General features: G+C 44.6%; 2 protein-coding genes across 4 annotated transcripts; one reads left to right on the top strand and one right to left on the bottom strand.

Moving 5' to 3' along the window:
- Window positions 1–216: 216 nt before the first annotated feature.
- Window positions 217–79,138, top strand: Rtn3 (reticulon 3). The gene is made up of 7 exons (XM_004656578.2): window positions 217–567; window positions 53,373–53,580; window positions 67,289–67,427; window positions 68,044–68,113; window positions 69,561–69,607; window positions 73,893–73,951; window positions 77,199–79,138. The coding sequence occupies exons 1-7, from the start codon at window positions 426–428 to the stop codon at window positions 77,242–77,244; spliced, it is 711 nt and encodes a 236-aa protein (XP_004656635.1). The 5' UTR covers window positions 217–425; the 3' UTR covers window positions 77,245–79,138.
- A 3,009-nt stretch (window positions 79,139–82,147) lies between these two features.
- On the bottom strand, window positions 82,148–87,576 carry Zfta (zinc finger translocation associated). 3 transcript variants are annotated; one of them, XM_045159554.1, is made up of 5 exons: window positions 87,435–87,576; window positions 84,679–85,179; window positions 83,657–84,052; window positions 82,827–83,384; window positions 82,148–82,611 (listed from the first exon to the last, which is right to left on the bottom strand). In XM_045159554.1, exons 1-5 carry the CDS (start codon window positions 87,574–87,576, stop codon window positions 82,148–82,150), a joined length of 2,061 nt encoding a protein of 686 aa, XP_045015489.1. The 3 variants fall into 3 exon arrangements, with proteins under 3 accessions (XP_045015489.1, XP_045015493.1, XP_045015497.1); XM_045159558.1 differs by lacking the exon at window positions 87,435–87,576 and adding an exon at window positions 86,420–86,656; XM_045159562.1 differs by lacking the exon at window positions 87,435–87,576 and adding an exon at window positions 85,929–86,038.
- Window positions 87,577–121,896: the final 34,320 nt, after the last annotated feature.

The following is a 121,896-nucleotide window of genomic DNA, read 5'->3' as shown; positions in this document are numbered from 1 at the left end:
CCAATGGCCAGGACAGGCAGGCTGCAGCGGTGTTCGCGTTGGGGCGCTTGGCCACGCCCCTTACGTCAGGTTTTCCCCAAGGGCGCGCCCCACCCGTCAGGCGGGTTTTGCCCTTACTTCCCTGCTGGGGCGCAGAGGAACAGTTCTTGCGCCTGCGCGCTGCGTCGCTGCGCGCCTCCGCGGCCCTCGCCCACCACCGCCGCGCGTTCAGGGACCGTGGGTGCGCATGCGCGCTCGCGCTCCCTCCTTCCCACTGCGCTGGGCTGAGTCAGTCCGTCGGAGTCTGTCTTCCGAGCAGGAGGCGGTGAAGGGACTTCGCAGAGGCAGCTGCTGGATTTTCTTTCTTTTTCCTGTCCTGTTTCCCCGCTCCCACTCTCCCGCCCCACGTCTCTCTTCACCCCTGTCCCGCCCTCGCACGCGCAGCCATGGCGGACTCGTCAGCGGCCACCCAGTCCCCGTCGGTCTCCTCGTCGTCCTCCGGGGCCGAGCCGTCCGCGCCCAGCGGCGGCGGGAGCCCGGGTGCCTGCCCCGCCCTGGGGGCGAAGAGCTGCGGCTCCTCGTGTGTGGGTGAGGCGCGCGGGGTGCACCGCCCTGGGGGAGCGAGGGCCAGGGGGTCCCGGGGCGGGCGGGAGGACGGTCCCCCCACCCCAGCGCTGGCGGCTTCGGGCCCCGGGACCGACCTCTGGAAAATGGGCAAAGGGGGAGGGGAGCGCAAGGTCGTGGCGGTGGTGAGGAAATAACGGGGTGTCAGGAAGACAGGCTGGAGGCGGGGAGGGAGTGGAGAGTGGGCGTAGACGCCGAGACCCGACAGGTGGGAAGGGACGGCAGCCCACGGTGGGAGCGGCTGGGTGGGATGAAAGGGAGAATGGCTCCACGCCCCGCACGGCTTGCGTTCCGAGAGGCCCGAGAGCCCTCTGTTGAACCGGGGTGATTTAGCGGAGGATTAGCGAGCTCGCGAGGATTGTGACAGGTGGATCGTAGCAGAAAGGATTCCATAAGGATTTTGAGGGGTGGTGGTGGAAGGGTTGCATTGCAGGTTTGCAGACAGGTATTGACATAAAACGAGGTGCTTGTAAATTTACTGCGGGGGGGGGGGGAATGTGAGTGAGTGTGTGTGTGTTTGCCCATGCGAAAGATGAGGAAGTTTAATGGAATTATGGTAGCCTGTTTACTGGTTTCGGCTAGACATTTGAGTGCCCGATTTTTCTGAAGCTCTGAGGTAGAGGGAGGCGTGATGAGAATAGAATAGCTCAGGAATATTTGGGAGGGAGCTGTGATGGTCCAAGATGGATACTTGGCTGCATCTGCCGCATCACCGGCTTTTCACTGTCGCAGCATGGGGGTGGGGATTCGCTATCAGTTGCTATATTCTAGAAGATAATAAATAGTCGTGTCAAGCCATCTGCATGTTTTGATACCATGTTTTCTATGGGCTCTTATGGGTAGTATAACAAAAGAGTGTTTACTGAAGAAAAGGGGAAGGGGGATAAATTCAGACAAAGCAGTAGCTGGTTGAAGCCCTTCTCCTCCCCTCACTGTGAAAGACTAGGAGGGACGCTGCAGGCCTCCTTTAGTTTCTATTGTATACACGTCTGCCTGCTGGTGGGAGCTGGCTGGCAGGCTCCCCTCATGCAGAGATCTGCAGTGCAGATGCCTTCTTCAGAAAAAATATGCAGCATGGGCAGGTGGTGATTCTTAAAGGAACTGAGTCTTAAAGAAGAAAAAAAAAATGTTTCGTCAAAGGAACGATTTTGAGAGATTTTTAAAAAATGATTTATTGTCCCCATTGGCACATTTCTTGGGTTGGCTATTCTGACAAACATAATATTATCAATCTTAGATCTTAGCATTAAATATAGCTCTGTTTTTATAACAGTAGAGTTCCATCTGTCTGAGACCTTTGGTGCTCTGTTGGGTTTTTCAGTGTGATTATGTATGGCCATTTGGGTAGAAACAATTATCAGGTATACAGGAATGAGACAGCAGATTTGAACCCTGCTTCTGTTTGAACCATTAGCATTTCTCCTCCAGATGAATAGCAGCTTTCAATAACTTAGCAACTTGGTTCCTTGGCTTTAATCACATCACTACTTTCTCTGTGGATGGCCTTTTTATATGTACCTTTTGCTTACTCTTTGCAAATTCCTGATACAGATCTAAGTTTCAGCAGTTGGCCTTTGTGCTCAAGATGTTAAATTTTGAGGAGTCATTCTAGTTAGGCCGGGAATAAGATTTAATCTACACACATAACTAACTGGTGAAATCCATTTGAGAATCAATTTTTTTGTTGTGTAGGGTTTCACTGTAGCCCAGGCTGACCTGAAACTCACTCTGTACTTCAGGCTAGCATTGAACTCATGGCAATCCTGCTACCTCAGCCTCCTGAGTGCTGGGGTTATTGGAGTGAGCTACCATGTCTGGTTGAGAATCAGGTTTGTTTTTTTTTAATTTGAGAGTAACAGAGAGAATGGGCGCACCAGGGTCTCTAGCTACTGCAGATAAACTCCAGATGCATGTGCCACCTTCCACATCTGGCTTAAGTGGGTCCTGGGGAGTTGAGCCTCAAACTGGGGTCTTTAGGCTTCACAGGCAAGTGCTTAACCACTAAACCATCTCTCCAGCCCAAGAATCAACTTTTCTGAGACAAGTATTCCCTTTGTAGCCCAGGCTGGCCTGGAACTAAAGGTGTGTCTGCCTCAGCCTCCCAAGTGCTGAGATTATAGGCATATACTACTACACCTAGCAAGAATAAACATTTTTTAAAAAAATTTCTTTAGTAAACTGATGTAAAGGATTGGCTCCCTGGGCTGGAAAGGTGACTCATTGGCTAAAGGCATTTGCTTGCAATGCCTACCAGCTGGGGTTCAGATCCCCATTATTTCCGTATCTATCTAGGTGAGGTGTAAAAAGTGGTGCATATGTCTAGTATTCATTTGCAGTATAACACAAACACACACACATAAAATTTAAAACAATTTTTTTTTGTGGTGCAGGGGTTTCAAGGTAGGGTCTCACCCTAGCTCAGGCTGATCTGGAATTTACTGTGTAATCTCTGGGTGGCCTTGAACTCAAGGAGATCCTCCTACCTCTGCCTCCTGAGTCCTGGGATTAAAGGTGTGTGCCACCACGCCTGGCTGGTTTTTTTGTTTTTTGAGATAGGGTCTTGCTCTAGCTCAGGCTGACTTAGAATTCACTATGTAGTCTCAGGGTGGCCTTGAACTCACAGCAATCCAACCTCTGCCTCCAGAGTGCTGGGATTAAATTAGGCATGTGCCATGAGGCCTGGCTCAGACCTCACTCTTTAACTCAGTATTGCAGTCTGGCCTCCAATTTATAACATTCCTCCTGCCTCAACCAAGAGCTCAGATTGCAGACTTGAGCCACCATTTCTGGTTACATTGCTTTTTTTAAAAAAAAAAATTATATTTTTTTATTAACAACTTCCATGATTATAAAAAATATCCCATGGTAATACCCTCCCTCTCCCCACTTACCCCTTTGAAACTCCACTGTCCATCATACCCCCTCCCTATCTCAGTCAGTCTCTTTTTTACTTTTGATGTCTTGATCTTTTCCTCCTCTTATGATGGTCTTGTATAGGTAGTGTCAGGCACTGTGAGGCCATGGATATCCAGGCCATTTTGTGTCTGGAGGGAGCATGTTATATGGAGTCCTGCCCTTCCTTTGGCACATTGCTTATTTTTTACAGCCCCCTCTAATGGTAGTGGAACAGATGCTGAAATAAAGTTTTTCCAAACTGTGGAATTTATATTCTGGATTGGTCTTCTAAATACATGGGCTTGCATTATACTTTCCTAATAATTCCTCAGTATTCACCCATTGAAAATTTTATTTATTTACTTAAATGTTTTTTCCCCCCCAAGGTAGGGTCTTGCTCTAGCCCAGGCTGACCTGGAATTCACTATGTAGTCTCAGTGTGGCCTTGAATTCATGGTGATCATCCTCCCTCTGCCTCCCAGGTGCTGGGGTTAAAGGTGTGCACCACCACACCTGGCCTAAGTAATTTTCTTGTTTTTTTTAATTTTAGAGAGAGAGACAAGAGAGAATTGGCACTACAGGGCCTCAGTCACTGAGATTGAACTCCAGATGCTTGTGCCACCTAGTGGACATGGCGACCTTGTGCTTGCCTCACTTTTGTGTGTCTGGCTTACATGGGACTTGGAGAGTAGAACATGGATCCTTAGGCTTCTCAGGCAAGTGCCTCAACTGCTAAGCCATCTCTGTAGCCCTTACTTATTTACTCATTTGTATATGTGTGAGACAGATGCACCAGGGTATCTCGCCACTGTAAGAACATACCAGACACGTGTCACTTTTTGTGTCCAGCTTTACATGGGTGATGGTGCATTGAACCCAGGTCAGCAGGTTATTTATTTATTTATCCCAAGCAGAGAGAGATAAAAGAGACAGAATTACTGTGCCAGGACTTCCAGCCACTACAAACGAATTTCAGACACGTGTGCCTCTTTGTGTGTCTGGCTTTACATAGGTACTGGGGAGTCAAACCCTGAGTGGTTGGGTTTTGTAGGCAAGCACCTTAACTGCTGAGCCATCTCCCCAGCCCCTTACACATATTTTGCTAATTTTTAGTACAGAGATAATATTTCCTATATCAGTCATTGTTGATACTTGGTGATTTTTGTTTTGTGGTGCTAGATGTAAAACCCAGTGTTTCATGGATGCTAGGCAAGCACAGTAACACTATGACACACTCATAGCCTACTATTGACAATTAGAACAGTATCTGTCTGAAATTACTGCACAAGTACTTAGTTTTTGTTGAATGAATCACCCAATTTATGAGCTAGAAAATAAATTAATGGATATCCTATCTTAAACTCTTACACATTGTAGATGTATTGATATTTTCTAAAAAGCATTATTACTATTTTGGTGGGCCCAGTGCAAGGTCCTTATTTGTCAGGTCTCTACTTGAATATAAAAGTTTATTTTTAAAAGCTGTGTGTGGTGGCATATGCCTTTTTTTAAAAAAATTTTTAAATATATTTTTTAATTAATTATTTATTTATTTGAGAGCGACAGACAGAGAGAGAAAGACAGATAGAGGGAGAGAGAGAGAATGGGCGCACCAAGGTTTCTAGCCGCTGCAAACGAACTCCAGATGCGTGTGCCCCCTTTTGCATTTGGCTAACGTGGGACCTGGGGAACTGAGCCTCGAACCGGGGTCCTTAGGCTTCACAGGCAAGCGCTTAACCGCTAAGCCATCTCTCCAGCCCGCATATGCCTTTAATCCCAGCACTTGGGAGGCAGAGGTAGGAGGATTGCTGTGAGATCAAGGCCACCCTGAGACTACATAGTGAATTTCAGGTCAGCCTAAGCTACAGTGAGACACTACCACAGGTGGGGACGGGGGGGGGGGGTCTATTTTAGCCAGGCATGGTGGCACACATCTTTAATCCCAGCACCCAGGAGGAGACTTGCTGTGAGGTATCTTGTATGATTCCATGATGAAACCCATTATTTTGTATTCCAACCTAAAAAAATTAATTAATCAAGAAAGAAGGGGGCCCCCTGGAGAGATGGTTTAGTGGTTAAGAAGCATGCCTGCACAGCCTAAGGACCCAGGTTTGATTCTCCAGTTCCCATGTAAGCCAGATGCACATGGCGGCATATGCGTTGGGAGTTCGTTTGCAGTGGCTACAGGCCCTGGCACATCCATTCTCTCTCTCTCTCTCTCCCCCTCTCCTTCTCCCTCTCCCCCTCCCCCTCCCTCTCCCTCTCTCTGTTTCTAATAAATAAATAAAAATAGATCTTTAAAAAAGAAAGAAAGAAAGAAAGAAGAGAGTCTATCTCAAGGTACTGCAGTGAAGTTGGGCATGGTGCCTGTCATTCCAGTATTTTAGAGGCAGACATAGGAGGATTGTCAAACCAGGGTTACACAGACAGGTTCTTCAAAAAAACAAACAAAAAACCCACTATACTGTAGTGAATTTGCCATTTTACTGCAATGCTTCCCATATGTTTTCCTCTCACAGAGGAAATGTCTCAAGTTTGACATGATGAAAATTAGATGAAGTTTGTTACTCAGAAATTTAATTCAGGCCTGGAGAGATGACTTATCAGTTAAGGTGCATGCCTGTGAAGCCTAAGGACCCAGGTTCGATTCTCCAGATCCCACATAAGCCAGATACACATGATGGCGCATGTGTCTGGAGTTCCATTTCAGTGGCTAGGGGCCCTAGTGCGCCCTTCTCCCTTTGAGATAGGTAGGTAGGTAGGTAGGTAGGTAGGTAGGTAGGAAGGAAGGAAGGAAGGAAGGAAGGAAGGAAGGAAGGAAGGAAGGAAGGAAGGAAGGAAGGAAGTTTGTATGTATGTAATGTATGTGTACAGATGTGTGTGCCCCATGTGCACATGTGTGGAGGCCAGAGGAGAACATCAAGTGTCCTCTTATCATTCATCTATGTTTCCTGAAGTCTCTTACTGAATCTGGGGTTGCCACATTTTTTTTTCAGTAAGGCTGGCTGACCAGTGAACCTTAGTAGATTTTCTGACCTCTGTTCCCCAAATGTGCATGGCCACACCCTGCTGTATGTGGGTACTGACTTGATTATTTATTTTTTTTTTAAATGTTTTTTTTTGGTTCATTTTTTATTTATTTATTTGAGAGCGACAGACAGAGAGAAAGACAGAGGGAGAGAGAGAGAATGGGCGCGCCAGGGCTTTCAGCCACTGCAAACGAACTCCAGACGCGTGCGCCCCCTTGTGCATCTGGCTAACGTGGGACCTGGGGAACCGAGCCTCGAACCGGGGTCCTTAGCCTTCACAGGCAAGCGCTTAACCACTAAGCCATCTCTCCAGCCCTGACTTGATTATTTTTGTTGCTCAGAAAGAAAAGGTTTCTTTCAGTGTTTTCTGTTAAGTTCATAAGTTAATTAACCACTCTGATCAGATTAAACAACTAGTCTACATATATTAAATAGGTATACCTTAAGCCTAATGTGAAACCTCTGAATTGTCTATGATGTTACTGGTAAGAGTTTTCAGTGTTGTTACTTACTTTCTTTTTTTTGTTTTGTTTTTTGTGTTTTTGAGGTAGGGTCTCACTCTAGCCCAGGCTGACCTGGAATTCACTATGTAGTCTCAGGGTGGCCTCGAACTCACGGTGATCCTCCTACCTCTGCCTCCCAAGTGCTGGGATTAAAGGCGTGCACCACCATGCCCAGCCCTTTCTTGATGTAAGGTCTCACTCTAGCTCAGGCTGACCTGTAATTCACTATGTAGTCTCAAGGTGGCCTCAAACTCTGCAATTCTCCTACCTCTGCTTCCCAAGTGCTCGATTTCAGGCATGCACCACCACACCCAGCTAGTGTTGTAATTTTTCTGTGAGTGTTGTTATTTTGATTGGTTTATTTATATGTATATGTGTTGAAATGCACACACATGCCATGCATGCACCATTTTGCATCGGGCTTTCTGAAGATGCCTAGAGGCCTTGCAAGCAAGCATCTTTAACCATTGAGCAATTTCCCTAGCCCCTATTCACTTTTTTTTGCATTGCTAAAGATTGAATCTTTGTTGAGTTTCAGGGTTTTAGAGATGGTTATAAAATGAATAAATGAATATTTTTTTTTTTATTCTTCTGTGAAAAAATTATGTTAGCCCTGATAAATAAACCACTATCTAGGAAGGGATATGATGGAGAATGGAGTTTCAAAGGGGAAGGTAGGGGGAGGGAGGGTATTACCATGGGATTTTTTTATAATCATGGAAGTTATTTTTAAAAAATTGGAAAGAAAAAAATCACCCATCTAATCCTATGCTTCTATCAAGCACTTGTAAGTGAAGTTTGGTAATGAGGGAGTTAGGGCATGTCATCAAGGGAAAAGAGAAAGTTAAACCTAGCAGTTTTGTTTGAGCCAAGAATATTTGTTCCAAAATTTATACATATTCTAATTTTGAGCAGAATTACAAAGGTTCCAAATAAGTTTTGTAGTGTTAGTGATTAAATATACACAGTTTATATGTGTACTTTATTTGTTTGATTTGGTTTTTCGTGGTAAGGTCTCACTCTAACCCAGGCTGACCTGGAATTCACTTTGTAGTCTCAGGGTGCCCTCAAACTCAAGGTGATCCTCCTACCTCTGCCTCTTATGATTAAAGTCATGCGCCTCTGAGTTCAAGGCCAGTTTTGAAATGACATAGTGAATTCCAGGTTAGCCTGGATTAGAGCGAGCAAGACCCTACCTTGAAAAATCAGAAAGAGAGGAAGGAACCGGGCAAGGTGGTGCATGCCTTTAATCCCAGCACTCGGGAGGCATAGGTAGGAGGATCGCTGTGAGTTCGAGGCCACCCTGAGACTACATAGTGAATTCCAGGTCAGCCTGGGCTAGAGTGAGACCCTATCTCAAAAAAAAAACCCAAAAAACAAACAAAGAGAAGGGAGGGAGGGAAGAATGAATGAATGAAAGAAGGAAGGAAGGAAGACAATTACTGAAAGTTTTAGACTGGACATAATGTCAATACCTATAATTCCAGCACTTGGGAGATAGATGCAGGAGAATCAAGAGTTCAAAGTCAGTTTGAGCTGACTTTTTTTTTTGAAGGCCTAGAAAGATGGGTCAGTAGTTAAAGGTGTTTGCTTGAAAGTCTCCTGGCCTGAGTTCAATTCCCTGTCACCAACGTAAAGCTAGAAGCAAAGTGGCATAGGTGTCTGTCATCCCAATGGACACACAACAGTGGGAGCCAGGAGATTCTGGAAGCTCAAGGCCCTACTAGACAAGTGCATACTGCACACACAGTAACAAAAGATATCCTGTCTCAAAAAGAAGAGGCAAGGAGAGAATAGCCACATACATCATGTGCATCAACACATACGTACACATAGAGATTTTTTAATTATCAAATTAAAGTTCATATAATGAACTAATTCAGAAAGGCCGAGGTTGTACCTTGAATGAAGCTCCATGGTTGAGCTTTAGCATAGCATGTGTAAGGCCCTAGGTTCAATCCCTAGTACTGCAAAAAATAAAATTAGGAGTTTCCCAGACAATGGACTTTACTTTTATATTATATTTACAACAGTCTAATTTTAGAGGTATGTTGTATCATAAGATGTAAATGTTTGGAAAGAAATGTATCTGCCAGATAAGTTTACTTATAATCACTGTTTCTCATGATTGCATCATTGAAGTCAGCTTTGTGATACTGAAACCTCAAAGAAAAACTCTACTACATAGGGTTTCTAGTCCTATTTACATTGTAGGAGAAGCTAGTTATCTGCTGGTGGCCCATCTTGTGATAGTATTTATTTTAATTCAAAGAACTATTCTTACCTGTTTTCTCAAGTCATCTGACTTACTACTTCCTGTAAATACATGTTTAGCTTATCAGGAGGGGGTCATGTGAGCTTTTTTTGATATGTTCCTCCCTGGCAGATTGCCCTTCTGGATATATGGAAGAGTATTCTAGAAAAAAATGTTTAAGCCTGGGTATGGTGGCACACACCTTTAATCCCAGCACTTGGGAGGCAGAGGTAGGAGGATCACTATGAGTTCAAGCCCAATGTGAGAGTACAGAGTGAATTTCAGGTCAGACTGGGCTAGAGTGAAACCCTACTTTGAAAAAAAAAAAGTTTAAGCAAAATTACTACAGAGCCACTTTTTGTCCTGTTATTTAAAAGCATTTCAACAGTGAGCATTGTCTTCATTTTACATATGAAGTAGAAATACTTGATGATGATTTTTGTGGTACTAGAAATTGAACCTAGGGCAAAGCCACATAATAGGCAAGTATTCTACCATTGAGCTAAATCCTCAGCCAACCTTTTTTTTTTTTCTTCCCAACGTAGTGTCTCACTCTGACTTAGGCTAACCTGGAATTAACTATGTAGTCTCAGGGTGGCCTCGAACTCATGGTGATCCTCTTACCTCTGCCTCCCAAGTGCTGAGATTAAAGGCATGCACCACCATACCCAGCTTTTTTAAAAAAAAGATTTATTTTTACTTATTATTTATTAGAGACAAAGAGGGAGAGAGAAAGAGCCAGAACGGGTGTGCCAGGGCCTCTAGCCACTGCAAATGAACTCCAGGCGCACGTGCTACCATGTGTATCTGGCTTATGTGGGACCTGGAGAATCGAACCTAGGCTTCCCAGACATGCACCTTAACTGCTAAGCCATCTCTCCAGCCCCAACTTTTTGTTGTTGTTCTTGTTTTGGTTTTTTGAGGTAGGGTCTTACTCTAGCTCAGCCTCAGCCAAGCTGGCCTCAAACTCATGGCAGTCCTCCTGCCTCAGCCTCCAGTGCTAGGATTATAGGCATAAGCTACCACTCAACACTCCCAGCCCTCTTTTTACATTATTTTGATACAGGGTCTCATTGAGTTGCCTAGGCTGGCCTCATACTAACTGTGTACCTTAACTCAAGCAGGCTGTGAATTGTGATTCTCTAGCTTCAGCCTCAACTAACTGAGATTACAGGTGTGCCATCCCAACCAGGGCTGGCTGAGTTTTGTATCTTAACATTTGAGTGTTGACTTATGGTTCAAGTTTTGTCTCTATAGTAACTTCATTCAAAACGGCTCCTGGCTAGGTATGTGGGAGATAGAAAGATAAGACATAGCTGCCCTCTTGGAGGCTATATTCAATAAAAGAAAGATTTGTACTGTGTTTATCTGTAAGTCAGATAACACAACTGTCCCCCCTCCGTTTTTTGTTTGTTTTGTTTTTTAAACAATTTGGGATTTAGGCCCAGAGAGATTAAGCAATGTGCTCAAAGGTTTGTGATGGTGAAGTTGATAGTGGTGTTAGAACCAAGGGATTTAAGGCACAGTCTGTTCTCTTTCAAATATACCTAGCTCCTGTTTAGAATTTGAAGTAACTTGTGATAAAAGTGGTTCAGTCAAGCTGGGCGTGCAGCATGGCAGCACATGCTTTTAATCCCAGCACTTGGGAGACAGATGTAGGAGGACTGCCTTGAGTTTGAGGCCACCCTGAGACTACATAGTGAATTCCAGGTCAGCCTGAGCTAGAGCAAGACCCTACCTTGAAAAAGTCAAAATAAAAATAAATTTAAAAGGTGGTTCGGGGCTGGAAAGATGGCTTAGCAGTTAAACGCTTGCCTGTGAAGCCTAAGGACCCCAGTTCAAGGCTCGATTCCCTAGGACCCATGTTAGCCATATGCACAAGGGGGCACATGCATCTGGAGTTTGTTTGCAGTGGCTGGAGGTGCTGGCGTGCCCATTCTCTCTCCCTCTGTTTCTTTCTCTATCACTTTCAAATAAATAAACATGACAAAAAAATTTAAAAAAAGAAAAAGTGGTTCAGTCGTCCCTTAAATATAGTGATCAGTTTAAATTAAAAATTTATTTTATTTTATTTATTTATTAGAGAGAGGGAGGGGAGAATGAGTATGGACATGCCAGGGCCTTCATCTGCTCTAAAGGAACTTCAGACACATGTCATGTGGTGCATCTGGCTTACGTGGGTCCTTTGGCTCTGCAGGCAAGTGCCTAAACCACTAAGCCATCTCTCCAGCCATTTATTTATTGGGGGAGGGTCAGATAGAGAATGGGCATGCCAAGTTCTCTAGCCACTGTAAATGAACTCCAGACACATATGCCACCTTGTGCATCTGGCTTTATGTGACTACTGGCAAATCAAACATGGCTTCTGGGCTGGAGAGATGGTTTAGTGGTTAAGGTGCCTACTTAAGAAGCCTAAAGACCCAGGTTCAGTTCCCTAGAACCACATGGAGTTTGCTCATTTCTCCCCTCAAATAAATAAATAAATAATAAAATATTTTTAAAAATCTGTGCCAGGCGTGGTGGTGCACACCTTTAATCCCAGCACTCGGGAGGCAGAGATAGGAGGATCGCTGTGAGTTCGAGGCCACCCTGAGACTACATAGTGAATTCCAAGTCAGCCTGAGTTAGAGCAAGACCCTAAAACCAACCCCCCCCCAAAAAAAAATCTGGGTCCTTTGACTTTGCTGGCAAGCACCATAACTGCTAAGCCATCTTTCTAGCCCCCAAAGCCATGTTTGTTTTTTTGAGGTAGGGTCTCACTCTAGCCCAGGCTAACTTGGAATTCACTATGTTGTCTCAGGCTGACTCAGAACTCACTGTGATCCTTGTTCTTTGTCCCAAGTGTTGGGATTAAGGCATGCACCACCAAACCCTGCTAGTTGCATAGTTTCTTTTCTTTTCTTTTCTTTTTTCGAGGTAGGACCTCACTCTAGCTCAGGCTGACCTGGAATTTACTGTGTAGTCTCAGAGTGGCCTCAAACAATCCTACCTCTGCCTCCCAAGTACTGGGATTAAAGGCGTGCGCCACCACGCCTGGCTTGGTTGCATAGTTCCTAAGGTAGGATCCTTTTTGCTCCATTGCTGTACAGAAACTTTGGAACATGTTAACTAGTTATTATGTTTCCCATATATTTTTTTAATTTTTATTAGCATTTTCCATGATTATAAAAAATATCCCATGTTAATTCCCCCCACACTTTCTCCTTTGAAATTCCATTCTCCATCATATTACCTCCCCATCACAATCATTGTACTTACATATATACAGTATCAACCTATTAAGTACCCTCCTCCCTTCCTTTCTCTTCCCTTTATGTCTCCTTTTTAACTTACTGGCCTCTGCTACTAAGTATTTTCATTTTTTAAAATTGTTCTATATTTTATTTTATTTTTAATTTTTATTAACATTTTCCATAATTATAAAAAAAATCCCATGGTAATTCCCTCCCTCCCCACCCCCCCACTTTCCCCTTTGAAATTCCATTCTCCATCATATTACCTCCCATTACAATCATTGTACTTACATATATACAATATCAACCTATTAAGTATCCTCCTCCCTTCCTTTCTCTTCCCTTTATGTCTCCTTTTTAACTTACTGGCCTCTGCTACCAAGTATTTTCCTTCTCACGCAGAAGTCCAATCATCTGTAGCTAGGATCCACATATGAGAGAGAACATGTGGCGCTTGGTTTTCTGGGCCTGGGTTACCTCACTTAGTATAATCCTTTCCAGGTCCACCCATTTGTCTGCAAATTTCATAACTTCATTTTTCTTTACCGCTGAGTAGAACTCCATTGTATAAATGTGCCACATCTTCATTATCCACTCATCAGTTGAGGGACATCTAGGCTGGTTCCATTTCCCAGCTATTAGAAATTGAGCAGCAATAAACATGGTAGAGCACGTACTTCTAAGGAAATGAGATGAGTCCTTAGGATATATGCCTAGGAGTGCCATAGCTGGGTCAATCTTTAGCTGTTTTAGGAACCTCCACACTGATTTCCACAATGGCTGGACCAGATTGCATTCCCACCAGCAGTGTAGAAGGGATCCTCTTTTTCCACATCCCTGCCAACATTTATGATCATTTGTTTTCATGATGGTGGCCAATCTGACAGGAGTGAGATGGAATCTCAATGTAGTTTTAATCTGCATTTCCCTGATGACTAGTGACGTAGAACATTTTTTTAGTGCTTATATGCCATTCGTATTTCTTCCTTTGAGAATGCTCTATTTAGCTCCATAGCCCATTTTTTGATTGGCTTGTTTGATTCCTTATTATTTAACTTTTTGAGTTCTTTGTATATCCTTGCTACTAAGTATTTTCCTTCTCACGCAGAAGCCCAGTCATCTGTAGCTAGGATCCACATATGAGAGAGAACATGTGGCGCTTGGCTTTCTGGGCCTGGGTTACCTCACTTAGTATAATCCTTTCCAGGTCCATCCATTTTTCTGCAAATTTCATAACTTCATTTTTCTTTATTGCTGAGTAGAACTCCATTGTATAAATGTGCCACATCTTCATTATCCACTCATCAGTTGAGGGACATATAGGCTGGTTCCATTTCCCATGGTTCCCATATTTAAAAAAAATTTTTTTTGTTTATTTTTATTTATTTATTTGATAGTGACAGAGAGAGAAAGAGGCAGATAGGGAGAGAAGAGAGAGAATGGGCACGACAGGGCCTCCAGCCACTGCAAATGAACTCCAGATGCATGTGCTCCCTTGTGCATCTGGCTAATGTGGGTCCTGGGGAACTGAGCCTCGAACCAGAGTCCTTAGGCTTCACAGGCAAGTGCTTAACCGCTAAGCCATCTCTCCAGCCCTGTTTCCCATATTTTTAAATCCAGTGATCACTTTGGCATTATCCCTCATCCATTCCTTGAATGATGGACTTATCCCCTCTTTGAAATGCCTTTTCTTTTTATCTTATTTTTTAAAATTTATTTTTATTAGATGTGGACATACTTAGTATGTAAACAACACATCCTTTCCCTCGTCCTTGTCCCTTTTCTGAAGAGGCCCTCCTTGCTGGGGATTCAGGTCATTTCCGTGGGGATTGTAGGTATGCATTGTAGGGACAGCAGTCAGTTATAGGGGAGAGGCAGTGTCTCTGTGCATAATGTCCCAACTTGTGGCTCTGACAATCTTTCCATCCTCTCTTCTGCAAAATTCCCTGAGGCATGTTGGGTTCATTTTAAGTCTATTTCAGTGATAGGCTCTTAGGCGTCTTGAAATGCCTTTTCATTTGTCTTCAGTGACACCTCTCCCTCCTCTAATCTCCTTTTCTTGATTTTATATTTTTTATTTTCCAGTTAAAAATTATTTTTATTCTTACTTTTTTTGTTTTTTTGAGGTAGGGTCTCACTGTAGCTCAGGCTGACCTGGAATTCACCATGTAGTCTCAGAGTGGTCTCATTCATGGCGATCCTTCTACCTCTGCCTCCTGAGTGCTGGGATTAAAGGTATACACCACCATGCCCAGTTTATTTTTCAATTTTTTTATTATTTTTTTTGTTAAAACTTCCATGATTATAAACAATATTCCATGGTAGTGCCTTCCCTCTCCCCACTTTCCCCTTTGAAACAACATTCTCCATCATATCCCCTCCTTCTCTCAATCAGTCTCTCTTTTATTTTGATGTCATGATCTTGTCCTCCTATTATGATGGTCTAGTATAGGTATTGTCAGGCACTGTGAGGTAATGGATATCCAGGGGATATCCAGGCCATTTTGTGTCTGGAGAAGCACATTGTAAGGAGTCCTACCCTTCCTTTGGCCACCTCTTCCGCAATAGACCCTGAGCCTTGGAAGGTGTGATAGAGATATTGTAGTACTGAGCACTCCTGTCACTTCTTCCCATGATGCCTTCTGAGTCATCCCAAGGTCACTGCCATCTAAAAAGAGAAGGTTCTCTTCCAAAACTGAGAGTAGCATTAATATATGGGTATAAACATTAAGAGAAGTGCTGCCGGGTGTGGTGGCGCATGCCTTTAATCCCAGCACTAGGGAGGCAGAGGTAGGAGGATTGCCGTGAGTTCTAGGCCACCCTGAGACTCCATAGTGAATTCCAGGTCAGCCTGGGCTAGAGTGAGACCCTACCTTGAAAAAATAAAAAATAAAAATAAAAAGAGAAGTGCTTACTGGGCAGCTTGATGAGCATAGTATATACATTTAGCCAGACGGCAGCAGACATTACACCCCTAGAGCTCATGACTACCCCTGTTTTAAGTTTCCAGTATCAGGGGTGTGTTCCCTCCCATGGAGGGGCCTCCAGTCCAGTTAGAGGGCAGTTGGTTTTCCCCATAACAGACTATTGCACCTGTTGGCTCATTTGGCCTGGCTGGCCAGATATAAGGCTTGCAATGTCCACTGTTGAATATCTTCATTGTTTACTTTTCAACTTCTTGATCTCACCCTAGCCCAGACTGACCTGGAACTTACTCTGGCCTCACATTCCTGGCAATCATCCTACCTCAGCCTCCTGAGTACTGGTATTTTAATATGTGAGCCACTATGCCCTGCTTTTTATGTTTTGGGCTTTTTGTTGTTTGGTTGGCCTGTCCTTTGTTTTTTGTTTTTTTTTTTAACTTTATTTTTACTTTATTTACTTGAGAGTGAGAAAGAGGGAAAGAGACAGAGAGAGGGAGAGAGAATGGGCATGCCAGGGCCTTCAACCACTGCAAATGAACTCCAAACGCATATTCCCCTTTGTGCATCTGGCTTATGTGGGTCCTGGAACTGGCATCCTTTGGCTTTACAGGCAGATGTCTTATCTGCTATGCCATCTCTCCAGCCCCCTTTGTTTGTTTTAATTTGGATACAATTCATATAACTTACAAATATAAAGCTAACTTTTTTTTACATAGGGCTTTTATTTGCCAGCATCCAGGCTGGCAAGGAGGGAACTTTAAGAGAAGGGGAGCTTAAGGGAAGGAAGGTATAACTCTTTTTTTTTTTTTTTTTTTTTTTTTTTTTGAGGTAGGGTTTCACACGAGCTCAGGCTGACCTGGAATTCACTATGTAGTCTCAGTGTGGCCTTGAACTCATGGCGATTCTCCCACCTCTGCTTCCCAAGTGCTGGGATTAAAGGCGTGCGCCACCATACCTGGCCAGGTTGGTTTTTTTTTTATGTGAACCCCATGGTTGGACAGGTGGTCTAGTGAGTCCAGTCTTGATGTCAGGTGTATATGGAGTCAAGATTTCTGGAAAAGGGCAATCTTTCCATAAATCTTAGTTCTCTAGAAAGAACCTTATCAGAAGGTCGTGGAAAGACTCTGTAAGAGGGCAGAGATAGGAAAGGCCAGAGCCTTCTGACCTATAGTAAAATGAAATGATTTAGATTTCCCCTACAGGTCCAAGGAGAATTCCCTGTTTAGTCAAGAGAAAGCTATTCATTTTGGGGTCCTGTTATCCTAAGGTGTCTAGCCAGTTTCTGTCTCCTATTCTTCTATATCATCTCAGTCAGATCATCTGCCCAATCCTACCATCCTGAGATGTATATGATCCTTACCTGAAAGCTAACTAGCCTCGGCTGTATAGGAGTTCAGGCCATCCTAGGCTATAATTTTTTTTTAGTGTAAATACATGCTTATTTATAAAATAATCATAATGAATGGCATTTAATTTCATGGATATGCAAAAACTTACTTAACTGGTCCCTAAACACTAGACTATTATTAAGTTTCCTTCAAAAAGGCATACTGGCTGGGCGTGGTGGTGCACGCCTTTAATCCAGCACTTGGGAGGCAGAGGTAGGAGGATTGCTGTGAGTTCGAGGCCACCCTGAGACTCCATAGTGAATTCCAGGTCAGCCTGGGCTAGAGTAAGACCTTACCTCGGAAAAAAAAAAAAAAAGGCATACTGATAAGCCAGTTGCAATGGCACACCAGGGCCTCCTGCTACTATAAACAAACTCCAGATTCATGTGCCACTTTGTGCATTTGGTTTTTGTACGTGCTGGGGAATAGACCCCTAGCCATCAGGTTTTGCAAGCAAGCACATTTAACTGCTAAGCCATTTCTCCACCCCTCATTTCTACTTTAAAAATATATATGGGGGGCAGGAGAGATGGCTCAGTGTCTTGGTTCAGTGGTTAAGGCACTTGCTTGCAAGGCCTAAGGACCTGAGTTTGATTCCCCAGTACCCATGTAAATCCAAATGCACAAGGTGGTGCATGGCAGTGGCTAGAAGCCCTGGCAACCTATTCTCTCTCTGCCTCTTTCTGTCAAGTAAATAAAATTTAAATATCTATCTGTCTGTCTGTCTGTCTATCTAGTACTTGTGTGTGTGTGTGAATGGGCACACTAGGGTCTCCTGCTTCTGCAAACAAATGCCTGTCTGCCTTTATGTGAGCAATATCTACAGACTTTTTTCCTCCTACTGTCTCCTTTTCTCTGTAAACATGCTTGCATTATTTCCATTCCTAAAAATACTCTCAGACCGGAGAGATAGCTTAGTGGTTAAGGCATTTGCCTGTGAAGCCAAAAGACCTAGGTTCATTTCCCCAGGACCCACGTAAGCCAGATGCACAAGGGGCACTTGCATCTGGAGTTAGTTTGCAGTGGCTAGAGACCCTGGCATGCCCATTTTCTTTCTGTCTGTCTCTCTCCTTTATCTGCTTACAAATAAATAAATAACCTCTCAACTCTGCCTCTGATAGAACTGCTGCCTAGTGTTTATTCTGTCCCCTCTTTCATAGTTGAGTGTGTGCGTGTGTGCATGTGTACGTCCCATGCACACTAATACAGAGGCCAGGGGAAGACACAGGGTGTTCTCTATCCCTCTTTCACCTTATTTCCTTGAAACAGTCTCTCACTGAACATGGAGCTGCTGATTTTTAGTTAGACTGGCTGACCAGTGAGCTCCTTTGATTCTCTTATCTCTTATTAGGTGTGTGCAGCTATGCCCAGGCTTTTTCGTGGGTGCTGGGGATTGAATTTAGGTTCTCATGTTTGCATAGTTGGCACTCTTATCTCCTAAACCATCTCCCCAGCCCTATGCTCCATTTTTTTTCTTATCAATGTTTGTTGCAGTCAGGTTCACATTGCTGATAAAAATTACCCAACCAAGAGCAGCTTGTGGGGGAAAAAAAAAAGAGGTATATTTTGCTTATAGGCTTGAGGGGGGAAGCTCCACGATGGCAGGGGAAAACGATGTCATGAACAGAGGGTGGACATCACCCCCTGACCAACATAAGGTGGACCATAGCAACAGGAGAGTGTGCCAAACACTGGCAAGGGGAAACTGACTGTAACACCCATAAGTCCACCCCAACAATACACTCCTTCCAGGAGGCATTAATTCCCAAATCTCCATGAACTGGGAACCTAGCATTCAGAACACCTAAGTTTATGGGGAGCACCTGGATCAAACTACCACATTCCACCTCTGGCCCCCAGAAACTATTAACCATCCATGATGTAAAATGCAATGCATTTAGTCCAACTTTCAAAGTCCCCATAGTTTTCATCAATTCCAATGATGTTCATACATCCCCATAGTCCAAGATCTTTTAACTGAGCCATAATAGCAAAAAAAAAAAAAAAAAAAAAAAATCCCCCCAAACCTATAATGGCACAGAATAAACATTCACACTGCAAAAGATGGCATTGGGCATAGCAAAGAAACATTCAGCCAATACAAGATTTAAAATAACCAGGGCAAACATCAAACTCCACAGCTTCAAGTCCAACATCTCCAGCCAGTGACAAATCTCCAAATCCAATAATTATAACCAGCAACAAGTCTCTGGCATTACAATTCCTCCTCTCCAGGTAGGCTACTCACAGTCCTGGAAAACTTCATCAGAGCCGGCAGCTTTCCTTAGCAGCCATCTCATGGACCCATCTCCACTGGGTCTACACTGCACTCCACGGTTCATCCTCATGGCTCCACTGGATCGCCAAGCAGGCATCCAGCAAACCTGCTTCACACTACCCATAGCCGTTTCCAAAACACAAAACCGCGTTGCAAACTCAGTGACATGCTCTGTTGCAGCCAGATTCACATTACTGGTAAAAATCACCCAACCAAGAGCAGCTTGTGGGAAAAATGGGATTTATTTTGTCTTACAGACTCAAGGGGAAGCTCCACGATGGCAGGGGAAAACGATGACATGAGCAGAGGGTGGATATCACCCCCTGACCCACATAAGGTGGACAATAGCAACAGGAGAGTGTGCCAAACACTGGCATGGGAAAACTGGCTGTAACACCAATAAGCCCGCCCCCAACAACATACTCCCTCCAGGAAGAATTAATTCCCAAATCTCCATCAGCTGGGAACCTAGCATTCAGAACATCTAAGTTTATGGGGGACACCTGAATCAAACCACCACACACTCTTTCCTGCATTTTTATACTCCATGATACCAGGTAGAGTGCCAATTTGTTAATCCAGGGGGAATAAAGCAGACTTTGAAGAACAGGACGCTCCTTGAGCACTCAGGCCCCTTCAAGAGAGTCTACATTCTTTCCGTTGCCCCAGTGCAGGTCAGCTGGCCCAATCTCAATAGTTGTAATCTCTCAAACAATTTGCAGGTTCACAGGCAGCAGTTTAGGCCCAAAGATTTCATTTTTTCTGTGCCATATCCCTCTGCTCATACCAGTTTATTTCTATGCAAAGCAGCTCTGCACAACTTCTCAGGACACGGGCATTACAGCAGTCTTCCCACACAGACTGCTAGCCCAGTCCAGGCAAAGCTCTTTCTCACCCTCATAAGCCAAACCTCACAGTCCATATAGTTCCTACTACATTCAGGCCTTCCAACTCTGACCAGAATAGTCCATCAAGCTGTACTTACAGCATTGCAAGGTGTCTCTAAGGCCAAGGTTTCAAATTCTTCCACATTTCTCTTGAAAATCAGCTCCAAAAGGCCAAAGCCACACAGTTTTGGGTGTCTGATAGCAGAGCCGCTCTCGGTACACTTTACTGTTACAGTCAGGTTCGCATTGCTGGTGGAAATCACCCAACCAAGAGCAGCTTGTGAGAAAAGGAGGTTTATTTTGTTTTGTAGATGAGCTGATATTCCAGAAGCCTACCACAGCTTCCAGCATTTTTACTTGAGTTCTGGGAATCCAAACTCAGATATTCATACTTTCCTACAGGCATTTTATCCACTGAGCTATGTTTATGGCTCCTGTACTTTGCTTTTTTTATATTTAGCATATAAGCTCTCCCCCCCCTCTCTCCCTCTCCCTCTCTCTCTCTCTCTCTCTCTCTCTCTCTATATATATATATATATATATATATAATATTTTTTTTTCAAAAATACACATATTTGTTTCTTGTTTTTCTTTTTTTGAGGCAGGGTCTCGCTCTAGCTCAGGCTGACCTGGAATTCACTATGTGGTCTCAGGGTGGCCTTGAACTCTCAGTGATCCTCCTACTTCTGCCTCCCAAGTGCTGGGATTAAGGGCGTGCACCACCATGCCTGGCTTGTTTCTTTCTTTTTTGAGGGAAAGCAAGGTCTCAGCTATGTTGCTCTTGCTGGTCTCAGTGAGTTTAGTTAATCCTCCCATCTCAACCTCTTAAAAAACTGAGCTGTAGACAGGCACCACTACATGAGGTATTGTACCTCATTCTTTTTCATGACAGCAAATTAATTGTTTAGATGTCATTTTTTAAGAAGTCTTCTATTGGTGATCATTTAGATTATTTCTAGTACTTAAAACCTTTGCTATGCAAATATGTCTACAGGATGGATCACAAGAAGTATTAACTGCTGAGTTAAAAGAGTAGATTGGGCTGGAGAGAAGGCTCAGTAATTGCCCATGAAGACTAAAGACCCAGGTTCAATTCCCCAGTACCCACATAGGCCAGATGCACAAGGTGGCACATGTATCTGGAGTTCATTTGCAGTGGCTAGAGGCCCTAGTGTTCCCATTCTCTCTCTCTTTTAAATAAACAAAAATGAAGTAATTTTTAAAAAATGTTTATGGGAGGCTGGAGAGAAAGCTTAGCAGTTAAGGCATTTGCTTGCAAAGCCAAAGGATCTGGGTTTGATTCCCAATACCCACGTAAGCCAGATGCACAAAGTGGCATATGCATCTGGAGTTAGTTTGCAGTGGTTGAAGGCCCTACTGTGCCCATTCTCTCTGTCTCTTTTTTTCCTCTCTCTCTCAAATAAATAAATAATTGATTAAAAGTGTGATTATATGAAAAAGTATGTTTATGGGACTGGAGAGATGGCTTAGCAGTCAAGGCATTTGCCTGCAAAGCCAAAGGATCTGGGTTCAATTCCCCAATACTCATGTAAGCCAGATGCACAAGATGGCACATATATCTGGAGTTCGTTTGCAGTGGCTGGAGGCCCTGCTGCACCCATTCTCTGTCTTTCTGCCTCTTTCTCTCAAATTAATAAGAAGTGATTTTTAAAAAAGTATATTTATGGGCCTGGAGAAATGGCTTATTGGTTAAGGCACTTTCCTGCAAAAACCAACGACCGGGGCTTGATCCCCAGTACCCAGGTAAAGCCAGATGCAGTGGCACATGCATCGGGAGTTTGTTTGCTGGAGGCCCTGCTGTGCCCATTCTCTCTCTCTCTCTCCTTGCAAATAAATAAAAAATATTTTTTAAAAAAATTTTAATTGGTCGTGGTAGTGCACACCTTTAATCTCAGCACTTGGGAGATTGAGGTAGGAGGATCTTGCTGTGAGAGACCAGCCTGGACTAGAGCAAGATCCTACCTTGAAAAACCAAAATAAATAAATGCATAAATACAAAAGAGTATGTTTATGGAGTAGAAATAAAGAAGAGGTTATGTGTGTGTTAAATTTGGATCTATGTTGACAGTTAGAGAAGTGTTACAGTTTTCAAAGATTACTTTTCTAAGTATTAAGGGTCAAACATTATATATTTGCCAACTAAATATGTTTAAGTGCTCTTATTATTACTGACAGTACTTCAAAATGCAGTTGAAAGAGATGGGAACAAATGTTAGTGCTTAGAGCCCCACTCTCCCTTTCCCAGCCAGCAGCAGAGGAGCATGGTCTATGCCAGCCTGGCTATTGTAAAGTGACAATGTTTATCTAAAAAAGATTGAATTTGATGAACTTTTAGAAGTGCATCTTGGAAATGAAATGAGGTCTCACTAACAGGTGAGTGATTTGAAAATAGAGATTTGAGTTTTGCCGTTTGCTGACATGCCCCATGTCCAAAACAAAGAAAAGATAAAAAAGTAAAAGCTAAAATTCCTGTATGAGGTTGTCACATTTTCATGCTGTATATTTTCTTGCAGATTCCTTTGTTTCTTCCTCTTCCTCTCAACCTGTATCTCTATTTTCGACCTCACAAGGCAAGTCTGTACTTTTTTTGCATATTAACAAAAGAAAAATGTTGAGAAAGAGGCTGTAACTGGGGATATGAGGCCCAAATCTTCTATTGTCCCCATATCTCTTAAAATGACAAGTAATGACAAACCAGTCCTTTCTACTTAGCACTTCCCAATAGGCTCCTATAAAAGTAAAACAAGATAGAATGAAGCTAGATGGACTATTTACCATAGCATAAGCCTTAGGGGTAGTTTTGACTATGTAAAAATTAAAAACTTGAAGGCTGTGCATAGCTTATCTGTTAAAGGCACTTGAAAGCCTGTCATCCTAGGTTCAGCTCCCCAGTATCCACATAAAGCCAGGCACAAAAAGTGACACATCTGTCTGGCATCCATTTATAGCAGCAGGAAGCCCTCCTGCACACACACACAAATTAAATATTTTTTTTTAAAAATTAAAAACTTCACTCAGGCGGCAGAGGTAGGAGGATTGCTGTGAATTCGAGGCCACCCTGAAACTACATAGTGAATTCCAGGTCAGCCTGGGCTAGAGTGAGACCCTACCTCAAAAAAATTAACTTGGCTGCAGAGTTCAGACACCCCTTTTCAATCCCAGAGCTTCCCTCACCTATTGACTTGCATTTATGTAGCTGATGTAGAATGTGGTGGCTTTAGAAAAACAATATGAACATTTGCTTCTACTGACCTAAAAGACAACAGCCTGGATACAGTGCTATTTTTGTTTGTTTGTTTGTTTGTTTTTGTTGTTGTTTTAAAGTATTTATTTATTTGAGAGAGAGAGACATACAGAGAAAGAGGCCGACAGAGAGGGAGTATGGACATGCCAGGGCCTCCTGTCACTGCAGATAAACGCCGGACATGTAGGCCACATGGTGTATCTGGCTTTAGATGGATACTGGGGAATCAAACCCAGTCTATTGGGCTTTGCATCCAAGTGCCTTTGACCACTTAGCCATCTCTCCAGGCCATGGATACAATGTTTCAGTGGAATTCATCTGAGATAGGAAGGGAAGATAATGGGAATATTTTAGTTCACTGTAATTAACATTATCTCTTCAACTCCTTAATAAATGTTTTTAATTGTGTGAATTTTGATATCTTAGGGGCCAAATCATGATCTTTGAAATTAACATGCTTACTTTCAAAAATAGAAATTTTGTGAACATACAAAGTAATTCAAACATATAAAATAAACTGGGCATGGTGGCTGACACCTTTAATCTCAGCACCCAGGAGGCAGAGGGAGGAGGATTGCCATGAGTTCAAGCCTATCCTGAGACTACATAGTAAATTTCCAGATCAGCCTGGGTTAGTGCAAGATCCTACCTCAAAAACAAACAGAAAGAACATGTAAAATAATACTGTTCTTGTCATGTGAAACCCAATTAGATTTATATTTTTAAACTCTTTTCTCCTTTGAGAGATTTGATCATTTAGGCAAATAGGTACTGTATTTTTCTACTCTGGAAGAAAAAGATTATATTAAAAATAAAACACAGTGCTGGAGAGATGGCTTAGGATTTAAGGCACTTGTCTTCAAAGCCAAAGGATGAAGGTTAGATTCTCCAGGACCCACATAAGCCAGATGCACAAGGTGGTGCATGTATCTGAATTTCAAGTTGCAGTACCTAGAGGCCCTGGTGCGCCCATTCTTTCCCCCCCTGCTCATCACCCCCCTAAAAAAAAACATAGGGAGCCAGGTGTGGTGGTGCACGTTTTTTTTTTTTTATTTTTATTAACATTTTCCATGATTATAAAATATATCCCATGGTATTTCCCTCCCTCCCCACCCTGGTGCACATTTTTAATCCCAGCACTTGGGAGGCAGAGTTAGGAGGATTGCTCTGAGTTTGAGGATACCCTGAGACGACATAGTGAATTTCAGGTCAGTCTGGATTAGAGTGAGACTCTACCTCAAAAAAAAAGAAAAAAAGTAGGGCATGGAGAGATGACTTAGTGGTTAGAGGCACTTGCCTGTGAAGCCTAAGGACCCATGTTTGACTCTTCAGATCCCATGTGAGCCAGATGCACAATGTGATGCAAGCACAAGGTTGCACATGTGCACAAGATGGCACATCTGGAGTTCAATTGCAGTAGCTGGAGGCCCTGGTGCGCCAATTCTCCCCCCCCCTTTCTCTTTTTGCTATCTCTCTTGCTCTTTCTCTTCCATAAAAACAAAACAAAAAATAAATAAAAATAAAATAACTGAAACATAGCCAGATTGGTGGTTGGTGCACTCCTTTAATCACATCACTCCGAAGGTCAAGGTAGGAAAGTTGCTCTGAGTGTGAGGCCACCCTGAGACTACATAGTGAATTCCAGGTCAATCTGGGTTAGTGTGAGACCCTACCTCAAAAACCAAAAAATTAAAAATAACCGTTTCTTCTATTGTATTGCATATCTTTAAAAGTACATTCTATTGAGAGTCCTCAACCTAGCCTTTATTAGTAGCATTTCTTTTGCGAAAAATACATGATGGAATATTAGGTCAGGGAAGGAGGCTCTGCTTTTTTAGCAGTCTGGAAGTCGGTTCCTTATGTGAGGGAACACCTTGAACAGATTAGATTTGGTCTAGAGTAGCCAAGATTTGTAGCTTCTAGTTCACCTTAATAAAAACAAGGAAGCCAGGCATGGTGGTGCATGCCTTTAATTCTAGCATTCTAATTTTAATTCTAGGCAGTGGTAGGAGGATCATCGTGAGTTCGAGGCCACCCTGAGACTACATAGTGAATTCCAGGTCTGCCTAGACTACAGTGAAACCCTGCCTCGAAACAACAAAACAAAACAAAAAAATCAAAATTAAAACAAGGGACAGGGCTAGAGAGATGGCTTAGTGATTAAGCACTTGCCTGTGAGGCCTAAGGACCCTGGCTCGAAGCTCGATTCCCAGTACCCATGTAAGCCACATGCACAAGGTGATGCATGTATCTAGAGTTTGTTTGTAGTGGCTGGAAGTCCTGGTGTGCCAGTTCCCTCTGTCTCTCTGTCTTTCTCTCTCTTTCTCTTGTTCTCAAATAAATAAAAAAAAAATTTTTAAAAAGCTGGATGTGGTGGCACATGCCTTTAATCCCAGCACTTAGGAGGCAGAGATAGGAGGATTGCTGTAAGTTCAAGGCCACCCTGAGACTACATAGTGAATTCCAGGTCAGCCTGGGCTAGAGCAAGACCCTACCTCAAAAAAACAAAAAATAAAAAATAAAAACAAGGGGTAGCTGGGCATGGTGTTGCATGTCTTTAATCCTAGCATTGGGTAGGCAGAGGTAGGAGGATCACCATGAGCATGAGTTCCAGGCCACCCTAAGACTATTCTAGGTATGCCTGAACTAGGACAAGATTCTACCTCAACCCCCCACCCCCAGCCCCCGAAAAAAAAGAAAAGAAACAGAAGTTGGTATACTTGGTTAACTTTTAAAACCCCAGGGTAGCAGGTGAGTTTCTAGGACCAGTCCTATCTCATACCTTTCACAGTGACTGCTGCCACCAGCATGAACCTTGAGTCCATAAATGGCACCAGCCCAACTCATCTCTTTTTTGCAGTCAGGTTCAAATTGCTGACAGAAATCACCGGGCCAAGAGCAGCTTGTGGGGAAAAAAAGGGTTTATTTTGGCTTACAGGTTCAAGGGGAAGCTCTGTGATGGCAGAGGAAAGTGATGGCATGAGCAGAGTATGGACATCACCCCCTGGCCAATATGAGGTGGGCAGTAGCAACAGAAGAGTATGCCAAACACTGGCAAAGAGAAACTGGCTATAACACCCATAAGCCCACCCCCAACAATACACTCCCTCCAGGAGACGTTAATTCCCAAATCTCCATCATCTGGGGACCTAGCATTCAGAATTAAGTTCATGGGGGACACTTGAATCAAATCACCACACTCTTCTATTTCCCTTCTTAGCCATTTAGTCTTGGGGGAACCACACCTTGCTTTTATATGTCCAAGCCATACTCAGCAAATTTGTAGCAATAGACTGCTTTTAGATTTATGAATGATTTGTGTACTGAGAGTATAGCTTACTTGTAAAGCACTTGCCTAGCATGCACAAGGCTCTGGGTTCAATCTCGAGCCCCCTCACCACAAAAACCTTGCATTTTTAATTCTGAAGCTTATATTTACTATTAGTGGTTTTCAGGGAAATGTATATACAAAAAGAGAGGGAGAGAAAAGAAAATGTTATTAATTTGGACTGGGTAAAAAGGTCATGTTTTTCAAAAAAATAAATCATTTGGGCTGGGGAGATGGCTCAGTAGTTAAAGGTGCTTGCTTGCAAAGCCTGATGGTCTTGGTTCGATTTCCCAGCACTTACATAAAGCCAAACTCCAAAGTGACACACACTATCTTGTGTGTATCTTGGTGCTGCCATGCATGTGCATGCACGTGCACGCACACACACACAGAAACATATGATTGCAAATAATTATGTGATATTTATTAAATTGTAATTCTGTGACAGATATACCATATAAACTATGAAGTTAAGGTTTTTGCTATATATATTTATAATTAAGATGCCAATGGAGTAGTCCGTTCCTTCTTAAATGAGTTGTATCTCAAATAGGCCCTTGGAGTCTTTTGCCTTTGGATACCATGTTTTGTGAAGTGGACCTTAATTTCAACTTTTAATTTCTAAAAGTTTCAGAATAAGGCAGTATATTTTAATGATGTTTTCATGTCTATTTCAAAACACATAAAGAATATTGACAGACATATTGTATACGGCTAATTTTTATTCAGCTTTTGCCATACTTAGTACTTTGTTCAGATTTTCTCATTTAATCCTAACAACTGTTGTGGAGGAAGATACTAACTCTTTTATCAGTTGAACAACCTGGATGTTGCAGTCCGGTTCTCATTGATGGTAGAAATCACCCAGCCAAGAGCAGCTTCTGAGAAAAAGAGATTTATTTTGGCTTACAGGCTCGAGGGGAAGCTCCACGATGGCAGGGGAAAATGATGGCATGAGCAGAGGGTGGACATCACCCCCTGGCCAACATAAGGTGGACCACAGCAACAGGAGGGTGTGCCAAACACTGGCATGGAGAAACTGGCTATAAAGCCCATAAGCCCGCTCCCAACAATACACTCCAGGAGGCATTAATTCCCAAATATCCATCAGCTGGGGAGCTAGCATTCACAACACCTAAGTTTATGGGGGACACCTGAATCAAACCACCACATTCCACCCCTGGCCCCCATAAACAGATAATCATACGTGATGTAAAATACAATGCATTCATCTCATTTTAAAAGTCCCCATAGTTTTTTTTTATCAATCCCAATGATGTTCATACATCCCCATAGTTCAAGATCTTTTAACTGAGCCATAATACCAAAAAATAACCTCAAAAAACCCATAATGGCACAGAATAAATACTCACACTGCAAAAGGTGGCATTGGGCATAGCAAAGAAACATTCAACCAATACAAGATTTAAAGAACCGGGACAGACATTAAACTCTGTAGCTTCAAGTCTAGCAACTCTAGCCAGTGACAAATCTTCAAGTCCAATAATTCTAACCAGCAACAAGTCTCTGGCATTCCGATTCCGCCCCTCCAGCTAGGCTACTCACAGTCCTGGGAAACTTCATCAGGGCCGGCAGCTCTCCTTGGCAGCCATCTCATGGTCCCGGCATCTCCACTGGGTCTCCACTGCAAGCCACGGTTCATCCTCATGACCCCATGGGGTCTCTATGCAGCTAACCAGCAAACCTGCTTCACACTGCCCATGGCCATTTCCAAAACACAAGACTGTGTTGCAAACTCAATGACCCTCTCTCCAGCATTTCTTATACTCCATGATACCAGGTAGGGTGCCAATTTGTTAATCCAGGGGTGAATAAAACAGACTTTGAAGAACAGGACACTCCTTGAGCACTTAGGCCCCTTCAAAAGAGTCGACATTCTTCCTGTTGCCCCAGCACAGGTCAGCTGGCCCAATCTCAATCTTTCAGTTGCAGCTGAACGGGCAGCAGTCCACCCAAAGATTTTTCTTTCTGTGCCATATCCCTCTGCTCAAACCAGTTCATTTCTACGCAAAGCAACCCTCCACAAGTTCTCAGGACATGGCCACAAGAGCAAGCTTCTCACACAGACTGCTAGCCCAGTCCAAACAAAGCTCTTTCTCATCCTACCCTCATAAACCAAACCTCACGGTCCATAGTTCTTATTGCATTCAGGTCTTGCAGCTCAGACCAGAATAGTCCATCAAGCTGTACTTACAGCACTGCAAGGCATCTCTTAGGCCAAAGTTTCAAATCCTCCCACATTCCTCTTGAAAATCAGCTCCAAAAGGCCAAAGCCACCCAGTCGGGTGTCTAGCAACAACCCCACTACTCGGTACCACTTTACTGTTGCAGTCCAGTTCTCATTGATGGTAGAAATCACCCAACCAAGAGCAGCTTCTGAGAAAAAGAGATTTATTTTGGCTTACAGGCTCGAGGGGAAGCTCCACGATGGCAGGGGAAAATGATGGCATGAGCAGAGGGTGGACATCACCCCCTGGCCAACATAAGGTGGACCACAGCAACAGGAGGGTGTGCCAAACATTGGCATGGAGAAACTGGCTATAAAGCCCATAAGCCCGCTCCCAACAATACACTCCCTCCAGGAGGCATTAATTCCCAAATATCCATCAGCTGGGGAGCTAGCATTCACAACACCTGTTTATGGGGGACACCTGAATCAAACCACCACACTGGGGTTTAAAACAGTGAAGTGACTTGCTCAACAGCTAGCGAGTGACAGACCAAGGACTCCATAGCTCAAAGCTGTCCCACTTGTGATACAGGTCAAATAAGCTAGCTTTGTTTTAGGGTGCAGAAAAAACTCTAGAGGTGTCATTTTTAATTTATCAAATGAAAACAAAATAGAATTTTGAGCATCCTGTTGCTATTAGTGATATAATTTATTGTCCTCTGGAGGGTCCTTTCTCAGACAGAAAACCAGATTGAAATTAGTTTTGGCATTTGCCAAAAAAAAAAAAAAAAGTGGAGACTGAGAAGTTCTTTGATTTTCTTTAGAAAACATTTTTAAGTAGGTTAAAATAAGATTGGAAAGAGGGGATCCATTCACCATTGAAAATTGAAAATACATTTGTATTAATGAATGTTTGCATTCAATTTGACTAATGCAGTAGGCATTTGTAATAGGAAGTTACACTGAACTTTGGGACAAACATTGAGGAAAAATGTGCCAGTTACAGCCTTTTTTAAAAAAAAAAAAAAAAGCAAAACATTTTTCTTTGTACAAAAGAGACTTTTTGTTTAGGACTTTGTTTGGCTGCAAAGTTGTTTGCTGGCTAACTTCCTATTTTGATGCTGTGGCTGAAAGTTGCTGATACTGTTTTGCACGGCAATTTGTCTTTCCTTGTGTTGTGAACTTGAGAAATTTCAAGTGTAGGAAAACCTACACTTGAATAATTTGAGCCTCCCTTGAATGAATATGCTTAGTATTTATGTGAAAAGTAACAGTGGCCATTACAGGCTGGCATCCTTCCTTGCAACTGTGTGTAGTTTTTCCATGTTGTTTGCATTCTTTTAATTAAGAGTAATGAAATTCAAACCGTGTGTGGTGGCACATGCCTTTAATCCCAGTTTGAGACACAGAGGTAGGAGGATCACTGTGGGTTCAAGATCAGCCTGAGAGTACATAGTGAATTCCAGGTCAGCCTAGGCTAGAGTAAGAGACTTTACCTCAAAAAAACCAAAAGTAATAAAAGTGCTAAGTGAAGGGAGAACTAACCAAGCAGCAACAAGAATACAATTCTAAAGTGTGTGTTTGCCATTTGTATATCTTCCTCTGTGAATTGCCTGTTCAACTCTGTGCCCCATTTGTCTTCTTATTGTTTAGACTTTTGAGTTCTTTGTAGATTCTAGAGATTAGGCCTCTATCAGTTGGATAACCTGCAAATATTTTCTCCCATTCTGTGGGTATTCTATTGGCTTTGCTTATTATATGCTTGTCTGTAAAGAAACTCTTCAGCTTCATATGATCCCATTGGTTGAGTGAGTGTTTAAGAACTTGAGCCACTGGGGTTTTGTTCAGGAAGTCTTTTTCCATTCCTATATCATGGAAAGTACTTCCTAAATTTTCTTCCAGTAGTATTCGAGTTTCTGGTCTTATGTTGAGGTCTTTGATCCATTTGGATTTGAGTGTAGTATATGGTGAAATGTGTGGATCAAGTTTTAGTTTCCTGCATGTGGTTATCCAGTTTGTCCAGCACCATTTGTTGAAGATGCTATCTTTTTTCCAGCCTATATTGTTCGGGCCTTTGTCAAATATCAAGTAGCTATAGTTGCTTGACCCAAAATCCGGGTCCTCAAGTCTATTCCATTGGTCTATACTCCTGTTTTTATGCCAGTACCATGCTGTTTTTATTACTATGGCTTGTAGTATAGCTTTAGATCAGGTATGGTGATGCCACCAGAGGTATTTCTTTTGCTGAGGATATGTTTGGATATGCGAGGCCTTCTGTTTTTCCATATGAAATTTGAGATCATTTTTTCTATCTCTGTGAAGAACAGTGTAGGGATTTTAATTGGAATTGCGTTAAATCTATATATTGCCTTTGGTAGGATTGTCATCTTTACAATGTTAATTCTGCCTATCCAGGAGCATGGGGGGTCTTTCCGTCTTCTCAAGTCCTCCTCAATTTCTTTTTTGAGAGTTTTTATATTTTCATTGTATAGATCTTTTACTTCCTTGGTTAACGTTATTCCAAGGTATTTTATTTTATTTTTAATTTTTTATTCATTTATTTGATAGAGGGAGGGAGAGAGAATGGGCGTTCCAGGGCTTCCAGCCTCTGCAAACGAACTCCAGACGCGTGCGCCTCCTTGTGCATCTGGCTAACGTGGGACCTGGGGAACCGAGCCTTGAACCGGGGTCCTTAGGCTTCACAGGCAAGCGCTTAACCGCTAAGCCATCTCTCCAGCCCTGTATTTTTTTTGTTGTTATTGCTATTGAAAATGGGACTGTGTCCTTTATTTCTTTTTCTGTATCTTTGTCATTTGCATACAGAAATGCTACCGATTTTTGTGCATTGATTTTGTATCCTGCTACTTTGCTATAGGAGTTAATCACCTTCAGGAGTTTTGGGATGGAGTCTCTCAGGTCTCTTACATATACAATCATGTCATCAGTGAATAGAGCTAACTTAACTTCTTCCTTTCCAAATTGTATCCCTTTTATTTCCTTCTCCTGTCTTATTGCTTGAGCTAGGACTTCCAGAACTATATTGAAAATCAGAGGTGAGAGAGGACATCCCTGTCTTGTTCCTGATCTCAATGGGAATACCTCCAGTCTCTCTCCATTAAGTATTATTTGGGCCTTTGGAGCTTTTTGAAAGACCATTTGGAAAAAGTATTAACAGAAGATATTTTGAAGAATAGGGCAAACTAAACAATTTTTTTTCAGTTCAAATATATTTATTTGATGTGTTCATTGAATTGACTTAAGTTGGTTTTTCATCATGTCACTTGGTGTGTTGAATGTGTGTAGATGAGCACACCCTATGCACATGTGTATGTGGAAGCCAGAGGAAGATATCTGGTGCCTTCTGTCATTCTTCTGCCTTATCTCCCTGAGACAGTCTCCAGCTGAGCCTGCAGTGAGCTTTCTTTCTTTCTTTCTTTCTTTTTTGTTTAGACGGGCTGGGCTGGGCAGGGAGCCCCAATCTTTCACCTACCCCCCCAAGTGCAAGGGCTACAGACATGCATTTCCATGGCCAGTCTGGGTGCTGAGATTAAATTAAAGTCCTTATGCACTCTTACCTGTTGAACCATCTCCCCAGCTCTCATCATTTCACTTTCAAATCCTGACCTCTGTGTGTGTGTGTTTGTGTGAATGCACTCATGCACACACATGTGCAGGTGGAGGACAGAAGACAGTCTCAAGTGTTATTTGTCAGCCACTGTCCACTTTTTTTGGGGGAAGGGGTGTTTTTGAGGTAGGGTTTCACTCTATTCCAGGCTGACCTGGAATTCACTATGTAGTCTCAGGGTGGCCTTGAACTCATGGTGATCCTCCTAACTCTGCCTCTCAAGTGCTGGGATTATAGGAGTGTGCTACCACGCCCGGCTTACTGTCCAAAGTTTTATTCTCACAAATAGGACCTTTGTTTTTCTTTGCAAATAGCACATTTAAAAAATATTTTTTTTTTATTTACTTGAGAGAGAGAGAGAGAGAGAATTGGCATGCCAGGGTCCCTAGCCACTGCAAGCAAACTCCAGGCGCATGCATCTCCATGTGCATCTGGCTTATGTGGTTTCTGGGGAGTCATTCCTGGGTCCATCTCTCCAAGCCTGTCCACATTTTTGAGACAGGTTCTTTCACTGGCCTGGAACTCACCAAGGAAGCTAGACTGGCTGGCCAGCAAGCACCAGAGATCTACCTGTCTGCCTCCCTAGAATTACAAGTACATGCTACCATGCCTGGATTTTTTTTTTTTTTACTTTATTTATTTTGGTTTTTCAAGGTAGAGTCTCATGTAGCCCAGGCTGACCTGGAATTCACTATGTAGTCTCATGGTGGCCTTGAACTCATGATTCTCCTACCTTTGCCTCCCAAGTTCCAGGATTAAATGTGTGTGCCCCCACATGTGGCATGCCTGGATTTTTTTTCAACTTTTTAAAATTTTTATTTATTTGAGAAGGAGAAAGAGGCAGAGAGAGAGAGAGAGAGAGAGAGAGAGAGAGAGAGAGAGAGAGAGAGAATGAACATGCCAAGGCCTCTAACCATTGCAAACAAACTGCAGACACATATGCCACCTTGTGCATCTGGCTTATGTGGGTCTTGCATTTGGAGTTCCTTTGCAGTGGCTAGAGGCCCTCTAGCACCCATTCTCTCTCTCTCTCTCTCCCCCCCCCCCGTAATAAATAAATGAATAAGAAAGATAGGAAAAAAGCAAAGTGTGATCAACTGACACATTCACGTCCTGCCAAAGCATAGATTTTTTTTCAGCAATATGTGCATTCCTTGTTTATATTTCAATTTAGTTTGCTTTACTTCCATTTCATAGAGCATAGCCACCATCACCACCATTTAGCCTACAGGTTTTGCTTATTTCCTTCTCTTCTGTAAGCTCCATATAAAGGCAAGGTTGTTTTTGTTTGTTTGTTTTTCCCTGTTCACTGTTGTATAATTGTGTATGTTTTGTGGCAGACACTCAGTGAATATTTGCTGAATAATAACTAGTTCACTTGGCCAACTTTCAGCTGTGATAGTTCTGAATCATCTGAAATTTCTTTGTCTATAAAACAGATAGGCCAAGTCTTCCCTGTGGGGTGGGTCAGTTTTCTCCCATCAGAGTTCCATTGCTGTTTGAAGGGAGGAGTTCCAGACCATTGAATGTGCCATGGTAGAAACAGTGATCAGTAAGTCCAGTACTAATCCATAGTCCAGTTAATTATAGATGCACACCATGTGGAATTCAATGAGTTATAGTTTGATTCCCATTTTTTTTTTGTCCTGGAAATACGAGTTTACAACCAGGCTTTAACAATATTTTTATTTACTGAGACATTCCCCAGAACAGATTTACTGTTCTAAGTTCAGATATATGGCATTTGGAAAAGTTTTAAAAATATATTTTATTTATTTGAGAGAGAGAGAATGGGCTCACCAGGGCCTCTAGCCACTGGCTGAACTCCAGACACATGTGCCCCCGTGTGCATCTAACTTATATGGGTCCTGGAGCACCCAACCAGGATCCTTTGGCTTTGAAGGCAAACACCTTAGCTGCTAAGCCATCTCTCCAGCCCTGGAAATATTTTATAATTGTAAACTATGTTTATTATAATGATACTTAATTCTTATTTTCATTTTTGTTTCCTATTTTCTTTTCCTTCCTTCCTTCTTTCTTTCTTTTTTGTTTGCTTGTTTTTCACGTAGGGTTTCACTCTAGTCCAGGCTGACCTGGAATTCACTGTGTAGTCTCAGGGTGGCCTTGAACTTATTGTGCCATCACACCTGGCTTATTTGCGTTTTTAATATTTTAATATGATTATGAATAAAAAGGAGAACCTAAACTCTGTAAAGATAGCCCCAAAGGAATTTCTCTTTCATGCTCAAGACATTGCTGTCCTGAGTTATTGAGGCCTCACTTGACCAAGCAGAATCTTTGATTCATTTATGTGAAACTATTGAAGACCTCCTTTGTTCTGACTATGGAGATACAGTGGTGTGCAAGAAAGGAACTGCCTTCCCTTGGTGTGGTTACTTTGACTTTTTCTTAGATTGGGAAGCTAGAAAATATGAGTAAATTAGTGGTGGTTATTAGCTGAGAAGACATGCTACATTGCTTCTTCTTAAAAGGAAATCCAGAGCCAGGCATGGTGGCGCACGCCTTTAATCCCAGCACTCGGGAAGCAGAGATAGGAGGATAACTGTGAGTTCGAGGCCACCCTGAGACTACATCGTGAATTCCAGGTCAGCCTGGGCTAGAGTGAGACCCTACCTCAAAAAACCAAAATAAATAAATAAATAAATAAAAAGGAAATCTGGGTTTACCTATTTGTTTTTAATATATTTTATTTATTTATATTTGAGAGACAGAAAAAGGCATAGAGGGAGAGAATATGGGCGCGCCAGGGCCTCCAGCCACTGCAAACGAACTCCAGATACATGTGCCCCCTTGTGCATCTGGCTTATGTGGGTCCTACAGAATCGAACCAGTATCCTTTGGCTTTGCAGGCAAGTGTCTTAACTGCTAAGCCATCTCTCCAGCCCTTGTTTTTGCTTTTTAAGATAAAAGACTTTTGATTCGTGATTTCAGATGGTTCAGTTCATTATGTCAGGGAGATTGTGGTAGAGCTGAGTAGTTCACATCATGGTGGCTCAAGAAACAGAGAGAAAAAGAGTATTGGTGTGCAACTGCTCTCTTATTTTTCCCCTTTTATTCTGACCAAGCCCTAGACCATGGGATGGTGCCACCCATTCAAGGCTGTTCTTTAACCCTTAGCTAATCCTCTGAAACATCCTCACAGATGCACACAGTTTTAAGATTTACCATCACTAATCCACCCCTTGTTGGTTTGATAAACATACTCAAAGCCATAAAATTCCATGCTTGGCCCTTCATAAAACTTAAGACCATCTCATCAAGCAAAATACATTCAGTCTGTCTACATGAGTCCCCAGAGTCTTAACAGCTCCAACATTATACAACAGCCCAAGTTCAGCATCTCCTCATAAACTCAAGGTAGCTCTTAGCTGTAATGCAGTGTTTAGTTTTTATTAAAATGGTAAGTTAATGCAGAAGCTTTGGGAGCAGGCCTGCCTTCTTCTCACTGTTCTTTAAAACATTTGTATCACTTTCTTAATAGACAGAATAGAATGATTTTAGTCTTGTTTTCAGACTCAGGGAAAGGTCTTTTGCTTCTGGTCACTTCTTTTGTTCAGCTTCCAGATGAAAGCATAGCAGTGCTTCATGATATCAAGCCATTTGTTTTGTGTGGACTATGTTGTTTCTGTTAAATAACTACCCCCCAAAAGAAAGAAAGAATCCTCCCAAATTTCCTACTATAAATCACCCCTTCTTTATACAGTGGAAAAGGAGACTGATTAAAAAGTATTTGTTCTGAAAATTTGGTGTTCTTCGGAGTTTGTAGCATGATGCTGCTTTTTTTACTGTTGGCAATTTTATGCATGTCTTGTAGGATAACCATTGACCTTGGTTTTGTTACATATTTGTGTATGTATATGTATATATACATAAAACATCTGTGTATGTGTGTAGGGGTGTATGTAATTTAAAAATAAAATGCATGTTGCTTGGCCTGACTACCTAATATGTAATTGTACCTGGTAAACATTTTTTTTTCTTTCAAATCTGACCATAGAGGGATTGAGCTCTGATGAGCCATCTTCAGACATTATGAATTCTTCCTTTCTTTCATCTTGTGAAATACATAATACTGGCCTTACAACAGTACATGGAGAAAAAAGCAAAGTGTTGGGCAGCCAGCCTGCTATAGCCAAAGAAGGAAAAGACCCTTCGGCTCTTCTAAACATGACAAAGATTGAAAAGCCTCAGGGGACCAGCAAGGACAGAGTGGACACTTTTGCAACAGGAGTTCCTTGCAACCGCCCTTCCATTCCAACCAGTTTTCCAGAGCATTCGGCTATCCTTTCAAAAGAAGCTGGTCCAGTAGAAAATCAAGTAACTAAAGACCAAGAATCCAAGAGCCCTAACAAGATTTCAAGTAGGGAGGATAAAAGTGCACTGGATATTGAGCAGTCAAAAGCAGAAGGCAATCATACATATTCCTGCTCCCCATCTGAAGTTTCAGGAGGTGGTACTGAAATAGATTCCCCTGAGTCACCATTTGAAGTAATTCCTGACAAAGCAGCATTTGACAGGGAATTTAAAGATTCATATAAGGACAGCACAAATGATTTGGGTGACTGGGCAGTACACAATGATAGAGAATCATCTGAAGATGTGTTGGAGACTGATGACAAATTGTTTCCACTGAGAATTAAAGAGGCAGGGCGTTACCCAACCTCTATGTTGCTCACTAGACAGTTTTCACATACAACAGCAGCATTGGAAGAGGTGTCTAGATGTGTAAATGATATGCATAACTTTACTAATGAAATATTAACTTGGGATTTAGTTCCCCAGGTAAAACAACAGACTGATAAAGCATCTGACTGCACCACAAAAAGTACAGGACTTGACCAGAGTGAGTGTCACTCAGAAATTCCAGTTATAAATCTTAAAGTGACCACTCATCAGAAAATTCCTATATGCTCTCTTAATGGGAACACTCCCAGCACCAAATCCACAGGTGACTGGACAGAAATGTCTCTTCCTCAAGAAAATGTCATTGGAAAACCTGTAAGGGACAATCTCACAAAAAACACTAATGTCAAAGTTATGGACAGCAGTGTACAGAAATCAGATGATACACTCTCGCAACTATCTGGATTTCCAGGTGAGACATACATCTCCTTGGGTTCCAGAGCAGCCACAGTAAAAACTGTTTTACCTGATGACCACCTGAAAGGTGAAATGAACTGGCAGAGCTCTGTGCTGCAAGAAATCCCAGAAGCTGATAGCTCTGGGGAATCTGATGACACAGTCATAGAGGACATCACAACAGATGCATCATTGGAAAAGAACAAAGTTAAGCTCGAAAAACCTGTTTCCACTTCACATGCTGTTGTAAAAACAAAGGGAAGGGAAATCAAAGGGATTCCCACTTGTAAGACAGTGGAAAATAAAACATTGGAAAACTCTGAAGAGCCCCTCAGTGACTCTGAGCCACATCAGGTTCAACCAGACATTATTGGAAAAGGTCCAGATGGTGAGGCAGTGTGTTCACAATTCCCTGATAGGATTTTTGTGTCAGAAGGTATGAAGCAGTCTGATACCTTGAGTGGGGTAGCTCCTGAAAAGCCTGTAGTGACTGGCAATCCCAAACTTCCTGCAGCAGCACCTCCAAATGTTCTTTTTAATGAGATGGGATTCTCACTAAATATGACAGCTTCTCCCAACTTGGAGTCTATACTTGAAAAACATGTTAAAGATATAGATGATTCATCCCCAGAGGACTTGATAGCTGCCTTTACAGAAACTAGAGAGAAAGGGGTAGTAGAGGAAGAGAAAGAAAGAGTCTCCAAAGCAGTGTTAGAGAATACAGCAGACTTTAAAAGAACTTTGCTTGTGGACGTATTGCATGAAACTGAGTCAGATGGTTCTAAAATTAAAGAGATTAAAAGCAAGGATGGTGAACATAGCAAAGGAACAAATGGGAGTGAGCCTCTAAAAGTTTTCCCTTCTCAAGGTACTCTAGTGGCATCCCTTGACTTAGAACAGGAGCAGCTCACCATCAGAGCCCTTAAAGAATTAGGTGAAAGACAAGTTGAGAAGTTGTCTGTGCAGGATGGTGTACACTCTCCTGAAGGAAAATTCAAACAAACCTTTGCTCCACAATCTTGGCCACAGGACACCTTAGTACATACAGATGTCAAGACTGGATCTGATCTTGGAATTTGCAAAAAGCCCACTATCAACAAAGAAACTAGGATAGATTCTATTTCCAGACTTAGCAAGACTGAACTTTTAAACAAGCATATCCTAGCAAGACTTCTGACAGACTGCTCAGGTAACCATTTATACCAGAAGTACTGCATGTGATTAATCCTGCTGTGATTGTGATTACTTATCAAGAGTGTCATTGTTTCAGTCTGGCTTATGTTTATAAAGCTGTAGTATATAACATGTTATAGTAGAGAAAAGCTTACTCTCTTTTCAAAATTTCTCTATACTTATATTTCCCAAAACAGTAGTCCACTTCATAAAATTAACCACCTGAATTTTTTTTTAATGTTTCAATTTTCAAGGTCCCTCTTTCTTTATAGGTTGGCCTAAGTTTGTTGTTGCTTTAAAGAATATCATCAGGTTTATTTACTTTTTTTTTTTTTTTTTTTTGAGGTAGGGTTTTCACTCTAGTCCAGGTTGACCTGGCTCACTCTGTAGTCTCAGGCTGGCCTTGAACTCACAGCAATCCTACCTTTGTCTTCTGAGTGCTAGGATTAAAGGCATATGCCACTATTCCCAGCAATTTTTTAAATTTATTTATAAGCAGAGAGAGAATGGGTGCACTAGGGCCTCTAACCGCTGCAAACAAACTCCAGATGCATGTACCACTTTATGTATCTGGCTTTACGTGGGTGTTGGGGTATTGAACCTGGGTCGTTAGGCTTTGCAGGCAAGTACCTTAGCCATTGAGCCATCTCTCCAGCCCTTGTTTTGTTTTTGAGATAGGGTTTCCATAGTCTAGGCAGAACTATGTAGCATAGACTGCTCTTGAGCCTCCAAAGTCCTGCCTCAGCCTTCTGAATACTGGGAGTGTGTCTGATAACCTGTATTAGTCTGTGTTCTTACTTATTTGCAAAGGTTCTTCTCTCCCCCTCCCCCAGGCAGGATCCTATTCTAGACTAGGCTGACCTTGAACTCACAGTGATCTTCCTACCTCAACTTCCAACTTCCAACTATTGGGATTAAAGGAATGTATACCAGGCCCTGCTCAGTTTGTTTTTCTTTAATTTTTTTAAAATACTTTTACGAGGGGGGGGGGAAGAGGCTTATGGGGGGGACACACCAGGGCCTCTAGCAGCTGCAGATTAACTCCAGATGCTTGTGCCAATTTATGCATCTGGCTTTATATATGAGTACTGGGGAATTGAACCTGAGTCCTTTGGCTTTGCTGGCAAGCCCCTTAACTGCTAAGCCATGTCTCCAGCCCCCAAAGTTTGCTTTTAGAATCTATACCGCAGGGTTTTCTTTTGTTTCTTTTGTTTTTTATTTATGAGAGGGAGAATTGACATACTAGGGCCTTAGCCACTGCAAACGAACTCTTAAGACATGTGCACTACCTTGTGTATCTGGCTTATATAGGTTCTGGGGAGATGAACCTGGGTCCTTGGGTTTCACAGGCAAGTGCCTTAAACACTAAGCAATCTCTTCAGCCCTGTTTTTTGGTTTTCCAAGGTAGGGTCTAGCCCAGGCTGATCTGAAATTCACCATATCTTCTCAGAGTGGCCTTGAACTCATAGCAGTCCTTACTACCTCTGACTTGCAAGTGCTGGGACTGAAGGCATGTACCACCATGCCCAGCTACTGCTGCCCCCCCCCCATATATTTAGTTTTTATTGAACTTGTTAATGATACAGAGTTCTTACACTGCCAAAACATGCCTGAGAATCCAAAGAAATGGTACAGTGGACGGTATCATTCACCTATCACAAAGTATATTAAAACTTGAGGCTGGAGGGCTGGAGAGATGGCCTAGTGGTTAAGTGCTTGCCTGTGAAGCCTAAGGACCCCGGTTCGAGGCTCGGTTCCCCAGGTCCCACGTTAGCCAGATGCACAAGGGGGCGCACGTGTCTGGAGTTCGTTTGCAGAGGCTGGAAGCCCTGGCGCACCCATTCTCTCTCTCTCCCTCTGTCTGTCTCTCTGTGTCTGTCACTCTCAAATTAAAAAAAAAAAAAAATTTAAAAAAAAACAACTTAAAAAAACTTGAGGCTGGAGAGATGGCTTAGTGGTTAAGGTACTTGCCTGTGAAGCCAAAGGGCCCAGGTTCAATTCCTCAGGATCCATGTAAGCACAAAATGACTCATACACACAAGGTGGCACATGCATCTGGAGTTCGATTGCAGAGGCTAGAGGTCCTGGTATACCAATTTCTCCTCCCCCGCATAAAAAATAAACTCACTGGACGTGGTGGCACATGCCTTTAATTCTAGCACTTGGGAGGCAGAGGTGGGAGGATCACCATGAGTTCAAGGCCACCCTGAGACTCCACAGTAAATTTCAGGTCAGCCTGGACTAGAGTGAAACCCTGCCTCGAAAAAACAAAAATAATAATACTTAAAAATAAGTAAAAACTTAATTCATGTGCTTTTTTTCACCCCTTTACCCAGAATTTACCATCGAATCTCAGGGTGGTCTTGCACTCACAGCAATTCTCCTACTGCTGCCTCCTAGAGTGTGGGATTAAAGGCCTGCGCCACCACGCCTGGTTGGGTGTTTTGTTTTGTTTTGCTTTTTTGAGGCAGAGTCTCTTTTCTTTTCTTTCTCCCTCTCTTTCTTTCTTGCTTTTCTTTCTCTCTCTCTCTCTCCCCCTCCCCTTCCCCCCTCCCTTCCCCCTCTCTCCCTCCCCCCTAGGCTGACCTTGAACTCTCAGACATCTTCCTACTTCAATCTCCTGGCTGTGTAGACTTTAAATCATTCATATTCATTCTTTCTCTCTCTCTCATACTTTCTAAGCCTCTCAGGACAATTTTCAAAGTGATCTTACTGAAAACCAACTGCTAACAAAGTGATCATTTAAAATAAACAGAAGATAAGGAGAAAAGTTTCTAGTATCATCCAATGACTTCTGGTCTAAAGAATATTAAATAAGGTCCAAACTATAAGAAGGTACTAGTTTCTCTTAAGTATTACTCCAAAATAGTACTATAATACTGGTCACCTACTTTCAGAGTATAAAATCTCTGTAGTATAGGATCACATTAATTAAAAGTTCTATTTACTGTCTTTCCCAGTAGGAATTCCTTTATCTTTGATTGCTAAGTAACTTTCACAAGGCTTCTATCAAAAAACCCAAGTGTCAAATGGAGCATGGTGGCTCAGACCTATAAGCCCAGCATTTGAGATACTGAGGCAAGAGGATTGCTTTGAATTCAAGATCATCCTAGGGTACATAGAGAGTTCTAGGCCAGCCTGGACTATAAATTAAGACTCCTTTTTTTTTTGTTGTTGTTGTTGTTTTGTTTGTTCGAGGTAGAGTCTCATTCTAGCCCAGGATGACATGTATGTAGTCTCAGGGTGGCCTTGCACTCACAGCAATTCTACCTCTGCCTCCCGAGGGCTGAGATTAAAGGCGTGCGCCACCATGCCTGGCTAGGTTAAGACTCTTGTCTCAAAAGACATACATTGCTGTGCATGGTGGCACATGCTTTTAATCCCAGCACTCGGGAGACAGAGGATCGCTATGAGTTTGAAGCCACCCTGAGACTACAGAGTGAATTCCAGGTCAGCCTGAGCCTGAGTGAGACCCTGCCTTGAAAAAAAAAAAGTTGATATAGCTGCTTTTTATACTTGACATTAATATGACTGACTCTCAGAAACTATGCCCAGTGAATGTAATACATGCAATGTGGGTGATGTCTGTGTGAAGCTGTAGAACAAGAAACTAGGGGAAACAGAGTAGTAGTTGTATTGGGGTATTGGCTGTTGGGCTTAGCTTTCTGTTGCTGTAACAGTTTGCCTGCCAAGCCAAAGGATCCCAGTTCAATCCTCCAGAACCCACATCAGCCAGATGCACAAGGGGGCACATGCATCTGGAGTTTTTTTTTTTAAATTTTTTATTCATTTTTTATTTATTTATTTGAGAGCGACAGACACAGAGAGAAAGACAGATAGAGGGAGAGAGAGAGAATGGGCGCGCCAGGGCTTCCAGCCTCTGCAAACGAACTCCAGATGCGTGCACCCCCTTGTGCATCTGGCTAACGTGGGCCCTGGGGAACCGAGCCTCGAACCGGGGTCCTTAGGCTTCACAGGCAAGTGCTTTACCACTAAGCCATCTCTCCAGCCCCGCATCTGGAGTTTGTTTGCAGTGGCTGGAGACTCTGGCATACCTATTCTCCCATCTCCCCTCTCTCTGCCTCTTTCTCTCTCTCAAATAAATAAAATGTATTTTTAAAAACACCAAATATATATTCAACTTTAGTCATGATATACAAACTGAAAAAGAATGTCCTGATATCTGTGAAACTGAAAGACAGATGACTGGACAGATAAACAGATACATAATTAATATAGTGGTACATCAATGAAGGTGATGATGGTTTTAAAACAATGTGCATGTACTTAATGCCAGTAAACTACACTAAGAAATAGCCAGGGTTGGTTCATGAGAAATAAATTTACTACACTAAATAAATAAATAAAGGCCAGGCACGGTGGTGTATGCCTTTAATTTCAACTGAGGTAGGAGGATCCTGTGAGTTCCAGTTCAGCCTGGGCTACAGTGAGACCATTCCTCAAAAAAAACAATAGGGCTGGAGGGTTGGGTTAGCAGTTAAGGTGCTTGTCTGTGAAGCCTAAGGATATATTTGACTCTCTATATCCCACTTAAGCCAGAAGCACAAAGGTGAGGCTAGCACAAAGTCGCAGATACCCACTAGGTGGCACAAGCATCTGGCATTCTATTGCAGTGGCTGAGGCCCTGACAATTCTTTCTTGCTTTCTCTAAACAATTAAAAAAATAAAAAGTAGGGCCGGGCGTGGTGGCGCACACCTTTAATCCCAGCACTTGGGAGGCAGAGGTAGGAGGATTGCCATGAGTTCAAGGCCACCCTGAGATGACAGAGTTAATTCCAGGGCCAGAGTGAGACCCTACCTCAAAAAAAAAAAAAAAAAAAAGTAAAGGTCCAAGCTGGACAAGCTGGTTCACACCTATAATCCCAGTACCCAAGAGGATGAAGTAGGATTGTTGTGAGTTCAAGGGTAGCCTGGGCGACCCAGTAGGTTTGAGGTCAGCCTGGGCTATAGATTGAGATCCAGTGTCAAAAAAAAAAACAAACAAAAAATGTAATAGGGCTGGGGATTTAACTCAGAAGCAGAGAGCACTTGCCTTAGCATTCATGAGCCCTGGGTTCCATCCCCAGCATTGCCTGTGGGAGGGAGAAGGAGAAATAATTGAGATTGTGTTGATTCTGTGAAGGGTTTACTCAAAATCTTTTCAATTTAGTTATATGCTTAGGGGAGTAGAACAGCAGAGGAGTTGTCCCAATGACCCAGATGCCCACTGTTTGCATAAAGCTGTTAGGAAAATACAGGAAGATCTCAAGACTTAGGGTATGTCTTTTTTTTTTTTTTTTTTTGGAGGGGGGTCTTTTGAGGTAGGGTCTCACTCTGGCCCAGGCTGACCTGGAATTAACTACGTAATCTCAGGGTGGCCTCAAACTCAGGGCAATCTCCTACCTTTGCCTCCCAAGTGCTGGGATTAAAGGTGTGTGCAACCACGCCTGGCTCCACTCATAACTTTTGATCTCCTTACACAGCTTTATTTTTCTTCAGAGCACCTATCACCTTATTTATTATAGGAAGCCCACTGAGCCTCTTATTGATCCTGGATCTTGGTGATTCCTCCAGCTCTAACAATTATTATCCGATCTCTGCTCCCTTATTACAGACTGAGGCTGTAGACTTGTATGACCATGACCAGCTACCTATATGGGTCCTGGGGAGCCTCTCCATGCTCTTGTGTTTGCAGAGGAAGTACTCTTAACCACTGAGCCCTCTTCCCCAGCCCTTAATTGGAAATTTTAATAGTTGTCCAACAAGTGCAAAAAGCAAACCAGATTTTATTGGGTGGGAGGAAGGTCAGAAAATCAAAGCAGTGTTGAGTCTATCCATTCCATGGGTGATTCAGCATTGCACTTAACTTTTATTTATTTATTTATTAGAAAGAGACATAGAGGATGGACATACCAGGGTCTCCAGCCACTGCAAAAAAACAAAAAAACCCAGACACATGCACCACCTTGTGCCTCTGGCTTACATGGGTCTTGGGGAATCAAACCTGAGTCCTTTGGCTTTGCAGGCAAACAGCTAAGCCATCTCTCTGGCCCATCAGCATTGCACTTTTAATCTAAGGTGGAAAGTTAACATTTTCAGATCCACCCTGCTGTTCAGTCAACAAAGAGTAGTCTATGCCATTTTGTTTTCTCTGCTTTATAGATCTAAAATTGAGGGCAGAATCAATGCTTGGTTATTTTAATGAATGAAAATCAATTTTTTCAGAGTCTGAGTAGACTGCTAGTTTGAAAGGGGTGCCTACAAATTCTTTGGCTTGCTGCCAGCTTCGTCTGTTGCCAAAAGCACATGTGTATATGCTTGACAATGAGACCTTTGTGTTCTCTTAGTGATCCTTCTGCGCCCCATAGTGAGTGGAATTTCTTTGAGGGTAAATCTGTAGTAAAGCAGACTGTTTACCCATTTCACCAACCACAAAATTTGGATCTGAATTTACAAACATCTGATAAATTTTGCAACTTAAAAAGTGTATTCAGGGGCTGAAGAGATGGCTCAGCAGTTGAAAGTGCTTGCTTGCAAAGCTTACAGTCACAGTTCAGTTCTCCAATACTCACATAAAGGCAGATGTACAAAGTAGCACACCCCTCTGGAGTTCATTTGCATCTGGGTCATTGGGACAACTCCTCTGCTGTTCTTAAAAAAAGTGTATTCAGGAGCTGGAGAGATGACTTAGCAGTTAAGGTGCTTGCCTGCAAAGCCAAAGGACCCAGGTTCAATTCCCTAGGATCCATGTAAGCCAGATGCACAAGATGGCACATGTGTCTGGAGTTTGTTTGCAATGAGTAGAGGCCCTGGCACACCCATTCATTCATATTCTCTCTCTCTCTCTCTCTGACTTTCTCAAATAAATAAATAGTCTTTAGCCAGATGTGGTGGATAGCCAGGTGTGGTGGGTTATTCTCATTAAGTCATAATAAATAAAAACATTTAAAAATTATTTATTCATTTATTTAAGAGGAAGGAAGAGGCACAGCAAGAAAGAATATGTATATATGTATGTGTGTATATAATTTTATTTGAGAGGACATGAGAGAATGGGTATGTCACTTTGTACATCTGGCTTTATGTGAGTATTGGAGAATTGAACTGGGACTGCAAGCTTTGCAAGCAAGCACTTTTAACTGCTGTGCCATCTCTTCAGCCCGTAGTATTCTTTGGCATGTGTGTAGATTATGTATCATGTGATGAGTATGTATGTCTGTGCACAGATAAACGTGCCTTGTACACTCACATGTGGAGGCCAGAGGAAGACATGAGGGGTCTTCACTCACCCACCTTTTTCCTTAAGACAGTGTTTCTCTCAAACCTGAGCTTTTTTGTTTGTTTGTGCTCCCTGCCACCCAGTCAGCAGCTCCAGTGATTGTGGTCTCTGCCTTCTCCCACGGGAGGGTCACAGGTGTGGGAACCATATGCAGATGCTTGTGTGGTGCTGGAGAGTGGAACTCTGGCAGTCTTGGGCCCTCTCAGGACTTCATGCTTGCATGGCAACTACTTTTAACTGCTAAGCCAATGGGGTGTTAGGGGTTCTAGGAAAGTCCCTGAACTCCAAACCCTAGGTTTGTTTCTCATTTTAATCAAAGAATTGAATAAAAAAAGACTGCGAAGGATAATTATTAAATTACTATATTTATTGAGGGAAGTATAGAGCCAAAGAAAGACCCCGCCTGCCTAGAGATCCCATGTAGAGGGCCTGGAAAAACTGTGGAAAGAGAGAAAAGAAAGTTCAAGGAGTTCCTTCCACGTGGGGAGCTGGAGAGGGTAAAGGACTCGTGTGGAGTACAGCCATATGCACAAAGTGGAGCATGCATCTGGAGTTTCTTTGCAGTGGTTGGCAGCTCTTGTGTGCCCATTCTTAATAACTAAATATATATATTTAGTTATATAGATAGATAGATATAATATTTATATTTAATGTTTTTTAAAGCTGGGAATGATAGTGCATGCCTTTAATCCCAGCACTCGGGAGGCAGAGGTAGTAGGATCACTGTGAGTTCGAGGCCACCCTGAGACTACATAGTGAATTCCAGGTCAGCCTGGACTAGAGTGAAACCCTACTTCGAAAAAACAATAAATAAATAAAATAATAATTTCTTAGATGTGTTGAATATTGACAGTTTTAAAAAACTTTTGCAAGATAAAATATTGTATAGTTCTTGAATTGTTACTTAAAAATGAAGTTAACAAAGAAGTTTCTGTCAAATGAATCCTTTTCAGAATGAGCGTTTGAACACTTTTCTACCTTTGAGAGTGCTTGGGAAAACAGATTGAATTCAACTGACCTTTGAATATGCTGAACTTAAAATCAACTCCAACTCTCTTCCTACCTTTAGTTTAACTGGGTCAGGGAAGTTGTCAAGGTTCACTGCTGTTCCTACCTGAGTCTTCCTGGACTACTGACTTATTTTTTTTCCCCTTTCTAGGAGACTACCATTGGGTGAGGCAGTGCCCTCTTTTGGTGTATTATGGCTATTGCATCTGACAGCCTTAAATCTTAATAGGCAAGAAATAGAAAGGTTGGGCTGGAGAGATGGCTTAGCAGTTAAGGTGCTTGCCTGCAAACCCTAAGGACCTATGCTTGACTCTTCAGGTCCCATATAAGCCAAATACACAAGGTAACATAAGCACGCCAAGTTACACATGGGCACAAGGTGGCACACGTGTCTGGAGATTGATTACAGGCTCTGGCATGCCAGTCCTCTCGCTCCCTCATACAAAAAAAAAAGGAAAAAGAAAGAAAGAAATATAGAAAGCTTTTCATGTTTTCATAATTAAAATAACAGGATGTTCTGGGTATAGTTGTACATGCCTTTAATCTCAGCACTCCGGAGGCAGAGGTAAAAGGATGGCTGTGAGTTTGAGACCAGCCTGAGACTACATAATGAATTCCAGGTCAGCCTGGGCTAGAGCAAGACCCTACCTTAAAAAACAAGGAAGGGCTAGAATGATGGCTTACCAGTGAAGGTGCTTGACTGTGAAGCCTAAGGACCTAGGTTCAATTCTTTTTTTATTTTATTTTTTAATTTTTATTAGCATTTTCCATGATTATAAAAAAAATCCCATGGTAATTCCCTCTCTCCCCCCCCCCACACTTTCCCCTTTGAAATTCCATTCTCCATCATATTACCTCCCCATCTCAATCATTGTACTTACATATATACAATATCAACCTATTAAGTACTAGGTTCAATTCTTAAGTACTCACTTAAGCCAGATGCACAAGGTGGTGCAGGCATCTGGAGTTTGCAGTGGCTTGAAGCCCTGGCATTTGTGCATGGAAATACAAGTAGAAGCAAAGCCTTTCTGTTGCAATAGCAAGAGACTGCCTCAAACAAGGTGGAGCAAAGTAAATATAGACACCTTGAGGTTGTCCTCTGACCTTCACCCCATACACACACAAGCAAATCAAAAATTTTAGAAACGTAGATTTAGCCAAAAGGCTCTGGTCCCCATCTTAATTTTGTGTCTTATTAGCAAAGAAGAAATGAAGTTCATACGTGAGGGACAATATCAGGAAACAAATGGAAGTTGTACTTATTTATTAGCTAGACCCAATAACAGATATAAAAAGTTTCCTACAAATAAATAAGGTGATAGGTGCTATGAAGAAAAATAAAACTGTGGGGCTGGAGAGTTGGCTTAGCGATTAAGGTGTTTACCTATGAAGCCTAAGGACCCAGGTTCATTTCTCCAGGTCCCATGTAAACCAGCTGCACAGGGTGGCGCATATGTCTGAAGTTTGTTTGCAATGGCTGGAGGCCCTGGCACACCCAGTCTCTGTCTCTCTCTCCCTCTCTCTCTGTCTCTAGTAAATAAATAAATAAATCTTTAAAAAATTTTAAAAAGAAAAGAGAAAAATAAAACTGTAAGGAGATCAAAAGTGATGAGAAAGCTGGTTATGATGACACACATCTTTAATCCCAGCATTTGGGAGGCAGAGGTAGGAGGATCTCTGTGAGATCAAGACCAGACTGAGACTGAGACTACATAATGAATTCTAGGTCAGCATGGGCTAGAATGAAACCCTACCTCAAAAAACAAAGTGATGAGGGAAGGGGATGTTAATACAGTGGGTGGAGCAGGAGGTAACCACCAAGCCAGGGACCTGAAGGAAGTAAAATGGGGTTTGATGTGTTGCCCCTTTCTCTGCTGTTCCCACCTTTCTATCAGTGTGTTCCCTTATAGCCCAGACCTTAATGCCACTGTTTATTTTAAGGCTGAGCCCAGGGCCTTCCATATTATTATGCGGATTATATACTGCATGCCTTTAGGGAGCATTAGTCAGGTGTCCTTGTAGGTTTGATTAGCTTTTAGAGCAATTTTCCAGCAGATGGCAGTAAATTTCACTGTGTTTTTGTTTGTTTGTTTGTTAGGGTTTTTTTGCCTTTTGTTTTTGTTTTTTTGCTATGTTGTTTTGTAACCCCAATGATTCTGTGGTCTCTGCTTCCTGTAGGACTGGGGTTGCTGACATGTATGACCACATCCAGCTGTTTATATAGGACCTGAGGATGGAACTTGGGCATCTCTCAGGCCTTTTCAAGCCCTCATGCTCACACAGGAAGTGCTCTTAATCATTTCTTTCTTCTTTTGAGGCAGGGTATCTCACTGTGTAGCCCAAGTTGGGCTTGAACTCAGGATACTTCTGCCTCAGCCTCCATCCCAGATGCTGGGATTACACGTGTGTGTCAGCATACCCACCTCAGTGGTAACTTTTTTTTTTTTTTTAAGGTAGGGTCTCTAGCCTGGTTGACCTGAAATTTACTATATAGTCCCAGTCTGGCCTCTCAAGTGCTGGGATTAAAGGCATGTGCCACCACTCCTGGCTTTTAAATTTTTTTTTTTTTTGAAACAGGGCTTTTGTTTTTATTTATTCATTCATTCGCGAGCAAGAGAGAGAAATGCAGATAGATAGATGATAGATGACAGATAAATAGATAATAGATAGATAAAGAGAGGGAGGGCTGGAGAGATGGCTTAACTGTTAAGCGCTTGCCTGTGAAGCCTAAGGACCCTGGTTTGGCTCAATTCCCCAGCACCCACATAAGCCAGATACACGAGGTGGTACATGTGTCTGGAGTTCATTTGCAATGACTGGAGGTCCTGGTGTGCACGCATGCGCGCGCTCTCTCTCTCTCTCTCTCTCTCTGTCTATTGCTCTCAAATAAATAAATAAAAAGAGAGGGAGAATGGGGACTAGAGAGATGGATTAGTGGTTAAGGTGCTAAGGACCCATGTTCCTTCTCACTGTATTACATTCAGATGAATGTGGCATCAATTTGTTCTGCTAATGATGACATTGTTCCTGCAAGCATTATATGTTGGAACTGTTCTCATAGCCAAACGAACTTTGACCTGTGTAGATACTTATGCTCTGATTATAGGAATTCTGCCACTTAGGAGTGGTCTTCCTAAATAGGTGGCATTCTGTTCAGCTTTGTTCAGTCTTAGTTTGGTCAAGTGAGCTAGTTTTCTCCCTCCTTTTCAACACAGGAATTAGCTTCCATAAGGAATTACAATACTCTTATTTTCTGCTAGTATATCACATCTACCAGCCAGCATCTTTTAAGAAGTTAACTATTTCATTTATATAGTCAACATATTTTTGTTGTTTTCCTAGTTTCAAGCAAAATAGATTTTTACCAAGATTTGACTTTAAAGAAGTGTATTCGGCCGGGCGTGGTGACACACGCCTTTAATCCCAGCACTTGGGAGGCAGAGGTTGGAGGATCTCTGTGAGTTCAAGGCCAGCCTGAGACTACAGAGTTAATTCCAGGTCAGCCTGGACCACAGTGAGACCCTACCTCAAAAAAAAAAAAAAAAAAAGTGTATTCAGGGCTAGAGAAATGGCTTAGCAGTTAAGGCACTTGCCTGTGGATCCTAAGGACCCATGTTCAACTCTTCAGTTCTTACATATGCCAGGCGTACAAGGTGATGCAAGCATATAAGATCATACATGTTTACAAGGTAGCACATGCATCTGAAGTTTGAATGCAGTGGCTGGAGGCTGTGGTGCACTAATTCTCTCCCCACCCTCTCTTGCTCTGTGTCATTAAAAATGAAAAATTAGGGCTGGGAGGTGGCTTAGCAGTTAAGTGCTTGCCTGTGAAGCCTAAGGACCCCAGTTCGAGGCTTGATTCCCCAGGACCCATGTTAGCCAGATGCACAAGGGGGCCCACGCGTCTGGAGTTCATTTGCAGTGGCTGGAAGCCCTGGCATGCCCATTCTCTATCTCTCTAACTGCCTCTTTGTCTGTCTGTCACTCTCAAATAAATAAAAATAAACAAAAATTTTTAAAAAATGAAAAATTATAGAACTGGTTTTGGTGGTGCACGCCTTTAGTCCTAGCACTAGGGAGGCAGAGGTAGGAGGATCACCATGAGTTCGAGGCCACCCTGAGACTACATAGTGAATTCCAGGTCAGCCTGGACTAGAGTGAGACCCTACCTCGAAAAACCATAAAGAAGCTGGGCATGGTGGCACATGCCTTTAATCCCAGCACCTGGGAGGCAGAGGTAGTGAGTTTGAGTCCACCCTGAGACTACATAGTGAATTCCAGGTCAGCCTGGGTTAGAGTGAAACCTTATCTTGAAAAGCCAAAAAGAAATGTATTCAGGCCTGGCATGGTGGTGCATGTCTTTAATCCCAGCACTCCAAAGATAGGAGAATCACTGAGTTCAAGGCTAGGCTGGAACTGTAGAGTAGATTCCAGGTCAGCTTGGGCTAGAGTGAGACCCTGCTTCAAAAAAAAAGGGAGGGGGGGAGATGGCTTAGCAGTTAAGGCATTTGCCTGCAAAGGCAAAGATCCCTGTTCAACTCTCCAAGGACCCACATAAGCCAGATGCACAAGGGGGCACTTGCATCTGGAGTTCATTTGCAGTGGCTGGAGGCCCTAGTGTGCCCATTCTCTATCTTTGGCTTTCTTTCTCTCTCAAATAAATAATATTTTTAAAAAAGAAGAGGAGGGCTGGAGAGATGGCTTAGCGGTTAAGCGCTTGCCTGTGAAGCCTAAGGACCCTGGTTCAAGGCTCGGTTCCCCAGGTCCCACGTTAGCCAGATGCACAAGGGGGGGGCACGCGTCTGGAGTTCGTTTGCAGAGGCTGGAAGCCCTGGCGCGCCCATTCTCTCTCTCTCCCTCTATCTGTCTTTCTCTCTGTGTCTGTCACCCTCAAATAAATAAATAAAGAATGAACAACAACAAAAAAAAAAAGAAGAAGAAGAGGAAAAATAAATGTATTAAGAGGGAAGGTGTTCTAGTAGAACATGGGGAGGAACTGGGAGCCATCAGAGCAGCTTAGATCAGACTTAGGTTCATTTTGTCCCAAATCACAGCCTTTTAGGCTAATCATATTTTGAGTGTAGTTCAAGTTTAAGGCTAGGTTTGGGGCACATACCTATAAGTGCCAGCACTTTGGGGGTTGAAGCCTGAGAATTGCAGTTCCAGCCAGTTTGGGCTTTGTAAGGAAAACTAATGCACAAAACAGACCTCAAAAATAAAATAGATGACAGCCATGCATGGTGGCACATGCCTTTAGTTCCAGCACTGGGGAGTTAGAAATAGGAGGATCTCTGTGAGTTCAAGGAGCTACAGACTGAGTTTCAGGTCAGCCTGGGCTAAAGTGAGACCCTACCTCAAAACAAAGAAAAAGAAAAGAAAATAGGTGTTTATTCATAAGAGTAACAAAGCATTTTTCACTCATTAACCTTATGTAGTCCTTGAAATTGCATTAGAAAGTAGAAAGAAAAGGGCTGGAGGCATGGCTTAGCAGTTAAGGCATTTGCCTACAAAGCCAAAGGACCCAGGTTCGATTTCCCAGGACCCATGTTAGCCAGATGCACAAGAGGACATATGTGTCTAGAGTTTGTTTGTAGTGGCTGGAGGCCCTGGTTGTGCCCATTCTCTGTCTTTGGCTTTCTGCCCCCCCCCCTCAAATAAATAAGTAATATTTTTAAAAAAGAAGAAGAGGAAGAACAAATGTGCCTGCAAAGGCAAAGGATCTGGTATCTACCCTCCCTTTCTCTGTCAAATAAATAAGTAAAAATAAAATATTTTAGAAAGAAGAAAAGGTTAATGTAGTAAATAAAGGTTAATAAAGTAATATGGTTAGATATTATCAAAATTCAATCTTGTCTCTCCAACTCAGTAGTTGAGTACTTAGCTTGCACAGGTGTGAAACCCTCCATTCAGTCCCCAGCACCACACTCTTGATTCATAATCCTTCCTGAGTTCAGAATAAGACAAAGATTGGTGTTTCATTCTAAGTAGAGATTGGTCTGTTTTTGGTTTTTTCCCAATATTTTGTTTCTCTTCATTTATTTGAATGAGGGGAGGGAGGTCAGGCAGGCAAAGAGAGAATGGGTGCACCAGGCCTCTACAAACAAACTCAAGAAGCATGCGCCACCTTCTACATCTGCCTTACGTGGACACTGGGGACTCGAACCTGGGCCCTTAGGGTTTGCGGAGAAGCCTTAACTTAGCCTTAACTGCTAAGCCATCACTTCAACCCCCTCCCCTCTACCTTATCTATCAGAATTTAAGGTCAGTGGCACTTTAGTGGACTTAGTCACTAAAATAAGCTTCTAAGTGTCAGATTCTCATGGAGTGAGTGCCACTGTCTCCATGTGCTAGTGGGAACTCCACTGACAATTGGCTTTTCTAACTTACACTCCCTATCTTTTGACAGTGCGTGACCTGATTTTCTGGCGAGATGTGAAGAAGACTGGGTTTGTCTTTGGCACTACACTGATCATGCTGCTCTCCCTGGCCGCTTTCAGTGTCATCAGTGTGGTTTCTTACCTCATCCTGGCTCTTCTCTCTGTCACCATCAGCTTCAGAGTCTACAAATCTGTCATCCAAGCTGTGCAGAAATCAGAAGAAGGCCATCCATTCAAGTAAGTTGAAGTGACATTCTGCATATTAGTGGAAAGGGTTCATTAAGGCTAATCAGTTCCAAAATTCTGATATGGCTAAATTATCAAGAACAAAAAAAAAGAAGAAGAGGAATGGAAACCAGGCATGGTGGAGCACACCTTTAATCCCAGCACTCAGGAGATGGAGGTAGATGGATTGTTGTGAGTTCAAGGCCAGCTTAAGACTACATAGTGAATTCCAGGTCAGCTAGAGTGAGACCCTTACCTTGAAAAACTAAATGAAAAGGAATAATGAAGCCGGGTGTGGCGGCGCACACCTTTAATCCCAGCACTCGGGAGGCAGAGTTCGGTGGATCACCGTGAGTTCGAGGCCACCCTGAGACTACATAGTGAATTCCAGGTCAGCCTAAACCAAAGTGAAACTCTAGCTCTGAAAACAAAAAAGAAAAAAAAGAAAAGGAATAATGGAGGCGTAGATAGGAGGATTGCCTTGAGTTTGAGACCAGCCTGGAACTACAAAGCGAGTTCTAGGACAGCCTGAGCTAGAGCGAGACCCTGATCAGTGGGGCGGGGGGGGGGGGGGCTGGGGGCTGGACATGGTTTAGCGGTTAAGGCACTTGCCTGCATATCCTAAGGATCCAGGTTTGATTCCTCAGGTACCCACATAAGCCAGATGCACAAGGAGTTCATTTGCAGTGGTTAGAGGCCCTGGCATGTCCATTCTTTCTTTCTGTCTGCTTCTCTCTCAAATAAAAGTAAGAGCCAGGCAGGGTAGTGCACATTTTTAATCCCAGCACTCAGGAGGCTTAAGTAGGAGGATTGCTGTGAGTTTGAGGCCACCCTGAGACTACATAGTGAATTTCAGGTCAGCCTGGGCTAGAGTGAGACTCCACCTTGGAAAAAAAAAAAAAGAAGAAGAAGAAGAGAATAATGGGCCCCCTTTCCACTGATTGATGAGAGGAATGATCCCTGGAAGGCCTTGAAATTACCCTAAGAGGCCAAGTTAGGGTCTAAATACTTTAAAAAAACCAAACAAACTAGAAGCTCACATTTTAAGGCCCAAGAAGAATAAAATCCTGAACAGAGTAGAGAATAGCACACCCAGAGCAGCTCTTGTATAGCTTGTCTGCATTTGAACCCCACGTGGTAAGGCCTGAAAACAGCTTGGAAATCCTAATGTTGGTACCAGAACTGTCTATGTTTGCTCTTGGTTTCCTTCTTAGCTCTTGTTTAGTTTTCATAGTCCCAGAGGCAAGTCTTAATAAAGTCAGTAGGTCATGCATTTCTGGGTCTCATTCCTAACATTTCTGATTGTGCTATAACTTTAAAAAACATTTCATTTTAAAATCCTTAGCCTATAGAATTTGTTACTTGAACTTTAACAAATGGCAGGTTTTCTAAAAGCCTCTTTCTCCTGCAGAAAGAGAGACCCTGCTGTGCCCTCTAAGGACTAAGATTAATAGACTCTGATGATGGTGCTGGGGGTTTTGCTTTCTACTGGTGAAAAAAATAAGCAGTAACTCAAGTCATATGTAGGTTTAAAACTTTATTACAAGCTGGGCGTGGTGGCGCATGCCTTTAATCCCACGACTCAGGAGGCAGAGGTAGGAAGATCACTGTGAGTTCAGGGTCACCCTGAGAGTACATAAGGAATTCCAGGTCAGCCTGGGCTAGAGTGAAGAGTGAAACCCTACCTCAAAAAGCCAAAACAAGATTATTATAGTTGGGCATGGTCTTTAATCCCAACACTAGAGAGAAGCTGAGGTAGGAGGGTCACTGTAAGTTTGAGGCCAGCCTGGAACTACTTAGTGAATTCCAGGTCAGACTGAGCTACATAGAACGAGGCTCTACTTCGAAAAACCAAAAATATAAAAATAAAATTAAAAACACTGTGTTGCTGTAAATAGTGGTTAGTATAGCTGCCTTCCAAAATATCAAAATGAATGAATGAAAATGTGTTAGAAATTATTTTTGTTTTAAATATTTTATTTATTTAGTTAAGAGAGAGAAAGAGAAAGAGGCAGATAGAAAGAGAAAATGTGCACGCCAGGGCCTCTAGCCAATGCAAATGAACTCAGACGCATGTGCCTCCTTGTGGCATCTGGTTTATGTGGGTCCTGGGGAATCTAACCGGGGTCCATAGGCTTCACAAGCAAACACCTTTACTGCTAAGCCATTTACCCAGCCCCGAAATTAGTTTATTTTATTTTTGAAAAACATTTTATTTATTATTTGGTGTGGGTGGGGGAGAAGCAGATAGAGAATGGACATGCTACTTCCCCCAGCCACTGAAAATGAACTCCAGAAGCATATACTACCTTGAGCATCTGGCTTTATGTGGATACTTGATAATTGAACCTGGGTCCATAGGCTTCATAGGCAAGAGCTTTAACTGCTATGCCAGGGCCTCCAGCCACTGCAGTCAAACTTCAGATGTGTGTGCCACCTTGTGCGCATGTGCAAACTTCCACGCTTATGTCACATTGTATGTCTGGCTTACATGGGACCTGGAGAGTCGAACATGGGTCCTTAAGCTTCACAGGCAAGCATTTTAACTGCAGAGTCATCTCTTCAGCCCTTTCTTTTCTTCTCTTCTCTTCTCTTCTCTTCTCTTCTCTTCTCTTCTCTTCTCTTCTCTTCTCTTCTCTTCTCCTTCCTTTCTTTCTTTCTTTCTTTCTTTCTTTCTTTCTTTCTTTACTTGAATTTTTTTATTTTTTCAGATGACAACCAATGTTTGAGCATCTGGCTGTACCCTTAAGTAGGGAATATGTCTTAAGAGTTAATTTTGTTGTAAGCACTGGACTTAAGATGCCAGAAATGAGACAGTTACTTTACATACAATAGAGCAGAATCTGGTCTTATTTGAGCTAAAACAGCTAGCGGAATTCTAACACGACCCTTAACAAATCTCTTTTAAATGGAAAAAATAATTGGCGACCAGATTTTAGTTTAATCTTGATAGCTATTAATTTTATGTAATAAGAATATTTTTTTAATTTTTATTAACATTTTCCATGATTATAAAAAAATATCCCATGGTAATTCCCTCCCTCCCCCCCCCACACTTTCCCCTTTGAAATTCCATTCTCCATCATATTACCTCCCCATCTCAATCATTGTACTTACAAATATACAATATCAACCTATTAAGTATCCTCCTCCCTTCCTTTCTCTTCCCTTTATATCTCCTTTTTAACTTACTGGCCTCTGCTACTAAGTATTTTCCTTCTCATGCAGAAGCCCAATCATCTGTAGCTAGGATCCACATATGAGAGAGAACATGTGTCTTTTTTTTTTTTGGTTTGCATTTTGTTTTTTGAGGTAGGCTCTTGCTATAGCCCAGGCTGACCTTTAATTCATTATATAGTCTTAGGCTGGCCTCAGACTCACAGTGATCCTCCTACTTCTGCCTCCTGAGTATGGGGATTAAAGGTGTGCAACACTACACCTGACTAAATTATTTTTTTCATTTATTTGTGTCTGTATGGGTCCATGTGCCACAGCACACTTTAGGAAATAAGAGGATAGTTTTGAGGTGTTTGTATTCTACTTCCTTTTTTTTAATTTTTAAAATTTTTTTATTTTTGGTTTTTTGAGGTAGGGGCTCACAATAGCCCAGGCTGACCTGGAATTTGCTATGGAGTCTCAGGGTGGCCTCAAACTCATGGCGATCCTCCTAACTCTGCCTCCCGAGTGCTGGGATTAAAGGCGTGCGCCACTATGCCTGGCTTTGTATTCACTTTTTTGATACAAGGTCTCTTGCCACTATAAATGAAATGTTAGACTGCAAAGGAACATCAGACTACCTAGACTGTGAGATTTAGATTCTCCATGCTCTGTTTCCCATTGTCATAGATGCATTTGGATCCCAGGTACATGGGCCAGTTTACATCTGGTTTTGCAAGCAAGCACCCTTGATTGCTGAGTCATCTTCCCAGACTCACAAATTTAATGAATAGTTGCTGAATAAATGAATGAATTTTATTGTTTTACAACAAGTTCAGATCTCATAATAAAGTTTTCCCCTTTTGTATAATGTTTGTTGATTTATAAAATATGTTTCACTAAATTTTATTAATTACAACACCTAGGTTTTAAAATTTTTATATATGATATTATTTTCTTAAACAGAATGGAATAAACATGCCTATTACTTTTCCATTTTCCAGAAACTGTGAGTTCTTTACATTTAGCCTGGTATACAGTAGGCACTTAGCAAGTATTGAGTAAATAAGTTACCAGGCTGGAGAGATGGCTCAGTGGTTAAAAGCACTTGCTTGCAAAGCCTAACATCCCTAGTTCAATTCCCTATACCCACATAAAGCCAGATGCACAAAGTGGCTCATGCATCTGGAGTTCATTTGCAGTGACAGGAGACCCTGGTGCACCCATTTTCGCTGTCTGTCTTTCTCTCTCTCTCTCAAATAAATAAATAATTATAACCAGGCGTGGTGGCGCATGCCTTTAATCCCAGCACTCGGGAGGCAGAGGTAGGAGGATTGCCATGAGTTCAAGGCCTCCCTGAGATGACAGAGTTAATTCCAGGTCAGCCTGGACCAGAGTGAGACCCTACCTCGAAAAACCAAAAAAATAAAATAAAATAAATAAATAATTATATTTTTTAAAAATAATGAGTTATGAGCACATGGATATATCTCAATAATTTAGTACTTCTGAGAACTGAACACAGATGTTTGTGTCTTCTAATTTTCAACCCTATTAAAATTGTTATATCTACTTTCCTTTTTTAATTTTATTTTGTTTATTCATTTGTGTGTGTGTGTCATGACACATGTGGTAGTCAAAGGACAATATGGTATCTGTGCTCTTCTTAAATATTTGGGTTTTTTTGTTTGTTTATTTCAATATTTTATTTATTTATTTATTTGAGAGAGAGAGAGGCAGATAGAGAGAAAGAGAATGGGCACACCAGAGCCTTTAGCCACTGCAAACAAACTCTAGATGCATGTGTCCCCTTGTGCATCTGGCTTACGTGGGTCCTAGGAATCAAACCAGAGTCCTTAGGCCTTGTAGGCAAACGCCCTAACAATGAAGCCATTTCCCCAGCCCCTTCAATCTTTTTTTTTTTTTTTTTTAGTTTAATTTTATTTTTGTGTGTGTGTGTGTGATAAGCCCAACAGACAGACTGGCCTTTTTTTTTTTTTTTTTTTTTTTTTTAATGTGAGAGAGAGAATAAATTGGCATGCCAGGGCCTGCAGCCATTGCAGTTGAACGCTAGATGTGTGTGTCACCTTGTGTATCTGTCTCACATGGGACCTGGAGAGTCAAACATGGGTTCTTAGGCTTTGCAGGCAAGTGCCTCAACCACTAAGCCATTTTTCTACCCTTTTTAATCTTAATTAAAATTGTTTTCTTTTTTTGGTGATCATTTTTATTTATTTATTTGAGAGTGACAGAGAGAGAAAAAGAGGCAGAGAGAGAGAGAGAAAGAGAGAGAGAATGGGCACACCAGGGCTTCAAGCCACTGCAAACGAACTCCAGACGCATGTGCCCCCTTGTGCATCTGGCTAACGTGTGTCCTGGGGAATCAAGCCTCAAACCAGGGTTCTTAGGCTTCATAGGCAAGTGCTTAACCACTAAGCCATCTCTCTAGCCCCCAATGTTTTTTCTTTTAAGTAGAGAGAGATAATGGGCACACCAGGGCCTGAAGCCACTGCAAAGCAACTCCAGAGGCATGTGCCACAGCCTCCAGACGCATACACCACTTTGTGCACTTCGCTTTATGTGAATACTGGGAAATCAGACCCTGGTCCTTAGGCTTTTCAGGCAAGAACCTTAACTGCTAAGCCATCTCTCCACCCTAATTTTGGTTTGTTGACATAGGGTCTTACTGTAGCTCAGGCTGGCCTGGAATTCACTATGTATTCTCAGGGTGGCCTCGAACTCATGGTGATCCTCCTACCTCTGCCTCCCAAGTGCTGGGATTAAAGATGTGTGCCACCATACCCGGCTTTTCACCCTAATTTTTAATGTTTTTAAAATTATTGACAACTTCCCTAATTATACACAATAAACCATGATAATATCCCCCCACACTTTCCCCTTCACAACTCCACTCTGTCATATCCCCTCTTCCTCTCCATCAGTCTCTTTTATTTTGATGTCATCATGTTTTCCTCCTATTATGATGGTCCTGTGAGAGGCCATGGATATCCAGGCCATTTTTTGTCTGGAAGAGTGCATTATAATGAGTCCTACCCTTCTTTTGGCTCTTACATTCCTTCTGCCACCTCTTCTGCAATGGACTCTAAGCCTTGGAAGGTGTGATAGAAATGTTTCAGTGCTGAGTACTCCTCTGTCACTTCTTCTCAGCACCATGATGCCTTCTGAGTGACCCCAGAGGTCACTACCATCTCTAAAAAGAAGCTTCTCTGACCAAAAGTGAGAGTAGCATTAATATATGGGTAGGGCTAGAGAGATGGCTTAGTAGTTAAGGCGTTTGCCTGCAAAGCCAAATGATCCTGCTTCAGTTCTTCAGGACCCATGTAAGACAGATGCACAAGTGGGGGGGGGGCATGCATCTGGAGTTCATTTGCAGTTGCTGGAGGCCTTGGCACGCTCTTTCTCTCTCCCTCTTTTTCTCTTTCTCAAATAAATAAATAATTTAAATAAAAAGAGTTCTGAGCTAGAGAGATGGCTTAGTAGTTAAGACGTTTGCCTGCAAAGCCAAAGGACCTCAGTTCAATTCCCCAGGAACCTATGTAAGCCAGATGCACATGGTAGTGCTTGCGTCTGGAGTTCATTTGCAGTAGCTAGAGGCCCTGGCACCCCCATATTCACACTCTCTCTCTCTCCTTCTTTCTCTCTGATTCTCTCAAATAAATAAATAAATGAATAAGTAACTTTAAACTTAATTTTAAATGTATGTGTGTATGTGTGTGTATATACATGTATATATGTGTGTGTGTGTGTATATATATATACATGTATATATATGTGTATGTATGTATGTATATACACACACGCGCGTGCGCACACACACATACATACACACATACATACATTAAGATAGATGCTTACCAGGCAGTTTGGCGAGCATAATGTATGCATTTAGCCTGACACCAGCAGCTGTTACACCCCTATGGGTTATGACTTCCCCTGTCATAGGTTTTCAGTATCAAGTATGTATTCCCTCTTGTGGAGTGGACCTCCAGTTCAATTATAGAGCAGTTAGTTTCCCCCATAACAGATATGCCACTATTGCACCTGTTGGCTCATTTGGCCTGGCTAGCTTAATTTAAGGCTTGTAGTGTCCTCTATTGTTTATCTCCATGGATGACTTCTCTCACTCCATGGATCTGCATGCATTGTAGCTTTTTCCAGCTTTCTCTCAGCTTGTCTACATGGAGGAAGTTTTCAGCTCAGCTCCAGTAAGATTTCTCAGTGACCCTGCAGCCCAAGCATGTGGAATCTTCAGCAAACAGGTCTTACCATCTATTTCTGGTGGGAAACCAAGAGCCTTGGCAATAGCCTTTAATATTTTGGAGGCATCAGGGATGTCCCTGGCCAACAAGTCATTGGATGGTATCCATTCCTGGCACTGAATTTTTGTTTGTTTGTTTTTTGAGGTAAGTTGAGGTAAGGTCTCACTCTAGCTGAGGCTGACCTGGAACTCACTATATAGTCTCAGGGTGTCCTCAAACTCACAGTGATTCTCCTACCTCTGCCTCCTAAATGCTGAGATTAAAGGCATGTGCCACCAGGCCTGTCTTCTGAAAATTTTCTAGTAACAATCTATGGTAACTGGGTGTGCCATTATCCAAAAAAGGTAGGTTTCCATATGACTTATTCATACCCTGTTAGATTTTGATTAACCCTCCCCGCACCCTTCCTTTACTCAATCTCTTCCCATGACCTCACTTAGGCCTTTCACCTCCAGTAATCTGTTCGTCTACTTACATGTATACAGTATCATCTGCTTAAGTCCTCCCTTCTTCTCTCTCCTTTATAGTCCATTTCTAGCTTACTGGCCTCTGCTACCCAGTTTTATTACAACTCACATACAAGTCCAAACATTTGTAGCTAAGATCCATGTATGAGAGAGAATATGCAGCCCTTGACTTTCTGGGGTAGTGTTACCTCACTAAGTATAATCCTTTCCAGGACCATCCATTTTCCTGAAAATTCCATAATTTCATTTTTCTTTACTGCTGAATAGAATTCCATTGTATAAATGTACCACCTCTTCATTATCAACTCATCAGTTGAAGGACATCTAAGCTAGTTCCATTTCCTAGCTATTGTGAATGAAGTGGCAGTAAACATGGATGTGCCAAGTATCTCTAAGGTAGTGAGAAGAGTCCTCAGGATATATGCCTAGGAGTGCTATAGCTGGATCATAGGTAAATCTGGTTTTAGCTGTCTTAGGAACCTCCACACTGATCTCCACAATGGCTGAACCAGATTACATTCCCACCAACAGTATAAAAAGGTTCCCCTTTTTCTGCATCCTCTCCTACATTTATTCTTTTTGTTTTGTTTTGTTTTTTTGAGGTAAGGTCTCACTCTAGCCCAGGCTGACCTGGAATTCACTATGGAGTCTCAGGGTGGCCTCGAACTCACGGCGATCCTCTGATCTCTGCCTCCCGAGTACTGGGATTAAAGGCGTGCGCTACCACGCCCAGCTTCATTTGTTTTCTTGATGATAGCCATTCTGACATGAATGAGATAGAATCTTAAGGTAATTTTAATTTGCATTTCCGTGATGACTAGGGATGTAGAACATTTTGTAGATGTTTAAATGCCATCTGTATTTCTTCTTTTGAGGACTTTTTATTTAGTTCCACAGCCCATTTTATTTTAAGTTGGGTTGTTTGTTTTCTTATTAGTTTTTTGAGTACTTCATATACCTTAGATATTAATCCTCTGTCAGATGTATAGCTAGCAAAGATTTTTCTCCTTTGAAAAAAAAAGAAAACAATTTTTGTAATTGACAACTTACATAATTGTAAACAATATCCTATGATAATTTCCTCCTTCTTTCACTTTCCCCTTTGAAACTCCACTCTCTATCATATCCCTTCCCCCCTGCCCCCAGTCTCTCTTTTATTTTGATGTAATGATCTTTTCTTCCTATTATAATGGTCTTGTGTAGGTAGTGTCAGACACTGTGAGGTCATGGATATCCAGGCCATTTTGTGTTTGGAGGAGCACTTTGTAAGGAGTCCAACCCTTCATTTGGCTCTTACATTCTTTCCACCACCTCTTCCGCAGTGGACCCTGAGCCTTGGAAGGTGTGATAGAGATCTTTCAGCGCTGAGCACTCCTCTATTCTGTTGCATTGATCTACATGTCTGCTTTTTTTGCCAGTACCATGATGTTTTTGTTACTTCGGCTTTGTAGTATGGGTTAAAATCAGATATGGTGATACCACCAGCCTTATTTTTGTTGCTCAAAATTATTTTAGATATTCAAGGATTTTTATGCTTCCAAATGAATTTTTGAATTGTTTTTTCTATTTGCGTGAAGAATGCCATTGGAATTTTGATGGGGATTGCATTAAATGTGTAGATTGCTTTTGGTAAGATTGCCATTTTCACAATATTGATTCTTTTGATCCAACAACAAAGGATGTTTTTCCATTTCCTAGTGTCTTCTGCAATTTCCCACTTGAGCGTTTTAAAGCTTTCACTTCTTTGGTTACGTTTATTCCAAGGTACTTTATTTTGTTTAATGCAATTGTGAATGGAAGTGTGTGTTTGTTGTTAGAATATAGGAAGGCTACTGATTTCTCTGTGTTTATTTTGTATCCTGCTACATGGCTATAGGTGTTTATCAGCTCTAACAGTTTTCTGGTAGATTCTTTAGGGTCCTTTATGTTGTTGAGAATTTTTGCATCTATGTTCATGAGGGTGTTTTCATTATCATTTGACTCTATGAATTTTTTGATTTCCTCCTTTTTTTTGAGAGTTCATCTAAGTATTTATTATTTTATGATTCTGTAGATTTGAAATATGGATGGCCTCAACCAGTTCTCCCATTCAGGGAACCAAAGTTCAAGAGCAAGCTATCATTTCGGATAGGCCCTTTTATCTGGAGGTACTTGGAAGAGTCCACTTTGAGGTTCATTTAAGTTGTTGGCATGATCTAATTCCTTTGCACTTGAGAGACTGAATTCCCATGGACGTTACTGTCTAATCAGATGGATAGCACTCACCTCCTCACTTTCTAGAAGCTTCCCTCAGTTCTTGCTTTATGGTAAGGTATCATACCCTTCTCATGCTTGAATATGTTTTTCACTTTCTCTGGCTACAGGTTGAAGAAAATTCTTTTAAATACTTCGAAAGAACACCTGTCATTAGAATATGCCAACCTGGGAGAGACTGCCTTTTTTTTTAGGCTTATGATCAGTACAGTAAGGTCTAAGCCACAAAATGTACCATCTTACAGTGCTGGGGGTGGAAGGTCCGAAATCAAGTTGTTGGGAGAGTGGCATATAGGAAGAATCTGTTCCCTGCCTCTCTCCTAAGCCCTTCTACTAAGCCTTAGCTGATAGATGACATGTTCCTTTGTCTTCACCTTGTCTTTGCTGTGTGGAAATCTGCTCTTTTATAAATTCTCCTTTCTTTATAAGGGGGCATTTCATATTGCATAGGGCCCATGTTGCTGTCAGGTTCTACACTGCTGGCAGAAAACACCTGACCAAGAGCAGCTTGTGTGTGCCAAACACTGGCAAAAGGAAGTTGGCTATAACACTCATAAGCCCATTCCTAAAAATACACTGTCTCTATGAGGGTTTAATTCCCACATTGTCAACAGCTGGGAACATGGCATTCATGACTTTCTTCTTGATCGCTGTTCTGATTGCCTGTGCTAGGTGCTGTGTAGGTGAGCTCCCTTTCCCAGGTCTCTGGTGCTTCCTGGTGCTTGTGCTGGCAGTGGGTGAGGGGAGGCTGTGGATGGTGGCTTACATTCTCCCATTGGTCCTCACAATCCTTTTCCTTACGAGGTGTTCCTCCATTGGTCCCTGCCATCCTCCCTTCACGTTTCTTGAGTTTATGAGGAGCTCTGGTGTGAGTGGAAAATGCCCTCACCTGGCTTTTCTTGCAGCTCAGGCTGAGTCTTAAGGCTGGAGCCACATGAACCTTGTGCCGCAGCTGCGTGCTTCTGTGGGTTCTGGACACTCTGGATCTTTCCTACTTCTCTGCTGCAGTTGTAATTTCTTATACTCCTCACTTTTTAGTAGAAGAGTGTATTTTGCTGGGTTTATTTTTGGCTTTTTCTCCCCTAGACTGCTTTGGCATGGTTCCTACACTGCCTTCTTAACCGGAAGTTATTTTCTCCTATTCTAAAGATTGCCTCTTTGCTCTGTTCACAGTGTTTTTTGTTGTACAAAAGCTTTGTAATTTCATGAGCCCTCAGTGGTTGATTAGTGGTTTTATTTCCTGAGCAACTTGTCTTATATTCAGAAAGTCATTGCCTGTGCCAATATGTTGAAGGGTTTCCCCTACTTTTTCCTCTAGCAGTTTCCAGTGTTACAGGTCTACTGTTAAGTGTTTGATCCATTTGGACTTAATTCTTTTATTTTATTTTCTTTTATTTATTTATTTGCAAGCAGAGAGAGAAAGAATATAGACAGAGGGAGAATGGGCACGCCAGGGCCTCTAGCCACTGCAAACTCCAGATGCATGCACCCCCTTGTACATTTGGCTTATGTGGGTACTGAGGAATTGAACCTAGGTCCTTTGGCTTTACAGGCAAGTGCCTTAACCACTAAGCCATCTCTCCAGCCCTAGACTTACTTCTTGTGCATGGAGAGAGAGAAGGATCTATTTTCATCCTTCAATATATACTCAGTTTTCCCAGAACCGTTTGTTGAAGAGGCTGTCTTTTTTTTTCAATAAGTATTTTTGTCATGTTTTTCCAAGATCAGGTAGCTATAGCTGCCTGGGCTTAAATCTGAGTCCTCTATTCTGTCCCATTGATCTACTTATCTGTTTTTGTGCCAATACCATGTTGGTTTTGTAACTATGGCTCTGTAATATAGGTTAAAATCAGGTATGGTGATAGGTACCACCAGCCTTATTTTTGTTGCTCAAAATTATTTTGGATATTTGGGGTTTTTTGTTTTTTGAGGTAAGATCTCACTCTAGCCTAGGCTGACCTGCAGTACATTCTGTAGTCTCAGGCTGGCCTCAAACTCATGGCGACCCTCCTACCACTGCCTCTTGAGTGCTGGGATTAAAGGCATGTGTCACCACACTCGGATTATATTTGAATTTTTATTTGTACACATGCACAAATGTACCTAACCATATTTCCTCCAGAAACAACCACCAGATATACCATGTTGTTGTTGTTGGTTTTGGTTTTTTGAGGTAGGGTCTTACTGTAGCCCAAGCTGACCTGGAACCCGAAGTCCAAGACTGGCCTTGAACTCACAGCAATCATCCTACTTCTGTTCCCAAGTGCTGGGACTAAAGGCATGCATCAGCCAGGTGTGGTGGCACACACCTTTAATTGTAGCACTCAGGTAGCAGAGTTAAGTGGACTGCCCTGAGTTTGAGGCCACCCTGAGACTACATAGTTAATTCCAGGTCAGCCTGGGCCAGAGTGAGGACCTACCTTGATAAGCCAAAAATAAAAATAAAGGCATGCAACAGCACACCCAGCTCACAGATGTCCCACTTTTTGTGTCTAGTTTATGAGTGGTTTGGGAATTTAACTTGGGCTGGCAGAGGTTGCAAGTAAGTGCCCTTGATTGTTGTTATCTTCCTAGCTATTTTTCCTCCTTCTTTGAGACAGGGTCTCTTGTTGAAAATGAATGTTACTTTGCATCTGGCTTTATGTAGGTGTTGGGGCTTCAAGCTTGGGTTGGCAGGCTTTGTAAGCAAGTACCTTTAACCACAAAGCCATCTCTTCAACCACATTTTCTTCAAAACCCCTTTGTTTATTTATTTTTAATATATTTTTTTTATTTATTAGACAGAGTGAGAGTGAGAATGGGCACGCCAGGGCCTCTAGCCACTGCAAGCGAACTCCATATTCATGCACCACCATGTGCATTTGGTTTATTTGGGACCTGGAGAATCAAACCAGGGTCCTTAGGCTTCTCAGGCATGTGCCTTAACAGCTAAGCCATCTCTCCAGCCCATTGTTTTGTTTTCTTAAATAGTTCTCCTCTGAGCTGGAACTCACTGGCCTCAAACTTGTGGCAATCTTCTTGCTTCTGCCTTCCAAGTACCAGGGCTGTAGGCATGAGCCACCACCATTCCTGGTTTGCTGTGGGCTCTTCTGTCCCCCCCCCCATAGGGTCTCAATCTAACTCAGGGTGATACAGAGCTCAGAATTCACTCTCTAGTCTCAGGCTGGCCTCAAATGCCCATTGAGGGTGGGAGTAAAAGTTATATAGAACATTGGGTAATTATTTTGTTGTTAGCATTTAAATCTTGGTGCTTTGAGTGGTATGTGTGTTTGACTGCTTTGTGATGTTGGAGATCAGACTGAGGGCCTTGTGCATATTAGGCAAGCACTCTACTAACTGAGCCACATCCTCAGCCCTAAGATTGTGTTTTGATGTGCTCAATCTACATAGTTGTTTATTATCCTACACCTCTTAGACATCTGTCTGGTAAATGACAGTTGTGCCCCACTCCATGACAGCAAAATATGCCCTTACAGATAATCAAAATGTTGATTTCACATTAAAGAACTGTTGTGCTGACAGAGAATCTTCCTTTGCATGTGACTTTTGTTTCTTCTTTGGAAGAGCCTACCTGGATGTGGACATCACCCTGTCCTCAGAAGCTTTCCACAATTACATGAATGCAGCAATGGTACATGTCAACAGGGCACTAAAACTCATTATTCGTCTCTTTCTGGTGGAAGACTTGGTTGACTCCTTAAAGGTTAGTTGTTTCTGCACCTTTTGGTGGAAAGATTGAACACCACCAGAGATTGAATTGTGATTAAGGGAAAAAATGATGCATAGGATATGATCAGACAAAAACCAACATGTGGGTTGGAGAGATGGCTTAGGGGTTAAGGGGCTTGCCTGTAAAGCCAAAGGATCCCGGTTCAATTCTCCAGGACCCACATAAGCCAGATGCACAAGGGGGCGCATGTATCTGGAGTTAGTTTGCAGTGGCTGGAGGCCCTGGCGCGCCCATATTCTCTCTCTCTCTCTCTCTCTCTCTGCCTTTTTCTGTCTCTCAAATAAAATATATTAAATTTTTTTTAATCCAACATGTGCTGTCTCTGTCTACCTGTGAAAATGGAAATAGGTCTCAATAGAGAAAGCTGTGACCACCCACTGGAGAAGAGACAGCAGAACAGTGGTAACCAACTTAGACCAGTACAGTTATTAGTGTGTCTTTGGACCCAAGAGATCCACAAATGCAAAATTATCTGTGTCATATATCATTGTTTATACAGACCTACTTAGCTGGAAAGGAATGGTACCGGTTAACTTGAATTTTGCATTACCATTGCACCTGCTTAATCTTCTGGCATTGACCTTCACAGCTGGCTGTCTTCATGTGGCTGATGACCTATGTTGGTGCTGTTTTTAATGGAATCACCCTTCTGATTCTTGGTAAGGTGGCAAGGGAAGTATGTCTAAATTCCTTAAAGTGGTTTGTAACCTATAATCCTAGCTATTTACGAAGCTAAAACAGGAGGATGTTCAAAGCCAAGCCACCCAGAGTGGCTCACAGCTATAATCCCAGCACTGGGGAGACTGAGGTAGGAGTGAATTTAAAGCCAGCCTGAGGCTAAAGTGAGAGCAAACCTCACAAGAACAGAGAGATGGAGGGAGGAGAAAAGGAGAGAGAGAGGAAGTGGAGATAGAAAAAGAAAACAAGTAAGTTCAAAACCAGTCTGGCAACTTCAAATATAAAGTAGAAAAATGGCTGGAAAGTCAGGCAAGGTGATACAGACCTATAATCTCAGCATTTGAGAGGGTTAAAAGAATTAAAAGACACTGCCACCCTTATATACACAGTAAGTTTGAGGCCAGCCTGGGCTACATGAGACCCTGTCTCAACAAAACAAAACTGCTAAAAACTGATGAGGGTATAGCTCAGGAGTGGGGTGCTTGCCTAAAGAGAATGAATGCCTAGCATTGACCCTGTTACCATTCCTCATGGCCCAGTCTATAATATCTACAGTCTATGCACTAGATATTGGCAGAACCTGAGTTTGTGGTTACAGGCTCATCAAAGGATCTCACTTCTCACTTAGAAATTTCAAAAATGCCGGAAGTAGCCGGGCATGATGGCACACACCTTGAATCCAAACACTCAGGAGGCAGATGTAGGAGGATTGCCATGAATTCAAGGCCACCCTGAGACTACCTAGTGAATTCCAGGTCAACCTGAACTAGAGTGAGACCCTACCTCCAAAAAAAAAAAAAAAAAAGTGCTGGGAGTCAAGGAATATTGTTTAGATTTGGTTTGAATATGGTGATCTTAGCTGGGCAATGATGGTGCACTCAGGATCCCAGCACTCAGTAGTCAGAGATAGGAGGATAGCCATGAGTTCAAGACCACTCTAAGATTACATAGTGAATTTCAAGCTACCCTGGGCTAGAGCGAGACCCTACCTTGAAAAGCCAATAAATAATAATAAATAAATAGAGGGATATTAAAGAAACCTTTTTATAATTGAGAAATTGGTAACAGTAATACAAAGAAAGCCTGATTGTTTTGCTTTTACAGTACCTTAAAAATTAGTTCTCTTATCTGATTTTCCTTAGGAATTCTAGCTAGTACTTCTCTTTCTTTGTTTTTGTTTTTTCATGGTAGGGTCTCGCTCTAGACCAGGCTGACCTGAAATTCACTATGTAGTCTCAAGGTGGCCTTGAACTCAGGGCAGTCCTCCCAGATATGCCTCCCAGGTGTACTTCTCCCCAGTAGTACTTCTCATTTTGAGGAAAATCTGTTTCTGTACTTCATGAGGAAACATACATGTTACTTGAGTCTTGAGACTGTGACTGTATCACATTTGCACTACTTTCCATATCTTTTGATTCTCTCTTACAGCTGAGCTACTTGTCTTCAGCGTCCCAATTGTCTATGAGAAGTATAAGGTAGGCATTTGTCCCTGGACAGATATGGTGGTTAATGTATGTTTGGTTTTAGTTCAAGACAAATGTTTATGAGAAACTGGAGACCTAGGAAAAATGTGTGACAAAAAGACTTTTTAAAAAAAAATTGTTTTGTTTTTATTTATTTGAGAGTGATGGAAAGACAGAGAGAGAAAGAATGGGTACATTAAGGCCTCCAGCAACTGCAAACGAACTCCAGATACATGTGCCACCTTGGGTATCTGGCTTACATGGGTCTGGGGAATCCAACCTTGAACTGGGGTCCTTAAGCTTCACAGGCAAGCCCTTAACCACTAAGCAATCTCTCCAGCTCCCAAAAAGACTTTTTAAGTCTTTTTGCATTTTGTTTTTCTAAAAAAGCAGATAGAGAATGGGCATGCCTGGGCCTTCAGCCACTGCCAGATGAACTCCAGAAGCATGTACCATCTTGTGCATCTGGCTTTACATGAGTCCTGAGGAAATGAACCTGGGTCCTTTACCTTTACAAGCTAGTGCCTCAACTACTAAGCCATCTCTCTAGCCCTGTTCTTTTGAGTTTTCATCACAAGGGTGAATCATCTATTTCTAAAAAAAGTAAGTTGAAAAAGTGAATAAAAGCTGAGGGGGCTGGAGAGATGGCTTAGCGGTTAAGCACTTGCCTGTGAAGCCTAAGGACCCTGGTTCTAGGCTCGATTCCCCAGGACCCACATTAGCCAGATGCACAAGGGGGCGCACACATCTGGAGTTTGTTTGCTGTGGCGGGAGGCCCTGGCGTGCCCATTCTCTTTCTTTCTCTCTCTGTCACTCTCAAATAAATAAAAAGTAACAACAACAACAAAAAATTTTTTTTAGAGCTGAATATCTAAACATAAAACTTTGCACTTATTTTTTCTTATTTTTTTGAGGTAGGGTTTTGCTCTATCCCAGGCTGACCGGGAATAAACTATGTAGTCTCAGGATGTCCTTCAACTCATGTTGTTCCTCCTGCCTCTGGCTCCCCTTTATAAAAAAAAACAAGAACAAAAACAAAACTCCAGATGCAAGAGCTACTTTGTTCATCTGGCTTTACATGGGTACTGAGGAATCAAACCCAGGCCATCAGGTTTTGCAAGTAAGTGCCTTTAACTGCTGAGCCATCTCCTCAGACCATGTACTTTTAAATGTTTTATTTATTTATTTATTTATTTTATTTGACAGAAAGAGAGGGAAGGGAGAGGGAGGGGAGAGAGACAGACAGACAGACACTGGGCGCACCAGGACTCCAGCCACTGCATACAAACTCCAGGTGCATGCAGCCCCTTGTGCATCTGGCTAATGTGGGTCCTGGGGAATTGAACCTGGGTCCTTTGGCTTTACAGATAAACGCCTTAACTGCTAAGCCTTCCCTCCAGCCCTAAATATCTTATTTTCATTTATTTATTTGACAGAGAAAGAGGGAAAGAGAGAGAATGGGCCCACCAGGGCCTCCAGCCACTACAGATGAACTCCAGACGTGTGTGCCCCCTTGTGCAGCTGGCTAACGTGGGTCCTGGGGAATCGAACCTAGGTCCTTTGGCTTTGCAGGCAAATGCCTTAACTGCTAAGCCATCCCTCCAGCCCACCCATATACTTTTTTTTTTTTTTTTGAGGTAGAGTCTCGTTCTAGCTCAGGCTGACCTGGAATTCACTATGTCGTCTCAGGGTGGCCTCAAACTCAAGGCAATCCTTCTACCTCTGCCTCCCAAGTGCTGGGATTAAAGGCATGCACCACCACGCCCAGCTTTTTTTGTTTGTTTGTTTTGTTTTTGTTTTTCAAGGTAGGGTCTCACTCTAGCCCAGGCTGACCTGAAATTCACTATGTAGTCTCAGCGTGGCCTCGAACTCATGGTGATCCACCTACCTCTGCCTCCCGAGTGCTGAGATTAAAGGCATATGCCACTACACCTGGCCCAGCTTTTAAAAACAAAAAACAAAACAAACCATATTTATTTGAGAGAGAAAAAGAGGGAGGGAGGGAGAGAGAGACTGAGAGAGAGAGAGAGGGAATGGGTGCACCAAGGCATCCAGCCACTGCAGAGGAACTCCAGATGCATACAACCCCTGGTGCCTCTGGCTCAAGTGGGCCCTGGAAAATCAGACCAGTATCCTTTGGCTTTTCAGGTAAATGCCTTAACTGCTAAGCCATATCACCAGCCCCTGCCCGTGTACTTTTAAAAAATATTTTTATTTATTTAGTTAGTTAAGAGGCTGAAAAAAAAAAAAAACCAGACAGACAGAGTAAGTATGGGTGTGCAAGGGACATTTTATGCATCTGGCTTTACATGGATACTGGAGATCCAAACCTGTACTGTCAAGTTTTGTAAGCAAGCATCTTCAACCACTGAGCCATCTGTCTGCATTGTAGGATAGTGTGTATAGAGTATACTAGATGCTGGAAGGTCATTTAGTGTGGAATAAACTGTCCATTAGCAGACTTTTGGCTTTTTGAGAGAGAGAGAGAATACTAATAGAGGTTGCCGGTACAAAAGATGAGTGATTTTTACTTTAACAAAGTATGGCATAAATTAAAATCAAAAGTTTGTGAAGCACTGTTTAGTGGGGTTTTTATGTTTGTTTGTGAACAGAGAGAGTGTGAATAAAAAATATGGGTGCCTTTAACCACTGAGCCATCTCCCCAGTCCCAAGCTTACTTTTTATCTTGGTGAAACAATGAGTTTATTGAACTTTATTTCTTTTGTTTGTTTGTTTTTCAAGCTAGAGTCTCACTCTAGTTCAGGCTGACCTGGAATTTGCTATGTACTCTCCGGGTGGCCTCAAACTTATGGCAATCTTCCTACTTCTGCCTCCTGAGTGCTAGGAATAAAGGTGTGCACCACCATGCCTGGCTCTATTGAGCTTTCTGACAGAGCATGGGCAAGGGTTGTTTTTTGTTTTGGTTTGGTTTGGTTTTTCGAGGTAGGGTCTCACTGTAGCCCAGGCTGACCTGTAATTCACTGTGGAGTCTCAGGGTGGCCTCAAACTCATGGCAATCCTCCTACCTCTGCCTCCTGAGTGCTGGGATTAAAGGCATGTGCCACCAGCCCAGCTGGGCGAGGGGTTATTTATAGGAGTGTGGAGACCCCCAAAGCAGCCACTTTGAAAGGTCTCATCCCAACATGGGTAATAACTTTCCTATGGCCAGATAGGTAGTGCTCTCCATTCCTCATCTTTATCCTCTTATTTACTCTCCCCCTGGGGCCACATCAATGCATACAGCTGGCTCAGGATTTGCCTGAGATCTCAAGAGATCTATCTTACCTTCCCCTCTCCTATGGGGGAACATCAACAGCTCAATATGAAGTCTTTTGTGTGCAGAATATTGGGCCATGATGTCACAACAGTTACTTATCCTTAGCAGCTTGCTTGGCCATGAATCTCCATTACAATAATAATTGTATCTTTCTAAAGATGGTTAATAAATTTTAAAGCATTATACCTTTGTAGAAACAAAATAAATGTATTAATATTATCATTGAGTTAAGACATGAGGACTGGAAAAATGGTTCAGAGGTTAAAGATACTTGTTTGCAAAACCTGAAGGCCCAGGTTCAATTCCTTAGTACCAGCATAGAGCTGGATACACAAACTGGTGCATTCATCTGGTTCAAAGATATAATTTAGTTGGGCATGGTGGCCCATACCTTTAATCCCAACACTTGGGAGGTTGAAGTAGGAGGATCACTGTGAGTATGAGGCCACACTGAGACTACATAGTGAATGACATAATTTAAAAAATGATTGCAGGGCTGGAGAGATGGCTTAGCGGTTAAGCACTTGCCTGTGAAGCCTAAGGACCCTGGTTCGAGGCTCAGTTCCCCAGGTCCCACGTTAGCCAGATGCACAGGGGGTGCACGCGTCTGGAGTTCATTTGCAGAGGCTGGAAGCCCTGGCGCGCCCATTCGCTCTCTCTCCCTCTATCTGTCTTTCTCTCTGTGTCTGTCGCTCTCAAATAAATAAATAAAAATTAAAAAAAAAATGATTGCACATGTTACAAACAAGATATTTACTATCGGCCGAGCATGGTAGTGCAGGCCTTTAATCCCAGCACTCGGGAGGCAGAAGTAGGAGGATCACTGAGAGTTCATGGCCACCATGAGACTACATAGTGAATTCCAGGTCAGCCTGGGCTAGAGTGAGACTCTACCTCAAAAAAACAAACAAAAAAATAAAAGGTAATCAAATATATTTTAATTAACCTGCCTGTGGGCAGTTTTTTTAATGCCTTTAGGAAAACTGTATATTTCCTAACTGAGTCTTTCCTTTCTAAAAGACCCAGATTGATCACTATGTTGGCATCGTTCGAGATCAGACCAAGTCAGTTATTGAAAAGTAAGTATGATTTCATTTCCCATGTGCTCCACTTTCCCTTGCCCTTGTTTTTTGTCTCCTTTATAAAATGTTAATGTCAAATGTAAATAATTTTAGCCCTGAAAAACCCTTGACTAATAATAGCTGATGCTATCACAAATTATTTCAGTTACTTTGGTTGGTTGTGTTTGTTTTTTGGATTTTGTTAGTGGTGGGTGTTTTTGGTATGTGTGTATATATTTTTAATATTTATTTGAGAAACAAAGGCAAATAAAGAATGTGTGGGCCAGGGCCTCTAGTCACTGCAAATGAACTCCAGACACATGTGCCACCTTGTACATCTAGATTATGTGGGTACTGGGGAATCAATCTTGGATCCTTTGGCTTTGCCAACAAGCTTCTTAACCACTAAGCCATCTCTCCAGACCTGGTCTTTTTATTTTATTTTTTTTAAGGCATGATCTCACCCTAAAGCCAGGCATGGTGGCACACGCCTTTAATCTTAGCACTTGGAAAGCAGAGGTAGGAGGATCGCCGTGAGTTCAAGGCCATTCTGAGACTATATAGTAAATTTCAGGTCAGCCTAGACTAGAGTGAGACCCTACCTCAAAAAATCAAAAAGAAAAAAATAAATATGTGTGTGCTTCACTTATTTATTTGCCCACATGTGTGTATGCATGCACACATTCATCATAGCTTCTTTCTGCTGCAAATGAACACCAGACAGATGCACCACTTTTTGCTCCTGAGTATGGGGATTAAGGGCGTGTGCCACCACCCTCAGCTCTGGCATGATTTTTGTGTTTCTTCCAGGTTTATCAAGAAGAAACTGAATTAGGCTAGCAGTATAAATCAGTGATAATACACACAATTGCCTACCATGTACAAGGCCCTGACTTACGTCCCAGCAAAAGAAAAAACTGACCAGAAACTGGGGATTTGACTCAATGGAAAGACACTTACCTAACAAATCGTAAAACCCTCAGTTCAGTCCTCAGCACTAAAAGCTGGGAAATCATAAAAAGGACCTTGACTACATCTAGGTAGAGCTGGCTTCCTGCCAGAATCTCCACTTAGTTGTTTAGTTTTTTATTTTTATTTTTATTTGTTTTTCAAGGTTGGGTCTCACACTGGCCCAGGCTGACCTGCAATTTACTATGTACTCTCAGGGTGACCGCGAACTGACTGTAATCTTCCTACCTCTGCCTCCCAAGTGCTGGGATTAAAGGCATGTACTACCATGCCTGGCTTAGTTGTTTACATTTTAATATACACATGAACACTATCACCAGTTGGACAGTTAGCACAATGTATGCCTGGTTGCTGCTCACTGCTCTTGAGTAGTGAACATAGTTATAGCTCACTTGGAGACCCCATGTCTTTACCAGTGTTAGTTGGCTGGCATGGGTGATCTGCTGTGAGATGTCACATTTGTAGAGAGTAGCCTTACATCACTGAAGGTTTGAGTATCCTTCTACAAAATAAAAGACAGCTTTGGTGTCCTCTGAGTGGCCAGGAACTATCGCCAGATCCTATAGTCATAATCAAGAACCTAACAGCCTGTGTCCTTTTCACATGTTTTCCTCATCCTGACTTCAAGTTGGTTTTGTTGTTTTTGCACTAGTGGGAGACCAGGCACTCTTTTTTCTTGTACGTTATGAAACCAGAAAAATGGGCTCTCACACTGCCAATATGTAGAGCAATAGCAGCCTCTGTGCCAGTACCTTCAGTGAAGGACCAAGGTTCCTGCCAACAAAGAGGAGCAATCCAACATTGGGGTGGGTGGCAATCTTTGTGAAGCCCTCAGGCTCATTCCAGGCAGATAATAGATCTGGCTCAGCCCGTTGTTGCAGTTACCTTCACATTGCTGGGACAAACATCTAACCAGAAGCAGTTTATGGATAAAAGGGTTTACTTCACTTACAGAATCCAGGGGAAAACTATCAATGGCAGAAAAAGCTGGCTCACTTCCCTAGATTGTTACAGAGAGACACCACCAAACAGCCAACAAACATAAACAGCCAGAGCTCAGGCTGCTTCTGAACACACCTTAGGGCTGGACTTAAGATCTGGTCCCCAGTGATACACTCTCCAGCAGTCTGCTGGAGAACTAACCTAATTTGCAAGCTTAATCAAAAGTACTTCAGGGCTGGAGAAATGGCTTAGCTTTAAGGCGCTTGCCTGCAAAGCCAAAGGACCCAGGTTCAATTGCCAAAGACCCACATAAGCCAGATGCACGGGGTGGCACATACATCTGGAGTTCATTTGCAGTGGCTAGAGGCCCTGGCGTGCCCATTCTCTCTCTCAAATAAAATAAAATTTAAAAGGAAATATTTCAGGGGGCTGGATAGATGTCTTAGCAGTTAGGCACTTGTCTGTAAAGCCTAAGGGACCCAGGTTCAACTTCCCCCATGCCCAGTTAAACCTGATGTACATGGTGGCACATGTGTTCGGAGTTCATTTACAGTGGCTCGAGGCCCTAGCACACCCATTATCTCCCTTCTCTCCCTCTCATAAATAACTGTGGTTTTGTTTGTTTGTTGTTTTTTGAGGTAGGGTGTCAGACTATAGCCCAGGCTGACCTGGAATTCACTGTGTAGTCTCAGGGTGGCCTTGAACTCATGGTGCTCCAACTACCTCTGCCTCCTGAATGCGGGGATTAAAGGCATACACTACCACGCCTGGCATAAAATATTTTTTTAAAAAGATTTAAGGGCTGGTGAGATGGCTTAGTGATTAAGGCACTTGCCAGCAAAAGCCAAAGGACCCAGGTTCAATTCCCCACTACCCATGTAAGCCAACTGCTCAAGGTAGTGCATGCATCTGGAGTTCATTTGCAGTGGCTAAAGGCCTTGGTATGCCATTCATATTCTCTCTCTCTCTCTCTCTCTCTCTCTCTCTGCCTTCCTCTCTGAAATAAAATAAATAAATAAATAAATGAAAGATTTTTAAAAATATTTGAGGCTAGGAACATACATTCACATTCAAACTACCACACTCTACCCAGGCACGCTTTTAATCCCATCACTTGGGAGGCAGAGGTAGGAGGGATGCTGTGAGTTAAGGGCCAGCCTGTGTCTACATAGTAAATTCCAGGCCAGCCTGGGCTAGAGCAAGACCCTACCTTGAAAAGAAAAGAAAAGAAAGGAAAAGAAGAGAAAAAAGGAAAGGAAAAAACTATCATACTCATCCCTGTGAAAATACAAAGGTAGAACAAATGTAAAACAAATATTTTCACCTTTTTTCCCCTTTTTTCTTTCTTCAATAGAATCCAAGCAAAGCTCCCTGGAATCGCCAAAAAAAAGGCAGAGTAAGCACATGGAAGCCAGGAATGCAAGTTACTAAAACACCACTTACTAGTCGTATAACATCGTACCATGAAGGAACATGCTCAGTGTCAGCTTGAGCCTGCATTCCAAGCTTTTTTTTTTTTTTTTTTCCAATTTGGTGTTTTCTCCCTTCCTTTCCCTTTACCCTCAGCACCAAGCACAAGAAGTGTTGGACTGAAAAAGAACTGATACCTTACAACCCAGAAGATAAAGAATCAAATTAATAGAATTAATCAAACCTTAATGATGGTGGAGCTTTTACCTGTAGCATGAAGGGAAAATATTGGAGGTAAAGAAGAGGTGTACTATATCTCTTGGGTCCTTTGTCCAGTTTTAAGAACTAGTTTTATGTGGTTCCCATTAAGTTAAGAAATAATGATTAACTTATGAAGAAGTTTTAGGGGGCAGGAATGGGACTCCTTCCCATGGGACTTTTTTGGTCCACCATCCTGCCTCACACTGTAAGCAGCTATTCCTAATATTCCTTTCTTAATGCTAGAACTTCCAACTCTGGATAACTTACAGGTAATAGTGGTAATTCCACATTCCCTGAATGCCATCTGAGGAATAATAGTAGAAAGGAAGTGGGACAGAGGGGGGGGTCATCCTAGGGAAGGGCTCCAACAGCTGAGAGGGTGGTGTCAAACCATTTCTCTGGGACACCAGTTTGAGCGTTAGTTTGAAACCCATTCCAGAATGTGCTTTCTCTTCTCTTTCCTGCCCACCTTACCTCAAGTTTAATAAATATGGTTGTACTTTTATTATGAAATAAATGTCTGTAACTGCTGTACACTGCTGTAAACTTGTTAGAGGAAAAAATAATCTGCATGTGGGCTCCCCAGTTATTGAGTTATTGTAATATTATCTCAGTCTGTGTGGGGGAACATTCTCAAGTGAATGCACTACAGAAACAACACGCTTTCTTTCTGTACCTTTTCCCACAGCTTCATTCTCACATGCATCTTCATCCTACACCTAAGGACCAAAGGTGTGCTGGCTCAGTTCATTTGCATCTGGTCAAGAGGCCTCACATTGGTGGAGGGAAGTGCAGGTCATGTGAGGCTTGCTCGTGGGTGTATGTTCTGAGGGTCCTCTCCATTTTGTTAAATGGCTCAGTTGTCTGCCATGACCTGGGGTGCTTGCTTGGAGAGTGTTTTCCAGAGTGAGGGCTGCCAGGCAGGGCAATTGATAGACTTAGCACAACTGAAAGGCAACAGAACTAAACATCAAAGAGAGGTGACTGGGAAATCATAGATTCCCATCTGAGATCAAGTTTCTTCCTCCTCTTCAGAATAGAAATCTAGTCAACTTGAAAACAATCATTTGAAAGTTCCTTCTGCTTTTGTCCTGCCCAGTGAGAGAGACTTGCAGCCCAGAGTAGAGAACTGCAACTCTGTACAAGTAGTGAGTCGGATTTTCATCCTACTCCTGGGAAATAACTTGGGGATTTAATTGATAGAACATGCATACCTTTGCTTTGCTGCATTTTTCGTATTTTCTTTGCCTCCTTTTGTTTTGAATTTTTTTTTTTTTTAAACTGGTTTCCATTATAGTTTTCTAGAAAACACTCTCCATTGCATCCTCTGCCCTCCCAAGAATTGATTGATGGTCTTTCAGGCGTCCTTCCAAAGGGCCCCTTTCTGTACTGGACGCCTCCACACCTAGCTTTTTGTTGCTGCTGTGTTAAGATAATTGGAGAGATTTTTGTGCCATGCAGGATTTTTTTTTAAGAAAAATTTACAGGCAAATAATACTAATAAAACTGTGTGCGTGTCTGTGCGTGCATCATAAAAATACAGTAGCACCCAAGGAGTTGGTTCCTGTGAAATTGCAAATTGATGTGATATTAATTAAAAAATAAAGTACACAATGACTGTGGTGTCAGTCTGCTAACTTTATTCTTTATACAGTTTGGGTAAAGTAACCAAACAAGGCTTCCACTCCCTATCCCACTCCACTCTAGGGACTTTCAGTAAGATTTCCAAGTCTATGGTGTTGGTATGAACTGTGAACTTGGCTTCTAAAAGAAAGAGACCCTCTAAGAGTTTACTTAGGGGAAATGAGGGTAGACAAACCTGGTGGGGCCTTGTTGCAACACAAAACAGCCTATGAACCACATGCAGCCCCAAAGCCCTGAAATTGAGTTTATCATGGCACATCGGGTCTTTGAGAATTCTGCCTCTGAATTACTCTTCCCCAAAACTAAGGCTGCTGTAACTCAAGCTGGACTTGAAAAACATTTATCCAACTTAAACATATCTCTTAGAAAACTTAGGCTGAAATATTTTTAAAATGACTGATGCAAACAACTTCACAAATACACATACAAATGTTTGTATAATGTCACTAAGTAACATGGTATATAAATATGTATTCAGAGTAACATTTACATATGGGCCATAGAGCAAGCATACCATTTAAAAAAACATGAAGAAACTTCACCTGTTCATGTCAGAATCCCAAGGCAAGGAGACCCACCTAGGAATAAGAACTATCTAGCCCCCTGACCCTTGACCTGTGAGACCACAGCTCTACTCAAAGCAGTGATATTTTCCAGAGAAGGGCCCTGGAAAACCCTCACCCCACTTCAGTAACTTCTAGGTGAGCCCAAGGGTTTCTATCTAGCAAGTTTCCAAAATGATGCTGGCCTGAGGGCTGCATTTTGAAAGCCACTGGAGTGCTTGGGACTGTCTCAGTGAAGACATCTGCTTCCTAACCTCTCTGCCCTGGTTTACCTGAACTTCAGCAGTGGGCTAGGGTGATTATAATCAGTAGCCCCAATTTGCCTACTGTTTTTGAAGGGCAGCATAGGGAGAAAAATGGTAGGATACTCATTCTGGGTTTGGAAATGTGCTTGATGGAAGGTGAAAGAAGGGCAGTGCCCAGCCTGGAATCATCCATAACTCTCAAGATTTTAATACTGTCAAAAGCTCGGGTGGGTCGAAGTAGGAACTCGCTTTCAAGTCAACTGACAGTCCATTCCAGAATGCCTGATGACCTCAAAAACAAAGCACACCCACCCAGAGCCTTGCCCTGCTGGGAGACCCTTAGCTTGGGGCAGTGAGCTCTGATGGGAAGCTTGAAATGCCAAGAACTGCTCTGCAGAGCCCTGCACCCTCATTCTGAAGAAGTGCAGTTCTTTCCTGCCCTCAGGAGTTAGGTGCACTATGGTGGTCTGTAGTGCCCAACACATACCACCCCTTTGGCAATTCTAACAGGTAAAGAAAATAACCAGAGACTGGAAGGCAGTGAGGTATAGTGCAAAGCTCACTGAATTGGGAGTTTTTATTCTAGTTTTTGTCTTATTCCTAAGTGGCTATGTAATAATCTCTGGGCTTTGGAATTTGTCTGTGAAGGGGATCTACATGTGATCTCCAGGATCCCTTCCAATTCTGACAATTTTTAATTATATAAAAAAATGCTACAAAATCTGTGGTATAAAATCCAACTCCCAATCAGGAAGAGTCAAAAGGGACTGGGCCTGAGGCACTTGAATCTTGAGTATCTGACCTGGGGAGTAGGAAGGAAGTGAGAGAAGGAACTTTCTTTGCCTTCTGCTTTCTCACTCACCTACAGTGCTGCTGGCTGCGCGGCAGCTCCCCCTGCAGACCAGGACCTCAAGACCCATCCCTAGACCCCATCCTAAGAGGAGAGTACCATACCTGCAGTGCTTCCCTTTGTAAAGAACAAGCACTGGAGCCCAGAGAAGCCAGGCAAAGCGGGCATGTATGTAGTGTAGTCTTAATCTCCCTTATCAATCCTAGGTCTCTGTCCTTTCTCCACTTAGGTCCTTCCTGCATCACCAAACAGCTTATCTCTGATACACGCATAATAAATAAGACATTTGCACATGAGGGTGATTGGGTCAGTTCCCTCTCCCTTTTCATATAAAAGCATTAAATACAATTTCAAAATAAAATATAAAGAAGAAGGAAAAAAAAAGAGAGCCTGATCTCGGGGCCACCTGTTCTCCACGGGAGAATGAATCTACACATCCCTCTCCGACTGGCCTGGGAGATCACAAAGGCATCCTGGGCCACACAGGGCCTGGTGCTGCTGCAGGGAGCAGAGGGCCGAGGCCTGGCTCCAGGCCCCGGGAGCTGGGAACCGGTGGTGCATCCACCGAGCACCAAGTCGCGTGGGAAGAGGGAGGAAACAGGCCAACTAGCCCAGCCGCCAGGGCTCCGGCTCCGACACAGCTGAGGCTGGAACACGAGCGCCACAGTCAGCTTAGGGGTAAACGGAGGTTCTCTTAGCAGGAGAGGAGCAAAGCAAAGTAAAGCAAGAAAAAAAAAAAAAAAAAAAAGTGCTAATCCTTTCACAGGATCCCTGTCCCGCGGGCGTGGCAGCGGCACAGTAGGCCTGCGCCGGGCTGTCAGGCGGATCGTCTCACTGAGCCCGCCGGGGGAGACCGGCTGGCCACCAACCCATCGCTCCGCCCGCCCCGGGGGCTAGAGAGCCTGGCGCCCTGCCTCCAACCTCAGGCCCCAGTCCAGTCTGGGCCTCCGAGGGGCCAAGAATACCAATTAGGACAGGGCAGCTGGCAACCTCCGGCCCGGCCAGGAACCGCAGCTGGCGTAGACAACTGGGCCCCCAGCCAGGGCAAGGGGCCGGAGCGTCCTTCCAGCCCTCCCCGCGCCCTGTTTCCGACCCTAATACTGACTGCACGCCCATCCCGACCAGGGCTGGAAGCGCTCTGTTAACACTCTGTGGGTGCTAGGGCTTCTCGGCAATCGCGGGGGGCCCGCGCCCTATCCCCAGCACAGCGGCCCCGAGAGCAGCGGGGCTCCCGCCCAATCCGCAACCTCCGCCCGCCCGGCCAGCGGGGGGCGCCCGAGGGCCAGGCCGAGAACCGGGCGGGGCGGCACCGGGCCAGGCCCGGCGAGTCCTACGCGCGACACACGGCGCCCGACTTGAGGTCCGCGCCGCCGTCGCGGGGCGCCGGGGCTGGGGGTCCGAACCCCTCGTGGCCGTAGCAGCGCAGCGCTGCCTCCTCGTAGGCTTCCAGGATGGTCTGGCGCTCCTCGGGCGTGAAGTCCATGGAGAAGGGGTGCACCTGCAGGATGTGTCGCTTGATGGTGCTCACCTTGAGCGTGGCCAGCGCGCCCCCGCACACCATGCACACGAGGCCGCGCCGGCTGCCGTCGTAGTCCATCAGGTATTCGCCCCGCCAGCGCGGCTGGTAGTTCCGCCGCTGTTCCCGGCTGCGCGGTGGTGGCGGCGGCGGCGGGGGAGGCGGCGGCGGCGGCAGCGGCGGGAAGGCCAGCCCCCCGGGCTCCTGGCTGTCCTCTTCGTCCTCCTCTTCCTCGGCGGGTCGCTCCAACGGTGTCCCTGGGGACGGCGGGACGTCGCCTAGGGAGAAACAAAGGGCTGCACTGGAGGATGGCAGGCATCCGGCCAGGTTCCACCTCTACGTCCTCCTCTTTGTCCTCCTGTCCCATCCTCCCTTTCTTCCTTCAGCCTTCCACTCTCACCACCCTTCCCTCCAAGCCACGGCCTGTCTCCCAGCCGGCCCAGGTCCCGGCCCGCGCGCCCTCGCCACCTGCTCTGGCCCTCCACCGGCTCACCCCACCACTCCTCCTCTGGCTCCGCCTCCTCTGCCCCTCCCCCCTCCTCGGAGGCTGCGGCTGTGCTGGGGGCATCCGGGCCGCGGGGGGACTCTGGGCCGGGCAGTCCCAGGGCCAGCAGGTGGGCGGCCTTCTCGCTCCACTCCTGGGCGATGAGGGCCTTGACCGGCCCGCTGAGACTCGTGGAGCCTGGGTGGCGCTGGCGGATGTGTCGCTTGATGGTGCTCATCTTTAGCGAGGCCAGCGCGCCCCCGCACACCATGCACACGAGGCCGCGCCGGCAGCCGTCCAGCTCCATGAGGTACTCCAGCCGCCAGCACTCCTGGTAGTGGCGGCGGTGGTCGCGGCCCCGGGGCGGCCGGCCCTGGCCGCCTGCCCTCTTGCCCTCGCCCTCCTCCAGCTCCTCCTCCTCCTCCTGCTCTGTGGGCCCGGGCCTCTCAGGGACCCAGCCAGCCTCTTCCTTTACGTCTGGGGGGCTGAGATCCTGAGAGGAGGGGGCTCCAGCAGTGGGGGCGGAGTCCCGGCTCTTTCTGGTCAGGTCCTGGGGGACGTCATCGTCTGTTGGGGAAGGGGTGAGGGAGAGGGGCTCAGCCTGCTGGTTGGCTTGCCCTTGCCCACACAACACGGGTTCCATCCTCGCTCCTCACCCCAGCCCCAAGCTAGCCAGCCCAGCCAGGGTGTGTATGTGCTGTGTGAGTGTGTGTATGCACGCACGTGTGTGTAGGGTAAAGGGTGTGATATGAAGGGAGAGTGGGACTGGAAGCCCTCAGCCAAGAATCCCTGCCTCCCAATTTTCCAATTCTGTCTGCAGCCCTGGGACAGCCTCGCACCTGGTGGGGCCTGAGTGAGCTCAGACTCCGGCTGGTCACCCCAGGCCTGCAGCAGGGCACTGCGCTGGGGGCCGCTGAGCCCTAGGGAGTTGGGGTGCACCTCCAACACGTGGGCACGGATGTCGTCGAGGTGCAGGCTGGGCAGTGCCCGGCCGCAGGCCATACACACCAGCCGGTTCCCCCGCGGGTCATAGTCCATGAGACACTCGGCCCGGAACCAGTTCTGCAGGGACTCCTTCAGTCTCCGCTCCAGACGCCGGGCCCCCAGCCCCCTGCTGGCCCCAGCCCTCCGGGAGGCACGGGAGGCGGAGAGGCGCCGACGCCGCCGAGGTGCCACTGGGCCCCCTCGTACCCCTTTCCGCTGGCGCCGGCAGCCCCCACCAGCTGGGGCTTTGCCTGAAAGGGTTTGAGGGAAGCAACTAAGACGCTGGCCCTCTGGGGAGTCCCCCACCACAGCCAGGCCCTCCACAGCATCTTTCTGACGGCTCTGATTCAGAGCCCAGGCCCGATTTTTGCCCTTTTCTCTCCATCCTCTCACATTTGAGACAAAAATCACATGTAGCCCAGGCTAACCTCCAGCTCCCTTTAAGCCCTAAATAGCTTTGAACTCCAGATCCTTCTGCTTTCACCTATCTAGTGCTGCCTCACCCAACTCCCCTCACATCTAAACCTCCTCTCCTTACTCCTGCTCACACACTTTAAGGCCTAAAGGGCCCTTCCCTGCCTCCTCAGGCCAAGATTCCAACCCCTTCCCCTTCCAGCACTTCCTCTTTCCTCGGCAACCCCTGCCTTCTCTGGCTTGTCCCTCCGACTTCTCTCCTTGCTCCTTCTAAAACTACACAATGTCATCAAGACTGTCAGAGACCATCCCCACTCAACTATACCACCCCCACACTAGACAAACAGACCCCACCCAGAGTAGGAGCAATGACTTGCTCCAAAAACTCAGCTATTGGGCAGAGACACTGCTAGACTTAGCCCCATCGCACCCCAAGCCCCTGCTTCCTAATGTCTTGCATTACCTGAACCCTTGGATGGGCAAGCTTGAAGGCTGCTCCCCTCCTCCTCCTCTTCATCGTCTTCTTCCTCTTCCTCCTCCTCAACCCCCTGGGCCCCCAGGCTCTCAGACTCGCCACATGCCCCCAGGCCTAGATGGGCATCCCAGCTGTTGCTGATGACTTCCTTCTCCCGAGGACTCCAATGCAGAGAGTAGGGGTGCTTCTGACGAATGTGCCTCTTAATGGTACTGAGCTTGAGGGTGGCCAGCGAGCTGCCACACACCATGCACACCATGCCGTGTCGGGCAGGATTGAAATCCATCAGGTACTCCAGCCGCCAGTGGTCGTGATAGTAACGCCGATGGTCTCTGCCAGGGATGCGGCTCTTTCCAGGCCTTGACGCCCGAGCCTCACAATGGTCTGAATACTTCCTGCCTGAAGATGCTGGTCCCCTGGCCCTGGAGGAGGGCAGGGGAGTACTCCCCCAGGACCCTAAAGCACCCCCTTCCAGTTGAAGATCTTGGCCTGAAGAAGGGAAAAGGGAGACAGTTTTTCAACCTCCGATTCCCAGGGAAAGAATCCAGGGGTAGATTAGGATGCCTGGGAAAAGGAGGTGAGGGAAGGGGGAGGGGAGTTTAGGGCTGGGAAGGAATGGGAAGTGCCAAAAAAAAAAAAAAAAGGAACTTGGGAGAAGCAAGGAGTCAAAACACCCTTTACAAAGACAAGGGCCCAATGGGGAAAGGATAAAAAACAAAAGGAAGATGGGCGTGGTGTGACACGCCTTTAATCCTATCACTCCAGGAGGCAGAGGCAGGTGAGTTTAAGGTCACCCTGAGACTAGACTACACAGTGAACACCAGGTCACCCTGGGCTAGAACAAGACCCCACTTCAAAAATAAATAAATAAAATAAAATAATTTTTAAAGGATGCAGTGCCCTAGGCAGGCTTGCCGACTTTTAAAAATAAGATGAAGATCAAGAAGGCCGCCAGTGTGCAAGGTGCCCTTTTTGGAACACAGGTGTATGGATAAAGCTAGGGGCACAGTGGGCTGGGGGTTACGACCAGAGGGGTGAGGGGAACAAAGAGGGCATCTGTCTGCATCCAGGCCTGTACACCTCACCCACCTGGGCCCTAGCCAGGAGAGCCCCACCCAAAAGTCTTCTCCCCTTTTCCATGAGTGCCTCAAGTACAGCCTCCTGTGAACCCCATTTTAGGAATGGGGTATGCATTGTAGTGGATTCCCAACATCCCCAGGGAAAAGAGTTGCTCAGACCTGGACTTTCCCAGGGTCTGGGAGAACCAATACCACTTTAAATGGGGTGGTAAGCAGGCCACCAGAGTGGCTTTTGAAGATACTGCAGCAGGAAACTGTCACCACCCACCAGAGACCATTAAATCTGTCTGAGTATTTATCTTTTGCTCTGGCACAGAGCCCGTCACTGCCCAGCAATCAGATGGGTAGGCTCTGGTGGGGCCCCACCAATCTATTGATGTTCCTTTTACCAAAAAGACACCCAGAGCTGTCCTCAGCCCTCCCTGCACTTCTGACCATCTTTCATTTAGAAAATGGTCTCCTAGCCACAACGACTGAACAAGGAGGTTCCGGTCATTCTCCCAGCGCAGAATCCCAGGGTAGAACAAAGACGGGATCACCAAGAGCTCCGATCATGTTGGGGAGTTTTTGTTTTGTTTTAGTTTTGATTTTTTTTTAAGTGCAGCTATGGGGAGGGGGCGGACGAATGATGGTTCAAGTCATGGCCTTAAGGGTGACTTGCCGGTGACCTTTTGGTAGGTCACGTCGGCTCTCCGGGCCTAAGCGTCTTTGTCTGCAGAGGCACAGGATAGCTAGCGGGTCTCTGAGCATCCTTCCAGCGCTGGAGTCAGGGAAGTCTAAGGGCGAGCTGGCTCTTTAAGAGCCGGAAAAAAAGGAGGAGCAGAGATTCTTTAAAAACAAAAGGGGATGGGGAGTTTCTGAGAGAGGAGCTCGGAGATTAGGGTTCAGTCTCCCTAGCTCGGACAGAATCTTCACGGATCTTAAAACATCGAACCCAGCGTCAGGGAGACCCCAAAACAGTCAGCTTTGAAAGCCAAGGAGGACTGGCCCGTTCTAGTACAGCTGACAAATTGGGGCCAAAATCAGTTCTGAAAAGAGGCACTCAGGGGTAGGAGTGGGTGTCTGTCTTTGTAGGCGAGCCCGTCCCTTCCTTAAACCTGCCCGCGTGGGGCAAAGTGATGGTGGGCTCTGGGGCGCAAGCTCTGCCTTTTCCCTTAAGGCCACCGCGGCGAAAGATTCGCAGTCTACCACCAGGCCACGAGCCGAGAGGTGCCACGCGACCCGGGACAGCGGGATTCGGAGCGCAGCTAGTCTGGGGAGAGCCCGCCCCCTCCGAGGGGACCCAGTCTAGGGCGGCCTTTTAAAAGACAGCCGGTTAAGAAAGACCACCTGGGAGTCGGAACGAGAAAGGGGCGGGGGCCGCAAGTTCAATTACCTAGAGCCCCGCGGCGCTAGCCCTGCGGGGGCCCCCTATGGCCCGGCACCCAAAGCGGGGGGCCTTGCAAGGCAATGGGGATCCGCCCGAGAGCCTCGACCCGACCCTGGGAGCTGGGCGGGGGGCTACCCCGCTGGCCGTGCAGCCGCGATCCGTGCCCACCAGGTGGCGTCCCCGGCCGCCCTGCCCGCGTCCCCCCCTTTGTTCGGCGGCGGAGAGGGGCCCGGAGCCGCAGCGCTCCCCTCCCCCACGCCGGGGCCCCCGCCCGAACCGCCGGCCCCAGCTCTTACCGCCGTCGTCGTCCTCGGGCTCCGTGCCGCCGCTCGATGCCGCGGGCGGCAGCCGTCGGCCCCGTGCCGAGGCCACAGCTGGCCCGGGGCCGCCCCTGCCGCCGCCGCCGCTCCGGCTCCGGTGGTCCCCGCCGGGCTCCATGCGCTGCTCTGCGGAGCGGGGCCCCGGGGCACGGGGCCGCGGGGCCGGCGGCGGCCCGCGCGGGGCGCTCGGTGCGCGGGGTCCCCGGGCGCGGGGCGCATGCACGGGGCGGGCGGCCGCACGGACGGCTTGGCTGCTCGCTCGGCGGCGCGGGCTGGACCGGGGTGGGGATTCCTGTCTGGGGCCCCTGGGGCTCCTTTAAGGGCTCCTGGGTAAATTTAAAGGAGCCGCGCGCTATTTCCTCCTGCCAGCTCGCGGGGGGCTGGCGCGTGAAAGGCGGGAGGCCGTGAGTCCGCAGCCGGGGCGCGTTCCGGACGCCGGGAGCCTGGACCCGGCCGCCCTCGCGGGCCCGCGCTGCCGCCTCCGCGGCTCGGGTCGCAGTTCCCCAGGGGTCACTGAGGTGACGAGGGGCGCCCGCGTCCGCTGCGACGCGCCTCCACCCAGGCTCGGCTCGCAGCCACCGCCCCCTCGGGGCATCTCAGCGCGGGGCTCTCCGGGAACCGCGGCGCAGGCTGGGGACCTCCCGGTGCGGCAGCCCAGGTCCCCGCCAGGGACTGCCTCCTCCCGCGCGGACTCGGCGCGGGCCCCGGAGCGGACGCGACTGGCAGGGGCCCCAGATGGCCGCAGCCCCGCCGAGAGGGTGGAGCCGCGGGGGCGGCCGCGCCCCCTCCCGCGGGAGCCGCCGGGGATCGCTGAGAGCTCGGGCTTCTCCGTGGGAGGGGCCGACGGGCGAGGCTCCCCCGGAGCCCGCCGGGGGTGAGGGCGGCGGCCGCCGGGGCGCAGGCGGGGGAGAGGGGCGCGCCGGAGAAGGGGGAGAGCGGCGCTGCGCCCGGGCGGACCCCGCAGAGCCGAGGTGGCCCCAGGATGGAAGAAGCCGGCCAAAGAGGGCGTGTGCGGCCCGAGACTCGGGCCCCTGCTCCGCAAGCCTCGTGGGGTGCCGGACGGGACCCTGGAGGTAAAGAATGCTGGCCCAGGTCGTTGTGTCACTACGGCTCGGAACCACTGGGGCGAACCCTGGCTGCGGTCTAGGGACGCCTCCAGGTCCCCAGCTCCCGGGAAACCTAGAGAAGGAATCCCGAGAGGCCGCGGGGTCGCAGCAGCCTGGTGTCTGTCCTGCGAGGACCAGCTGGAGAAGCAGGTGCCTGGTTTGCCTGTGGTTGGTCGCCCACAACAAAGCCCATTCCTGGAGATCCAAATTACAGAGTGTGGGAGGCCAGGAGGGTCTTATCCAGCGCTGGGTGTTATTCCCTCTGCTGGGTAGGCGCACCGCAACCCGTTAAAGAAGTCGCCTTGCCAAATCCATTCCCTCACTCAGCACCTACCAATGTGCCACATGCACTGAGGCATTGGACATACAGCCATGAACAAAACTGATATTACAGTCCACGACTTAGGCATCCAGTTATAAAAAGAAAACAATCCCAGTCCTTTGGGAGCCATGGAAAATAGTAAATTACCCGGAACACAGGAAACCTTTCCCCGAAGTGTGTGTACCCAGAAGGCAGGAACTAAGATTTCTTAAAGGACTGTCACTAGCGGAAATCTCGCCATGTGGCCTTAGCCCTCAGGATAACCTGAGAGAACATCATCTCGGGGAAACTAAAGTTCCTGTCCTACAGCTAGCCTTTACTTTCAAAGGGTGGGTATCCTTGGACTGGGCAGGGGCCCTGCTGCGCCCGAGTGTGGGATGCCAGATGCACCATTAGGTGAAGGATTGCCAGGCTGAGGGACACAAAGAGAAAATGACAGGAACTGGCCTTTACATGTTTCTGTGTATGGCAAGAAAGAAAGAAAGAAGGATGGAAGGAAGGAAGGGAGGGAGGGAAAAGAAAGAAAACAGAAGGGCATTTTGATGAACCCCTGCAATCCCAGCATTCTGGAAGTTGAGTCAGCATGACCAGTTCAAGGCCAGCCTGGGCTATATAGAGAAAACTTACAAAAAAGAAAAAAGGAAAGAAAGAGATGGGAGTGGTGATTGGTGATGACAATGAAAAGGAGAAGTAGGGCTGAAGAGATGGCTCAGCAGTTAAGCTGCGTGCTTGCAAAGCCTAACAACCAGGGTTCAGTTCTCCAGTACCCAAGTAAAGCCAAATGCACAAAATGGTGCTTGCATCTGGAGTTCATTTGTAGTGGTGGAGGTCCTGGTGCACCCATTCTGTGTGTGTCTGTCTGTCTTTGCTTGAAAATAAATAAAATATTTTTATTTGAGAAAGAGAAAGAAGCGGAGAGAGAGAATGGGTGCTGGACGTGGTGGCGCACACCTTTAATCCCAGCACTCAGGAGACAGAGGAAGTAGGATCATCTTGAATTCGAGGCCACCCTGAAATGGCATAGTGAATTCCAGGTCAGCCTCAGCTAGAGCGAGACCCTACCTGGAAAACAGGGAGAGAGAAAATGGGCATGCCACATGCCAGGACCTTCAGCTACTGCAAACCAACTCCAGACACATGTGCCACCTTGTGCATCTGGCTTACATGGGTCCTGGGGAATCGAACCTGGGTTGTTTTGCTTTGTAGGCAGGTGTCTTAACCATTAAGCCATCTCTCCAGCCCATTTTTTTGTTTGTTTGTTTTTTTGAGGTAGGGTCTCACTCCAGCCCAGGCAGACCTGGAATTCACTGTGTAGTCTCAGGGTGGCTTCAAATTGATGGTGATCCTCCTACCTCTGCCTCCTGAGTGCTGAGATTAAAGGTGTGCACCACCACGCCCAGCTCAAAACATTTTTAAAAAAGAAAAGGAGAAGCAGGGTTGTAGCTCAGGGGTAGAGCCCTGGCCAGCATGCCAGATGCCCTAGGTTCCATCCATAGTACTCTCTCACATTAAAATCAAAAGGTTGGGTTGGAGAGATGGCTTAGCGGTTAATAAGGACCCAGGTTTGATTCTCCAGGTCCCACATAAGCCAGATGCACAAGGTGGTGCATGCATCTGGAGTTCCTTTCCAGTGGTTAGAGGCCCTGGTGTGCCCATTCATTCTCATTCTCTCTCTCTAATAAATAAACATAAAAAAGAAATTGAAGCCGGGCATGGTGGTGCACGCTTTTAATCCCAGCACTCGGGAGGCAGAGGTAGGAGGATTGCCATGAGTTCGAGGCCACCCTGAGACTCCATAGTGAATTCCAGGTCAGCCTGGGCTAGAGTGAGACCCTACCTCAAAAAATCAAAAAAAAAAATTGAAAACACAAAAGGTAAGCCGGGCATGGTGGAGCACACCTTAAATTCCAGCACTTGGGACCCTACCTCAGAAATCGGAAAACCAAAAAAAAAAAAAGGTAAATAGAAATTTTTTTAAATACCAAAGCAACTTAGTGACCTACAGTGAAGACAGCCTGTTCTTCTAATGCCAAAGAACCTCACACTTTTTTTGTTGTTGTTTGCTTGTTTGGGTTCTTTTGCTTTGTCTTTTGTTTTTCAAGGTAGGGTCTCACTCTAGTTCAGGCTGACCTGAAATTCACTGTAATCTCAGCATAGCCTCAAACCCATGGCATTCCTCCTACCTGTGCCTCCCAAGTGCTGGGATGAAAGGCATGCGCTACCACACCCAGTGGAACCTCACACTGTATTTCAGTTTAGTTTCTAGTTACAAAGAGTACTCATGAACAGGGCCAGCCACTGTAAAATACTTTGGGATCTATCCTTTATAGTAATCTGTAGGTAAGCAGTATAAACAGGATAATTTTATTACCAAAAAGATACCAAAGACACCTGGAGCCATTTTTAACATTGGTGACCTTCGTCACCCATGCTGCACACAGTCTCAGGAAAGGCACCAAGCTGGATAGCTCCTAGCATGTCAGCTCATTGCTTGGTCTTCACAGCCCGTGATGCCAAAGCTAGACTATTCAGATGAAGGCAGACAAGAGGCTCCACTGGCTCCTTTGCTTAACCACCTAGTCCGAAAGCTAAAGCCTTTCCTGAAGCTGAGCATGGAAGTGAACACTGTAATCCCAGCACTCAGGAGACTGAGGCAGCAGGACTGTCACCAGGTTGGGGACAACCTGAACAAATGGTGAGACCCTGCCTCAAACACACATGTACGCACACACGGAAGCACACACGCCGGAACAATTTTTTTAAAGGGTTGAGGATGTAGAGTTGGTAGAATGTGTGTATAGGCTGCACAGACCCCTGAGTTTGATCCCCAGCTCTACTACGTATGGAGGCCCATGCCTGTAACCCCAGCTCTCTGGAGGAGTCTTAAGGATCAGAATTGCTCACCTACCACACCCAGCTGAGGCTACATGAGAGCCATTGCAACCAAAGAGACATCATGACATAAATCTGCAATCCCAGTACTTGGGAGATAGAGGCAAGAGGTCAGGAGTTCAAGGCCATTTGGGGGAGGGAGAAGAAAGTGGGGGAGAGAGTAAGGGAGTGGAGAAGAAGAGAGAGAGGAGAAGGAAGGAAGATCAAGCCTATCCTGAGTGCCTAGAACTGAGCTGGCAGCCAACGTTTAAAAGTAACAAGACTTGGGCTGGCAAGACAGCTCAGCCATAAGGCACTTGCGTATGAAGCCTAAGGACCCAAGTTCAATTCCCCAGTACCTATGTAAGCCAGATGCACAAGGTGGCACATGTGTCTGGAATTCATTTCCCCATTCTCTATCTGCCCCCCAATAAATAAATAAAATAAATAAAAAAAACAGCCGGGCGTGGTGGTGCATGCCTTTAATCCCAGTACTCAGGAGGCAGAGGTAGGAGGATCACCATGAGTTCGAGGCCACCCTGAGACTACATAGTGAATTCCAGGTCAGCCTGGGCCAGAGTGAGACCCTACCTCGAAAAACCAAAAAATAAAAATAAAAAATAAAAAAAGAAAGAAAGAAAAAATACCACCACCAACAACAAAAAAAATAGTAATAACAAGAACAGCTGAACATGCCCAGCACTTGGGAGGCTGAGGTAGGAGTATTTCCAAGAGTTTGGGGCCAGCTTGGAACTACATAGTAAATTCCAGGTCAGCCTGGGCCAGAATGAGACCCTACCTTGAAAAACCAATTTAAAAATAAATAAATAAATAAATAGGATTGGAGAGGAGGCCCAACTGTTAAGACTGCTTCCTGCATGAGCATGAAGGCCTGGGGAGGCCTGAGACCACTGAGTTTTATTTCCCAGAACCCACACAAATAGCTGGTCATGGCCACACATGTCTCTAACTCAGTCCCGCGAGGAGGAGAGAGATGGAGAAGCTCAAGGCCTCAGGAAGATAACCAGCAAGCTCCAGGATCAGCAGAGACTCATCTCAGGGAAACAAGCGGTGACACCTGAGGCTCTTCTCTGGCCTTCACACGCACTGGGTTCCACATCCTCCCACACTCCACGTCACACCTACTATACACATGCACACACAAAAGAAAAGAAGTAATAAGTCTGGAAGAATAAGCAGAGGCAGACCAACCACTTGCCTAGAATATGCAAGGCCCAACGTTTGCTCCTTAGTGCCACACTAATAATCAAGGTTCTAGGTACATTTACCTTCCCAGGCATATTCTTCTACTAAACAGAGAGAGAAAGTGTATATGTGTGTGTGTTTTAAGATAGGGTCTCTCACTAGCCAGGCTGACCTGGAATTCACTATGTATTCTCAGGATGGCCTTGAAGTCACAATGATCCTCCTACCTCTGCCTCCCAAGTGCTGGAATTAAAGGCGTGCACCACCATGCCTGGCTTAGAAGTTTGTTTGTTTGTTTGTTTTTTTGTCTATTTTTTATTTATTTATTTGAGAGCAACAGACACAGAGAGAAAGACAGATAGAGGGAGAGAGAGAGAATGTGCGCGCCAGGGCTTCCAGCCTCTGCAAACGAACTCCAGACGCGAGCGCCCCCTTGTGCATCTGGCTAACGTGGGACCTGGGGAACTGAGCCTCGAACCGGGGTCCTTAGGCTTCACAGGCAAGCGCTTAACCGCTACTGGCTTAGAAGTTTTTTTTAAATATTTTATTTATTTATTTATTTATTTGAGAGAGAAAGAGAAAATGGGCACTTGATGGCTTCTAGCCACTGTAAATGAATTCCAGATGGGCATGCCCCACCCTGTGCATCTGGCTTTATGTGGGTATACCAGGGAATCGAACTTGGATCCTTTGGCTTTGCTGACAAGTGCCTTTACAGCTGAGCCATCTCTCCAGCCCAAAAGAATTGTTAACGTAAGTATGATGGCACATACCTGTAATGTTGAGGCTGTGGCAATAGGATCTCAAGTCTGAGGCCAACATGGGAAAGAGAAGAAGAAAGGAGAGAGGGAAGGAAGAAAAGAGAAAGAGGGGAGAGAAAGAGAGAGGGAGGAAGAGAATTTTAAAATAACAGGATTTTATGTTGAAAAATAAACTTTTTTTCCAAAGGTATTCTTTTTTTTAATTTTTAAATTTTTATTAACATTTTCCATGATTATAAAAAAAAATCCCATGGTAATTCCCTCCCTCCCCCCTGACACTTTCCCCTTTGAAATTCCATTCTCCATCATATTACCTCCCCATCTCAATCATTGGAAAAATAAACTTTTGACCATTAAAGTTTATTTTTGTTTCCTTAAATTGTAAAATAAATACATATATTAAAATGAAACATTTCATAATCCCCTAAGAGTAGGGTGGGCTCTAGGCACAGTACTTTTAGTGCCAATGAGATGAGAGTTGGTTGTAATATGGGGTATTGTGTCAAAGAGAAGCCCAGGAAGGGCCAACAGCCTGGGAAAACTTCCAAGGGAGGGCATTGCTTGAGCAAAGTTTTGAAAGACCAGGAGGTATTGCCAGAGGGAGATAGGGCACTGCAGGCCAAGGCCAGGCCAGCTCAGGTAAAGGACAGGTAGATGGAAGAGACAGGAAAGGAAAGGAAACAGTAGTCACCAAGCCTTAGGGGCCACCTAAAGAGTAGAACCTGTTTTGGAGGCTCTGGGGAGACCTGAGAGATTTACCTAGGCTTCCAGGAGGGAGGGAAATGGGAGAACAGCAGGGAGGAAGGAGGTGGAGCGAGAAAAAGACAGGCCGCTTTTAGAGCAGGACCCAGAAGCTACACAGAGCTACATTAAGGCAGCACAGCGATGTCAGGGAGGGCGGAAGCAGGGATGGGACTTGAGCAGACCATGGCACAGCATGGTGCAATCCTCAGTGCTCAAGTGGAGAGGGAGAGCGGAGTGCCATCTCTGCTTCTAGTAATGCAAGCTGGCCAGAAGACACCTCTGTTCATCATGGTGCTGTGAGCCACATGACTTACCAAAAACTACACACACCCCTAGGAGGTGCTGCTGCCCAATTTCTGCCCCCTTAGAGACCAGCAATGGACCTGGCCTCACACACACACACACACACACACACAAATGTTTTTAAAAAGTTCCTTCCCAAGCCAGGCATGGTGGCGCACACCTTTAATCCCAGCACTCGGGAGACAGAGGTAGGAGAATTGCTGTGAGTTTGAGGCCACCCTGAGGCTCCATAGTGAATTCCAGGTCAACCTGGGCTAGAGTGAGACCCTACCTGGAAAATCCCAAAAAAAGGTCCTTCCCCAGAAACCACATAAAAAGCTGGGTGTGGTCACACACCTGTAACACCAGATTTGAGTGATGCAGAGATGGTGCTGAGCCATATTAAGAAGGGAAATTTCCTGTACTTCATGGTGGCACAGGATCAAGGTACATCCACAAATTCTGCCTCAGTATCTGTGTAGGTGAGAGTGGAGACAGACTAACCTGGGCAGGCAGTGCTGAAGCAGCTCATAGGTCAGACCCCTGTGTTTCTCAAAGCTAGATACAATGACAGGTCCTTTGGCATCAGGAGGAATGAAAAGATTGCAGTTCCTGGCACAGTCCCTGGGGCCAAGTTAGAAGAAATTCCAGACAAGGGTTTGAAGGTGCAGGGAATATGAGGTAAGAAAAATTAACTTCTCAGATACTGCAAATATTGATTTTTAGATCCAGGAACACATTGATCTGGGCATCAGATATGACCCAAGCATTGGTATCTATGGCCCGGACTTCAGTATGGTGCTGGGTAGGCCAGGTTTCAGCATCACAGACAAGAAGCATAGGACAGGCTGCACTGGGTCCAAACAGAATCAGCAAACAGGAGGCCATGTGCACAATCCAGCAGAAGTATGAAAGGATCACCCTTCTGGTAAATTAAATCTAACCAAAAGGCCAATGAAGGGCTGGAGAGATGGTTTAGTGGTTAAGGCACTTGCCTGTAAAGCCTAAGGACCAGGTTCAATTCTCCAGGTCCCACATAAGGCAGATGCACATGGTGGCACATGTGTCTGGAGTTCGTTTGTATGGCTAGAGGCCCTGGCTTCATCTGTGTACTGGGGAATTGAACCTGGGTCCTAAGGCTTTGCAGGCAAGTGCCTTAACTGCTGAGCCATCTCTCCAACCCCAATCTCATACTTTAAAAAGTTAATTGGGGGCTGGAGAGATGGCTTAGTTGTTAAGCGCTTGCCTGTGAAGCCTAAGGATCCCGGTTCAAGGCTCGATTCCCCAGGACCCATGTTAGCCATATGCACAAGGGGGCGCACGCATCTGGAGTTTGTTTTCAGTGGCTGGAGGCCCTGGTGCGCCCATTCATTCTCTCTCTCTCTCTCTCTCTCTTTCTCTCTCTCTCTCTCTCTGCCTCTTTCTCTCTGTCGCTCTCAAATAAATAAATAAAAATAAAAAACAAAAAAAATTTAATTGGGGTGGGCATGGTGGTGCATGCCTTTAATCCCAGCACTTGGGAGGCAGAGGTAGGAGGATCACTGTGAGTTCAAGGCCACCCTGAGACTACATACTGAACTCCAGGTCAGCCTGGGCTAGATAGAGTGAGGCCCTACTTCAAAAAACTGAAAATAATAATAATAATTGGGCTGGAGAGATGGCTTAGAGGTTAAGATGTTTACCTGCGAAGCCAAAGGACCCAGGTTTGAGTCCCAGAACCCACATAAGCCAGCTGCACAAGGGGCACATGTGTCTAGAGTTCGATTGTAGTGGCTGGAGGCCCTGGCGCACCCATTCTCTCTTTCTCTCTCTCTCCCTCCCTTCCTCCCTCTTTCTCTCTTTGTCTGTCACTCTCAAATAAATAAATAAAAATAAACAAAAAAAAAGTATTTGCTTGCAAAGTCTGCTGGCCCAGGCTTTAATTCCCCAGCACCCACATAAAGCCAAACGCAAAGTAGCTCATGCAGTTGTGATTCTAATGTACTTACAATGGAAAGTAGAGCCAGGAGAATCTGAACCTAATAGTTCAGCTCATCTAACCTGCTTTTGCAGCCCAGCAGTTCATTTGCAGCCACAGAAGATCCTGTCGAAAAAAGGTAGAGGACACATACTTAGGCATGTGTGTCTGACCTACACACATGCCATGGCATGTGTGCCCATACACACAGACATGCACACGTGCACACACACAAATAAATTTTAATAATCAAGCAATGAGCTGGGCATAGTGGCATATACATTTAGCCCAGCACTTGGAAGGCAGAGGTAGGAGGATCACTGTGAGTTCAAGGCTATTCTGGAACTACAGAGTGAATTCCATGTTAGTGTGAGATCCTACCTTGAAAAAAATATTAATTTTTTGTTTGTTTGATGTTTTTTGTTGTTGTTGTTTTTCGAGGTAGTCTTTCACTTTGGCCCAGGCTGACCTGGAATTCACTATGTAGTCTCAGAGTGGCCTTGAACTCACGGCAATCCTCCTACCTCTGCCTCCCGAGTGCTGGGATTAAAGGCGTGTGCCACCACGCTTGGTTCGTTTTTTTTTGTTTTTGTTGTTTTTTTTTAGGTAGGATCTCCCTCTCTAGCCCAGAAGCCCACACAGACCTGGATTTCACTATGTAGTCTCAGGGTGCCCATGAACTCACAGCAATCCTCTTACCTCTGCCTCCCAAGTGTTGGAATTAAAGGTGTGAGCCACCATGTCCAGACAGCCATTGTTTTTTTTTTTTTTTTTGAGACAAGCCCAATAGACTGGCCTGTTTTCATGAGTGAGAGTGACACACACACACAGAGAATTGGCATGCCAGGGCCTCCAGCTACTGTAATCAAACTCCAGACGGGTGTGCTACCTTGTACACATGTGCAACCTTACACATGCATCATCTTATGCATCTGGCTTATATGGTGGCACATGTGTCTGGAGGCCCTGGCACACCCATTCTCCCTTTCTCTGTGTCTCTTTCCATCTCTCTCAAATAAATAAATAAATTAAATACTAAGATAATTACTTAAAAATTTTACTTAAGGGTTAGAGAGATGGCTTAGCAATTAAGGCCTTTGCTTGCCAAGCCAAAGGATCCCAGTTCAATTCTCCAGGACCCACAAAAGCCAGATGCACAAGGGGGCACATCATGCATCTGGAGTTCTTTTGCAGTGGTTAGAGGCCCTGGCGTGCCCATTATCTCTCTCTCAAATAAATAAATAAATAAACATATTTTTATTTATTTATTTACATTTCATTTTAAAAATTACACAATCCCCTCCCATCATCCTCCTTTGTGCCCCATCACTCATCCCCTCCACTGAACCCTTTCTTCTTTCCAACTAATTCCTCTTCTATTTTTATGCTATTTTTTTTGCCCTCCTCCTTCATATATGTTAATGGGCCCAGTGCTATTCATGTCTTATACAGGTAACAACAACCATTATGAAGTCATGAATACAACTAGCATTCTGTGACTAGAAGACAGCATTCCAAAGCATTGTTCCCCATCCTTTGGCTCTTACATTTTCCCCACCTCTTCCACTATAGTCCCTGAGCCTTAAAGGCTGTGATAGAGCCAGGTTTGGTAGCACACACCTTTAATTCCAGCACTTGGGAGGCAGAGGTTGGAGGATCACTGTGAGTTTTAGGCCAGCCTGGGACTACATAGTGAATTCCCGGTTAGCCTGTGCTAGAGTAAGACCCTACCTTGAAACAAAAAACAAAGCAAAAAAAAAAAAAAAAAAATTAAGGTGATAAAGGTATGCCATTTAGTGCTGAACACTAAATGATTAAAGGTGTGAGCCACCACACCCAACTCTTGTCCCTCTTCTATTTTGATGTCTTTTTTTTTTTTTTTGCCTTCTTCTATTATTCATGTTGATGGCCCCAATATTATGCAGGTAACAACCCTCACTGTGAACTCAAGCAATGACCACTCTATGTCCAGAACAGAGTTCTAAAGCACTCCTCCCCATCCTCTGGCCCTTACGTTCTTTCCACTCCCTCTTCTGCAGTGTTCCCTGAGTGGTGGAGGACATGATAAAGATGTCTCAGTTAGTCTTCATCTCAGCACTATGATGAATTTGTAGTCTCCCCAGGAGTCACTGTCAATTGCAAAATGAAACTTCTCTTACCAAAATGACAGAAGCACTAATTTATGGGCAAAAATATGAGTATTTAGAGGCCAATCTGATGGGTATAACTATTTAGCCAAGCAACAATAACAGTGTCCCCCTTAGGGCCTATGACCACCTTAATTTTTAAAAATTCAATTAATATAATTATTTAATTTATTTTTGTTTTTATTTATTTATTTGAGAGTGACAGACAGAGAGAGAGAAAGAGACAGATAGAGAGAGAGAATGAGCCTTCCAACCACTGCAAATGAACTCCAGATGCATGCACCCCTTGTGCATCTAGGTTCTGGGGAATTGAGCCTCAAACCAGGGTCCTTAGGCTTCACAGGCAAGCGCTTAACCACTAAGCCATCTCTCCAGCCCTCAAGTAATATAATTATTTATGAGAGAAAGAAAGGGTGTGCCAGGACCTCTAGCCACTGCAAATGAATACCAGATGCATGCACCACCTTGTGCAGTCTTGCTTTGGGTGAGGACTAGGGAACCAAACCTGGGTCAGTAGGCCTTGCAGGCATGCATCTTAACCACTTAGCCATCTCTCCAGCCCCCATCTTACTTTCTGAGACACAGTCTATCACTCTACCCAATGAGCTACTGGATTATTCTCAAAATCTAAAAGTTCACATAAATCTTGTCTTTGTATATTTTCTGTTGCTATAATTGAAAACCACAGATGGGTCATTTCTGAAGAAAAGAGGGGAAGGGAGAGATGGCTCAGCAGTTAAAGGTACTTGCTTACAAAACCTACTGTTCTTTGTTTGACTACCCAATATTTACATGAAGCCAGACACACAAAGTAGCACATGCATCTGGAATTCATTTGTAGTGGCAAGGAGTCCTACATGTCAATTCTCCCTCTCAAAATATTTAGAGGCCTCCTGCCTTCTTTTGGGCAGGAGCTCTTTGTACTTTCTCTTAATCTAATAGTCTCTCTAAACCTTAAGAAAATTTAATAAAGACCTGGAGAGATGGCTCAGACATCGGGGTACATCCCTGCAAAGCCTAATGACCCAAGTGGACTCCCTAATACCCACGTAAAGCCATATACATAAAGTGGAGTATGGATGCATATGGAGTTCCTTTGCTGTGGCAAGAAGTCCTGTGTGCCCATTCTCTCTCTCTCTCTTCTTGGAAATAAATTGATGAATAAAATACTTTTTAATTAAAAAATTGTAAAGAGGGGCTGGAGAAATGGCTTAGCAGTTAAGTGCTTGCCTGTGAAGCCTAAGGATCCCGGTTTGAGGCTCAATTCCCCAGGACTCACGTAAGCCAGATGCACAATGGGGCGCATGCGTCTGTAGTTCGGCTGCAGTAGCTGGAGACCCTGGCGCGCCCATTATCTCTCTCTTTATCTGCCTCTTTCTCTCTCTGTCTGTTGCTCTCAAATCAATAAAAATAAACATTTTTTTTTTAATTGTAAAGAATAGAGGTTTATTGTTGGGCATTATGGCACATATCTGGGTGCTGCTACTCACAAGACTGAGACGGGAGGGTCAGGAGTTGGAAACCAGAGCTGGAGGATGGCTTAGCGATTAGGGCACTTGCCTGCAAAACCAAAGGACCCAGGCTCAATTACCCAGGACCCACGTAAGCCAGATGCAAAAGGTGGCGCATGCCTCTGGAGTTTGTTTGCAGCTGGCAGAGGCCATGGCATGCCCATTCTCTTTCTCTCTCTCTCTCTCTCTCTCTCTCTCTCTCTCTCTCTCTCTCCTTCTTTCTCTCTGTCAAATAAATAAATAAAAATAAAAATATTTTTAAAAAAGTTAGCCAGGCGTGGCAGCACATGCCTTCAATCCCAGCACTCAAGAGGCAGAGGTAGGAAGATCGCTGTGAGTTCAAGCCCACCCTGAGACTACATAATGAATTCCAGGTCAGCCTTGGCTAGAATGAGATCCTACCTAAAAAAAAGAAAGAAAGAAAGAAAGAAAGAAAGAAAGAAAGAAAGAAAGAAAGAAAGAAAGAAAGAAAGGAAGGAAGGAAGGAAGAAAGAAAGAAACAGAAAAAGAAAGGAAAGAAACAACAACAAAACAAAGTCAGGCATGGTGGTGCACGCCTTTGACCCAGCACTCAGGAGGCAGAGGTAGGATCGCCATGAGTTCAAGGCCACCCTGAAACTACACAGTGAATTCCAGGTCCGCCTGAGAGCAAGACCTACCTTGAAAAAAAAAAAAGAGTTGGTACCTGGCCATGGTGGCACATGCCATTAATCCCAACACTTGGGAGGCAGAGGTAGGAGGATTGCCATAAGTTTGAGGCCATCCTGAGACTCCAAAGTGAATTCCAGTTAGCCTGGGCTAGAGTGAGACCTTGTCAAAAAAACAAAACCAAAAAAAGGGTTGGAAACCAGGAGCTGGAGAGATCGCTTCGTGGTTAAGGACTTTACCTGCAAAGCCTAAAGACCCAGGTTTGATTCCCCAGTGCCCACATAAAGCCAGATAACCAAGGTTGTGCCTAACTATGGCAGGGGAAGACCTGAGCCCTAGTGGCGTAACAGGTGCTATTGTCTGGCTAAATGCATATATCATGCTCACCCAACTGTCCCGTAAGCACTTTTCTTTTCTTTTTTTTTTTTTTTTTTTTTTTGGTTTTTCGAGGTAGGGTCTCACTCTAGCCCCGGCTGACCTGGAATTCACTAAGGAGTCACTAATTCACTAAGTGGCCTTGAACTCACAATGATCCTCCTACCTCTGCCTCCCAAATGCTGGGATTAAAAGGATGTGCCACCACGCCCGGCCGACTTTTCTTAATGTTCATACCCATATATTAGTGCTACTCTCACTTTTGGTTAGAGAAGCTTCTCTTTTCAGATGACAGTGACCTCTGGGATGACTCAAAAGGCACCACATTGCTTAGAAGAAGTGACAGAGGAGTGCTCAGCACTGAGACATCTCTACCACATCTTCTAAGGCTCAGGGTCCATTAAGGCAAAGGTGGCAGAAAGAATGTGAGAGCCAAAGGAAAGGTAGGACTGCTTACAGTGCAGTGTTCCAGACATACAGTGGCCTGGATATCCATGACCTTGCAGTGCCTGGCACTACTACTGAGAACCTCATAAGAGGAGGAAAAGATGTTGACATCAAAATAAAAGAGAGACTAGCTGGGCGTGGTGGTGCACACCTTTAATCCCAGCACTTGGGAGGCAGAGGTAGAGGACCACTGTGAGTTCGAGGCTACCCTGAGACTACCCAGAGAATTCCAGGTCAGCCTGGACGAGAGTGAAACCCTACCTCAAAAAACAAATAAAAAAGAGAGAGAGAGAGACTAATTGAGAAGGGGTGGAGATATGATGGAAAGTAGTTCTGTGAAGAGGAAAGTGGAGGAGGGGAGGGAATGATCATGGTTTATTGTCTAAAATTATGGAAGCTGTCAAAAAATAAATAAATAAAGTTAGCCAAGCGTGGTGGCTCACGGCTTTAATGGCAGCATTCAGAAAGCAGAGGTAGGAGGATCATCATGAGTTCTAGGCCACCCTGAGACTACATAGTGAATTCCAGGTCAGCCTGGGCTAAAGTAAGACCCTACTTTGAAAAACCAAAAGAAAAAGAAAAAAAAAAATGTTGAGCCAGGCATGGTGACTGAGTTATGACAATCACCATGAGTTTGAGGCCCTCATGGGACTGCAGAGTGAATTCCAGGTTAGTCTGGGCTAGAGTGAGACCCTACCTTGAGTACTGGGATTAAAGGCATGCACCACTTTACCAGCTCTGACTGTTATTTTTAAAAATATTTTATTTGAGAGAGAAAGAGACAAATAGAGGAGGGGACAAGGAAAGAATGGGCATATCAGGACCTGTACCCACTGCAAATGAACTCCAGACACATGTGCCACCATGTGCATCTGGCTTTATGTGGATACTAGGGAATCGAACCTGGGTCCTTAAGCTTTGCAAGTGAGAGCCTTAACCACTGAACCATCTCTCCAGCCCATTTTTTTCCAGCCCATTTTAAATATTTTATTTATTTATTTGACAGAAAGACACAGAGAGAGAAAGAGGCAGAGAGAGAGAGAGAGAGAGAGAGAGAGGGAGGGAGAGAGAGAGAGAATGGGCATGCTAGGGCCTTCAGACACTGAAAAAAAAAAAAAAAAACTCCAGATGCATGTACCACTTTGTGCATATGGCTTTATGTGGGTACTTGAAAAACAAACCCAAATCCTTAGGCTTTGCTGGCAAGCACCTTAACCACTAAGCAATCTCTCCTGCCCTCTGTTGTTGTTTTTTGAAATAGTCTCATGTCCCAGGAAAGAAATATCCATTCAACTGATTCATGGTTTTTGGAGATATCCCTTAGGCAATGTGGAGCAAAGTCATAGACTCTACACAGAGACCATGAGGAGCCATAGCATGGAGTCATGAGCATGAATTGTGGGTTGTGGTGAAGACCTCAGGATTTTGGAGATGCCAGGAGCATTGGATAGCCACCAAGGAGATTGCTCACTCTGGTTTGGGTGGATGTGCCCATAAAGCAAGCCACCAAGGCTGGAGAGGCAAGGTTTAGAGCCCAGAAATTTCATCCTCGGTCCCAGGTGCTGCAGGATATGAGGCTGCAGATTTGATATTTGTCCAACTGATTTTCTTTTCTTTTCTGTTAAAAAAAAATTACAGAGGTAGGACTATCTTCATGAGTTTGAGGCCACCCTGAGACTACAGTTAATTCCAGGTCAGCCAGGGCTAGAGTAAGAAACTATCTCAAAACAAACAAACAAACAAAATTACCTGCATACCTGAGTTCAATCCTCAGATCACACATAAAAGCTGAACACTGAAGCAGGCTTCTGTAATCCTAGCACTCTGATGGCAAGGTGGGAGGCATAGACAGACTTTTCCAGAAGCTCTTGTTATGCACAACAAAAAGAACAAAAACAGCAGAGTGACATGTAGAGAAACTGCCTCAAAGTTAGGTAGAATGACAAGGACAGACCCAGAGGTTGTTCTCTGACCTACAGAAGTACACTGTGACATGCCTGTGTCACATTCACACACATGAACACATATGCACACAGACACATATGTATTATGTATTAGAGGTCAACGTAGCTTCAGTTACTAAGGACACTATCAATACACCAGCACATGGTAAAGGCCTTCTTGCTTCATGACATGACAGAAGGCATCACACTTCAAAGATAGAACAAGTTTTCTATAGAGCTGGTCTTACAACAAAGCTATTCTTACTAGTCTATTCAGTTAGGAGGAACTCTCAAGACCCGATCCTTTCCTAAGGGCCTATTTCCAAACCCATCAACCTAAAACAGAGATTTCAGGGGACACACCCAAGCCACCATAGCGCTCCTAAGTGCAATGAAGTGTTCTAGACTGGATCCTGAAATAGAAAAGGACATTTCTAAGCAGGGTGTGGTGGCTCATGCCTTTAATCTCAGCACTCAGGAGGCTGAGGTAGGAAGCCAGCCTAGTGCTGCAGAGTAAGTTTGGAACTAGGTCTAGAATGAGACTGTCGTAGTCAGTTCCACATGCTGGATGAAAATCCAACCAAACACAGTTTTATGGAAGGAAGGGATTTATTTTAAGCTTACAGATCCAGGGGAAGTTCCATTAATGGCAGAAGAAGCTGGCTTCCATTCATAAATCCAGGCAAAGACAGAAACCATCAACCAGCAAATACCAAAAAGCAACAAGAAGCAGGGATCACATCAGAGCTCACACTCCTCTCCACACCGTTGGCAGAAATCTGGATCTACTACAAGTGATATCTTAGGGCTGGACTCCAGGATGCACCCCCAGTAACACCTCCTCTAATCAGGCAGCTCAAGACCCAAGTTACAAGCTAAATTAAACATCTAAGTCTATGGGGGACATACATTCACATTCAAACCACTATATCACCTGGCCTCCATAGACTGGTAACCATACCACAATGCAAATTGCATTTAGTCCAACTTCTGAAGTCTCCGTATTTCTTACCAGCTTTAATACTGTCTCTTAGCTGTGAATCCTGTAAAATCCAAACAGGTTACATACTTCCAACATATAATGGCCCAGAGGAAACATTTCCATTGCTATAAGGAGAGACTGAACTGATGCAAAATCAATGACCATCAGGTAAGCATCAAATATCTGCTGTTCAAGCCCAGTTCCAACAAAGTTCTCTCCTGTCTTTCCTTCCTCTTTGAAATTTGATAAGCTAACACAATACTCTCTGCACTTAGCATTTTCAGTCTCATCAGAATAGCCCATGAAACTTGGCTTACTGCTCTGTAAGGCATCTTCAGTTGCAAGTACCAAATTCTTCCATGTTTCTCCAGAACACAAGTTCTATTTTTTTGTTGTTGTTGTTTTGCTTTTTGAGATAGGGCCTCACTCTGGCCCAGGCTGACCTGGAATTCATTCTGTATTCTCATGGTGGCCTCAAACTCTCAGCAATCCTCCTACCTTTGCCTCCAAAGTACTGAGATTAAGGGAATGCATCACCACACCTGAGTCAGAACACAAGTTCTAAAAGACCAAAACCAGGCTGAAGAGATGGCTTAGCTGTTAAGGCACTTGCCTGTGAAGCCTAAGAAGCCATGTAAGATCTCTCTCCAAATCCAAGTAAGCCAGACACACAAAGGTGACACAAGTACAAGTTTGCACATGCCCACTAGGTGGTGGAAGCTTCTGGAGTTTAATTTCAATGGCTGAGGCCCTGGCATGCCAATTCTATCTCTCTCTCTCTCTCTCTGAAATTTAAAAAAAAAATTAAAACTAAAAATAAGAGACTAAAAATCCACATGTTCAGCTTCATCCTCAGAAACACCCCAACTCTCTGGTACCAAATTTCTGTTGTAGCAGGCTTCACAACGTTGAGATGAACATCTAACCAAACACAGTGTTATGGGAGGAAGGGAATTATTTCAGGTTTACAGATCCAGAGGAAGCTTCATTAATGGCACAAAAAGCTGTCCCCCATTCATAAATCCAAGCAGATAAGAAAGAGATCACCACCAGCCAGCAAACACCAAAAAGCCACAGGCAACAGTGACCCCACCAGAGCTCTAGCTCCTCTCTACACTTTTGGGCTGGAATCTGGATCCACCCCCAGAGACCCAGGTTACAGGCTTAGTAAAATACCTAGGTCTATGGGAGACATACATTCACATTGAGACCACCACAGAGACCCTGATTAAAAAAAAAAAAAAAAGACATTTCATCCCCCCCCACCCGTGTGCATGTGTGTGTGTGTGTGTGTGTGTGTGTGTGTATGTCTGTCCCTGAGACAGAGAGAGTCAGGTACATGCATGCCACGGAGCATGTGTGGTGGTCAGATAACAACTTTTGGGTGTCTGTTCATGCCTTCCACCTCCTTTGAGGCAGGGCTCTCTCTTGTTGTTTACTACTGTGCTGACTGGGCTAGTTTGTCTGTGAACTTCTGGAAAAATTTTCCTGCCTCCCATTCCATCATCAGCATGCTGGAATTACAGAAATACAATATGGCTTCCAGCTTTTCTGTAGGATCTGGGAATCTGAAATTTGGGTACTCAGACTTGAGCAGTAAGTTCTTTAACCACTGAGCCAGTTCCCCAGCCCAGAAAAGAACATTTCTGAAAACATTACTGTCAAAGGGCGTGGTAGATGGCTCCATGGATAAAGTGCTTGCTGCACAAGCATGAGAATGTGACTTTGGATCCCAAAGCCCACATACAGCACATGTCATAGTGCTGGCATCTACAATCCCAGTATACCTGTTGTGAGAAAGGAGGCAGGGACAGGAGAATCATCTAGAAGCTTGCAGGCCAGCTAGCCTGGTGAATACAGTGGGGAACAATGAGAAAACTTGCCTCAAACGAAGTGGAAGGTGAAGACCAATACCAGAAGTTGTCCTCTGACTTCCACACATGCTCCATGGAACATGAGTACCCACATCATATCACCTCAGCAAAAATGACCGTCATAGACTGAATTTGTGTCCCCCTTAAAATTCCTGTGTTGGGCTGGAAAGATAGCTTAGTGGCTAAAGCACTTTCCTGTAAAGCCCAAGGACTCAGGTTTTAGTCCCCAGGACCCATATAATCCAGATACATAAGGTGGTACATGTGTCTAGAGTTTGTTTGCAGTGGCTAGAGGCCCTGGCACAGCCATTCTCTCCCCCCCCCTTCCTCCTCTCAAATAAGTAAAGAAAAATAAAATCTTGGCCAGGCATTGTGGCACATGCCTTTAATCCCAGCACTTAGGAGACAGTGGTAGGAGGGTCCCTGTGAGTTCAAGGCCACGCTAAGACTACATAGTGAGTTCCAGGTCAGCCTGGGCTAGAGTGAGACCCTACCTCAAAAACAATTTTTTTAAGCCAGGCGTGGTGGCTCATGCCTTTAATACCAGCACTCGGGAGGCAGAGGTAGGAGGATTGCCATAAATTCGAGGCCACCCTGAGATTCCATAGTGAATTCCAGGTCAGCCTGGGCTAGAGTGAGACCCTACCTCAAAAAACCAAAAAAAAAAAAAAAAAAACCAAACAACTTTTTTAAAATTCCTATGTTGCAGCCCTAACATGATAATGTAAGTGCATAAATAGATAATCTTGAAGGAGTTAATTCAGGTTAAATGATGTCATAAGGGTGGAGCTCTAATCCAATAGGATAGATGTCCTTATAAGAAGAGACACCAGACAGCAATTGCTCTGATCACATGAGGACACAGTAAGAAAGACACCATCTTCCCTGAACAAAGGCCTCACCAGAAACTACCCTCATGAGTCCTTGTCCTTGGACTTCCAAACTGAAGATCTATAAGAAAAACATATCTTTTGACTTCCGGTTAAGATGGCGGCATAGGTACCACGCCAAAGCAGCCTAGGGGGGGAAAAGACCAAAAAAACTCAGCAAAATACACACTTTTACTAAAAAGTGAGGTGTATAGGAAATTGAAGCAGCAGTGGGGAAGTAGAAGAGATCCAGAGCATCCAGAGCCCGCACAGGCTGGCAAAAGCGGCTCCAGCAGCTCCACCAACCGCAGCAATGCAACAGAAAGCTTCCAGGCTCGGCTCCAGCCACAAGAAAAGCCAGGTGCAGGCGCTTCCCCTCACACCGCGCTCTCCGCAACTCAGGACACGTGAAGGGAGAGCGGCAGTGAGCAACTGAGGAGCAGACCGCGAGGTAGAAGAACACGTGGAGCAGCGAGAGAACCAGAGCAGCTGCGGCTCCCTCCCCTCCCCCACCGCTTGAGCCCAGCTCCGGTGAACAGAGCAGCTTCCCGGGACCCAGCCACGCCAACTTGAGCTGACAGCGGGACACAAGCAGGAGCAGAGTTCGGCAGCAACATCAGCGGCTCCCACACCAGCAATAGCGGCCCCAGCAGCAGCAGACCCAGGAGCGGCAGCAGTGGCAGATCCCAGGGCAGCAGCGGCAGATCCCACGGCAGCAGCAGCAGATCCCGCAGCAGCAGCTTCAGGGGGAGCAGCGGCAGTGGACACGGCAGCAGCAGCTTCAGCAGCAGTGGTGGCTCCAGCAGTGGCAGCTACAGCAGCAGCAGAGGCAGCAGCAGCGGTGGGCCCAGCAGCAGCAGTTTCAGCAGCAGCGGCTACAGACCCAGCAGCAGCAGCTTTAGCAGCAGCAGTTCCAGCAGCAGGGGTGCTGATCTGCAGGGCCACACTTGCCAGGCTGGGTTTGCCCCGCAGGAAAAGCCAGTGCCCAGCTCCAGAAATCAGAACAGCAGCCTGACGACCCAGGCAGCAACTTGACTGAGACCAAAATCATCCAAGGTAACTTGGATTGCACCAGGGAAGGGTCTCACTTGGTTGCAAGCTGACTTGGATCCCTCAACAGACCAGAAATCTTAACCTTTTTGTTGATAGAGGATCTAGTCGTTATAATAACTACTTTTGCATACATACTTGGGGCTGTTTTTGATTGAATGTGTACAGTGTTTAGTTAAATTTTAGAATCTACCTGTATTTTATTCCACTCAGCCTGCTTGAATACTCCCATAGCAGGGAAACTCAACCCCTAGGAACACCTTTGTGGAAAAACATATCTTTTGTTTTCTGATGTAGGGTCTTACTCTGGTCCAGGCTGACCTGGAATTCACTATGTAGTCTCAGGGTGGCCTTGAATCCACGGCAATCCTCCTACCTCTGCCTCCCAAGTGCTGGGATTAAAGGTGTGCCCCACCACACCCAGCTGACATTTCTTTTATTTATTTTTTAGTTTTTGATTTTTGCAGCTAGGGTCTTGCTGTAGCCCAGGCTTTACCTAGAATTCACTCTGTACTCTCAGGGTAGCCTCAAACAGCGATCTTTCTACCTTGGCCTCCCAATTGCTGGGATTAAAGGCATGCAACAGCACACCTGGCCATCTTATTTTATTCATATTATTTTATTTTATTTTGTTTATTTTCATTTTTATTTATTTATTAAAGGATGCTAGAGAGAGAATGTGGGTATGCAAGGGCCTGTAGCCACTGCAAATGAACTTCAGACACATGTGACACCATGTGCATCTGGCTTACATGGGTACTGGAGAATCGAACCTGGGTTCATAGGCTTTGCAGGCAAGCCTTAACCACTAAGCCATATCTCCATCCCCCCTTTTTTTTATTAACAACTTCCATGATTATAAAACATATCCCATGGTAATGCCCTTCCTCCCCACACTTTCCCTTTTGAAACTCCATTCTCTATCATATCCCCTCCCCCTCTCAATCAGTCTCTCTTTTATTTTGATGTCATGATGTTTTCCTCCTCTTATGATGGTCTTGTGTAGGCAGTGTCAGGCACTGTGAGGTCATGGATATTCAGGCCATTTTGTGTCTGGAAGAGCACATTGTAAGGAGTCCTACCCTCCCTTTGGCTGTTACATTCTTTCTGTCACCTCTTCCACGATAGACCCTGAGCCTTGGAAGGTGTGTCCATCCCCCTTTTTATTTTTTAATTATTTATTTGTATGTGTGTGGGGGCATGCCAGGGTCTGTTGCCACTGCAAAGGAAACCAGATGCATATGCCACTTTGGGTCTGGGTTTATGTGGTTGTTAGGGAATTAAACTGGGCCAGCAGGCTTTATAATCAAGCACCTTTAACCACTGAACCATCTCCCCAGCCCAAGAAAGACATTTCCATTGTTTAAGACACATAGTATGTGTTATTCTGTTTGAACAGCTGAGCACACACCTGCATCTAGTGAAGAATAAATTAAACCTGGCGTTCAGCTCATAGCAACAGGAAAGTCTGAAGTGTCTTAGTCTTAACAAATAGCTCATAGTTATATAAGATGATAACAGTGAAGAAAATCTGATGAGGGACATCCAGGAACTGTCTTTGTTGCTTTTACTTATATGTAATTTTATTTGTTTACTTATTTTGCAGTACTTGGGACTCAACACAAGACCTTGTGATGTTAGATGTGGTAGTTTGAGCCAGATGTTCCCCATGAACTCAAGTGCTTTGACTACTTGGTCCTCACCTAAAGGAAGGTGGAGCCTTGCTGGAAGAGGTATGTTGTTGGGGGTGGCCTTAGGGGTGTTATAGCCCAGCTTCTTTATGCCAGAACCCAGCTCACTGTCTTGCTGCTGTTTTCTACCTGCTATAGCAAGAAGTGATGCCAGACTACAAGCCAAAATAAACCCTTTCCTCCAATCAGCTGCTTTCGGTCAGGTATTTCCAGGAAACATCAAGGTAACTACAATAGCAGGCAATCACTCTACTGTCTGAATGATGTATCCAGCCTTTATTTATTTATTTATTTATTTATTTTTACTTATTTATTTATTTATTTACTAGAGAGGAAGAGGGAGAGAGAGAGAGAGAGAGAGAATGGGCATGCCAGGGCCTCTGGCCACTGCAAATGAACTCCACATTCATGTGCCACCATGTGTATCTGGCTTTTATGGGACCTGGAGAATCGAGCATGGGTCCTTAGGTTTCGCAGGCATGCGCCTTAACCGCTAAGCCATCTCTCCAGCCCAAGCCTTGATTTTTAAAAAGAAAGATTTATTTTTATTTATTTATTAGAGACAGGGAGAGAAAAAGAGGGTGAGAAATGAGCACACCAGGGCCTCTGGCCATTGCAAATGAACTCCATATGCATGCACCACTATGTGCATTTGGCTTATGTGGGACCTGGAGAATCAAACCTGGGTCCTTAGGCTTGGCAGGCATGTGCCTTAAGTGTTAAACCACCTCTATAGCCCTTACTTTTATTTTAAAACAAGGTCTCTCTGACTTTCCCTAGCTGGCCATGAACTTGCAGTCCTTGAAGTTTTTTGGGTTTTGTTTTTTGTTTTTTTGAGGCAGGGTCTTACTCTAGCTCAGGCTGACCTGGAATTCACTATGTAGTCTCAGGGTGGCCTGGAACTCACAGCGATCCTCCTTCTGCCTCCCAAGTGCTGGGATTAAAGGCGTGTCGTACCATGCCTGGCCTTGAGCTTTTATTTATTTTAATGTATTTATTTGTGTGTGTTTGCTCATGTAAGTCAGGGGCACACATACATTCACTTTGCATCAGGCTGTATGTGGATGTTAGGACTCAAACCTAAGCCGACTGACTTTGCAAGCAAGTGTCTTTAACCACTTGAGCCATATCTCCAGACCATGTTTGCTTGTTTTTTGAGATAGTGTCTTGCCCAGGCTGACCTATGAATTTTGATCCTCCTGCCTCAGCTTCCTTCCAGGATGAATATACTGTGTCCTGCTTCTTTGCCCTGTCCTGTTTTATTTTCTTGAAACAGGATCCCATGTAGCCCTGGTTGGCCTTAATTCATCACATAATCTATGATGACCTTGAACTCCTGATGCTCCCTCCTCCATCTGAGATTACAGGGACGCTCTACCACATCCAATCCATTGGATTGCTTTTCACCTGTCTATGGCACCAAGAAATTTCTCTAAGAGACAGCAGCCTGGGGCTGGAGAGATGGCTTAGTGGTTAAGCACTTGCCTGTGAAGCCTAAGGACCCCAGTTTAAGGCTCGATTCCCCAGGACCCACGTTAGCCAGATGCACAAGGGGCGCACACATCTGGAGTTCATATGCAGTGGCTGGAAGCCCTGGCGCGCCCATTCTCTCTGTCTCTCTCTCTGCCTCTTTCTTCCTCTGTCTGTCACTCTCAAATAAATAAATAAACAAACAAAATTTAAAAAAATAAAAAAAAGAGACAGCAGCCCTAAAATATCAAGGCCAATGTAAACAAGGTGCCTAAGGATAGGTGTTTCTCAGGGAAATGCCATGCTGGAGGGGAGAATAGGCCACCCATAGGAGCCTTGGAGCCATAGGAGGGACTGTCTCCCAGGAAAAGACTAATCACCTCACCATTCTAGTAACTTACCTCACAACTAAATATGCATGCTTCCTGGTTTTTGTTTCATCTTTCCTATAAAACTAGCACTGCTGGGCAAGGCTGAGGGAAACTGAGAATTTTTCTCTCTCCAGATCTGGACAAACTATAAATAAGTCCATTTCCTACCATCAATGTTTTTGTTGATGTTTGTTTTTTGAGGTTGAGTCTTGTTCTATCTCTGGCTGACCTGGAATTCACTAGGTAGTCTCAGGGTGGCCTTGAACTCATGGTGGTCCTCCTCCCTCTGCCTCCCAAGTGCTGGGATCAAAGGCGTGCACCACCACGCCCAGCTTCTACCATCAATTTTTATCCCCTAAGTTTTTAGTGAAACAGTGAGCTAAGGACCTCAGGTTCGATACCAGCCCCATCCAGTGCTCAATGCACGCAGCAGTGCAGGGGACATAAGTGGCATCCTAAGCAGATGGGACATATGTATCCTCTCTAAAGTTCTGCTGGTTTTATAACTGCAGAGAATAGAATAGAATACTCCTTTCTTTTCTTTCTTTCTTTCTTTCTTTCTTTCTTTCTTTCTTTCTTTCTTTCTTTCCTTCGCCCTTTCTTTCTTTCTGGTGTGTAGTGTGTGGGGTGTACATGTATGTGTGTATGCACTGGAACATGAGTACACTGGTGCCCATGTGCATGTGGGGGCTTGAGGTTGGTGGGTGGTGCGCATCTTTAACCCCAGCACTCAGGAGGCAGAAGTAGGAAGACTGCTGTAAACTCAAGGCCAGCCTGGACTAGAAAATGCATCCCATGACAGTCTGGGCTGGAGTGAGACCCTACCTTAGGGAGAAAGAAAGAGAGAGAGAGAGAGGAAGGGAAAAGAGTGAGAAAGAGAAAGAGAAAGAGAGAAAGAAAGAGAGAGAGAGAGAGAGAGGAAGGGAAAAGAGTGAGAAAGAGAAAGAGAGAAGGAAAGAGAGAGAGAGAGGGAGGGAGGGAGAAGAGTGAGAAAGAGAGAGAGAAAGAAGAACGAGCCGGGCATGGTGGCGCACACTTTTAATCCCAGCACTCAGGAGGCAGAGGTAGGAGGATTGCCTAGAGTTCGCCATCCTGAAACTACATAGTGAATTCCAGGTCAGCCTGAGCTAGAGGGAAACCCCACCTTGAAAAACAAAACAAAACAAAACAAAAAAGAAAGAAGAAAGGCACTACCCTAAGTGGGAATGGAGCCAAGTATGAGGGCACCCTACCTCAAAAAAACAAAACAAACAAACAAAAAAAAAAAGGAATAAATAGAAAGAAAATGTGCTGTATTTGGTGGCACATGCCTTTAGTGCCAGTACTCAGGTGACTAAATTAGAGGGTTGCCATGAGTTCAAAGCCAGCCTGGGCTAGAATGAGACCCTGCTTTGGGGGTAGAAAAGAATGGGAGTGGGCTTATGCTCAAAAATGCTGGGCTATGTCATGATATGTCATGAGCTCTTATAGGTCATTTATACACTATCCACCTTCTCTTGTATTTGTATATATCATGGGCATTTCACATGCATGCTATGTTTGTGGCATGTAGCCCAGGTGAGAAAGGGGTTCCAGTCTTTCTCCTGTTTCTACAAGCCTGCACTGCCTACCCTACCCCCCGTTAAATTTTGTTTGTTTGTTTGATTTTTCAAGGAAGGGTCTCACTCTAGCTCAGGCTGACCTAGCCTTTACTCTGTATTCTCAGGGTGGCCTCAAACTCATGGCGACCCTCCTACCTCTGCCTCCCGAGTGCTGGGATTAAAGGTGTGCACCACCACACCCAATTATAAAAAGTCTCCTTTTTAAGGATAGGAGTCTATAAATAAAATAAAGAAAGGCTAGAGATATTGCTCAGTGGTTAAGGGTACTTGCTTGCAAAGCCTGCTAGTCTGGGTTCAATTCCCCAGTACCCACGTAAAGCTAGATACACAAACTGGTACATGCATCTGGAGTTTGTTGGCAGTGGCAAAAGGTTCTGGCATGCTCATTCTGTCTGCCCCTCTCCTCTCTTTCTCTCTCTCTCCCTTTCCTTCTCTCTCTCTCTCTCTCTTTTTGTTTAGGTAGGGTCTCACTGTAGCCCAGGCTGACCTGGGTCTCACTGTAGTTTCAGGGAGACCTCGAACTCATGGAGATCCTCCCACCTCTGCCTCTCAAGTGCTGGGGTTGAAGGTGTGCAGCACCACACCCAGCTTTATAAATAGATTTTAAGCAGGGCAGAGGAGACATGACCAAATATATGAAACTTGGTTCCTATGATAGAACTTAAGAGCGCCCGCTTCTCTGCCCTTGGATAGGCTAAAGGCAGACCCACCACATGTTACCCTGTTTAAAACGGGAGGAATTACCTAATTCATCAAACCCTACCACTGCCAACTTTATCAGAGAGACTTTAAATCAAAAGAACTTAGTGAGAGCCAGTACCACTCCCTGAGAAATAAATCAACTAGACATTGAAAATAGGTATAATTTACGAGGCTCCTCAGACACAGGCAGCGCAGAGAGAAATACTATGTGAAGAGATAAATTCAGAGCCATGCAGGTGGAGCGAGGCTGTCTTAAGGCACACGTTTAGCTTTACTGCTTCTAGAATCCTTGGGGGATTTCTTTCCTCCATGAGATGCTTGAGAGCAGTAGACCCCAGGCTTTTGTTCCAACTGAGTCAAAGCTGCTGGGCCGAAAGGAAGTGGACATCTGTGCCTTTCTGACTGAAACCGGGGAGCCAGCTCCAGGCAACAGGATGCAGGAAGGAACCCCGAAGCAAAGCCTCCTCCTCTTTGTAGGGGTGGAGTCTTCCTTAGGAAAAGAGAAGCTGTCTTCCTTAGAGACAGGAAGTTCATGTCCACTGGTGGGGTGAACCTGAGGACCAGTGGAGAACCCAGGGAGATGGCATCCTGTAGAGTCTGCTCTTCCTTTGTTTCACACTCTGCTTTTCTGTGTGTTGCAAGGGCATGTCCAAATGAGCTACAGTTGCAATTACTGCTCCTAAGAGAATGTTAGTTCCTTCTGGAAATGCCTCTAATTCGACATTGGCAAACATTGCTGAGCTGTGCATGGTGACATTTGCCCAGGTCCCAGCACTCAGGAGGCAGGAGCAGGTGAATCACTTGTTTAGGTGAAACATAGCAAGACTCTACTTCAAAAAAGAGGGGGAGGAAAGGAGGGGGATAGAGAGATGGCTTAGTGGTTAAGAAGCTTGCCTGCAAAGCCCAAGCACCCAGGTTCATTTCCCCAGTACCCATGTAAGCTGGATGCACAAGGGGGTGCAGGCATCTGAAGATCATTTGCAGTGGCTGAAGGCCCTGGCACACCCATTCTTCCTCTATATCTATCTGTCTCTTTCTCTCTCTCAAAAAAATAACTAATTTATTTTTTTAAAAAGAGAGGCCCAAACGGAGCATGGCATGGTGGTGCACTCAGGAGGCAGAGGTAGGAGGATTGTCATGAGTTCGAGGATACTCTGAGACTACAGAGTGAATTTCAGGTCAACCTGAGCTAGAGAGAGATGCACCTTGAAAAAAAAATAAAAAAACAGGTATGGGTAGGGTCTCACTCTAGCTCAGGCTGACCTGGAATTCACTCTGTAGTCTCAGGGTGGCCTAGAACTCACCGTGATGTGATCCTCCTACCTCAAAAAAACAAAAAGAGGAGGGGCTAGAGAGATGGCTTGGCAGTTAAGGCACTTGTCTGCAAAGCCTAAGAACCCAGGATCAATTCCCCAGTGCCCACATAAAGCCAGATGCACAAAGTGGTGCATGTGTCTGATGCATGTGCTAGAGGCCCTGGTGTACCCATTCTCTCTCTCTGTCTCAAATAAAAAAATAAGCTGTTAAAAATATTTTAAGGGCTGGAGAGATGGCTTAATGGTTAAGGAGCTTGCCTGCAAAGCCAAAGGACCTCAGTTCAATTTCCTAGGACCCACATAAGCCAGATGCACAAGGTGGCATATGTATCTGGAGTTCATTTGCAGTGGCTGGAAACCCTGGTGGGCCTATTCTCTCTCTCTCTCTCTCTCTCTCTGTCTCTCTCTCTCTTTCCTTTTCTCAAGTAAATCAATAAAAATAAAATATTTTTTTAAAAAATATATTAAAAAAAGAGAGAGAGAGAGGAACTGACTGGACATCAGGCCTGCTCAGTGGGGGGAGACCACATATCCGGTACTGGAAACTAAGTCAGAAGCCCATGATCTGGAAACCCAGACTTTGGAGAGAAGCCAACATTGCTCTGGTGAATAAGAATGGGCTTGTACACCAATAAGTCCTCAAATAACTTCCCATACCCTCTTTCAACCAAGCTGCTCTCATTCTTGGTTATAGAATCTGTTATTTTATATATGACAGAGAAAATGGAAGGAAAACCAAGATCCATTGATAAGAAGATAGCTGACTGTCTACCATAAAACGAGCCACCTCTATATCTGCTGGGACCCAGGAGAAATTGCAGAGGAAGCAGTGATATAAATACTGCTCTTACTGCTAGCCTGACAACCAGCTCCAGGTCAATGGTGACAGATGTGGTGATCAATCAAAAAAATCCAGAGGCTACAGAGAACTCAACACTAAATCAGACTGCCAACAGGCCTGCGACAGCTCAGGGAACATTGTGGAAGAGGGAGCAGAAAGATGGTAAGAACACAGAGTGAGCAGGAATACTCTGAGGGATTGTTCCCCCCCATACCCCACAAGGACTCACTGAGGCCTTCATGACCCCACAATGAATACCATAATCCTACTGAGGAGGGCCCCCAGGGAAATGGGAGCAGGGGCGATGGGATAAAACAGTATTACCTGATATGTATACAAAATTTTAAAAATAAAACAGGAAAAAATAGAGGGAGGAAGACTAAAGCTATACCTCAGTATTAGAGTACTTGCCTAGCAGGCACAAAGCTCTGGGCCTGATTTATTAGCCTTTTTGTTTTGTTTTGTTTATTGAGGCTCAGGCTAACCTGGAATTCACTCTGTAGCCCAGTCTGGCCTCAAACACATATCAGTCCTCCCACCTTGGCCTCCCAAGTGTTGGGACTAAAAGTGAGTGCCACAAGGCCGGGCCAAGGTAGGAGGATCACCATGAGTTTGAGGCCACCTGAGACTACATAGTGAATTCCAGATCAGCCTGAGCAAGAGTGAAGCCCTACCTCAAAAAAACAAAACAAAACAAAAAAGTGAGTGCCACAATGCCAGAAACTTTAAATTACTTATTATTAGTTATATTTTATTTATTTATTTATTTGAGAGAGAGGGAGATAGAGAGGATGAATATTTTATTTTTTTATTGGAAAGAGAAAGGGAGAGAGAGAGAATGGGCTCACAAGGGCCTCTGGCCCTGCAAATGAACTCCAGACACCTGTGCCACCTTATGCACCTGGCTTACATGGGAACTGGGGAATTGAATCCGGGTCCTTAGGCTTCACACTTAACCGCTAAGCAATCTCTCCAGCCTCCTCCTCCCTCTCCTTCTTCTTCTTCTTTTTTGTTTGTTTTTTGAGGTAGGGTCTCACTCTAGCCCAGGCTGACCTGGAATTCATTCTATCTTCTTATGGTAGCCTCAAAGTCATGGCAATCTTGGTACCTCTGCCTCCTGAGTGCTACGATTAAAGGCATGTGCGACCACACCCAGCTTAGTATTATTATTCTGGTGTTTTGAGGTCTCAAGCAATCTTTCTACCCCAGCCTCCTGAGTGTGCCACCATGCTGGGCTAATTTGTTCACAATAAGTAAATAAGCATTCAGAAGAAATAAAAATAGGGTTAGCACTGGGCCTGGTGGTACATGTCTTTAATCCCAGCACTGGGGAGGCAGAGGTAGGAGGATTGCCATGAGTTCGAGGCCACCTTGAGAAAACATAGTGAATTCCAGGTCAGTCTGGGCTAGAGTGAGACCCTACCTCGAACCCACCTCCCAATATATATTGGCTAGTCTGGCATGGTGGGGTATGCCTATAATCCCAGCACCTAGGAAGCAGAGGTAGGAGGATCGGGGTGAGTTCAAGGCCACCCTGAAAGTGTAAGGTGAACTCAAAATCAGCCTGAGCTAGAGTGAGACCCTGCCTCAAAAAAAAAAAAAAAAAAAAAACAACAGGGAGCCTAGCATAGTGGTGCACTCTTTTAATCCCAGCACTTGGGAGGCTGAGGTAGGAGGATTCTGTGAGTTTGAAGTTAGCCCGAGATTACATAGGTCAGCCTGGAGTTGAGCAAGCCCCTACCTTGAAAAATATTAAAAAAAAAAAAAAAAAAAAAAAGAGGGCTGGAGAGATGGCTTCCAGCACAGCATGAGGGCCTGAGTTTGAATCTCCAGAACCCACATCAAACAGTTAGGTGTGGCCACATGAACCTGTCCCATGTGAATGGGGAACCGGAAGAACATGTAAATATGCATATAGCGTAGACAAACACTTAAACTGGGATTAAAGGCGTGTGCCACCACACCTGGGTGTGAACAGATTTTTTTGTTTGGTTGGTTGGTTCTGATTTTTTTGTTTGATTGTTTGTTTTTCTAGGTAGGGTCTCCCTCTAGCCCAGGCTCAGCTGAAATTGGAATTCACTATGTAATCTCAGGGTAGCCTTGAACTCAAGGTGATCCACCTACCTCTGCCTCGCAAGTGTTGGGATTAAAGGTGTGCACCGCCACACCCGGCTGGTTTTGATTTTTTTACATGTGTACTACGTAGTGTTTTGAGGGGGTGTATGCACATGTATGTGCAGATGTGCTCACAGGCACCCAGAGGCCAGAGGAGAATGTTGAATCGTTCCTCTATTACTTATCTGCCCACTTTCTTTAGACAGCATTTTTTCTGAATGCAGAGCTGCAGTTTTTGTGAGCCCCAGTGATTCTTCGGTCTCTGCTGTCCACAGGATTGAGGTTCCTGGACGTGTGTGGCCATGGCTAACTGTCTACATGGGTCTTAGGACTTGAACTCTGGCTTCTCGGGCCCTCTCCAGCCCTCACACTTGTGACAAGTGCCCTCACCTGCTGTGTCGTCCCCCCTCCCTGTTTGTTTGTATTGAAGACAGTCTCATTCTGTTGCCCTGGGTGGCTGGCATGGAACTCACAGTGATCCTTCTGCCTCTGAATAGGCCCACACCACCGTGCCAGAAAACAATTGTTAATTTGACCTTTTTTTGGTGGTGGGGGGTTCGAGGTAGGGTCTCACTGTAGCTCAGGCTGACCTGGAATTCACTGTGGAGTCTCAGGGTGGCCTCGAACTCACAGCAATCCTCCTACCTCTGCCTCCCAAGTGCTGGGATTAAAGGTGTGCGTCACCACACTGGGCTAATTTGACCTTTTTAACATCCTCTGCCTCTTCTTGTGCTATGTTGTGGGATACTGTGATGGTTAACCCTCACTGTCCACATGACTGGATTTTGATCACCTAGGAGACACACCTCTGGATGGGCCTGCTAGTGTATTGCTGTTGTTTTTTTTTTTTTTGTTGTTGTTTGTTTTGTTTTGTTTTTGAGGTAGGGTCTTACTCTAGTTCTGGCTGACCTGGAATTCACTATGCCTCAAACTCATAGCAATCCCCCCATCTCTGCCTCCAAAGTGTTGGGATAACAAGTGTGTGCCACCATGGGCAGGTCAGTTTTTTTGTTTTGTGTTTGAGGCCTATGATAGCCTCAAATTGCTATGCAGATGAAGACCTTGAACTCCTGATCCTCCTGTGTCAACCTCCCAAGAACTAGGATTACAGTCAAGGGACCACCACACCTAGCTTCATTTCCAGAGAGGTTTACCTAATGAAGGAAGATCCATCCAGAAAATGAGCTGGGGTCTCAGATTAAATAAAAAGTGGAAAGGGGGGCTGGAGGAATGGCTTAGTGGTTTAGACGTTTGGCTGAAAAGCCAAAGGACCCAGGTTTGATTCCCCAGGACCCACGTTAGCCAGATGCACATGGGGGCACATGTGGCTGGAGTTTGCAGTGGCTGGAGGCCCTGGCATGCCCATTCTTTCTCTCTCTCTCCCCCTCCCTCTTTCTCTGTCAAATAAATACAAATAAAATGTTTTTTAAAAAGTGAAAAAGAAGCTGGACATGGTGGCACACGCCTTTAATCCCAGCAGAGGTAGGAGGAGGAAACCTGCTGAACACTACATTCATTTCTCTCTGCTTTCTCACTGTGAATGCAAGGTGATCAGCCATCCCAGGCTCCTGCCACATGCTTTTCTGACCATGATGGATTGTATCCTTAAAGTATGAGCTAAGGGCTAAAGAGATGGCTTAGCGGTTAAGATGCTTGCCTGCAAAGCCAGTGGACACAGGTTCGATTCCTCAGGAGCCTACTTAGTTCCTAGCTGGTGAAGCCTTTGGGCGGTAGAGCCTTGCTGGAAGAGGTGTGTCACTGGGGATGGCCCATGAGGCTTATTAGTCCAGCCCACTGTATGTTCTCAGTGAGCTTGCTCTTGCTGTTCTCTGAAGATGTGACATTGGGTGCTAGCTGCCCTGTTTTTCACCATCATGGTCAAATTTTCCCTTGAAACCGTAAGCCTGAAATAAGCCTTTTCCTCTCATAGGCTGCTTCTGGTCAAGTGTTTTGTCCCAGCAACAAGAAAGCAACTCTACATAAAATTGGTGCCAAGAAAAGGGATCACAATGAATCTGACTATGTGGTTTTTGGTTTTTTGGAACTGGTGTGCCAAAGGAATATGGAAAGATTTGGAACTTTGGACTAGAGAAGTCTTACAGTGCTACAAGCAGAGCTTGATAGGCCATTTTTGGTTAGCATTTGAAAGTTTTGCCAGGCTAGATAGTGCACGCCTTTAATCCCAGCACTCAGGAGGCAGCAATAGGAGGATTGCTATGAATTTGAGGCCAGTCTGTGAATCTTAATAATTCCAGATCAGCCTAGGGTAGAGTGAGACCCCCCAAAAAAATGTTAAATGTGCCAGGTGTGAAGGTGCACACCTTTAATCCCAGCACACAGGAGGCAGAGGTAGGAGGGTCACCAGGAGTTTGAGAGTTCATGGCCACCCTGAGACTACATAGTGAATTGCAAGTCAGCCTGGGCTAGAGTGAGACTCTACTTTGAAACACCAAAAAAAAAAAAAGATATGAAAGATGTAAGCAAGTTTGAAGACCCACACAGAGAGATTGATGTTAGGGCACTTAAGTGGCAATTGTTAAAGAAATTGCTGTCAACACCCATCCAGCTATGCCTGGGAAGACACGAAGTGAACACGCAACCCACAGAATAGGATTTAAAGGAGGGCCAGGGCCAGGGGGATTCAGTGAAATGAAGGTACCTTATTGACTACACTTACCAGTTTTAAAAAACATCTTATTTATTTATTTGAGAGAGAGGAAGAGGCAGATAGAAAGAATAGGTACACTGGGGATACCAGTCAATGCAAACAAACTCCAGATGCATAGTTTGTGCATCTGGCTTATGTGGATACTGGGGAATAGAACTGGGGTCCTTAGGCTTCTCAGACAAGCACCTTAACCACTAAGCCATCTCTCCAACCCTGTACTTGCCACTTTTATTCAAGGTAAAAGAAATGAAAGCTATGGGGAGTCTGAGCATAAGACAGATCACAAGTTCACAACAGCTCAGGTCACGAGTTGCTGACTTAGGTTTATTAGGAAATCACTGGAGAGGCTGATGAATTCCTTGTGTAGGAACTCCACTCAAGGCACACAGTTTTCCATGGCCTCAGGATTAGTCTGTACAAAGATTAACTTGTAGTGAAGTGGCTTGATATCCACCGATGACCACCATTAAAGACAGGCCAGCTGGGAGAAATAATGGCTTAGTGGATAAGGCATTTATGCCTAAGAAGCCAAAGGACCCAGGTTGGATTCTCCAGGACCCACTTAAGC

The sequence above is a fragment of the Jaculus jaculus genome, chromosome 1 (assembly GCF_020740685.1).
Source record: "Jaculus jaculus isolate mJacJac1 chromosome 1, mJacJac1.mat.Y.cur, whole genome shotgun sequence".
Taxonomy (NCBI): Eukaryota; Metazoa; Chordata; class Mammalia; order Rodentia; family Dipodidae; genus Jaculus; species Jaculus jaculus.
Note: the sequence above shows the minus strand (reverse complement) of the source record. Positions and strands in the feature narration are given on the sequence as shown.

What these genes read in the sequence shown, in the direction of transcription:
- Rtn3 (XM_004656578.2), top strand. Translation starts at nt 426, where the DNA reads ATGGCGGACTCGTCAGCGGCCACCCAGTCCCCGTCGGTCTCCTCGTCG. An exon ending in GAAGAAGGCCATCCATTCAA is followed by an intron (nt 53,581 to 67,288) that starts GTAAGTTGAAGT and finishes CTTCTTTGGAAG; the next exon opens with AGCCTACCTGGATGTGGACA. An exon ending in ACTTGGTTGACTCCTTAAAG is followed by an intron (nt 67,428 to 68,043) that starts GTTAGTTGTTTC and finishes TGACCTTCACAG; the next exon opens with CTGGCTGTCTTCATGTGGCT.
- Zfta (XM_045159554.1), bottom strand. Translation starts at nt 87,576, where the DNA reads ATGGAGCCCGGCGGGGACCACCGGAGCCGGAGCGGCGGCGGCGGCAGG. An exon ending in GCCCGAGGACGACGACGGCG is followed by an intron (nt 85,180 to 87,434) that starts GTAAGAGCTGGG and finishes TCCCTTCTTCAG; the next exon opens with GCCAAGATCTTCAACTGGAA. An exon ending in GCTCACTCAGGCCCCACCAG is followed by an intron (nt 83,385 to 83,656) that starts GTGCGAGGCTGT and finishes CTTCCCCAACAG; the next exon opens with ACGATGACGTCCCCCAGGAC.